Source organism: Triticum urartu, chromosome 5A (genome assembly GCF_056163025.1).
Source record: "Triticum urartu cultivar PI428250 chromosome 5A, HENAU_Tu73, whole genome shotgun sequence".
NCBI lineage: Eukaryota > Viridiplantae > Streptophyta > Magnoliopsida > Poales > Poaceae > Triticum > Triticum urartu.
This window is the reverse complement of record NC_141877.1, coordinates 283,142,831-283,287,009: the sequence shown is the minus strand read 5'-3', so window position 1 is coordinate 283,287,009 and position 144,179 is coordinate 283,142,831.

Below are 144,179 nucleotides of genomic sequence, written 5' to 3'. Positions count from 1 at the left end.
GACATTGACCTCATAGTGCGAAGACATTCACTCATAGATAGAGAGTTGGTTCCAGGTTTGTACGAATCCATGAATAAGTACAAGTGAGGAATCTAACTACTTTGTGAAGCATAAGTGAACATACTAGGCATATTATGAGATGCAGTATGAAATAGATCCAACTTGTGTGAACAGAAACTGCTTGTGGTAGAAAATGATGAATCTATCGGATCAAAGAGACTGTAAAAAGGAGGTTTTATTTACCACACGAGGAACTGCTAGACGGAGTGGGAGAAGAGGCCGAGCAGTTCGATCTTTCGTGCCCTAACTTGGCGACGGAGGACACCTACTGCGACGGCGGAGAAGACGATGTCCGCGGCCGGCGTGAAGACGGCGTCGGTGAGGTCGCGGCAGCTAAGTGCTTCGTCGCCGGCGTCGTCGAGGGCTAGCGGTGGCGCTAGGGTTTTTGCGAGAGTGGAATAAAGGATAATGTTTGTGGTGAGGCGTGTATTTATAGGGATAGGTACGGCACAGAGTTATTACACAAGTGCCCCTGGCGATTCACATCTGAGGGACACGTGGCTATCATGCAACACATCGGAGGTTGTTCCACGTTCCCACGCACGCCTGGATTGTCGGGTGGTCGTTCCCACTTCTCCGGGTTTCAGGTAAAAGGATTTAGCATTGAAAACAGATTAATGTTTGTCTCTGTGTCTTCTGCTGACATTGAGGCAGAGAAGACATTTGATAGTGTCAATAGAATGCATATGATTTGGATAGATAGACTTAGGAAAGAAGCATAGAGGGGTTAGGGTCCGATCACATTCACTTAGTTCAAAAGATTCATCAAGAAGTCATAGCTATAAGTGAATGCTTTAGAGGACAGAAACCAAACCAAATCAGTATATACCAGAAGACAATCATATCAACATAGTGAAGATAATCAATAAGACAAGTTGACAATGAAGACAAACCAAATGTGAAGACATAGAAAATGTAACGCCATGGGTAAAACACTTCAAACAGAAGAATTTGGTGGTGGCGTTACCCATTGTATAGGAAGTATTAGACCCAGACACGGCGCACAATTATCGTGGCGCTCCGAAGTCAAATTCCACGTTAATGTATTCACACTCAGAATGTAAGTCTTCATTTATTGAAGATATACTTTACTTCGTGTGTTGCACATCTAAGTCATCAACATGCATAAGTGTTAGGATGTGTGCCTGATCACAGGACATTTGAGGATTCCAAGATATTTAGCTCACAACGTAACTTGCAAAACCTCTTCTCATCCAAGGGCTTGGTGAAGATATCTGCCAATTGCTCTTCAGTGTTGACGTGTATGATATCAATATCTTCCTTCACAACACGATCTCTGAGAAAGTGATGACAAATTTCAATGTGCTTTGTCTTCGAGTGCTGAACTGGGTTGTTGGCAATCTTGATGGCGCTTTTGTTATCGCAGTAGAGTGGCACTTGTTTCAGATGAATGCCATAGTCTTTGAGTGTTTGCTTCATCCTTAGAAGCTGAGCGCAGCAAGATCCAGCAGCAATATATTCAGATTCAGCAGTGGAGAGAGATACACAATTCTGCTTCTTTAAAGACCAACATACAAGTGATCGTCCCAGAAAATGACATGTGCCTGATGTAGATTTGCGATCCACCTTGTCACCAGCATAATCAGCATCTGAGAATCCAACTAGATCAAACTCCGAGCCCTTTGGATACAATAATCCTAGTGTTGGGGTGTGAGCCAAATATCTGAAAATTCGCTTCACAGCTAAGTGATGCGATTCCTTTGGTGCCGCTTGGAACCGGGCACACATGCAAACACTAAGCATGATATCTGGCCTAGATGCACATAAATAAAGCAAGGAGCCAATCATGGAGCGGTATACCTTTTGATCGAACTCTTTACCATTGTCGTCGGGACCCAGATGATGTTTGGTTGGCATTGGCGTCGTGTAGCCTTTGCAATCTTGCATCCCAAATTTCTTCAGGCAATCTTTGAGGTATTTCTCTTGAGATATAAAGATGTCGTTGCGTTGCTGACGTATTTGAAGACCAAGGAAGAACTTCAGCTCTCCCATCTTGGACATCTGATATTGCTCTTGCATCATATATCTAAACTCATCAGTGTATTTCTGATTGGTGCAGCCAAAGATAATGTCATCCACGTATATTTGGCACACAAACAGTTCACCATCATATGTCTTCGTGAAGAGAGTGGGGTCGAGGGAACCAGGTTTGAAGCCTTTGCTCTTCAGGAAGTATTTGAGTGTGTCATACCAAGCCCTAGGGGCTTGTTTGAGGCCATACAGTGCCTTGTTGAGCTTGTACACCATGTCAGGATGTTTTGGATCTTCAAAGCCAGGCGGTTGTGCAACATACACTTCTTCGTCAATCTTGCCATTGAGAAAAGCGCTTTTCACATCCATTTGATGCATAAGAATGTTATGATGATTTGCATAGGCCAGCAGTATGAGTATGGCTTCAAGTCTAGCCACAGGAGCAAATGTTTCATCGAAGTCAATCCCTTCAACTTGAGTGTATCCTTGAGCAACGAGAAGCGCTTTGTTTCTGATAACTTGACCATGCTCATCTTGCTTGTTGTGATATATCCATTTGGTGCCTATTATATTGTGCTTGCGAGGATCAGGACGCTTAACCAGTTCCCATACATTATTCAGCTCAAATTGCTGAAGCTCTTCTTGCATAGCTTGAATCCATTCAGACTCCATGAAGGCTTCATCAACTTTCTTGGGTTTAGATATTGATACGAATGCGAAGTGCCCACAGATATTAGCTAGCTGTGTTGCCCTTGAATGAGTGAGTGGACCTGGTGCATTGATGCTATCAATTATTCTCTCAATCTGTACTTCATTTGCAACACGAGGATGTACAGGACGAAGATTTTGCTTTTGCTGATCATTGTCATTGTTAGAAGGATTGTCTTCAGGCTAAGCATTGTCTTCAGGTTGATCAGGTGCGGAGATGATAAGTTCCTCTTCAGGCCGAGCTTCCGATGGTATGATTTCTCCAATTCCCATAAGTTTGATTGATTCACTGGATGGAACTTCATCTAGCACATTTGGCAGGTGCTCTCTTTGCGAGCCGTTAGTCTCATCGAACCGCACATCCACAGTTTCAACCACTTTATAGTGAAAGAGGTTGAAGACTCTGTAGGAGTGCGAATCCTTTCCATATCCAAGCATAAAACCTTCATGTGCTTTTGGTGCAAATTTTGAATTGTGATGTGGAACCTTGATCCAGCACCTGGCACCAAATACTCTGAATTAACTAACATTTGGCTTCTTGCCAGTAAGGAGCTCATAGGATGTCTTGTTCAGAAGCTTGTGAAGATAAACACGGTTGATGATATGACATGCAGTATCAATGGCTTCAGGCCAGAATTCTTTTGGAGTCTTGTATTCATCAAGCATCGTCCGAGCCATCTCAATAAGTGTTCTGTTCTTGCATTCGACGACGCCATTCTGCTATGGCGTGTATGGAGCTGAGAATTCATGTGTGATTCCCAAGGTATCAAGATATGTATCTAGCCCAGTGTTCTTGAATTCAGTGCCATTGTCACTTCTGATGTGCTTTATCTTGACGCCATAGTTGTTCATGGCTCGATTGGCGAAGCGTCTGAAGACATCCTGCACTTCAGTCTTGTAGAGGATTATATGCACCCAAGTATATCTTGAATAATCATCAACAATGACAAAGCCATAGAGACAAGCAGTAGTAGTAAGAGTTGAGTAATGAGTGGGACCAAAAAGGTCCATGTGGAGCAGTTCGAAGGGTTGAGTTGTTGTCATGATTGTCCTCGAGGGATGCTTGGCCCTTGTCATCTTTCCTGCTTCACAGGCACCGCATAAGTGATCCTTCTTGAACTTGACGCCCTAGATGCCTATGACATGCTTCTTTCTTGCAAGAGTGTGCAAGTTCCTCATGCCAGCATGCCCTAGCCTCCGATGCCAGAGCCAGCATTCTGAAGCTTTTGCTAGAAGACATACGACAAGTTGTGGTCCTGCTGAGAAATCTACTTTACTTGGGCTACAAGCAAAGATGACTTATCCAACTCTGGACAAGACTTGCTCTCATAGTCTTCGCTCGAAGACATAGGATTTTGGTTAAGCATCACTTCAGTCATTCTGACTGGTTCTCTTGAACCCCAATTAACAGTACGGTGGTTCCTATGACTCAACAAAGAAGAAAAAGAACGACGAAACAACTAAGTCTTCGCTCTCCATAGTCTTCATGCGATGTCTTCTCTTGTCATAGACTTCAATGTGAATGTCTTCACATACCACCTTTGACTTCAATGTCTTCATACATTTTTAGGGGTCATCTCTGGTAGGAAAACTGAATCAATGAGGGACTTCTACCTGTGTTATCCTGCAATTCTCACAAACACATTAGTCCCTCAACTAGGTTTGTCGTCAATACTCCAAAACCAACTAGGGGTGGCACTAGATGCACTTACAACACGCCCCACCCTTGTGGCCAGGGTGTGGGCCCCCTTTGGTTGATTCTTTCGCCAATATTTTTTATTAATTCCAAAAATCATCTTCATGAATTTTCAGGTCATTCCGAGAACTTTTATTTCTGCACAAAAATAACACCATGGCAATTCTGCTGAAAACAACGTCAGTCCAGGTTAGTTCCATTCAAATAATGCAATTTAGAGTCCAAAACAAGGGCAAAAGAGTTTGGAAAAGTACATACGATGGAGACATATCAACTCCCCCAAGATTAACCCATTGCTTGACCTCAAGCAATTCAGTTGACAAACTGAAAGTGATAAAGAAAAACTTTTACAAACGTTGTTTGATCTTGTTGTTGCAAATATGTAAAGCCAACATTCAAGTTTTCAGCAAAGATTATGAACTAACCATATCGACAATAACATTTAGGTCTCACATTTACTCATATCAATGGCATAATCAACTAGCGAGCAATAATAATAAATCTCGGATGATAACACTTTATCAAAATAATCGTGATATGGTATAACAAGATGGTATCTTGCTAGCCCTTTCTGAGACCGCAAAACATAAATGCAGAGCACCCCTGAAGACCAAGGACTGACTAGACATTGTAATTCATGGTAAAAGAGATCCAGTCACAGTCATACTCAATTTAAATTAATAACAATGCATACAAATGACAGTGGTGCTCTCTAACTGTACTTTTTGTAAGAGGATGATCACTCAGCAATAAAAGTTAATAGATAGGCCCTTCGCAGAGGGAAGAAGGGATTTGTAGAGGCACTAGAGCTCGAGTTTTTGAAATAGAGAGGAATAATATTTTGAGCGGTATGCTTTCATTGTCAACATAACAACCAAGAGATCTCGGTATCTTCCATGCTACATACATTATAGGCGGTTCCCAAGAAGAATGGCAAAGTTTATACTCCCCTCCACCAACAAGCACATTCCACGGCTGGTCCAAAACAATGGTTACCGTCCAACTAACAATAGTCATGGGGGAGTTTTGTTTGCAATTATTTTGATTTGATTTGAGCATGGGACTAGGCATCCCGGTTACCAGCCATTTTCTCGTGAATGATGAGCGGAGTCCACTCATCATGAGAATAACCCACCTAGCATGGAAGATGTTGATAGCCCTAGTTGCTACATGAGTGATTTGAGCATACAAAATAGATTATTATTTGAAGGTTTAGAGTTTGGCACATGCAAATTTACTTGGAACGGCAGGTAAATACCGTATATAGGTAGGTATGGTGGACTCATATGGAACAACTTTGGGGTTTATGGAAGTGGATGCACAAGCAGTATGCCCACTTAGTACAAGTGAAGGCTAGAAAAAGATTGGGAAGCAACCAACTAGAGAGCGACAACAATCATTAACATGCATTGAGATTAACCAACATTGAGTGCAAGCATGAGTAGAATATAAATCACCATGAACATAAATATCGTAGAGGCTATGTTGATTTTGTTTCAACTACATGTGTGAACATGTGCCAAGTCAAGCCACTCGAATCATTCAAAGGAGGATACCATCCTATCATATCACATCACAACCATTTTAATAGCATGTTGGTACGCAAGGTAAACCATTATAGACTCCTAGCTAGTTAAGCATGGCATGAGCAACTACAATCTCTACTTGTTATGAAAACATGTTTCATTCATAATAGGCTGAATCATTTCATCATTACAAAAACAAGATAGGTCGAGTTCATATCAGCTTTTCCTCATCTCAATCATTTCATCATATATCATCATTATTGCCTTTCACTTGCACGACCAAACGGTGTGGATAATAATAATAGTGCACGTGCATTGGACTAAGCTGGAATCAGCAAACATTTATTCCAAGGACAAGACAGGTAACATGGGCTCTTTTTTAGATCAACAATAATGCATATGAGAGTGCTACTTCTTGACCTTGCGTTGGTTTTTCCCTTGAAGTGGAAAGGGTGATGCAGCAAAGTAGAGTAATTATTTCCCTCAGTTTTGAGAACTAAGGTATCAATCAAGTAGGAGACAACGCACAAGTCACCGAATACCTGCACAAACAAACACCAACTTGCACCCAACGCGATAAAGGGGTTGTCAATCCCTTCACGGTTATTTGCAAAGGAGATATGACAGAGATGGATAAACGGTAAAGTAATATTTTTGGTATTTCTAGTTTATGGAACGGAAAGTAAAAGATTGCAAAGGAAGTAAATAGGAAACTAAAATTGTAGATCGGAAACTTATATGATGGAAACTATACCCGAGGGCCATAGGTTTCACTAGAGGCTCCTCTCAAGATAGAAATTATTACGGTGGGTGAACAAATTACTACCGAGCAATTGATAGAAAAGCGCAAAGTTATGATGATATCTAAGGCAACGATCATGAATATAGGCATCACGTCTGTATCAATTAGACCGACTCCTGCCTGCATCTAGAGTATTAAGTTCATGAAGAACAGAGTAACGCATTAAGTAAGATGACATGATGTAGAGGAATAAACTCAAGCAATATGATGTAAACCCCATCTTTTTATCCTCGATGGCAACAATAAAATACGTGTCGGTTCCCCTTCTGTCACTGGGATCAAGCACCGCAAGATTGAACCCAAAGCTAAGCACTTCTCCCATTGCAAGAAAAACCAATATAGTTGGCTAAACCAAATCGATAGTTCGAAGATACTTGCAAAGATATCAAATCATGCATATAAGAATTCAGAGGAGATTCAAATAATATTCATAGATAAGCTGATCATAAATCCACAATTCATCGGATCTCGGCAAACACACCGCAAAAAGAGTATTACATCGAATAGATATCCAAGAACATCGAGGAGAACATGGTATTGAGAATCAAAGGGAGAAGAAGCCATCTAGCTACTAGCTATGGACCCTTAGGTCTGTGGTAAACTACTCACGCTTCATCGGAAGGGCAATGGTGTTGATGTAGAAGCCCTTCGTGATCGAACCCCCCTCCGGCAGGACACCGGAGAAGGCCCCTAGATGGGATCTCACGGGTATAGAAGGTTGCAGTCGTGGAAAAGTGTTTTTGTGGCTCTCCTGGTTGGTTTTGGAATATTTAAGAATATATAGGCAGAATAAATAGGTCAGTGGAGTCATGAGGGGCCCACAAGGGTAGGGGGCGCGCCCTCCATCCTTTTGGCCGCCTCGTGGCTTTCCTGACGTGTACTCCAAGTCCTCTGGATGTCTTCTGGTCCAAGAAAAATCATCGCGAAAGTTTCATTCCATTTGGACTCCGTTTGATATTCCTTTTCTGCGATACTCTAAAACAAGGAAAAAACAGGAACTGGCACTGGGCTCTAGGTTAATAGGTTAGTCCCAAAAATAATATAAAGTAGCATAATAATGCATATAAAACATCCAAAACAGATAATATAATAGCATGGAACAATCAAAAATTATAGATACGTTGGAGACGTATCAAGCATCCCCAAGCTTAATTCCTGCTTGTCCTCAAGTAGGTAAATGATAAAAACAGAATTTTTGATGTGGAATGCTACCTAACATATTTACCTATGTAATTTCTCTATTGTGGCATGAATGTTCAGATCCGTATGATTCAAAAAAAAGTTTAATATTGACATAAAAACAATAATACTTCAAGCATACTAACAAGATAATTATGTCTTCTCAAAATAGCATGGCCAAAGACAGCTTATCCCTACAATATCATATAGTCTAGCTATGCTCCATCTTCATCACAAAAAATATTCAAATCATGCACAATCCCGATGAGAAGCCAAGCAATTGTTTCATACTTTTGATGTTCTCTAACCTTTTCAATTTTCACGCAAAACATGATCGTGAGCCATGGACATAGCACTATAGGTGGAATAGAAGGTGGTTGTGGAGAAGACAAAAGGAGGGAGATAGTCTCACATCAACTAGGCGTATTAACGGGTTATGGAGATGCCCATCAATAGATATCAATGTGAATGAGTAGGGATTGCCATGCAACGGATGCACTAGAGCTATACGTTTATGAAAGCTCAAAAAGAAAACTAAGTGGGCATGCATCCAACTTGCTTGCTCATGAAGACCTAGGGCAATTTGAGGAAGCCCATCGTTGGAATATACAAGCCAAGTTATATAATGAAAATTCCCACTAGTATATGAAAGTGACAACATAGGAGACTCTCTACCATGAAGATCATGGTGCTACTTTGAAGCACAAGTATGGAAAAGGATAGTCACATTGCCCCTTCTCTCTTTTTCTCTCTTTTTTCTCTCTTTCCCCTTTTTTTCTCTTTCCCCTTTTTCTTTTTTTTATTTTTCTCCCTTTTCTTTCTTTCTTTTATTTCCTCACCTGGGACAATCACTAGTACAACGACGATCTATACAAACGGTTTTTAACCCCTTCCCGCGACGGCGTTTTGAACCGTCGCCAAGTGAGTGTGGGCGATAGGGGGGGTCCTTCCCACATGACCCAGAAACCGTCGGGGATAGGCCCTCCTGGCACACAGGTTGGGAAAATGAGCTCGTGTGCGATCTGGCGGGGCATCGAAACCCAGTTGTTTCCGTTCATATGTACATCCCACATGGTGAATCCCTGAAAATCATTTCCGTTCGTATGTATTTCACACACAGTTTTTTGTGTGGAAATGTTTGTGGAAGGTGGCCTAACGCAAACAGTTCTCTGCTGGAAGCCGTGTGTGATTGTTAGTTGATCGAACATGCCTACTTTCTAGAAACCGTGCGGGTTGTTTGAGTTCATCGCCCACGGTGCTGTCTGAGTAACCGCCTGCAATAGAAAACACCAATAAGCAGGGTAATTAACCTATTATTGATAGTCCATGTACGATATTTCTTATAAAACACACCAGATATTTCATATCCATATAAGTGCAACCAGGATTTCATAATCGAATTACATTAGATAGCTTCGGCACTCAGTTACGCCATTACACAACAGCACCAAGTTTCACATGTAACATCAAAAACCTTTGGAAAATAGCATCATACATGATAAATAGACAGATGAATCAAATCTGGGAAACTGCAAAAGCGGAAGGCAAATATTGAGCCTTTAGTGATGTTGAATGTCCTTGCAACTTTAGGCCAGTGGATATGGATAATTGCCCGCCCAACCTTCGTCCTCTTCAAAAATACTTCAGTATTGTACCGTGGGTGCTGAATGAATACCTTCCTCGCCTCTTGACCATGCAGGTGGTATGAGAGGTAATCATCGGTGAACCGCTTTGAAAAGTACTGAAAACAAAGATATGCATAAATCGCTGTTATAAATTTTGAAATGGCGCAAGGGGTAAAAACAAGGTAAAAGAGTTAGTACCATCCTATAGTTGACTGATGTCTTCTTCATTGTGCAAACAAAGATCTTGCTGTTATTCATCGCAAGTTTCTTCATCCTAACAATATTTTTGAGTTTCTTGACTTGACTGATATTCATGGACATCTCATTTCCCCATATGCAAAATGGGTTGAACAGTGGGTCTAAGCCTCTGACAGAAGGACCTACATGTGCAAGACCAAATTGTAAGAAACCTAAATATTAGAATGATTCCTGCAACTACACAATAATGTGCTATTAGCCAAAGGATCATGCTTGAACAAACCTCGATGGTAAACCGCAGTGTCTCCCATTGTTTCCCTAAAATACACATAAGGAAGATCTTGATCAGGTTAACTGAGAGTTGCCATACTATCAGTAGAATATGTATTGAGTACATCCAAATTCGATTTATTTCACATGCATAACAATACAAAATTGTACCCACATCAAATGAAAATCAAATTGTAGAATTGAACCAAACAGTTAAATGGACAAAAGACCAAATGAACTAAAATAGTTAACTGAGCACGCCATTGCAGAATAGAAACATGTACTAGAAGATAAGACAGTTAACAAAACAAAGAATGCTTGAGAACAGTACTACAAAATGTAGCAATTGTTGGACCAAACTATTAACTGAACATTAGATTTCATAGGACCAAAGTGTTAACTAAACATTACATTTTAGAGGACCAAACTATTAACTGAACATCAGATTTCATATTAACATAACAGAGGACAAATCACTAGAAGGCACTCGCGGTGGCCTCGAGAAAACAACACGAACTGTATTTTAAAGTAGACAACCGCGTGGCGGTGTCGACGGTGGCCTCGAAGACGAGGTGCTCCTCCAAGATATGGCGGTCAGCACGCATGGCAGCCATAGCGACCTCGTGCGCGCGTGCGACCGCATGCTACTGAGCTCCAAGTTATACTGCGTGCAAAATGGCTATGGGTGGCGCTTCATTGGAGGAGTGGGATAGTGATTTCGCCGGAAGGTGTCGCGCCGTCGGTTGGGGCATATGGGATAGGAAAGGAGGAGGATGGTGTGGGTGGGGTGTGGATTACCTGACCATATCGACGAGGCCGCAAAGCAAGAAGAAGGGTCGGTGGCGAGGAGGCCACGCAGCAAGAAGAAGGGTCGCCGGCAAGGAGGCGGCGCTGCAATAAGAAGGGTCGCCGGCGAGCAGGCGGCACTGCAAGAAGAATGGTAGCCGGTGAGGAGGCGATGCTACAAGAAGAAGGGTCACCGGCGAGGACGCTGAGCTGCCAGTAAGCAGCAGTGAAGATTTGAACTTGGAAAGCAAGGAGGAACAGTGGAAATGTGGATTTTGGTGGGAGGGAGGGGTGGAGAGATAGATATTTCCATGGTGGCAAAAAAAATTTGCTCGGTGCCGCGAGTGGCGCGCAAGTGTGGTTCAAGTGGGGGTGGTGGACTGTAGACGAAGAAGCTTCCTGCGTAAGCCAGACAAGACGGTGTGCCAAGATATTTTATATCGCATCCCACACGATTCTTTCTAGTAAACTGTTTGTGGTATACTTGTTTTCTTCATTATGTTTTGAAAGACAAATGGTATTACGGAGGGAAAGGATGGTGTTTGAATATCTAGAACATTTACAGTGAACATGCAACTACTCCCTCCATCTCAGTTTGCAAGGCTTGCACATGTATCTAGGTTGTCAATTTAACTTATATAAAATAAATAGTTTAACATAAAAATTATATCATTAGAAAATAGAATATCTAAAGTTTCTAATGATATATTTTTTGTAATGTATGCCTCTTATTAAGTTGGTGAGATTAACGACCTAGGTACATGTGCAAGACTTATAAACTGAGATGGAGGGAGTACATGAGTGTCGTGTTTAAATTTGGAATTATTCCACGTTCATTTGACATTTTTATGCATTAATTGAGTTTCTTGGCATTTAATGTGCATAATTCAAATCACATGCTCGAGTGCACCAAAGTTTGTTGAAAAATCACATGTGTGTCTTTGGGTGAATTTATAGGTCCCATGCAAGAAATGGGAATGAAATTCAAACATCTGGGCGTCGTGGCTCGGCTGGGAACATTGAGAAACTTGGTTTTTAAATTCCTGGGAATTCAAAACTCACCTGAAAATCATGAAACTTGGCATGGTGTCATTTCATGGCACCAACATGCTATGGTGAAAAATTGGCCGCATTTGGACAAGTTTTTGGTATAAGCTTCTTGCAAACCAGAGCTTCTCTCGAGAAGACTCGTGGTTTGCGAGGGGGGCGTGTCACCTTTGTGTTCGAAACGATATACGCTGCCTCCCCCCTTGTTCTTTTTATAGAGGCAACATAGAACTATATGAGTGTCGTGTTAAAATTTGGAATTATTCCGGGTTCATTTGAACTTTCTTAAACATTAATTGAATTTCTGGTCATTTAATGTGCATAATTCAAATTTGAACTACAAGCACATGCTCCAGTGCACCAAAGTTGGTTGAAAACTCACATGTGTGTCCATGGGTGAATTTCTAGGTCCCATGCAAGAAATGAGAATGAAATTCAAACATCTGGGCGTCATGGCTCGGCCGGAAAGATTGAGAAACTTGGTTTTTTTAATTCATGTAAATCCAAAACACGCTTGAAAATCATGAAACTTGGCATGGTGTCATGACATGGAACCAACATGTTGTGGTAATTTTTTTGGCTGAATTGGGACAAGCTTTGGTATAAGCTTCTTGCAAACCGGAGCTTCTCTCAAGAAAGCTTGTGGTTCCAAGAGGGAACGGGTCACCTCCATGTGCGAAACGACATATGTACACTGCCTTCTCCCAGCTTAATTTTTTTACACAGGAAGATTAGACCAAATAGAATTATTGTGCTAAATTTTTGAATTATTCTAGGTTCGTTTGGATTTTTTGTACATTAATTGAATTTCTGGGCATCTAATATACATAATTAAAATTTGAACTACAAGCACATGCTCCAGTGCACCAAAGTTGGTTGAAAAATCACATGTGTGTCCTTGGGTGAATTTCTAGGTCCCATGCAAGAAATGGGAATGAAATTCAAACATTCGGGCATCGTGGCACGGCTGGAAGGATTGAGAAACTTGGTTTTTTAATTCATGTAAATCCAAAACACGCCTGAAAATCATGAAACTTGGTATGGTGTCATGACATGGCACCGACATGCTGCGGTAATTTTTTTGGCCGAATTGGGACAAGCTTTGGTATAAGCTTGTTGCAAACCGGAGCTTCTCTCAAGAAGGCTCGTGGTTTCGAGAGGGAACGTGTCACCTCTATTGTGGATTTGTCACGACAGATGTCCTAGTGTGAGGACTTAATCGTGAGGCCAGTGCATCTATGTGGTAGCTTGAGAGGGGTTGATCGGGACGAGAGACGTAACACAAGACAAGGATTTAGACAGCTTCGGGCCCCAGGAAACATCATCCAGTAATAGCCCAACATGCTGTTTGTGGCTAGGTCTCATTATGATCATGAGGGAGTCACCGGTAAACCGGATCTTTGTGTCTAACCCTAGAGATTGTTTCTTCTTGCTTGTCCCTCTTTGGGGAGCCCTGCCCCTCCTTATATATGTTGAAGGGGCGCATTACATGTGGAGTCCTATTAGGATTAGGACTAGTCTACCTTCTAATACAAACCGGATACAAGTCCAGGTCTTAACTCCTAGTAATACAAATATTCCTCACGCCTTTCCTCTTAAACGGCCCACCATAACATGAACCGACCTTCTGGGCCTTGGGCCTTATCATCCGTCTATCCCGCCCACCGGGTTACAAGTGAATCATAATGTTCAGTCGGGTTGCTTGTAAACCGTCTGGTCAGTGTGGGTCGCCGGTGAATCGCCAAGTCCGGTTGGGTTCTACTTCCAGCCGGGTTACACCGCGGGGTATATCCCCGACATTAGCCCCCAAGTTTAGCTTGGATTTATCCATGGTAAACTTATGCTGCAAAATAAACACAAGAAAAAATTTGACAGGTTGTGCTCCGGGTTAAGAATTCTTATAAACCGGCACCTGATCATCCTTATGTCCTTGTCATTTCCTCCTTCTAGAAAATCCGGGTCAATAGACCAGCTTCGTAATCAATTTGCTTGTAGTATAAATATTGTAAATAAAGAATCCATTTGAGTCGGCCTTCAATGCTCTGAATTGACAAAAATATTGGTCTTCAAATATTCAGGTGATATTCAGCCGGCTTGAAAATGTAGAACTTGCCAAGCTATGATTTCCAAAATCGGCGGGTTATAAAAACTGATAATTTCGGGTCATAATTGTTGCCAACGCCGGTTCATGATTGTTGTCAACGCCAGTTCATGATTATTGATGACGCCGGGTCATGATTATTGATGATGCCAGGTCAATCTGGTTTATTCAAAACTGAGAATTTGAAGATTTTTCTCCCTTATATCCATATTATCTGTAGCCCCCAAGTCTTGAACAGAACAAAGTGATGGCTTAAGACTTGCTTCAATATAAATACTGCCACTTAAGAAATCCATGTTGTTCATCCCAGTCACTTAGTAAAAACTGAGTACTCCATATTATGTAGCCCCCAAGTGCCGGGTTGTCATGCTTGCAGCAACCTGGGACTTGTAATTGTCTGATGTTCAAAAACCTTCAACCAGTGTAGCCCCCAAGGGCCGGGTCATTATGCAATAATGAGCAGGGACTTTATAAATATAATCATGCTTCATCGAAAATACCATCATATGATGTAACTCCACCATGGGGCTTGAACCCACGTCCACAAGGTTAAGAGCTTTGTGTTTTACCAACTGAGCAGTGGACCCTTGAATATAATAGATTAAGACTTGTGTACCTTGAATCATTGATAGGAGCAATTGGTAGCCCCCAAGGGCCGGCTCATTATGATATGATGAGTCGGGTCTTTGATAAGACTAATAAAAATGACTTTGCATTGGCCCCCAAGTGCCATGGTGCATGCTGGCAGTGACATGGGACTTGCATATTTGATGTAATCTCAATTTGAATAAATGTAGCCCTCAAGTGCCGGGTTGTAAGCCTGCAGCGACTCGGGACTATTCCTTCCATTGTAGAATGAATCATATCCATTGATAAAATAATAGCCATTGTGCTGAAGCGACATTGAAAACCTCAATCATAATATTGGTTATTGATAACCATAATAAAAATCCAGCCATGTTGGCTATTTGAAGATTTGAATAATATAATCTGGTTTGGAGAACCGGTTCTTGTGATATTGAATCGTACTGCCGGTTTAGGATACCTGTGCAGTAAGAGTGATAGCCCCAATCTTGATAACTCCTCCCATATTTTGCCAGTTTATAATAAAACCATACCGGGTTGTAATAAACACCGGATTATCCATATAATACTGGCGACTTGTAGTCAAAACCAGGCCGGGTTAATAAGCACCGGATTATAACTGATCATGTATTGACAACTTGTTTAGTTGAAAGCCAAGTCGGGTCAAGGACACCGGTTTATCAGAAGATATTATGAACCTCAACAAAGGCGAAAAAACTTGGCAAATAGAACCCAAAAAGAAACATGCGAGGTGAGGGCTTTTCACGAGCTGCCAGGCTCCAAATCAAGGCTTTCCATGGGCTGCTAGGCCACTGAATTAACCATTTCACAAAGCCTCTTAAGATGGACCTCAATCTTTAACCAATCACGTTTTAACTTTGACAAGTTCAGGGTCTATGAGATTGACTGTCAAACGTTCGCGGGTCGTACCAGGTATACCTGGGCAGAGTGACTTACTTAAAGAAGGCGGGTTAACCCGGGGTTTTAGGTGCGAACACCAGGCTTCCAAGCCGGGCTTGATAGCCTATTATAAGGGTGCAGACTCTTAGTTCGGTGCGAAGCAAAGAGCCCCCAAGTAACTTCCCTGGTGGCCTTACGCCGATCAAGAGGTGTAGCTATGGTTCAAATACAACCAAGCCCCCAAGTGATTTCCCTGGTGGCCTTACGCCGATCAAGAGGTGTAGCTATGGTTCAAATACAGCCAAGCCCCCAAGTGATTTCTTTCTAACTGTGCTCGCCGGGTGCCTATGTTTGAGTTGTGCTGTGCAACAAACTCTCTTTGGGCCCTTATGATAATATTGGCTTGATAGCCGGATTACCGAAGTAACCAGAGCTGTGCTCTTATGGTAATATTGATAATATTGGCTTGATAGCCGGATCAAGAGGGTATTCATAGCTATGCTCAATGAGCAGGAAGCCCCCATATGATCAATAATATGATAACCAATAAGGCAGTATGCCCATGTTTGAACCACGCATCATGCAACAAGTTCTCTTTGGCAATCTTTAATTTTTTGCAAGAGATAACTTCTTCTTGAACTGGATGTTAAACTAGATATTGAGAGCTTCAAAGCTTTGTGGGAGACATCTTTCCCTTGAACCGGATTTTAAACCGGAATCTTCATTTTCAGCCGGAAATTTTCTGACGGCCTTTAAACTCGAACTTGAGAAATTAATTCTTTTTAAACCGGAAATTCTTAAACCGGATTTGAGAGCTTTAGAGCTTTGTGGGAGACAAATTTCCCTTGAACCAGATTGTAAACCGGATATTTGAGAGCTTCAGTGAGACTGACTTCCCTTGAACCGGATTTTAAACCGGATATTTGAGAGCTTCACAACGCTTTATGGGAGAGATGTCTCTTGAACCGGAATCCTTCTTTTTAAGCCGGAATATTTCTGACGGCCTCTAAATTTTCATCAATATAACAGTAGTCTCCGGAACCGGGTTATCTTTCCCTTCAACATCCTGGGGCACTTGAATTTGTTGAAACTGGCAAGACTTGCTGAATCATATCATCGTAGCCCCCGAGTCTTAAGATGACTCAAGGAGTTGTCTTGAGATTCTCCGTACTTTACTATAGCAGAAGGTATACATCATTGGTTTGATAATGCGATGTAAATTCGCAGAAGGTTGAGGTGACTGAGGCGGGTTATAAATGATCCCGTATGAGCCGTGTCAGCAACTCGGCCAATGGTTCCTTCCAACTGGCGATTTGAAGTTAACCAAACTGTAGTGGCGGCGACTTGTGCGCCTGCCCATTGAGCCAACCAGTGCAGACGACGGTTGATAGTATATGATAATTTGCCTCTATTTTGTTGAAAAAAAACCGGGCTATCCGAGCAGTGACTGGCTTTATACTCAATAAACAGCTCATGCAAACAGGTGCGGCCCGGTGTGTTGATGTAGACCAGGCTGCGAGAGGCGGATAGCAAAGACAATTGCGGCTTCAGAGGCGGCTCGAAGAGATGAATCGGCTGCGCGACAACTGCGGCTTCAGAGGCGGCTCGAAGAGATGAATCGGCCGCGGCGTTGTAAGCCGGCGCGGACGGGCGAGTCAATCGCAGGCGCGGTAAGCCGTGCGGACGGGCTAGTCAACCACGTCGTGTTGATGTAGTGAACAATTGTCCTGCCTCAAAAATATCACAAGCCAGAGTAATTGTTTCTTGACAAAAACAATATGTGCTAATGAAATAAACGTTAGATGGATGTCACCTGATGTGTTAGGCCGGAAATTATTCGTCGCAGAGTTGATGATCACTGCGGTGAAGCTGAAATCAATGACGGGTGAGTCGGCCATGGGAGCTGACAGATGAGTCAGCCGCGGCGTTGTAAGCCGGTGTGGACGAGAGAGTTGGCCGCAATGCTGGAAACGACACGGACGCAGGTGAGTCGGCCGCGAGTGCGAACGACAAGTCAGCCGCGTGTGTTGATGTAACGAGGATGGTGACTTACGCACGTATCCATCCAGTAGCATGGCACGGACAAGCATTAGAGTGATTGCGGATTAATATGAGTGATGCGGAAAAAAATACCACTGATAAAAGTGATTGTTCTCAGACGAATTAATATGCCCCAGAGGAAAGACATCACCTGGTTTGTCCGGACGACGGATAATCCCGTATATACAGCGTCCATGAATAATATCTCGTAACTTTTCAATGTCGTTGAATTACTTCTCTCGAGGCCGCAGCGGAGGTAGCGGGCCGTAGCGACAAAGGCGGCTCGCAATGAAAGCACAGTGGCTTAGAACACAACCGAACATGGCAACATGAGGTCGCAGTAGCAAACAGCGGTGGTTTGTGATTGCAATGGTTTGAAAACGCGACCGCATCAGAACAGGAACTGGCCAGCTCAGAACAGATCCTCCAAATCAAATTTTTTTAAGCAGCCCGTGACTCTCTTCCAACCAGCCTCTTTTATCCTTTCCTTCAGTCAACAGGGGATCATGCAGGAGCAGAGATGAGGCCAACAGGAACCAACGACAGGGCGGCTCAAAGGAGCAACGCGGCTGGGTGCGGCGAGGTGAAGAGAGGCCGCATCTGCGGTTTAAGTGGGTGGCGCTCACGGGTCAGGACGGCAGAAATACGCCGGACCACAGCGGAAGCAGCGAAGGCTTCTCGGCCGCCGCTGCGGTAGTGCCTTATGGAGGCGGCTGGCGACTTAGCAGAGCAAAGCGGGTTGCAGAGATGGCGACCGGTGCAGCGGCGCAGGAGGTGGTCGACCCAGCATGCGCGGACAGCAGTAGGAGGCGCGGATGCGCCAGAGCGGGCGATTGCGCCACAGTGCGGCGGAGCTAGTGGGAGGCCGGCGGTGAAGACATCAACGAGCCGGCGATATGCGGAGCGGAGCGGGTCACGGCCACGGCAGCCTTGACACTCAGGCGAAGAAAACGGGGCGGCTCGTGGCCGGCCACGACTGGAAGCGACCCGATGGGGGCTCGGAGCCAGCTAACAGGCGGCTCAAGCACACGGGCGCGGAGACCACCGGCGGCAACCAGCATAGGCAAGGCAGGTCGGGTCGCGCGCAGCGGATACAGGCCGACCCGCGGGCACAATCAAGGCGGGGCACGGCTAAGGTGGAGCTTGTCCAGCGCAGCCGCGACTCGAAGTGGAGGCAAGCGGGGGCATGTTGCGGGCACCCGCGGGATGTGGAGCGGAGAGAGCCAGCTCCAATGGCGGCTCGGAATAGGCCATGAAGGCGACTTGCAGTGGAGGACGGCTCGGAACGGTGCGGCGGCTCAACGGCGGCGGAGACCAGGTGGCGACTTGTTCGTGGAGTCGTCAGAGCCCCAATCCGTCCCCGGGTTGTGACTCTTTTTGACTTGACTTCGTATTCTCTGTTTTGGAGTTGAAGCAGTAACAACACAAGCACATGTGACGGCATCAGTTGACCGGACACATCTTTTTTTAGGGAAATCTATTGATCTCGCCGACTCGAAATCCACCGAATAAGACGCCGGATGGCGGCGTAACCCTAATTCCTCTTGATGTTAATTTTGTATATACCGCCGCTGAAAACTTTTTTGATCTTGATGGATGAACTTGTAGTTGATGTGAATCTTTCCATACTAAATTTTTCTTCATCCGAAAAAATTGCGAACTTCTCGATCCCTAGAAGAGATCCCTTAAAAAACTCATCACTATCGTGCGCAGCCTCCACGGTGGGCGCCAACTGTCGTGGATTTGTCACGGCAGATGTCCTAGTGTGAGGACTTAATCGTGAGGCCAGCGCATCTATGTGGTAGCTTGAGAGGGGTTGATTGGGACGAGAGACACAACACAAGACAAGGATTTAGACAGCTTCGGGCCCCGGGAAACATCATCCAGTAATAGCCCTACATGCTGTTTGTGGCTAAGTCTCATTATGATCATGAGGGAGTCGCCGGTAAACCGGCTCTTTGTGTCTAGCCCTAGAGATTGTTTTTTCTTGCTTGTCCCTCTTTGGGGAGCCCTGCCCCTCCTTATATATGTTGAAGGGGCGGGTTACATGTGGAGTCCTATTAGGATTAGGACAGTCTACCTTCTAATACAAACCGGATACAAGTCCAGGTCTTAACTCCTTGTAAGACAAATATTCCTCACGCCTTTCCTCTTAAACCGGCCCACCATAACATGAACCAGCCTTCTAGGCCTTGGGCCCTGTCATCCGTCTGTCCCGCCTGCCGGGTTACCAGTGAAACATAATGTTCAGTCAGGTTGCTTGTAAACCGCCTGGTCAGTGCGGGTCACCGGTGAATCGCCAAGTCCGGTCGGGTTATACTTCCGGCCGGGTTACACCGCGGGGTATATCCCCGACAACCTCCGTGTGCGAAACGACATATGTACATTGCCTTCTCCTACCTTAATTTTTTTACACAGGAAAATTAGACCAAACAGAAGTATCGTGCTAAATTTTGGAATAATTCCGGGTTCATTTGGCCTTTTTATGCATTAATTGAATTTCTAGGCATTTAATGTGCATAATTCAAATTTGAACTATAAGCACATGCTCCAGTGCACCAAAGTTGGTTGAAACATCACATGTGTGTCCTTGGGTGAATTTCTAGGTCCCATGAAAGAAATGGGAATGAAATTCAAACATCCGGGTGTCGTGGCTCGGCCGGAAAGATTAAGAAACTTTGTTTTTTTTAATTCCTGTAAATCCAAAACACGACTGAAAAAATCATGAAACTTGGCATGGTGTCATGACATGGCACCAACATGTTGTGGTGATTTTTGTGTCCGATTTGCGAAGGCGCACACATTAACAATCAACAAAGTCATTTTGGAACAAGTGTTGTCACCTTACAAATCAGAAACGCAACTATTATTGAAACCGTGGGCGTTCTACTTACCAATTACGTGCCGCCATGCACCCCCTTTTTTATTGGCTAGGAGGTGCCGTGTGGGATAGCTATTTGAGTATGGGAGGCTTGCGATCAGACCCTGCGTGTGCTATCCGGGAGGAGAGCCCTTTGACCTCTATCCGTCGCGCACCTCCCTCCCAATGTCTCCATTAATGGCGTCCGAGCCCCTGTTTTATGACGTGGCTATGTCTTACTAGACTAAGATTTAAGAGAGAAAAATGAAAATCTGAAAAGAAAGTTTTTCACGGATCTTGATGTAAGATCCGACGGACCTATATAGCATCGACTATGACTTATAACAAGCATGATGAATATAAGGACGATGACAGTGGATAATAATTATCTTACATATTTAGGAACATAATTAAAAAAAGCCACATGCGGCAATGCCCGGGGGCCATAGGTTTCACTAGTGGCTTCTCTCAAGATAGCATAAGTATTACGGTGGGTGAACAAATTACTATCGAGCAACTGATAGAAAAGCAAATAATTATGAGAATATCTAGGCATGATCATGTATATAGGCATCACGTCCGTGACAAGTAGACCGACTCCTGCCTGCATCTACTACTATTACTCCACACATCGACCTCTATCCAGCATGCATCTAGAGTATTAAGTTCATAAGAACAGAGTAACGCCTTAAGCAAGATGACATGATGTAGAGGGATAAACTCATGCAATATGATATAAACCCCATATTTTTATCCTTGATGGCAACAATACAATATGTGTCGTTTCCCTTTCTGTCACTGGGATCGAGCACCGCAAGATTGAACCCAAAGCTAAGCACTTCTCCCATTGCAAGAAAGATCAATCTAGTAGGCCAAACCAAACTGATAATTCGAAGAGACTTGGAAAGATAAACCAATCATACATAAAAGAATTCAGAGAAGATTCAAATATTGTTCATAGATAAACTTGATCATAAACCCACAATTCATCGGATCTCGACAAACACACCGCAAAAGAAGATTACATCGAATAGATCTCCAAGAGAATCGAGGAGAACTTTGTATTGAGATGCAAAGAGAGAGAGAAGAAGACATCTAGCTACTAGCTATGGACCCGAAGGTCTGAGGTAAACTACTCACACATCATCGGAGGGGCCATGGATTTGATGTAGAGACCCTCCGTGATCGATGCCCCCTCCGGCGGAGCTCCGGAAAAGGCCCCAAGATGGGATCTCTTGGGTACAGAAGGTTGCGGCGGTGGAAATAGGGTTTCGTAGTGCTCCTAGATGTTTGCGGGTTATATGAATATATATAGGAGGAAGAAGTAGGTTAGTGGAGCAACGAGGGGCCCACGAGGGTGGAGGGCGCGCCCCCTGCCTTGTGGCCTCCTCATTGATTGCTTGACGTCCACTCCAAGTCCTCTGGATCACGTTTGTTCCAAAAATCACATTACCGAAGGTTTCATTCCGTTTGGACTCCGTTTGATATTCCTTTTCTACGAACACTCAAATAGGCAAAAAAAACAGCAATTTGGGCGGGCCTCCGGTTAATAGGTTAGTCCCAAAAATGATATAAAAGTGTAAAATAAAGCTCGTTATCATCCAAAACAGATAATATAATAGCATGGAACAATCACAAATTATAGATACGTTGGAGACGTATCAAGCATCCCCAAGCTTAATTCCTGCTCGTCCTCGAGTAGGTAAATGATAATAATAGAATATTTGATGTGGAATGCTTCCTAACATATTTCCCAATGTAATTTTCTTTATTGTGGCATGAATGTTCAGATCCAAAAGATTCAAGATAAAAGTTTAATATTGACATAAAAATAATAATACTTCAAGCATACTAACTAAGCAATCATGTCTTCTCAAAATAACATGGCCAAAGAAAGTTCATCCCTACAAAATCATATAGTTTGGTCATGCTCCATTTTCGTCACACAAGAATGCTCTCATCATGCACAACCTCGATGACAAGCCAAGCAATTGTTTCATACTTTAGTAATCTCGAACTTTTTTCAACTTTCACGCAATACATGAGCGTGAGCCATGTATATAGCGCTATGGGTGGAATAGAATATAATGAAGGGGGTTATGTGGAGAAGACAAAAGGGAGAAAGTCTCACATCGACGCGGCTAATCAATGGGCTAGGGAGATGCCCATCAATTGATGTCAATGCAAGGAGTAGGGATTGCCATGCAACGGATGCACTAGAGCTATAAATGTATGAAAGCTCAACAAAAGAAACTAAGTGGGTGTGCATCCAACTTGCTTGCTCACGAAGACCTAGGGCACCTGAGGAGGCCCATTGTTGGAATATACAAGCTAAGTTCTATAATGAAAAATTCCCACTAGTATATGAAAATGACAAAACAAGAGACTCTCTATCATAAAGATCATGGTGCTACTTTGAAGCACAAATGTGGGAAAAAGGATAGTAGCATTGCCCCCTTTTTATTTTTTTGGGCCTTTTTTTTATTTCGCCTTTTTTGGGACAATGCTCTATTACTGATGATCATCACACTTCTATTTATTTACAACTCAATGAGTACAACTCGATACTAGAACAAGATATGACTCTATATGAATGCCTTCGGTGGTGTACCGGGATGTGCAATGACTCATGAGTGACATGTATGAAAGAATTATGAATGATGGCTTTGCCACAAATACGATATCAACTACATGATCATGCAAGGCAATATGACAATGATGATGCGTGTCATAATAAACGGAACGGTGGTAAGTTGCATGGCAATATATCTCGGAATGGCTATGGAAATGCCATAATAGGTAGGTATGGTGGATGTTTTGAGGAAGATATAAGGAGGTTTATGTGTGATAGAGCGTATCGTATCACGGGGTTTGGATGCACCGGCAAAGTTTGCACCAAATCTCAAGGTGAGAAAGGGCAATGCACGGTACCGAAGAGGCTGCAATGGTGGAAGGGTGAGAGTGCGTATAATCCATGGACTAAACATTAGTCATAAAGAACTCACACACTTATTGCAAAAATCTACAAGTCATCAAAAACCAAGTATTACGCGCATACTCCTAGGGGGGTAGATTGGTAGGAACAGACCATCGCTCGTCCCCGACCGCCACTCATAAGGAAGACAATCAAATAACACCTCATGTTTCAAATTTGTTACACAATGTTTACCATATGTGCATTGTCGGTGTCAAAACCGGAGGATCTCGGGTAGGGGGTCCCGAACTGTGCGTCTAAAGCAGATGGTAACAGGAGGCGGGGGACACGATGTTTACCCAGGTTCGGGCCCTCTCGATGGAGGTAATACCCTACTTCCTGCTTGATTGATCTTGATGATATGAGTATTACAAGAGTTGATCTACCACGAGATCGTAGAGGCTAAACCCTAGAAGCTAGCCTATGGTATGATTGTTGTTGTCCTACAGACTAAACCCTCCGGTTTATATAGACACCATAGGGGGCTATGGTTACACAGAGTCGGTTACAAGGAAGAAGATCTACATATCCATATTGCCAAGCTTGCCTTCCATGCCAAGGAGAGTCCCATCCGGACACGGGACGAAGTCTTCAATCTTGTATCTTCATAATCCAACAGTCCGGCGAAAGGATATAGTCCGGCTGTCCGGAGACCCCCTAATCCAGGACTCCCTCAGTAGCCCCAAAAACCAGGCTTCAATGACGATGAGCCCGGCGCGCAGATTTGTCTTCGGCATTGCAAGGCGGGTTCTTCCTCCGAATACTTCATAGAAGATTTTGAACACAAGGATAGTGTCCGGCTCTGCAAAACAAGTTCCACATACCACCGTAGAGAGAATAATATTTCCACAAATCTAATCTGCTGACACGTTTAGCAACATGACATCATGTCATGGCCCGGTCATTATTCGAACCGTTTTTCTCAACCAGCACTACACATATTGCGAGGCGGTTTTCTTGACACGTCTTGTCGAAGCAGAGATCGTGTCCCCCTTATTACGGGATTCTCATCAATACGGATGCGGGTAACCCAATCATGCTCGTTGGTATGACTCCTCGATTTTAGGCAAGTCCCAAACGTCCACGAGGAGGACGCTTGATATTCACCCTCTTTATAAAGAGGCCAAGGCCTGTCCCCTTTTCCCTCTCGTAGTCAATAGAATCCTTCCCACGCCTCGAGTTCCAACACCCAAGGCTCAGGTCAGGCGCTTCGGACCTTCAACCATGTCCGGATCCAACCTTCAAGGTCGGTGGATGCCTTCCTGTGTCACAGAGGAAGACATCAAGAAGCTAAGAGAGGCCAGGTATTTGACCGGCAAAATCTCGCACAGGCTGCCTGCTCGAGGGCAGGCCATTCCCACTCCCGAATCCGGCGAGAGCGTTGTATTCATCTCTCACTTCCTCCAAGGGCTAGGCCTCGCTCTTGATCCCTTTGTTAGGGGGCTCATGTTCTATTATGGGCTGGATTTCCATGACCTGGCCCCAGATTCCCTCCTTCACATCTCGTCGTTCATCGTCGTGTGCCTTCCTCCGCATTACCCCCACTTCGGCCTGTGGCTCAAGACTTTCAATGTGAAGCCGAAGATGATCGAGGGGCGACACGCAGAGTGTGGAGGTGCCGTAATAAGCAAAGGCGCCGATGTTCCATGGCCAAAAGGTTCCGTCCCAGAGGTGTCCAGTTTATGGCAACGGGAGTGGTTTTATATCACAGCTCCCCGGAGTACCAAGTGGGTGGCCGCCCTGCCTTTCTCTTGGGCCCCCACCACAACTGACGTCATGGATCAAAAAGGGGCTGGACTGGGGGCCAGTAAATGATGTGCCGATATTGCAGAGTCGCATCCGAGATCTCCTTGAGAGAGATGTCAGCCTGGTCACGGTAATGCAAGTCATGCCGGTTCGTCGAGTCCCGCCTTGCAAACATCGACCCCTCCGTATGTGGGAATTCAACCCGGAAGGACCGCGAACTATTCAGCACTTCCTCGGCATGACGCTCGAAGAGATGTACAAATTGTTCTTCGGACCACAAATAAAGTGCCCGGACACCACCGAGGACGTGGGTTTGAGCTGTAATCGCCTAGATACCCAAGTAAGTAATCCCGTGGCCGAAGACGCTGTTTTTTTATTTATCATAACATCATTCTGAAAAGTCGCTCCTTGACCAGGACTGGGTAACAAATGTGAAGATGATTAGGTGTTCGCCCCCCCCTTCCCGAAGGCTCGGCCGATCCAGTACTAGCCAGAATGCTCGAGCCGGCGCCTTATCAGGCGCCCTCAGGGGAAGATAAAGGGGGGAATAAAGAGGCTGAAAGCAGGCCTCACTCATTATTCATCCAAATCGGGGGATTTAGCACCTCCACGAAGGAGGATAACCAGGGAGAAGAATCTGAAATTCCCTCTCCCCAAGGAAGGAAGAGGACCACCTCTGAAGACCCGGAAACAAAGGTTTCCAAATGGGGGAAGAAATCTTTGCCAGAGGGTCCTGCCTCTGAGGGTACTCTTGCCACACAGGGCCCGCAAGGGGATCAACCCTCTACCAAGCTGTAAGTAAACAAAAAGTAATTAATAGTAAAAATATCCTACATTACTTCTGAACACAATAACCGAAGCATATATCTTGTAGTTCGGATCGTAGCCTTTCTCGACAGAGTTCGTCTTCGGGGGATCTTCTTCCGGAGATGATGGAGAGCGAAACACCTCCCCATGCCACCCCGCCTCATGAGGCGGGCGACTCTGAAGTGTCGTCGCGGAGGGTTTCTCCTGATCCGCCAAGGCTAGAGGGTAATCCTTCGGCCACCCGAAGTCCTCAGTATCCGGCTCCTAAAGAGAGCAACAAAAAGAGTCCGGGACCGTCCATTGTGCGATCGGACACACTGAAGGATCTTCTGGAGCAAGCGGCCATCTCAGAAGCGCATCGTACGCTAATGGGTACGGTGATTGAGAGGATTTCATCCGCTGAAAGCAGGTTGCATGAAGCTTTTATGAGTCTGTTGAAAGGCTTTAAGGTACGTGAAATAGTGTATGTTTTTTATAGTACCACACACGTTAGGTGTGCCCTATGCAGATAGTAGCCCCTCAGACTCTGGTTGCCGTCGAGAACGGCGACAAACAGAGTATCATAGTCCCAGGTAATAATCAGGCCGCCTTCATGTGCAGGTGGCTGAAGGTCTGATGGCTAGCTGGACTGGTGAGTTTGCCGAGCTGAAGCGGCAACTTGATGCGGCAGATGCCGACATCGTGCTTGTCAACAAGCGGCTCGACGAGGCACAGGGTATGTGATTTCTCCAGTGATCGACACATAGTAAGAGGAGCATGATGCTAGTATCTTTAATATGCTTTGACTGCAGATGGAGCTGCCACCGTGGAGACCCTTCGGGCGGAACTTGCCCGAGCCAAGGAACAAGCCAGGAATAGTGATGCGGCCTCTCTAAAGGCGGTCGAAGAGCTGAGGGCCAAACAGGCTGCGCATTGCCAAAGCAAGGAAAAAATAGCCAAGATGGCCGTTGAGTTGAAAGATGCCGCCGACCATTACTAGCTTCTTCAAAAAGAAAGCCGAGCAAAGGCGAAGGACCTGGAGAAGGCCATGGTAGCAGCCAAGGAAGCCCGCTCTAAAATCAAAGCGACAAAGGAGGAGTTGCGTCAAGCTGGAGATATCACGGCTGGGAAGCCCTTTTTGTTGCGGACGAAGTTCGGAGATCCGAAGTATGCCCCTCTTGATCAACTATGGAGTTCTGCAGACGCATACAAGGATTTGGCACCCAGTGCTACTGATGCGGCCGAGTACTTCAAGGATCAAAAAGATCGTGAAGTGGAAAGGCTATTCTGGTCACAGTTCCATGTTCCTGTGCGTCCACTGTTGCTGAATGAGCGAATGGCCGAGTGGGCCGAGCTCCATAGGTTGTCCGGGATTGCCATGAGGTCTGTTGTGGATCATCTGTGGCCGGAAGGGCCAAGGCCGAATAGTTATTTTAGTTTAGTGCAACAGTTCCTTGGTGCTGTGCCGCACATCGATGCTATGAAGAGGTCTTGCATGCATACAGGGTGCGCGTATGGCATTTGCCCGTGTCAAGAAATACTGGACAGAGATGGAGGCCACTGCTATTGCAAACCAGAGTTGGGCCGTAGGCCGAGTATCTGCCGAGCACTACTTTGAAGAAGTCCTTGAAGGCGCTCGTTCAATAGAGGCTCAGTGCTTGAAGAATATTATGTTCTAGTGACATGTATTCCCATTGTAAAAACAATGTTTTATTGAATTGTAAAGGCTATGTTTATACTTTTACCTGAAAGTATTATGAAGCCTCATGTGCGGCCGTTTATGTATATATGTATATAACCTGAAAGTTTGCAGTCATCGGCTTCAGCCCCCATGCATATAATGCGGGGGTGTTCGTAAAAAATGCGTATTCACACTTGATCTAACATCTTGGTCCATTAAGGAGGTGGTAGCGCAGCGAACGAGGCAATCGGACTATATTGCTTTAACACTTTCACTTAGCCATAGGAGTTTGACGGTGGGAATACTATATAGCCCCTGGTACCTCCGCGCTCGTCCGGATACGGTGCGCGTACGTACATGACCGGGAAACGGCCCTTCGTTAATGCGGAGGAAGCCCGAAGATTCCTCTAAGTCATCGAGTGGTTGACCAGTCTCGCGCTTTATCATGACAGTCAGTTTTCGGCTTTCTCTACTGAGGTGCTCATCTGGATGAACCAGGGCACAATCGCAGTAGTTCTCCCGGTGCCGCCTTAGCCGATAGAGCGGAACATAAGGTAGCGAAACACGGGAGCCGGGCAAACCCAACATTTGACCAAAGACATGATTCGGAGCTGATGCATATAAGGCCAAACTCGCGACGCTGAACACTCCCTAAGGTATTCGGTCTTAATAACATATTCCGGGCTGAACAATGCCCTTAATAATAAACCCCTAGTGTCCAGGTAGGTGCAATATTCTGACGTGGCGAAATGCCAATAATGCCAGCATCCTTCTCGGTTGTATTGAGTATCCGGAGGATGTGAACAACAAGAGACAGTAAAAAAGGTTTACGCAGGGTCTTAATCTGAAAAGAAACCTTTTGAGCGGGTCCCTGCTGCACGTCTGCGCCTGTGTCTCCATTGTGCCGTGTCCTAGACGGGTGTAGCACGATTGTCATCTATAAAAGAGAAGAACTTAGGTGAAAGTTGTCGTGCCAAAAAAATTGGTTATTCTCGATAAACCATTAAAATTCAAGATAAGTCAAGTTGAGCCGAACTAGCGCTGATTACACATGGGAAGCCCCTGGTACCGTCTATGAGGGTTTAACCATCAAACCAATCTCAGGTATATCTAGTGATGCGCCGAACTCGTCTAATCGTGTCCGCGGTCTTGACGACCTGTCATTTATTCTGGTTGGTGAGGCCGTCTAGTGCTCGGCTGTTAAAGCCGCCGCACGTTCTTCCGCGCGTAGAGAACGCTCAATATTTCCACTAACTGTGATGGTGCCACATCGACCAGGCATCTTAAGCTTAAGAGAAGCGTAATGTGGCACCGCATTAAAACGAGTGAAAGCTGTTCTTCTGAGTAGTGCTTGATAGCCGCTTCGGAATGGAGCAATGTTGAAGTCTAACTTCTCACTTCTGTAGTTGTCGGATGAACCGAATACAACCTCTAGTATTAGAGAGCCCGTGGAGCGGGCCTTTGGGCCTGGTATTACTCCCTTGAAGGTAGTATTACTGTGGCTGATTTTTGTTGGGTCTATCCCCATTTTGTGGACTGTGTGCTGATATATCAGATTTAGATCAGTGCCGCCGTCCATAAGGACTCATGTGAGATGGTATCCGTTTATTATTGGGTCTAACACCAAGGCAGCCAATCCTTCATGCCGGATGCTTGTCGGGTGATCCCTGCGATCAAAAGTGATCGAGCAGGCCAACCAGGGGTTGAACTTAGGGGTGACGGGCTCTATGGCGCATATGTCTCGGAGTGCATGTTTGCTTCTCCTCTTCGTCACGTGGATCATGTTTACTGTTTTAACCTCTGGTGGGAATTTTTTTCTGTTCTCCAGTGCTTTGCTGGTGAGGTTCGTCCTCGTCTTCGCTTGGTGTCTCTCTCCCCTTGTGTTCGGCGTTTAGCCTACCGGCCTGCTTGAAGACCCAGCAGTCTCTGTGGGTGTGATTTGCAGGTTTATCGGGGGTGCCATGAATCTGACATAGTTTGTCTGGAATCTTGTTTAGGCTGGACGGTCCATCTCTGCTGCCTTTGAAAGGCTTTTTCCGCTGACTTGGTCGAGAGCCCCTGAATCCGGCGTTTACTGCCGTATTATCTTGGTTGTCTTCTTTATTTCGACGCTTGCTTTTACTGCGTCGTGGTTTTCCATTGCCACCCCTGACTTCGGATGTGCTTGGGTCACTGGTGCTACTGCGGGCTAACTAGCTATCTTCGCCCGCGCAAAAGCAGGTCATGAGGCTTGTCCGGCCTGCCATTGTTCTCGGTTTTTCTTGGCTGAGGTGTCTGGCGAGCCATTCGTCTCAGACGCTGTGCTTAAAAGCTGTTAAGGCTTGGCGTCCGGGCAGTCGACGATTTGGTTCCTCTTAGTGAGAAACCTGTTCCAAAGCTTTCGGGCTGACTCTCCGGGCTGTTGAATAATATGACTTAAATCGTCTGCATCCGGAGGTCGGACATACCCTTGAAAATTAGCCCGAAAAGCATCCTCGAGCTCCTCCGAACTTCCAATTGAGTTTTCGGGGAGGCTTTTCAGCCAGTGCCATATGGATATGGAGGATAAAGTCCTCAATCCAGACCCCAGGGTCTGTGGTCCCGTCGTACGCCTCTATATTCACTGGTTTGAATCCTTCTGGAAATTCGTGGTCCAGCACCTCATCGGTGAAACATAGGGGGTGTGCGGCACCCCTGTATTTGGATGTATCATGGCGTTCAGACGGTTGTAGTATTTAGTTTTGATTTTGTGCCGGAGCGCGCTTCCTAGATCCATAGATGGATCTGGTCATACTGGATTTTTGGCGCAAGTCCTCACGTAGATCGTGTGTTGACTTATGTGCGGCCTTGTTAGCTGCTCTATCGCGGCCACAAGGTGGTTGATCCGGCCGGTTGGCCGTTTTATTTTTCGGCCGTGTGGGCTCTACGGCCTCATCATCAAATTCAGGTAATAGCTTGCGCTTTGGATAGCTCTTTGTGTGGTAACTTCCACCATACTTTTCTTTGTTGTCGAGCACTTTGTTCCACCTACTGTTGAGTGTATTTTGTGCGGCCTTAAGCCTTTGCTTCTGCTTCTTCAGACTCCTCGCTATGGCAATAAGCCTTCCGCGGAGGTTCTCTTGTTCCAAGTGCCTTTCCGGGAGGATGTGTGCATCTTTGTCCGAACTGTTTTCCTCCCCAGAGGGGGCTTGATGAGGTTTATCCTCGGCGTCACCGTGTTCGGACATCGGATCCATACTATGTTCGCCGTTTGCAATTTCATCGTGCTCTGCCGCTGGGTCAATGTGGTCGTCGTTTCCTCTAGAGTCGACTGGAGTGTTATTTTCTCTTGCGCTGTTATCGCTGTTTTTGCCGAGGCGGGATTTTGAGCGGCGCCTATGCCGACGCTTTGCTTGCTTCTTGAGGGAGCTATTCTTTGCTGCATCCTGTCGTTCTTCGTCATTGTTTTCTTTGGGTGTATCCACCATGTATATGTCATGTGGTGAAGTGGCTGTCCAGCGCCCTATGGGCATTGGTTCCTGTTCCTCTCCTGCATCGTCGTCCATGCCGTCCATGTCTTCGGAGTCGAAATCGAGCATGTCGGTTAAATCGTCGACAGAGGCTACTAAGTGGGTGCTGGGTGGGCAGCGAATTTCTTCGTCGTCCGCATCCCATTCTAGCCGGACATAGTTCGGCCAAGGATCTCCTGACAAGGAGAGAGACCTTAATGAATTTAGCACGTCGCCAAAAGGTGAGTGCTGAAAGATATCCGCGGAGGTGAACTCCATGATCGGCGCCCAATCGGATTCGATAGGCATGGACGCAGGCGGCTCGGAGTCCGTGGCCGGAGACGAATCCAGTGGTTCGGTAACACGGCTCTTGTGAGGGGTGAAGTCAGTATCCGGCTCCATCGCCACTGAGAGTGCGGCCTCCGTGGCGAGGTATATCCCCCCGTCCTCGGATGGCGCATTTGCTCCGGATTGAGGGCCGGAGTAGTTGCAGGTGTGATCTCCCGAACACTGTCCGACGGCAGAGTTACGTCATGCTCGCCGCGATTGTGCAGCGCACCTGACATGGGCTCGAATCCGTCGAAGATCAAGTCTCCACGGATGTCGGCAGTGTAGTTTAAGTTTCCGAACCTGACCTGATGGCCAGGGGCGTAGCTCTCGATCTGCTCCAGATTGGCCAAGCGAGTTGGCCCATAGTGCGAAGCCGCCGAATACGAAGATCTGTTCGGGGAGGAAAACCTCACCCTGGACAGCATCGTTACCGATGATCGAAGGAGCCATCAATCCTTACGGTGACGACATAGTGGAACTCTCAATGAAAGCACCAATGTCGGTGTCAAAACCAGCGGATCTCGGGTAGGGGGTCCCGAACTGTGCGTCTAAGGCGGATGGTAACAGGAGGCGGGGGACACGATGTTTACCCAGGTTCGGGCCCTCTCGATGGAGGTAATACCCTACTTCCTGCTTGATTGATCTTGATGATATGAGTATTACAAGAGTTGATCTACCATGAGATCGTAGAGGCTAAACCCTAGAAGCTAGCCTATGGTATGATTGTTGTTGTCCTATGGACTAAACCCTCCGGTTTATATAGACACCGGAGGGGGCTAGGGTTACACAGAGTCGGTTACAAGGAAGAAGATCTACATATCCGTATTTCCAAGCTTGCCTTCGACGCCAAGGAGAGTCCCATCCGGACACGGGACGAAGTCTTCAATCTTGTATCTTCATAGTCCAACAGTCCGGCCAAAGGATATAGTCCGGCTGTCCGGAGACCCCCTAATCCAGGACTCCCTCATGCATGCTACGGGACTTGCAAACTTCAACACAAGTATTCCTCAAATTCACAACTACTCAACTAGCACAACTTTGATATCACCATCCCCATATCTCAAAACAATCATCAAGTATCAAACTTCTCTTAGTATTCAATGCACTTATATGAAAGTTTTTATTATGCCTAAAAGCAAATTGCCATGTTGTTCTAAATGACTCTCAAAATAATATAAGTTAAGCATGAGAGATCAATTATTTCTATAAAATAAAACCACCACCATGCTCTAAAAGATATAAGTGAAGTACTAGAGCAAAAACTATATAGCTCAAAAGATATAAGTGAAGCACATAGAGTATTCTAATAAATTCCAATTCGTGTGTGTCTCTCTCAAAAGGTGTGTACAGCAAGGATGATTGTGGTAAACTAAAAAGCAAAGACTCAAATCATACAAGACGCTCCAAGCAAAACACATATGATGTGGCTAATAAAAATATAGCTCCAAGTAAAGTTACCGATAGACGAAGACTAAAGAGGGGATGCCTTCCGGGGCATCCCCAAGCTTAGGCTTTTTGGGTATCCTGGGATTTTACCTTGGGGTGCCTTGGGCATCCCCAATCTTAGGCTCTTGCCACTCCTTGTTCCATAATCCATCAAATCTTTACCCAAAACTTGAAAACTTCACAACACAAAACTTAAAAGAAAATCTTCGTGAGCTCCGTTAGTAAAAGAAAACAAACCACCACTTCAAGGTACTGTAATGAACTCATTCTTTATTTATATTGGTGTTAAACCTACTATATTCCAACTTCTCTATGGTTCATAAACTCTATTACTAGCCATAGATTCATCAAAATAAGCAAACAACACACGAAAAACAGAATCTGTCAAAAACAGAACAGTCTGTAGTAATCTGAGGTTTCGAATACTTATGGAACCCCAAAAATTCTAAAATAAATTGCTGGACGTGAGGAATTTATCTATTAATCATCTACAAAAATAATTAACAAAATATCACTCTCCAGTAAAAAATGGCAGCAATTCTCACGAGCGCTAAAGTTTCTGTTTTTTACAGCAAGATCAAAAGGACTTTCCCCAAGTCTTCCCAACGGTTCTACGGCACAAACACTAATTAAACACAAAAAACACAACCAAAACAGAGGCTAGATAAATTATTTATTACTAAACAGGAGAAAAAAGCAAGGAATAAAAATAAAATTGGGTTGCCTCCCAACAAGCGCTATCGTTTAACGCCCCTAGCTAGGCATAAAAGTAAGGATAGATCTAGGTATTGCCATGATAATGATAAAATAAATTGCGAAAGCTCATCTCATACTCCCTACGTTCAGCAGCAAGCTTCCTTTGTGGCAAGCAAAAATAATCAAAAGGGCTAAATTTAAGGGGACAAAAGTCCCCAAGATCAAGCTCGGGACATATTGGTTCCTCCTTTGGCCCCTCATATTGCACAATCAATTCAGCATTATAAGCATTCTTTTGGCAAAAAGTCATGAGACTTTGTTCGAGGGAAAAACCTAGCCCATTGTTCCGGATGGAAAAATTATCATTAAGTTTAGAGATCCTATTAACAAGAGCATCGGTAGGAACCTTTTTTCTAAGGTTTTCATTAAAAGCAACATGATCTAAAGATCGTAAACGCATAATATCTTCTTGGTAGAAAAGAATTGCTTCTATGGGAGGACGGCCGGCATCCACCCTATAATGCGCAAAAATTTCATTGGCCTCTTTTATTATAAATCTGAACTCATGAGCTAAAAAGATGGTCGCTGCTCGCTTAACAGAAGAATGCTCAATATTAGAAAATTCTAGGAAAATCCTTTGTATGGAAGGATGCATATGTAAAAATTGTCTCTCGAGTTCAACTATGAGCAAGGATATAGCATCTATGAGACTACTAGTTTTATGAAGGATAGACCTACTCATAGTGGGCAAAGCACCGACACAAGTAAAGAAATCTTCAATAACTCCCTTCCCAATAATATTATCGCTGCCAATACGAAACTTTTTAGTGTGCAAAATAATAGGATTTTCAAGAGGATCATCAATAGCATCGAAGTTTTCCATATTATTATCCTTATCAATGATAACCTCCCCAGTTTCAGACATTATGGCAACAAATTGCAAAAAGAATGAGCACACTGAAGGCAGGAAGGAAAAAGAGGCGAACGGAAAAAGAGGGCGAATAGAACGACAAGGGTGAAGTGGGGGAGAGGAAAACGAGAGGCAAATGGCAAATAATGTAATGCAAAGGATAAGAGTTGTGATGGGTACTTGGTATGTCTTGACTTGGCATAGATCTCCCCGGCAACGGCGCCAAAAATCCTTCTTGCTACCTCTTGAGCACTGCGTTGGTTTTCCCTTGAAGAGGAAAGGGTAATGCAGCAAAGTAGCGTAAGTATTTCCCTTAGTTTTTGAGAACCGGTATCAATCCAGTAGGAGACCACGCGCGAGTTACCTCGTACCTACACAAACAAATAAGAACCTCGCAACCAACGCGATAAAGGGGTTGTCAATCCCTTCACGGCCACTTGCAAGAGTGAGACCTGATAGAGATGATAATAATAAGATAAGTATTTTTGGTATTTTTATGATATAGATTGAAAGTAAAGATTGCAAAATAAAATAGATTGGAAACTTGTATGATGGAAAATAGACCCGGGGGCCATAGGATTTACTAGTGGCTTCTCTCAAGATAGCATAAGTATTACGGTGGGTGAACAAATTACTGTCGAGCAATTGATAGAAAAGCAAATAATTATGAGAATATCTAGGCATGATCATGTATATAGGCATCACGTCCGTGACAAGTAGATCGACTCGTGCTTGCATCTACTACTAGTACTCCAAACATCGACCGCTATCCAGCATGCATCTAGAGTATTAAGTTCATAAGAACAAAGTCACACCTTAAGCAAGATGACATGATGTAGAGGGATAAACTCATGCAATATGATATAAAACCCATCTTTTTATCCTAGATGGCAACAATACAATACGTGTCATTTCCCTTTCTGTCACTGGGATCGAGCATCGCAAGATTGAACCCAAAGCTAAGCACTTCTCCCATTGCAAGAAAGATCAATCTAGTAGGCCAAACCAAACTGATAATTCGAAGAGACTTGGAAAGATAAACCAATCATACATAAAAGAATTCAGAGAAGATTCAAATATTGTTCATAGATAAACTTGATCATAAACCCACAATTCATCGTATCTCGACAAACACACTGCAAAAGAAGATTAAATCGAATAGATCTCCAAGAGAATCGAGGAGAACTTTGTATTGAGATCCAAAGAGAGAGAAGAAGCCATCTAGCTACTAGCTATGGACCCGAAGGTCTGAGGTAAACTACTCAAACATCATCGGAGGGGCCATGGAGTTGATGTAGACGCCCTCCGTGATCGATGCCCCCTCCGGCGGAGCTCCGGAAAAGGCCCCCAAGATGGGATCTCTTGGGTATAGAAGGTTGCGGCGATGGAAATAGGGTTTCGTGGTGCTCCTGGATGTTTGCGGGGTATATGAATATATATAGGAGGAAGAAGTAGGTTGGTGGAGCAACGAGGGGCCCACGAGGGTGGAGGGCGTGCCCAGGGGGGTAGGCGCGTGCCTGCCTCGTGACCTCCTCATTGATTGCTTGACGTCCACTCCAAGTCCTCTGGATCACGTTTGTTCCAAAAATCACGTTCCCGAAGGTTTCATTCCGGAGTATTCCTTTTCTACAAAACACCGAAATAGGCAAAAAAAACAACAATTTGGGCTGGGCCTCCGGTTAATAGGTTAGTCCCAAAAATAATATAAAAGTGTAAAATAAATCCCATTATCATCCAAAACATATAATATAATAGCACCGAACAATCAAAAATTATAGATACATTGGAGACGTATCAAATTACAACTCGATACTATAACAAGATATGACTCTATATGAATGCCTCCGGCGGTGTACCGGGATGTGCAATGAATCAAGAGCGACATGTATAAAAATGATGAATTATGGATTTGCCACAAATACGATGTCAACTACATGATCATGCAAAGCAATATGACAATGATGATGCATGTCAAAATAAACGGAACGGTGGAAAGTTACATGGCAATATATCTCGGAATGGCTATGGAAATGCCATATATAATTGGTAGGTATGGTGGCTATTTTGAGGAATGTATATGGTGGGTTTATGGTACTGGTGAAAGTTGCGCGGCACTAAAGAGGCTAGCAATGGTGGAAGGGTGAGAGTGCGTATAATCCATGGACTCAACATTAGTCATAAAGAACTCACATACTTATTGCAAAAATATATTAGTCATCGAAACAAAGTACTACGCGCATGCTCCTAGGGGGATAGATGGGTAGGAAAAGACCATCGCTCGTCCCTGACCGCCACTCATAAGGAAGACAATCAAAAAATATCTCATGCTCCAACTTCGTTACATGACGATTCACCGTACGTGCATGCTACGGGACTCACAAACCTTAACACAAGTATTTCTCAAATTCACAACTACTCACTAGCATGACTCTAATATCACCATCTTCATATCTCAAAACAATCATAAGGAATCAAACTTCTCATAGTATTCAATGCATTTTATATGAAAGTTTTTATTATATCCCTCTTTGATGCCTATCACATTAGGCTAAATTTATAACCAAAGAAAATTAACATGCTGTTTTAAAGACTCTCAAAATAATATAAGTGAAGCATGAGTGTTCATAAATTTATATAAAATAAAACCACCGCCGTGCTCTAAAAAGATATAAGTGAAGCACTAGAGCAAAATTGCCTAGCTCAAAAGATATAAGTGAAGCACATAGAGTATTCTAATAAATCACGATTCATGCGTGTATCTCTCAAAAGGTGTGTTCAGCAAGGATGATTGTGGCAAACTAAAAAGCAAAGACTCAAATCATACAAGACACTCCAAGAAAAACACATATCATGTGGTGAATAAAAATATAGCCTCAAGTAAAGTTACCGATAGACGAAGACGAAAGAGGGGATGCCTTCCGGGGCATCCCAAAGCTTAGGCTCTTGGTTGTCCTTGAATATTACCTTGGGGTGCCTTGGGCATACCCAAGCTTAGACTCTTGCCACTCCTTGTTCAAGTACATCAAATCCATACCCAACACTTGAAAACTTCACAACACAAAACTCAACAGAAAATCTCATAAACTCCGTTAGTATAAGAAAATAAATCACCACTTTTGGTACTGTTGTGAACTCATTCTTTATTTATATAGGTCTAATATCTACTGTATTCCAACTTTTCCATGGTTCATACCCCCAATACGAGCCATAGATTCATCAAAATAAGCAAACAACACATAGAAAATAGAATCTGTCAAAAACAGAACCGTCTATAGCAATTTGTAATCCCTGAATACTTCTGTAACTTCATTTTTTGATAAATTAGGAAAACCTGGGCAATTTGTATATTAATCTTGTGTCAAAAAATTCAAGAATTTATCACGTTCCAGAGGCTCGGGTCAATTATGAACCAGGCACAAAAGTTTCTGTTTTTCGGCAAGATCAAATCAACTATCACCGCAAGCTATCCCAAAGGTCTTACTTGGCACAAACACTAATTAAAATACAAAACCACAGCTAACCATAGGCTAGATGAATTATTTATTGCAAAACAGAACCTAAAAAGTAAAAACAAAAAATAAAATTGGGTTGCCTGCCAACAAGCGCTATTGTTTAACACCCTTAGTTAGGCATACAACACGAATAGTTCTAGATATAATCATAATAATGATAAGGCAAATCTCGAAAAATCATCTCATACTCCCTACGTTGAGCGGCAAGTTTTCTTTGTGGCAAGCAAAAGTAATCAAAAGGGCTAAATTTAATAGGATAAGAATCCCCAAGATCGATCTTGGGAGGAATTTTTTCCTCCTTCGTCCCTTCATATTGTATGACTAATTCGTCATTATAAGCATTCTTTTGGAAAAAAGTCATGAGCTTGTGTCCAAGAGAGAAACCCAATCCGTTATTTTGTATAGAAAAAATATCTTATCAACTAAAATATCGGTAGGGACTCTCTTTCTTAAATTTTCATTATAAGTAACATGATTGAGAGATCGTAAACGCATTATGTCATGTTGATTAAAAAGAATTCCCTCTATGAGAGGACGACCACCATCTACTTTATAATGCACAAAAATTTTACTAGCTTCTTTCATAATAAACCTAAACTCATGAGCTAGGAATATAGTGGCGACACACTTAACAGAAGAATGCTCAATATTTGAAAACTCTAAAAATATCCTTTGAATGGAAGGATGTATATGGACAAATTGTCTTTCAACTTCAACCATGAGCAAAGATATAGCATCCACAAGGCTGCTAGTTTTGTGGAGAATAGATCCACCCAAAGTGGGAAGCGCACCGGCACAAGTAAAGAAATATTGAATAACCCCTTTTCCAATAATATTGCCGCTACCTATGCGAAGCTTTTTTGTGTGTAGAATAGTAGATTCTTCATGAGGATTACTATTGGCAAAAGAATCAAAATTTCCCACATAGTTACTACTATCCTTTTCAGTGATAACCTCCCTAATTTCAGACATGGTAGAGGCAAATAAATCTAGCAAACGAGCAACCAAAAGGCAAATGAACGGAAGAGGGGCGAAGAAAAGGAAAATATTTTCAAAAATCGTTTTAGAAGTGGGGGAGAGGAAAACGGGAGGCGAATGGCAAATAATGTAATGCAAGAGATGAGAGTTTACGATGGGTACTTGATATGCCTTGACTTGGCGTAGATCTCCCGGGCAACGGCACCAGAAATTCTTCCTGCTACTTCTTGAGCTTGCGTTGGTTTTTCCCTTGAAAAGGAAAGCGTGATGCGACAAAGTAGAGTAAGTATTTCCCTCAGTTTTGAGAACCAAGGTATCAATCCAGTAGGAGACAATGCACAAGTCACCGAATACCTACACAAACAAACACCAACTTGCACCCAACGCGATAAAGGGGTTGTCAATCCCTTCACGGTTATTTGCAAAGTGAGATCTGATAGAGATGGATAAACAATAAAGTAATATTTTTGGTATTTTTGGTTTACGGAATGGAAAGTAAAAGATTGCAAAGGAAGTAAATAGAAACTAAAATTGTAGATCGGAAACTTATATGATGGAAAGTAGACCCGGGGGCGATAGGTTTCACTAGAGGCTCCTCTCAAGATAGAAAATATTATGGTGGGTGAACAAATTACTACCAAGCAATTGATAGAAAAGCACAAACTTATGACGATATCTAAGGCAATGATCATGAATATAGGCATCACGTTCGTATCAAGTAGACCGACTCCTGCCTGCATCTACTACTACTCCATACATCGACCGACTCCTACCTGCATCTAGAGTATTAAGTTCATGAAGAACAGAGTAACACATTAATTAAGATGACATGATGTACAAGAATAAACTCAAGCAATATGATGTAAACCCCATCTTTTTATCCTTGATGGCAACAATACAGTACGTGTCAGTTCCCCTTCTGTCACTGGGATCAAGCACCGCAAGATTGAACCCAAAGCTAAGAACTTCTCCCATTGCAAGAAAAACCAATCTACTTGGCCAAACCAAATCGATAGTTCGAAGAGACTTGCAAATATATCAAATCATGCATATAAGAATTCAGAGGATATTCAAATAATATTCATAGATAAGCTGATCATAAATCCACAATTCATCGGATCTCGGCAAACACACCGCAAAAAGTGTATTACATTGAATAGATCTCCAAGAACATCGAGGAGAACATGGTATTAATAATCGAAGAGAGAGAAGAAGCCATCTAGCTACTAGCTATGGACCCGTAGGTCTGTGGTAAACTACTCACGCTTCATCGTAAGGGCAATGGTGTTGATGTAGAAGCCCTCCGCGATCGAATCCCCCTTCGGTAGGACGCTGGAAAAGGCCCCTAGATGGGATCTCACAGGTACAGAAGGTTGCGGCTTTGGAAAAGTGTTTTCGTGGCTCTCCTGGTTGGTTTTGGGATATTTCAGAATATATAGGCGGAAGAAATAGGTCGGTGGAGTCACGAGGGGCCCACAAGGGTGGGGGCGCACCCTACCCCCCTGCGTGCACCCTCCATTCTTGTGGCTGCCTCGTGGCTTTCCTGACGTGTACTCCAAGTCCTTTGGATGTCTTCTGGTCCAAGAAAAATCATCACGAAAGTTTCATTCCATTTGGACTCCGTTTCATATTTCTTTTCTGCGAAACTCTAAAAGAAGGAAAAAACAGGAACTGACACTGGGCTCTAGGTTCATAGTTTAGTCCCAAAAATAATATAAAATAGCATAATAATGCATATAAAACATCCAAAACAGATAATATAATAGCATGGAACAATAAAAATTATAGATATGTTGGAGACGTATCATAGAGCCACTCACCATTTTCATCGTGGTCTTCTCCTCTTGATCCCCAAAGAAAAGAAAAGAAATTCAAAGAAACACATTGAAATATTTTTGGAGTTTTTGTTTTTCTCAAGGAAGTAGAACAAGAACGAGAAAAACTATTTACATGGGAAAGCTCCCAACAAGCAAAAGAAGAACGAGAAATCTTTTTGGGTTTTCTTTTAATACTACTACTAAGCATGCATAGAAAGTGAAACTAACTACAACTATTTTTTTGGTTTTTCTTAAGGTTTATCAAACACATAGGAAGAAAGCGAGAAAAAGAAATAAATTAACATGGATAATACAATGAAAAAGTATGAACACCGACAACTGGAAAGAGTGTGTGAACATGAATATAATGTCAGTGAGAAATACGTACTCCCCCAAGCTTAGGCTTTTGGCCTAAGTTGGTCTATGCCCATGGGTCAAAGTATCCCTCTCCGGTGTACTGAGGAGGGTCGTGGGGGTTCCACTGGTTAGCGAGCTCCTGTGGCGCCCACTGATAAATAGACTCCTGATATGGGTCTGGTGATGGCTCTGGCTCACGAACTGGGGATCGCGTCCCCTCCCAGTATGCATGAATATCCGCGGGCAAAACGAAGTACCCGCCTGAATGAATATCGAACAAAGTAGGTGCAGGCAAGGTAATAACCTGAAAAGTATCCTAGCTAAATATCAAGTTATAAACGAGTCTCTTTTCCTCATCATAGCGAATGAACTTATGTGCTACCATGCTGTCATAATCTAAATATATAGTGGATAACAGTTTCTCCTCTTTCTCATCGTGCGTAATGAGTATCTCAAAGCGTTTAGCAAGGCGGGAGGCGAAGATGCCTCCGAAAATAGGACCCTTTGTACAGTTTAAACTCAACCATTTAGCAACCATAGCGCCTAAACTGAAAGTTCTATCACGAAGTAAAGCATGGCGCAAAATGGCAAGGTCAGGAGAACTAAGGCCTCCACTCTCCCCGCGACCAATTAAACATCTCCCAGCAAATAATGAGTTGTAGCGCAAAACAGGAAAATGTTAACTAGCCACTCTCGCCTCTGACACCCTTCTCCTTTCTCCGAAGGTGAATTCATTAATAAACTCCTCCACATCACTAGGACGTGGTTCCTCGACGCTACCCTCATAAGGTAATTTACAAACCTCACAAAAGTCATAGAGCATCATTTCCTTGTACTCATCATATAAGTAAAAGTCTACCATGGGTGGTGATCTCCTAGCATGAAAATGAAAATTTTGCACGAAAGTATTTGTGAGTAGGAGATACTGATCACACTAGTCGAGGAGGAAGTCGGTGATGCCTGCATTCTCGGCCAAATAATAGAAATCATCATAAATTCGGGCCGCCTGTAAGAATGCATGACATGGCCATTCACACGGCCGAATCTCCGCGGGACGAGGAAGATTATACTTAGGCTTCTCTTTCTCCTCATTTTCTTTTTCCTTCGAGCCCCGGCTTGAGGAGCCTCTCAACAATCTCCTCATCATTTTCTTCCTTTGAAAATTTCTGAAATTTTTAGTGACTCAAAATAAAAGTGAACCAAAATCAACAAGATTGATAGCAACTACTCCTACAAGTGCCTAGAGGCTATATCATGCAACAAACCTACTTTGGACCATATAAATTTGACATGCAAGCACTACTGCAGGATGCTGCTAATGCGACACTACTATCAAAGACCTTCGAGAAACTATGTGTGATGCAATGATCGCAAATGGTGGTTAGGAAAACCGTCAGAAATGTATAAAACGTTTGCGATGACGGATGCATCAAACATGGTTCAGGTTTTAGTTGCGTGTGCGATGAAGGGCATGCGGTTCAGTTCAATTAACTATTTGCGATGAGGAGGAACAAAAGAAACGGGCAGCCAGATGAAGGTGTGTGCGATGTACAACATACGGTTCACTCGGATGAACTGTTTGTGATTAGGCAACACAAAAGAAACGGATAGCCCGATCAAGGTGTGTATGATGTACAACATACGGTTCACTTGGATGAACTGTTCGTGATTAGGTAAGAGAACATAAATGGTTCAATATAACAAGATGTGTGTGATATGCGACAAACAGGTCTGTAATCAGAAATGTGTCCAAAGACCGATAATAACGCAGACGATTGCTTCTAATAAGACGTATGTGATATGCTCTGTCTACACAACATCTATTGGCCATTGTGGGACGGGCGGTCATCCAGATACGCCATAAGGATGCGAAGAGGCATTCCTATCAGCAAGGACTAGTTGTTCCACCAGTAGCTCATGTAAGAAAACTATCAAGTTAAGTGTGCTCAGGCTGGAGCAGCCATCGGATGGGTTACTGGATGGGAAGTTGTGTCGATGTTAAATTCCCTCAGCTAATTTAACCTCGAGGTCCTTGTTTTTTATTTTTTATTTTTTAACACATGTTAAAGAAGGTCTACCGCATTACTTTTTGACAATGTGCGATACGTGGCATACAGTTGATCCATCCGACCTATTTGTGATGGAATAGGCCATGTGTCTTGTGGGAAAACGCTTGCTAGTATTCAAACGTTTGGGATTGATGAATTCATCACCGACGGGATCCCTAGTGTGGTCCATGTTCATCTGATCATCATATACTTCTTGTGCTAGCTCGATGCTAAGTTTCCATTAATTGATGGCGTTTTATGAACACGCCACCATTTCCCGCCATTTCCTCACCTGTTTCCCGCCACCCTGCTATATTGCGCATAGGGGGTGCGCGACGCACGGAGGCGACAAGCGCAACCTATAGCACATCCACCTTTTCCAAGCATGCCAACCCACCAAAGCGCAGCATCTGCCATCAACCTCGCCGACGAGGAAAACGAGCAGGCGCCACGGCCCGTCGAGGCCGAGGCGCTCCTCGGCAACTCGATGGACGACGTTGTGATGCGCATCATCGCCAGGGTTGAGAAGACCTTTGGCACATGGCGCTTGAGTGCCGCGAATCAAGATAGGCATGTCAGCGCCGACAGGCTGCAGCTCGTTGCACAACATGATCGATGGCGCGCCGCAGAGCAGGATAGGCGCGTCCGCTCCGATAGGCTATGGCTCGCTGCACGACGAGATCGTTGGAGCGCCGTAGAGCGAGAGGCACGGCGCGCCGCACAGCAAGAGCGGATCCATCGGCGCTTGCCTGCTGTACGGCGTGGCAGCTGGGTACACGTCCCATCAGTACCCCCATTCCTTGCCAGGAGTGGGCAGAGGCCCTCAGCACCGTACTTGCACCAGATGCCGACCACGCCGTACTTGCACCGGACGCCCACCGCGCTGTTCGCATGGGTGCCGTCGTTCTCCTTGTCCGCGGCCCACTAGATGCCAACACGCTGGTCCGTAGGCTCGACCGCCTCCTTGGCCCAGGTGTCCACCTGGGTGCAGTAGAGGAACATGACCATCGCATCCTCGAGCTGGTGATCTCCGATGAAATAGCCAACTTGGAGCTTGAGATCGCGCTCCAGATGTACCGCGAGCGTGTCGACCGCTTGGACGAACGCCTGCATGAGTTCAGGCAGAGCCAAGAGCTACCCTAGGCAAGGGTTGCTAGTCATGGTCTCATGGACGCGTTTTATTTTGAAAATTTGTTTCGACGTGGACAGCTTTGTATTCACAGCAATCATAGTATTGATGTGTTTATTGCTCTGTTTCAATGTGTGTACTCTGTTTTTCATTCTTATATGTTCTGTTTCAATGTGTGTATATATGCTTTCCATTCTATATATGTGGATGATAACAACTAGATTCAAATTAGTATACAAAAACAGATAGAAAATGGAATTCATAATATATATATATATATTAATTGTTCATTAGATCATCACAGAATATATATATATATATAATATCATCACATATACGTGATGATACTTAACTACTAGGTATAATGCATAAAATTGAAAACGAACAATACTAAAACTAATAATCCCTCCTGGGGCCAGTATTCCGGCAGCCCCTCGCCAGCAGCTCCTTGGTGCACGGCGTCTTCCCAGTACGGAGGCAGTACTCCGACTCCTCCGTCTCGCACCACTTGACGTGTCGATCTGCCTCTTGATGGCGGACGCGCGCGACCGATCTTGCCATTTCGTTGGGCGCCCACCGGAGCTCCTCGTCGGTGGCATGCTAGAGCTTATCGGTCCACCTCCACGGAGTGACGAGGCGCCCAACGCCTATGACCTTCCTCACGAAGTACCTGTCTTTGTACACCTCCTCGGCACGAAGACGTGCCCGCCCCAAAGCTCCGCTACCTCCTTTTTCCAGGCGGCATCACGGGCTTCACAGGCTTCCTGGTACCTGGCTTCCTCCTCCGCCATCTCCTTCTTGAACACCACTTGCCTGGCTTTCTCAGGCGGCGGCAGCGACTTCCACAAACAAAGATTGTACTGGCCCAAAAACCAATCCAAAGTTGGGGGGGGGGGTTCGACGCAACCTCGTCAGGTGGCGCATAGGGGTCCTCGTCGCTGCTAATCGAGTGAGCGTCCTCGGGGGGCGGCGACTCCTCGTCGGCGCGTGGGCAGACCGACGGCGCCATGGCAGAGATTTGAGAGAGAGAGAGAGAAGGGCGAGCGAGGGGAGGATGTAGATTAGAATGCAGGCGGGACGATGCAAGCAAGCTGTTATTTATTATGGCCGGAATCTAGATCGACGGGGACAGTACACACGCCGGTGAACATAATAGTTTGAATTACACACAATTCCCGCAACAAATCCATGTGTGAACATAATAGCTGACGGTTTCCAATATAGAATCGTGTCTTATTCATGATCCCCGCCAATCACCTACCAAACCTCGAGCCGTGAGATAGAGTGCCAATCGTGTGGGGGCCGGTTGTCTTGCCAGATCTTTACATTTTCTTTTTTGAACACCAAATATTTACATCGTCTGATGATTTTTTAACTCGCACACAAGTACACAAAAATATGATTTTTCAAACCATTTAGGTTAGACGTTGCATGTAGATGTAGTTCAAATTTGAATTACGGTCATTAAATGGTTAGAAAATCACTTAAATGTCTTTGAAAGGTCAAATGACCCCTGGAAATTTCCAAATTTTCACATGACTGTTGTATTAGTGCACGTTAAACGTAGGAAAAAAAATTAAAGGCCGTAAGAGGAAGCTATCACCCGTCTGTCAGCAAACATGCATTGTTCCCTCTCAGAACCACAAACCTTCTAGTGAGTTGCTCTGGTTTGTGAGGGGTGTGTGTCCAAACTTTTGTCAAACAGGCTAATTCTTTTACCATATCGTCTTGGTGGCATGACATTAAATCAAGCAAGGTTTCATGTTTTTCTGATCATTTTTAATTTTTTTGGAATTAAAATGCCATGACATGCACTCCATGCATGTGCCCATGCCTTGACACCAATATGTTTGAAAATTCATTCGAATTTACTGCACATGGAATTAACTCGCACACAAGTACACAAAATATGATTTTTCAAACCGTTTTGGTTAGGCATTGCATGTAGATGTAGTTCAAATTTGAATTACGATCATTAAATGGTTAGAAAATCACTTAAATGTCTTTAGAAGGTCAAATGACCCCTGAAATTTACCAAATTTTCACATGACAGTTGTATTAGTGCACGTTAAACGTAGGAAAAAATTTGAAGGCCGTAAGAGGAAGCTATCTCCCGTTCGCCATCAAACATGCATTGTTCCCTCTCGGAACCATGAACCTTCTAGCGAGTTGCTCCGGTTTGTGAGGGGCGTGTGTCCAAACGTTTGTCAAACATGCCAATTTCTTTACCACATCATCTTTGTGTCATGACATTACATCAACCAAGGTTTCATGTGTTTCTGATCATTTTTCTATTTTTTGAATTAAAATGTCATGTCACTCCATGCATATGTACGCATGTGTCCATGTCGTGAGACCAATATGTTTGAAAATTCCTTCTAATTTACACCACATGGAATTAACTCGCACACAAGTACACAGATATGATTTTTTTTAAACTATTTAGGTTAGGCGTTGCATGTAGATGTAGTTCAAATTTGAATTACGGTCATTAAATGGTTAGAAAATCACTTAAATGTCTTTGGAAGGTCAAATGACCCCTAGAATTTTCCAAAATTTCACATTACAGTTGCAGTAGTGCACCTTAGACGTTGAAAAAAATTCAAGGCCGTAAGAGGAAGCTATCTCCCATTCGTCATCAAACATGCATTGTTCCCTCTCGAAACCACGAACCTTCTAGCGAGTTGCTCCGTTTTGTGAGGGGTGTGTGTCCAAACTTTCGTTAAACATGCCAATTTCTTTAGCACATCATCTTGGTGGCATGACATTAAATCAAGCAAGGTTTCATGTTTTTCTGATCATTTTTTAATTTTTTGGAATTAAAATGCCATGGCATGCACTCCATGCATGTGCCCATGCATTGACACCAATATGTTTGAAAATTCCTTCGAATTTACTGCACATGGAATTAACTCGCACACAAGTACACAAAAGTATGATTTTTCAAACCGTTATGGTTAGGCGTTGCATGTAGATGTAGTTCAGATTTGAATTACGGTCATTAAATGGTTAGAAAATCACTTAAATGTCTTTAAAAGGTCAAATGACCCCTGGAATTTACCAAATTTTCACATGACAGTTGTATTAGTGCATGTTAAACGTAAGAAAATATTTGAAGGCCGTAAGAGGAAGCTATCTCCCGTTCGTCATCAAACATGCATTGTTCCCTCTCGGAACCATGAACCTTCTAGCGAATTGCTCCGGTTTGTGAGGGGTGCGTGTCCAAACGTTCGTCAAACATGCCAATTTATTTACCACATCATCTTGGTGGCATGACATTACATCAACCAAGGTTTCATGTGTTTCTCATCGTTTTTCTATTTTTTGAATTAAAATGCCATGTCACTCCATGCATACGTATGCATGTGTCCATGTCGGGAGACCAATATGTTTGAAAATTCCTTCTAATTTACAACACATGGAATTAACTCGCACACAAGTACACATATATGATTTTTCAAAACGCTTTGGTTAGGCGTTGCATGTAGATGTAGTTCAAATTTGATTTATGGTCATTAAATGGTTAGAAATCACTTAAATGTCTTTAAAAGGTCAAATGACCACTAGAATTTTCCAAAATTTCACAATACAGTTGTAGTAGTGCACGTTAGACATAGAAAAAATTTGAAGGCCGTAAGAGGAAGCTATCTCCCGTTCGTCATCAAACATGCATTGTTCCCTCTCAGAACCACGAACCTTCTAGCGAGTTGCCCTGATTTGTGAGGGGTGTGTGTCCAAACTTTCGTCAAACATGCCAATTTCTTTACCACATAATCTTGGTGGCATGACATTACATCAACCAAGGTTTCATGTGTTTCTGATTTTTTTGGAATTAAAATGCCATGCCACTTCCTGGATACGTATTCATGCATATGTGTCCATGTCGTGATACAAATATGTTTGAAAATTCCTTCTAGTTTACTGCACATGGAATTAACTCGCACACAAATACACACATATGATTTTTCAAACCGTTTCGGTTATGCGTTGCATGTAGATGTAGTTCAAATTTGAATTACGGTCATTAAATGGCTAGAAAATCACTTAAATATCTTTGAAAGGTCAAATGACCCCTAGAATTTTCAAAAATTTCACATTACAGTTGTAGTAGTGCACGTTAGACGTAGAAAAAAATTTAAGGCCGTAAGAGGAAGCTATCTCCCGTTTGTCATCAAACATGCATTGTTCCCTCTCGGAACCACGAGCCTCTAGTGAGTTGCTCCGGTTTGTGAGGGGTGTGTGTCCAAACTTTGGTCAAACATGCAAATTTTTTACCACATCATCTTGGTGGCATGACATTACATCAACCAAGGTTTCATGTGTTTCTGATTTTTTTTGATTTTTTGGAATTAAAATGCCATGTCACACCATGCTTAATTGTGTCATAGCCGTTAGACCAACATGTTTGAAAATTCCTTCCTATTTACTGCACATGGAATTAAATCGCACACAAGTACACAAAATATGAGTTTTCAAACCATTATGGTTAGCTATTGCATGTACATGTAGTTCAAATTTCGATTACGGTCATTAAATGGCTGTAAACTCACTTAAATGTCTTAGAAGGTGAAATGACCCCTGAAATTTTCCAAAATTTGACATGACAGTTGTATTAGTACTACAAAATTTCTCGTTCATTTAAAACACCATCCGTTGGCACTTTATGCCAAATTTGTCTTTCAAAGCTAATAAAAAATATCTACAACATCACACACAGTTGTTTTCTAGGAACCATTTGCGATGAAAATATCTGGTTCTATTTAAGTCTCCCTCCTTAAGCTTCGCCGGCTCATCTGCTCTAGTGCCGGCAACCCCCGAATCCTGATCCCCATTCTCGCACCCCTTCTTGCAAAGATGACGCCGTGGAAACACTTTGTGAAGGCCCGTACGATGGCCGCGTCCCCCCCCCCCCCCCCGAGCGCCGCCACCTACGCCGAGATCGCAGCCGCCTACGCCGAGAGTGTCGCCGCATTTGCATTGAGCGAGGCCGCTTCCGCCGAGAGGGCGTCTGCGGCAGCCGACAGGGAAGCTGCAGCAGCCGAGACAGCTGCAGCTGCTGCTGCAACGGTGGCTGCAAACGCTGAGAGTGCTCGAGCTGTCGTCCGTGCCGCTGATGTCGCCCTGGCCCGGGTCGAGGCCATCCACGCCAAGATCGAGGATGCACACGCCAAGATATTCCAGGCCACCTCGGACTCCAGCATGCAACCCACGTCTGAAAAGGCGGCGGTGTCCATGGAGTACCTGCTTCCTAATGAGGTCGCCGAGCGGGAGCTAGAGATGAAGGAGGCGGTGGAGATCGAGGAGCGTCGGGAGGAGGAGTTGTGCGTGGCCGAGGTCGAGGTAGAGAAGAGTCTGTCCGTCAAGGAATTAGCGGTGGAGTACCAACGCGAGCTCTGGCGCAGCCACTACTACGAGTACTACAACCTTGAGGGCGGTGCCCAGGCCGAGGCCTAGGACGAGGACGAGGACGAGGATGCGGTCGACTTTAGCAGGGGGACGCGGAGTCCACCAACGGCGGCATGTCGCCAGGACAAGTCATCAACGTCTCATCTCACACCGGCGACGCATAGGGCGGCGCGGCGGCGGATTTTTAATTATGCGTACTTAGGCTTTGTTTTTAATGCCGGTCTTTTGTTAGAGCAATGTTTAGGTCAACTGGCTCTGTGTAATTACTGAAATTGCTGGATTCAGTAAGTGTGGTCTATCTGCTGTACGCTCTTTTGTGTGCCCAAATTAGCAAGCGATGTTAAATTATGCAATGACATACCCGGGGAAATTTCCACCAAAATTTGAGTTATCAAACTCATCCCATGCGCGTAAAGCAGAAGAATCGTTTGCGATGCACACAAACGTTCAAAGTGACTGGTTCGGCGGCACCGCACGCGTTCAAAGTGAATGTGCCCATGCCTTGAGACCAAAATTTGAATTATCAAACTCATCCCATGCGCGTAAAGTAGAAGAATCGTTTGCGATGCACGCAATCGTTCAAAGTGAATGGTCCGGCGGCACCGCACGCAAAGTTTCCCTCCACATTTCCAAAATTTTGGCCTACCGCCAAAATATCTACCCCGCCCTCCTTCCCCACCCCCTTTTCTCCCCGACCACAAGTCACATTTCCCCTGTTTCCTCCTTCCTTCCTTGCTAAGCTATAGCCGCTTCCTCGCTCTCGCCGTCTCGCATCCTACCACCGGGGTTGCCATGGTCTTCTTCAGAGACATCTCCAACGGTTCCTGGATACGTCTCCAATGTATCTATAATTTTTGATTGTTCCATGCTATTATATTATCAACCTTGGATGTTTTATATGCTATTTTATATGATTTTTGGGACTAACCTTTAACCTAGAGCCTAGTGCCAGTTTCTGTTTTTTCCTTGTTTTAGAGTATCGCAGAAAAGGAAAATCAAATGGAGTCTAATTGACCTAAAACTTCACGGAACTTATTTTTGGAACGGAAGCAATCCGGGAGACTTGGAGTAGACGTCAGGGAAAGCTTCGATGAAGGCACGAGGCAGGGAGGCGCGCCCTACCCCCCTGGGCGCGCCCCCCACCCTCGTGGGCCTGGCTCCCATGACTAGCTTCTTTCGCCTATATATGTCCATATACCCTAAAAATATCAGAGATCATAATAGATCGGGAGTTCCGGCGCCAGAAGCCTTTGTAGCCACCGAAAACCAATCTAGACCCGTTCCGGCACCCCGTCGGAGGGGGAATCCCTCTACGGTGGCCATCTTCATCATCCCGGTGCTCTCCATGACGAGGAGGGAGTAGTTCTCCCTCGGGGCTGAGGGTATGTACCAGTAGCTATGTGTCTGATCTCTCTCTCTCTCTCTCTCTCTCGTGTTCTTGAGGTGATACGATCTTGATGTATCGCGAGCTTTGATATTATAGTTGGATGTTATGACGTTTCTCCCCCTCTACTCTCTTGTGATGAATTGAGTTTTCCCTTTGAAGTTGTCTTATCGGATTGAGTCTTTAAGGATTTGAGAACACTTGATGTATGTCTTGCACGTGCTTATCTGTGGTGACAATGGGATATCATGTGATCCACTTGATGTATGTTTTGGTGATCAACTTGCGAGTTCCGTGACCTCGTGAACTTATGCATAGGGGTTGGCACACGTTTTTGTCTTGACTCTCCGGTAGAAACTTTGGGGCACTCTTTGAAGTTCTTTGTGTTGGTTGAATAGATGAATTTGAGATTGTGTGATGCATACCGTATAGTCATACCCACGGATACTTGAGGTGACATTGGAGTATCTAGGTGACATTAGGGTTTTGGTTGATTTGTGTCTTAAGGTGTTATTCTAGTACGAACTCTATGATAGATTGAATGGAAAGAATAGCTTCGCATTATTTTACTACGAACTCTTGAATAGATAGATCAGAAAGGATAACTTTGAGGTGGTTTCGTACCCTACCATAATCTCTTCGTTTGTTCTCCGCTATTAGTGACTTTGGAGTGACTCTTTGTTGCATGTTGAGGGATAGTTATATGATCCAATTATGTTATTATTGTTGAGAGGACTTGCACTAGTGAAAGTATAAACCCTAGGCCTTTTTTGAACGCATTGCAATACCGTTTACGCTCACTTTTATCATTATTTACCTTGCTGTTTTTATATTTTCAGATTACAAAAACCTATATCTACTATCCGTATTGCACTTGTATCACCATCTCTTCGCCGAACTAGTGCACCTATACAATTTACCATTGTATTGGGTGTGTTGGGGACACAAGAGACTCTTTGTTATTTGGTTGCAGGTTTGTTTGAGAGAGACCATCTTCATCCTATGCCTCCCATGGATTGATAAACCTTAGGTCATCCACTTGAGGGAAATTTGCTACTGTCCTACAAACCTCTACACTTGGAGGCCCAACAACGTCTACAAGAAGAAGGTTGCATAGTAGACATCAAGCTCTTTTCTGGCGCCGTTGCTGGGGAGGTGAGTGCTTGAAGGCATATCTTTAGATCTTGCAATCAAATCTTTTAGTTTCTTGTTTTATCACTAGTTTAGTTTATAAAAGAAAACTAAAAATGGAATTGAGTTTGCCTCATACGCTTCATCTTTTTAATATCTTTCGTGAGAATGATGGAAAGGAAAATTGTGCTCAAGTGCTAGAAGAAGTCTATAGAATGTTTGGCACTAAATCTTTGAATGATGAACATCATTTCAATGTTGTTAGTATGAATTCCTTTAATATCAATGATGCTAATGATATGCAAAGCCACAAGCTTGGGGATGCTATGTTTGATGAAGATGATATTTTTTGTCCCCCAAGTTTTGATATGCAAATTTATTATGATGATTGCATGCCTCCTACTTATGATGATTATAATTATGAAAGTGGATTTGGAGAGGTCATGACTTTATTTAGTAATGATTCCACTATCTTGGAAGAGGTTTCAATCGATTATGACGAGAACAAAGTTGCTACCTATGATGATTGTTGTGATGATACTTATGCTATAAAAAGTAGTGATGATTATATTTATAAAACTTGTCATGATTATGATCACCCCTTTTCTAAACATTACTCTTTTAATATGGAAACAATTTATAGTATTCGAGTTTCTTATGACTCCCACTATTCCGAATGAGAAGAATTTTTCTTATGTGTAGAGTAATAAAATTTCTATGGTTGTAGATCATGAAAAGAATGCTTTATGTGATGGTTATATTGTTGAATTCATTCATGATGCTACTGAAAATCATTATGCATGAGGAATATATGCTCGTAGGAATTGCAATAATATCAAGTTTCCTCTCTATGTGCTTAAAATCTTGAAGTTATGCTTGTTTTGCTTTCCTATGCAAGTTGATTCTTCTTCCCACAAGTTGTTTGCTCACAAAATCCCTATGCATAGGAAGTGGGTTAGACTTAAATGTGCTAGTCATATTCTTCATGATGCTCTCTTTATGTTACAATTCTTATCTTTTATGTGAGCATCGTTGAAATCATCATGCCTAGCTAGGGGCGTTAAACGATAGCGCTTGTTGGGAGGCAACCCAATATTATTTTTGCTCCTTGCTTTTTGTTCTTGTTTAGTAATAAATTAATCATCTATCGTATGTTATTATTGTGTTTTTTATGTTTTAATTAGTGTTTGTGCCAAGTAAAGCCTTTAGGATCTTCTTGGGTGATTGTTATTTGATCTTGCTGTAAAAAACAGAAAGTGTGCGCTCATGAGAATAATTTTCATTTTTTACCAGAGAGCAATAAAATACCAATTCCACTTGGAGTATATTAATAAAAAAAAATCCTAGGACTACCTAATTTCTCAGGATTTTTGGAGTTACAGAAGTATTCGAAACCTACAAATTACTACAGACTGTTCTACTTTTGACAGATTATGTTCCCTATGTGTTGTTTGCTTATTTTGATGAATCTATGAGTAGTATCGGAGGGTATGAACCATAGAGAAGTTGGAATACAGTGGATATTACACCAATATGAATTTAGAATGAGTTCACAACAGTACTTAAGTGGTGATTTATTTTCTTATACTAACGGAGCTTACAAGTTTTTTGTTAAGTTTTGTGTTGTGAAGTTTTCAAGTTTTGGGTGAAGATTCGATGGACTATGGAATAAGGAGTGGCAAGAGCCTAAGCTTGGGTATTCCCAAGTCACCCCAAGGTAATATTCAAGGACAACCAAGAGCCTAAGCTTGGGGATGCCCCGGATGGCATCCCCTCTTTCATCTTCATTCATCGGTAACTTTACTTGGAGCTATATTTTTATTCACCACATGATATGTGTTTTGCTTGGAGCGTCAATTTATTTTGTTAGGATTTTCTTTCTGTTTGAATAAAATATCAAGATCTTAAATTATTAAATGGGAGAGTCTTCACATAGTTGCATAATTATTCAACTACTCATCGATCTTCACTTATATCTTTTGGAGTAGTTTGTCATTTGCTCTAGTGCTTCACTTATATCTTTTTAGAGCACGACATTGGTTTATTTTATAGAAATAATTGATCTCTCATGCTTCACTTATATTATTTTGAGAGTCCTTTAGAACAACATGGCATTATAAAAACTTTCATATACGTGCATTGAATACTATGAGAAATTTGATACTTGATGATTGTTTTGAGATATGAAGATGGTGATATTAGAGTCATGCTAGTTCAGTAGTTGTGAATTTGAGAGATACTTGTGTTAAAGTTTGTGATTCCCGTAGCATGCACGTATGGTGAACCGTTATGTGATGAAGTTGGAGCATGATTTATTTATTGATTGTCTTCCTTACGAGTGGCAGTCGGGGACGAGCGATGGTCTTTTCCTACCAATCTATCCCCCCTAGGAGCATGCGCGTAGTACTTTGCTTCGATAACTAATAGATTTTTGCAATAAGTATGTGAGTTCTTTATGACTAATGTTGAGTCCATGGATTATACGCACTCTCACCCTTCCACCATTGCTAGCCTCTCTAGTACCGTGCAACTTTCGCCGGTACCATATACCTTCCTCAAAACACCCACCATACCTACCTACTATGGCATTTCCATAGCCATTCCGAGAAATATTGACATGCAACTTTCCACCATTCCGTTATTATGACACGCTTCATCATTGTCATATTTCTTTGCATGGTCATGTAGTTGACATCCTATTTGTGGCAAAGCCATCGTTCATAATTCTTTCATACATGCCACTCATGAGTCATTGCACATCCCGGTACACTGCCGGAGGCATTCACATAGAGTCTTATTTTGTTCTAAGTATCGAGTTGTAATTCTTGAGTTGTAAGTAAATAAAAGTGTGATGATCATCATTATTAGAGCATTGTCCCATGTGAGGAAAGGATGATGGAGACTATGATTCCCCCACAAGTCGGGATGAGACTCCGGACGAAAATAAAGAGAAAAGAAGAGGCCATAAAAAAGAGAAGGCCCAAGAAAAAAACAAAAAAAACAAAAAAATGAGAGAAAAAGAGATAAGGGGCAATGCTACTATCCTTTTACCACACTTGTGCTTCAAAGTAGCACCATGATCTTCATGATAGAGAGTCTCCTATGTTCTCACTTTCATATATTAGTGGGAATCTTTCATTATAGAACTTGGCTTGTATATTCCAATGATGGGCTTCCTTAAAATGCCCTAGGTCTTCATGGGCAAGCGAGTTGGATGCACACCCACTTAGTTTCTTTTCGAGCTTTCATACACTTATGGCTCTAGTGCATCCGTTGCATGGCAATCCCTACTCACTCACATTGATATCTATTGATGTGCATCTCCATAGCCCGTTGATACGCCTAGTTGATGTGAGACTATATTCTCCTTTTTGTCTTCTCCACAACCACCATTCTATTCCACCTATAGTGCTATGTCCATGGCTCACGCTCATGTATTGCGTGGAGATTGAAAAGGTTTGAGAACATCAAAAGTATGAAACAATTGCTTGGCTTGTCATCGGGGTTGTGCATGATTTAAATATTTTGTGTGGTGAAGATAGAGCATAGCCAGACTATATGATTTTGTAAGGATAGCTTTCTTTGGCCATGTTATTTTGAGAATACATGATTGCTTTGTTAGTATGCTTGAAGTATTATTGTTTTTATGTCAATATTAAACTTTTGTCGTGAATCTTATGGATCTGAATATTCTTGCCACGATAAAGAGAACTACATGGATAAATATGTTAGGTAGCATTCCACATCAAAAATTCTGTTTTATCATTTACCTACTCGAGGACGAGCAGGAATTAAGCTTGGGGATGCTTGATACGTCTCCAACGTATCTATAATTTTTGATTGTTCCATGCTATTATATTATCAACCTTGGATGTTTTATATGCATTTATATGCTATTTTATATGATTTTTGAGACTAACCTATTAACCTAGAGCCTAGTGCCAGTTTCTGTTTTTTCTTTGTTTTAGAGTATCACAGAAAAGGAAAATCGAACGGAGTCCAATTGACCTAAAACTTCACGGAACTTATTTTTGGAACGGAAGCAATCCGGGAGACTTGGAGTAGACGTCAGGGAAGCTTCGAGAGAGGCACGAGGTAGGGAGGCGCGCCCTACCCCCTGGGCGCGCCCCACCCTCGTGGGCCCCTCGTGGCTCCCCTGACCGACTTCTTTTGCCTATATATGTCCATATACCCTAAAAACATCAGAGAGCAGAATAGATCGGGAGTTCCGCCGCCAGAAGCTTCCGTAGGCACCGAAAACCAATCTAGACCCGTTCCGGCACCCCTGCCGGAGGGGGAATCTGTAACGCCCCGGATATAATTTGCCATATCTGTACTCCAACTCTTGCCATTTTCGGCGTTAAGTTACGTGATTCCCTCGTGGTTGGGTTTTGTATTTGTTTTGCATTTTGTTCATGTCATGATTTTCATATCGTGTCATCATGTGCATCGCATTGGCATACGTGTTCGTCTCATGCATTCGAGCATTTTCCCCGTTGTCCGTTTTGCAATCCGACACTCCTATGCCCTCCGGCGCCCCCTTTTGCCTCTTTTCGTGAGCGGGTGTTAAAATTTGTCGGAATGGACCGAGATTTACCAAGCGGCCTTGGTACACCACCGGTAGACCGCCTGTCAAGTTTCGTGCCATTTGGAGTCCGTTTGATACTCCAACGGTTAAGCGGGGAACCATAAAGGCCTCGTGTGTGTTGCAGCCCAACACCCCTACAAGTTAGCCCACAAACCCATCCAAACCCCCTCCATCCTCTCGGCTGTTCGATCACAATCGCGTGACCGAAAACCACACCTCATTTGGACTCTCCTAGCTCCCTCCATCTATAAATTGATGCCTCCCCGAAATCCCGCTATCCAAAAACCCTAAAATTCCCCTCCGCGTCGCCGGACACATCCGGGCGATGCCGGACGAAATCGCGCCGCCGCGTCCGGCCAACCGTGTGACGCCACATGGCGCTCCGCCGCCTCCACCACCGCCAGCCCGCCAGGCCCGCGCGCCCGCCGCCCCGTCGCCCGCACGTCCACCGCCCCGGCGAGCCCGCGTCTCTCCCCCGCGCGCCCGCTCTCCTCCACGCACCCGCCGCCCGCTCTCCTCCGCCCCGCCGCCCGCGCTCGCCGCCCGCCACCGCTCCGCTCGCCGCCGGCCGCGCTGCTCCACTGTGTTGCTCCTCGCCTCGCCGGGCGCCACTACGTCGCCGTCGCCGTATCTCCAGCCGGAGCAACCTCCCCGGCCTCTCCTCCCTCGTCGCCGGCCTCCCTTCGCTTCAACTCTGGCGAGCTCCGGTGAACCTCGGGCTCCGCGCGCACCAGATCTAGATTTGGAAAACCCTAGGGTTGACTTTGAAATTCCTGTAAGTCATTTTATATTGCATTTTCTGCCCATGTTCATTGCATCATAACTCTGTGACCGTAGCTCCATTGTGTGCGTGCAATATATCAAAATGTTCATCATGATGTGCTCTTCATTTTGTTCCATTGTGACATGCTCATTTGTGTCCATCTTGATGCCCAAATCGTTGATGCAAGAGTGCTATAAAATGTTAGGTGCTGATTCTTAGCAGAGTATGAGCATTTGACATTTTTGCTACATTTATTGTGTGCTGCATATGGGCATGAGCTCTACATGTGTTTTGGGCTATGCCGTGCCATATTTAAAGGGGTTTATGCCTTGTATTTTTGTGATCAATGTGGTGACTAGCACAAGCATGCAAAGTAGCTCTCGTGATATTGCTGATTTTAGGGACTTATAATTTCACCAAGTCATTTCCCTGCTGTTATTTTTATGCCATGTATTCATGTTGCTACAGTTAGATCCATGCTTGTTTTGAGTATCTTCAGTAATGATGATTTGAGCATATGGTTGTGCTCTATCCATCCATGCCCCTGTTTGCATTTATGGAGTGCCCTAGCATGACTCAATCTTGCTCTACTTTTGCTATAAAATGTTCCTGGCACATTGTTTACGTGTTAATCAATTTTGCCAAGGTTGTTGTAGTTGATCCAAGCATGCTATAAACCTGTTCTTGCCATGGTTAGCTTCATGATCATGCCTTATTGCTGGTAGTATGCTTAGTTTGTCATGAAATGCCTTGTGGTGAGTGAATCGAGCTCGCAAAGAGGCCTTCATAATTCTGTTTTTGCCATGTCCAGTTTTCTGCTAAGTCTGAATCTGTTGACGAAACTTGCTATGTTTACATGGGTGCCATCATATCTTGTGATCCTTTTTGGCTTATGGTCAGTAAGGGACTTTTGTTCTATGCTTTGAGTAGATTCATGCCATGCATTGTATTGCTATGTTATGTTCCTATAGCATGTTGTTAGCTTGCTGTAAACATTGCTTCCTGATGTTATTTCCTGACATGCTATTATATTCACTAAGTCTGTGATGCTGATATCTTTTGCACTTTTGCCATGCTTGTTTGAACCTGCTCTTGTGTGTTTTAGTCATAGCTCAGTGTTCATCTTTTGTCAAGCATCTTGAGTAGATCACTGCCATGTGCTTTGTTGCTATGTTGGAGTGCAGTAGCTTAGTTTCTTGTTGCATTATAGTGGGCATAGTGCTGTTAATCGCAGAATTGTGCCATTATTATTTTGCTTGCCATTCGCAAACCGTGCATCCAATTCCGGTGATTTTTATATCGATTTCGACCGAAATCAACTCATCTTTCCAGCGACACACTTGGTTTTCCAAGTTGAGGCCTGGTTCAATCTTTCCCTTCCAAAGCATGCATACGCATTGCACATCACATCCCGCATGTCATGTTTTGCATCATATTGCTTGCGCATTGCACCATGATTGATTGTTGGTATTTTGCTTGTGTGCTTGCCTTGGGTAGAGCCGGGAGACGAGTACGTGATCGAGGAACCCGTTGAGTACGCTTACGAGGATCAAGCTTATGTCAACTTGGAGAACTTTGCAGGCAAGATGACCATACCCTCGAAATCACTTCTATCTTTGCTTGCTAGTTGCTCACTCTATTGCTATGCCGCGATGCCTACTACTTGCTATATCATGCCTCCCATATTGCCATGTCAAACCTCTAACCCAACTTTCCTAGCAAACTGTTGTTTGTCTATGTTACCGCTTTGCTCAGCCCCTCTTATAGCGTTGCTAGTTGCAGGTGGAGATGAAGTTTGTTCCTTGTTGGAACATGATTATTGTTGGGATATCATTATTATATCTTGCTTTACTCTAATGCATATATATACTTGGTAAATGGTGGAAGGCTCGGCCTTATGCCTGGTGTTTTGTTCCACTCTTGCCGCCCTAGTTTCCGTCATACTGGTGTTATGTTCCTTGATTTTGCGTTCCTTACGCGGTTGGGTTATAATGGTAACCCCTTGACAGTTCGCCTTGAATAAAACTTCTCCAGCAAGTCCCAACCTTGGTTTTACCATTTGCCACCTAAGCCTTTTTCCCTTGGGTTCCGCGGACTCAAGGGTCATCTTTATTTTAAACCCCCGGGCCAGTGCTCCTCTGAGTGTTGGTCCAAACTAGAGTCCTTTGCAGCGCCCCCTCGGGGAAACTCGAGGTTTGGTTTTAGTTGTACGAAGCGCTCATCCGGTGTGCCCTGAGAACGAGATACATCCGACTCCTATCGGGATTTGTCGGCACATCGGGCGGCTTTGCTGGTCTTATTTTACCATTGTCGAAATGTCTTGTAACCGGGATTCCGAGTCTGATCGGGTCTTCCTGGGAGAAGGAATATCCTACGTTGACCGTGAGAGCTTGTGATGGGCTAAGTTGGGACACCCCTGCAGGGTTTTGAACTTTCGAAAGCCGTGCCCGCGGTTATGGGCAGATGGGAATTTGTTAATATCCAGTTGTAGAAAACCTAACACTTAACTATGAATCAACCGTGTGTAGCCGTGATGGTCTCTTTTCGTCGAAGTCCGGGAAGAGAACACGGTCTCGTGTTATGTTTGAACGTAAGTAGTTTCAGGATCACTTCTTGATCTTATAGCTTCTCGACCGTGCTTTGCTCCCCTTCTCGCTCTCTTTTGCGTAAGTTAGCCACTTGCTGCAGCTCCACCTTACTACCTTTTCCTACCCATAAGCTTAAATAGTCTTGATCGCGAGGGTGTGAGATTGCTGAGTCCCCGTGACTCACAGATTACTTCAAAAATCAGATGTAGGTGCCGATGATGCCAGTGTCGGGGACGCTACCGAACTCAAGTGTGAGTTCGAAGAGGATTCGGGACATTACTATGTTTCCTTTCCGGACGATCAGTAGAGGAGCCCAGTTGGGGCGATCGGGGATCTATGCATTTGGGTTTTCTTTCTTTATTTGGTTCCGTACTCGGACCTTGATTGTATTCTGGATGATGTAATGATATATTTATGTATTGTGTGAAGTGGCGATTGTAAGCCAGCTCTTTATCTCTTTTTTATTCAGTACATGGGATGTGTAAAGATTACCCCTCTTGCGACATGCCTACTATGCGGTTATGCCTCTAAGTCGTGCTCCGACACGTGGGAGATATGGCCGCATCGTGGGTGTTACAGAATCCCACTCCGGTGGCCATCTTCATCAACCCGGTGCTCTCCATGACGAGGAGGGAGTAGTTCTCCCTCGGGGCTGAGGGTATGTACCAGTAGCTATGTGTTTGATCTCTCTCTCTCTCTCTTGTGTTCTTGAGGTGATACGATCTTGATGTATCGCGAGCTTTGCTATTATAGTTGGATGTTATAATGTTTCTCCCCCTCTACTCTCTTGTGATGAATTGAGTTTTCCCTTTGAAGTTGTCTTATCGGATTGAGTCTTTAAGGATTTGAGAACACTTGATGTATGTCTTGCACGTGCTTATCTGTGGTGACAATGGGATATCATGTGATCCACTTGATGTATGTTTTGGTGATCAACTTGCAAGTTCCGTGACCTCGTGAACTTATGCATAGGGGTTGGCACACGTTTTCGTCTTGACTCTCCGGTAGAAACTTTGGGGCACTCTTTGAAGTTCTTTGTGTTGGTTGAATAGATGAATCTGAGATTGTGTAATGCATATCGTATAATCATACCCACAGATACTTGAGGTGACATTGGAGTATCTAGGTGACATTAGGGTTTTGGTTGATTTGTGTCTTAAGGTGTTATTCTAGTACGAACTCTATGATAGATTGAACGAAAGAATAGCTTTGCGTTATTTTACTACGGACTCTTGAATAGATAGATCAGAAAGGATAACTTTGAGGTGGTTTCGTACCCTACCATAATCTCTTCGTTTGTTCTCCGCTATTAGTGACTTTGGAGTGACTCTTTGTTGCATGTTGAGGGATAGTTATATGATCCAATTATGTTATTATTGTTGAGAGGACTTGCACTAGTGAAAGTATGAACCCTGGCCTTATTTCAACGCATTGCAATACCGTTTACGCTCACTTTTATCATTAGTTACCTCGCTGTTTTTGTATTTTCAGATTACAAAAACCTATATCTACTATCCATATTGCACTTGTATCACCATCTCTTCGCCGAACTAGTGCACCTATACAATTTACCATTGTATTAGGTGTGTTGGGGGACACAAGAGACTCTTTGTTATTTGGTTGCAGGGTTGTTTGAGAGAGACCATCTTCATCCTATGCCTCCCACGGATTGATAATGTAACATCTCAAATTTTCAATTTGAAATGTTATACATTAGATCATCATTGCATATCATACTTTATTAAATTTTGGCTTGATCCTAGAAATTCTACGCAACTCAAGGACCTACGGAGAGAGTTGGGGATTTCATTATTTTCATATTCGAGTTTTCTTGAATTTTTAAAAGAGGATCGTTTGATTTTAATTATTCTCTCTTCGAATATTTCTTTTATAAAAATAAAAGAGAGAGGATAAAATGACTTCCTCAAAATAGAGAAATATCGAAGATTTAATATTAAAATCAAATAAGATTTGTATTCGGAGTTTTATCGCTATTTTATTTGAATTAGGAAAAAATGCGTTTTTCAAAATTGCATTTTAGGCCCAAATAAATGTTCACCTTGTCCGGCCTATTTTTAGAGGACGGAGAAAATTTATTTTGGGATTTTTGGAGTCCATTTAGTATTTCTTTTCTTTCTTTTCTGCATGTCGGAATTATTAAAAAAAGTGAACCGACTCCAGGCCGTACCCGAGCGGGACTCCGCCCGGGGGACCTTTTTAAGCCGCGCCGCCAAGCCCACCGCAGCCCAAACCGCGCCGCCGCCCAAACCCGAACCCTAGCCGCACCGCCCGCGTGTAGCGACCTGACCTCAAACGGTCAAGTCTCTGTGCTTCAGTGTCATCCCTGGATCGGTAATGCTGACACACACAGTACTCGAGGATTTATAACAGAGTAGCAATCATACACTTATTACATCGAATGTCCATGGCGTTATGATCTGACCTGACCTCAAAGGGGTATGATCAAAGTGTTACTTGCCTTGCTGACGATCCACGTAACCTAGAGACTCCAAATAACACGCTTCGCACTCCGGGTATTCTATCGCAAACAAACAATAGCATACATAAGCAATCAAACAAAGAAGCAGGGGTAAAACTCAAATAAGAAGATCTAACCAGAAAGTTCAACTTAAGAACTCCGGTTTGCGAAAAGAATCAAATCCAACGGAGCAACGAAACTCAAACGGCGAAAGAAACAAGATCCATTTACTAATCTGGACCTAGGTCAAATTTTACAGTAGCAAAAACTTGTTCAAGTTGGTTAAGCGGAAAGAGGGTCTCGAGACGAAGAACTAGGCGCTTGAATCGCCTGATTCCGACTAACGAGCGAAAAGATAAACTAGAACGAAAATCGGATCAGAAATCGCGATCAGAAATAACCGTGGAAAAATCCGATAAAAGAAAACTGACGAACAGGCTCATGAACGAGCGTTCGTTGTCTATAACTAATGGGCGAAAACCGTTCGTTAAAACGAACGTGCAGACGAACGTCCGTTAAAAAGAAAAACCAGGAAAAACCAGCGAACCGAAAAAAACTAGGGTTTTCTTTAAAAAAATCGGATCGTTTTTTTTAAACCGGCGACTACCTCGTCGGTCCGGCGAGGCAGGGCGGCGACGGCGAGGCGAGGCGCGGCAGCGGCGCGGGCAAGCGGCGGCGGCGCGGCGGCTTGGGCGGCGGCTGCGGCAGCTTCGGCTGCGGGGCGAGGCGGGCGGCGGTGGTGGGTGGTGGTGGCGGCGGGAGGGGGGAGTATATAAGGAGGTGGTGTGCCTTGGGGAGGGGGCAAAGGCGGCGGGGAGGAGTCCTAGCCGGACTCCTAGAGTCGGGCGGCGGCGGCACGGCCGGTCTCTTGGAAGGAGACGACGCGCGGGAGGGGACGGGCCGGCGGCTGGGCTTCGGCCCAGTTAGCCTACACACTTTTTTTTAAATAATAATTCCGCCGAAACTAAAAAAAATCCTAGAAAATAAATTAAAAATCTAAAAATGCCAAAACAAATTTTCACCGCCTAAATAAAATATTTAGAACGAGATGAACATTTTCTTGGCCCTAAAATGCAATTTTGAAAACGTGCAATTTTTCTAATGCAAACAAAATTGCAAAAAAAATCCAAATAAAACAAACATTTGATTTTAATATTTTCCCCCAATATTTCAATTATTTTGGAGAAGTCATATTATCTCGTCTCATATATTTTTAATATGAAATATTTTCGGAGAGAAAAATAATTAAAACCAAAAATCCTCGTTTCAAAATTTGATAAAATCAAATTTGAAAACCGCGGAAATCCCCAACTCTCTCCGAGGGTCCTTGAGTTGCTTAGGGTTTCGAGGATCGCGAGATGAAATGCAATAAAATATGATATGCAAGAATGATCTATGTATAACATTCCAAATTGAAAATTTGGGATGTTACACCGCGTCGCCGTGCCCCGCCGCTGCCGCCGTCCACGCCGCTGCCGCCGCCGTTCGCCGCCCCACGCCCCACACCGGAGCCGCCCCGCCATCGCAGGAACCCGCCGGACCTGAGGTAGCAGCCTCGGTTTTTGTGAGAAAACCGTTTGGTTTTTTCTCGAAACTCTAGATCCGGTTCGGTTTATTTTTTTCCGGTTTAGTTATTTAGCAAACGCCCGTTTTTATGTTCGTTTTAATGAACGGTTTTCACCGTTTAGCCGCAGACAACGAACATTCGTTCGTTAGCCTGTTCGTCAGTTTTTTGTTTTTTCTCGGATTTTCGGCGATTATTTTCGATCGTGATTTTAGATCCGATTTTCGTTCTAGTATAACTTTTCGCTCGTTTATCGGAATCAGGCGATTCAAGCGCCTAGAGTTTCGTCTCGAAACCCTCTTTCCGTTTAACCAACTTACACAAGTTTTTGCTACTGTAAAAATTTGACTTTAGTCCAAGATTAGTAATCGGAGCTTGTTTTTTTCGCAGTTTGAGTTTCGTTGCTTCGTTGGAGTTGATTCTTTTTGCAAACCAGAGTTCTTAAGTTGAACTTTCTGGTTAGACTTCTTATTTGAGTTTTTTCCCATGCCCTTGCTTGATTGCTTATTGTATGCTTGTTTGATTGCGATAGAGTACCCGGAGTGCGAAGCGTGCTACATCGAGTCTCTAGGTTTCACGGATCATCAGTAAGGCAAGTAACACTTTGATCATACCTCTTCACTACCCAGTTTTTATTGCATTAGATCAATCCTCAAACAATTGCATGGTTAGGATCTGAATTTAAATTGTGGGTTTGGGAAGTAGATGAGGTAGTACCTATTCACCTGTTTATTATCAAACCCTGGGAGTTACTTCTACGTTATGCGTATATTGCCATGCTATGCTCGTAGACGTGGATTGGGTTTGAGTGTATCCATGATAGATGTGAGATTGTTAATTAATGGTTCAACTTAAGGTGGCAACTTAAATACACATCTGGGTGGATTGAGGCACCTGGGGTATCCCGTGATTGCCTGTTTTTTTGGAAATTCTGGGGTACCGTGTGATTTTCCTATGGACCGCCACCCAGGCTCAAAGGGATCATAATATTATTCATACTGGAAACTTCCATGTGCAGCCACATGCCATTATGGGCTCTGGCATAGTTGAGTAAGTTGTGGGAAACCTTTCCATGATGGGCTAGCAGATGTAGGGGGGTGTAGGTGTACCGGCCTATCTATCGGTTAAGGGGACCTCTTCGGAAAGACTGTGTCTCGGTCATCCATTCCTCAAACATTATGTAGTGCGAGAAATCCAACGGAGGAGAACGAGTCTTGTGGGGAAAAGTGCACAAACCTCTGCAGAGTGTACAAACTAATCATGGTTAGCCGTGTCCTCGGTTATGGACATCTCGAGTATCTGGTTTTTGGATTATCATTGGGATCTCATCACTCTTTAATATAATTTGATTGGGTTAATGATTACTTTTAATTGGGATTGAGAGGGGGTTTACCTTCTCAATGTTTTCAACCAACTTTGTAGTTAAATAAAATATATTCCTTTGCAGTAGGGAAAAATTGGCTTTTCGCAAAACCTATTAACCATACAGGCTCCACCAGCCATATATGCATGCAGTGATAGCTTTATTCTTTTCATTACTCTCTTGTGTTACATTGCTAGCATATTCCATGTGCTGACCCGTTTTCGGGCTGCAACATATCATGTTGCATACTTTTCAGACGACGAGTAAGGAGCCTTAGGTCGTGGTCTTTCACTCAGTGATGCCGTTGGAGTTGATGGACTCACTTTATCTTCCAAGCCTTCCGCTGTTATCATATTAGATGGCCTTAAGCCATATTTATTGTAATAAATTCTCTTTTGAGACATTCGATGTAATAAGTGTGTGATCGCTACTCTGTTATAAATCCTCAAGTACTGTGCGTGTCAGCATTACCGATCGAGGGTTGACATTGATGCATAGAGATCAGACTGTTTGAGGTCTGGTCGCTACAAGATGGTACCAGAGCACACGCTGACTGTAGGACACAACCACTAAGCTAAAGCCCTAGATCACTACTCTCTTCTCATTTCTGACTCCTCCCCATTTTCTACTCTTTAGGATGGCGGACGCAAGGAACAAGTTTGCACAACTAGATGAAGACACACCTTTTGGACGCCACTTGAAGGTAGTCACTAGGTACCTGAACATCGGAATACCAAGCTTCACCAGGACTTACAATGCCACTTTACCAGAAGAGGAGCGATGGATGATTCAAGTTCAAGTTCCAGGAAGGACATTCATGCCAGTCACTGAGCCCATAGAGTGTTCCTTTGATGCACCAACCTAGAGTCTAGGAAAGAGTGTGGCAGCTCACATCACCATGGGACGCATTGGAGAAGTTTACCACAAGGATCTCAAGGATACTATCTACCAGATTTGTGGGCACCGAGATGAGCAATGGGAGATGATCAACACCAGGAAGGATAGATCAATTGTCGCTTTCATCCAGGAATTAAACCAGCATATTCACCGCCAGGAAAATCAGATGTGCGCAGGCATGATAGATCTGAAGAAGGCGATGACAAGGATCATGGAGCTTGAGGAAGAACTCAAGGCAACTCGCGAAGATTATGAGGAAGAAATCGTCGTACTAGTGCAGAAGAATGACGACTTGACAAGGAAGCTAGGAGTATTCATGGGAGACCCCGCGCCAGGAGGAGAAGATTACAGTTCCACTTGCTTGGAAAACTACATCATCATCGACGACACCGACTCGGACCCCGATGATAGTGATGATGATTATGTTGATGAAGCTGGAGCGGATATCATGGAGTCTTCGACCAAACAATATTTCTAGTTGACCACCAAAACAGTAGTAGTAGTCTACCATGTAAATAGTATAGTCCAAGCACTTTGTAACGATAAGTTCTAGACCGATTGTATGCCCTTGCTTGATTGATTGAGTGATATGATTGTGTTGTCTCATGTGCATATGGGTAGTGTCTTCTCGCTAGACCTCATTCTATTCTATTATCTTCCCTCTAAACCCTCAGATGCCTCCGAGACGTGACCCCGGATTTACCTTTCCACCAGAGCTCACTCAGTTGATCCAGCAGCAGAATACCCTGATGTAGTTGTTAGTTCAGAACCAAGGCAACAACAACAACAACAACAACCCACCACCACCACCCCGGTTGACAATTTAGCCCGTTTTCTGAGGTTGCAGCCGCCGGTGTTTTCCAGTAGCACCGAGCCGATAGTGGCAGATGATTGGCTCCGCATGATTGGAAGGGAGTTAACCACTGCAGGATGCACAGATGCTGAGAGGGTGTGTTTTGCCATGCACCAATTGGATGGACCAGCAGCTTCATGGTGGGAGAATTACATTGTCATATATCCTATAGCCACTGTTACATGGGACCAGTATCAGTAGGCTTTTCGCACTGCCCATGTATCAGCAGGAGCTATGGCCATAAAGAGGCTTGAGTTTCGCAACTTACGCCAAGGAGGACGCACCGTTAGCCAGTATGTGGATGACTTTAGCAAGCTAGCACGTTATGCCCCAGATGACGTTGCTACGGATGCAGCTAAGTAGGAGAAGTTTTTGGAAGGAATGAATGATGAGCTGAGCATGCAGTTGATGGTGGCAACATTTAATAACTACCAACATTTGGTAGATAGAGCTCTCATGATTTTAGGGAAGCAGCAACAGATAGATAACCGCAAAAGGAAGTATGGACAAGGGAAGTATAATTCTGGAGCTCAGCAGAGACCCCGTTTCACCCCGAACTCGGGAGGACTTGTGCATAACCATGGAGGCCACACTCACAATGGAGGAAGTTCTCACAACCATAGTGGCTCCAAGAATGGTAATGGAGGAAGCAACGGACAGAACCGTTCCAACCCAGCAATGCCCGCCAAGAAAGATCTAAGCCACGTTACTTGCTACAAGTGCCAGAAGACCGGACAATACGCCAATGAATGTCCTGAAGCTAAGAACGGAAACGACAATGGAAGCTCTAGGAAGAAGCCCAACCCTTTCAACAGGGGACAAGTGAGCCACATTAACGTGGAGGAGATTGAAGCCCAGCCAGATGCATTAATAGGTAAGTTTTTGGTTAAGTCTTTTACTACAGTCGTACTTTTCGATACTGGTGCATCGCATTCATACATATCAAGGGGATTTGTGGATAAGTATAAACTGCCCACCAAAGTTCTTAGTACACCTATGTTAGTGAGCTCGCCAGGAGCAGAGTATATGGCAAGCCAAGGATGTTTTCAGATACCGTTGGCCATAGGTAGGCACGTTTTCCCCTCAGATCTGATAATTCTGGAGTCGCAAGGTTTGGATGTGATTCTGGGTATGGATTGGCTATCGATGTATGGAGGGAAGATCGATTGCGCAATAACTCGATTTTGCTCACCACCACGGAAGGAAGAAGGATGAAGTATGTATCCCGGCATGTGCCGATTAGGACTCAAGTAAATTCCTTAACAGGAGTTGTACAGGAGGAAGTACCAGTGGTAAAGGATTTCTCGGATGTATTTCCAGAAGAGTTGCCAGGCATGCCACCAGATAGAGACATCAAGTTTTTGATTGAGCTTTTGCCAGGAACAGGGCCAATATCTAAGAGACCGTACAGGATGCCCACACAGGATTTAGAGGAAATTAAGAAGCAGATTGAGGAGTTACTAGATAAAGGATATATTCGCCCAAGTTCGTCACCTTGGGGATCACCAGTACTTCTAGTGGAGAAGAAGGATGGATCGTTAAGGATGGTTGTTGATTATCGTGGATTGAATGAAGTAACGATCAAGAACAAGTACCCACTGCCGATGATAAATGATTTGTTTGATCAGCTTCAAGGAGCTAAGGTGTTTTCTAAGATCGATCTGCGATCCGGGTACCACCAGTTAAAGATTCGAGAGCAGGATATACCTAAGACGGCTTTTACCACAAGGTACGGGCTATATGAGTATACCGTTATGTCATTTGGCCTGACTAACACACCTGCTTATTTTATGAACATGATGAACAAGGTGTTTATGGAGTTCTTGGATAAGTTCGTTGTGGAATTCAAATAACACGCTTCGCACTCCGGGAATTCTATCGCAAACAAACAATAGCATACATAACCAATCAGACAAAGAAGCACGGGTAAAACTCAAATAAGAAGATCTAACCAGAAAGTTCAACTTAAGAACTCCGGTTTGCGAAAAGAATCAAATCCAACGGAGCAACGAAACTCAAACGGCGAAAGAAACAAGATCCATTTACTAATCTGGACCTAGGTCAAATTTTACAGTAGCAAAAACTTGTTCAAGTTGGTTAAGCGGAAAGAGGGTCTCGAGACGAAGATCTAGGCGCTTGAATCGCCTGATTCCGACTAACGAGCGAAAAGATAAACTAGAACGAAAATCCGATCAGAAATCGTGATCAGAAATAACCGCGGCAAAATCCGAGAAAAGAAAACTGACGAATAGGCTAATGAACGAGCGTTCGTTGTCTGTAACTAACGGGCGAAAACCGTTCGTTAAAACAAACATACGGATGAACGTCCGTTAAAAAGAAAAACCGGGAAAAACTGGCGAACTGAAAAAAACTAGGGTTTTCTTTAAAAAACCGGATCATTTTTTTAAAACCGGCGACTACCTCGTCGGTCCGGCGAGGCACGGAGGCAGCAGCGCGGGCAAGCGGCAGCGGCGTCTTCGGCTGCGGGGCGAGGCGGGCGGCGGTGGTGGGTGGTGGTGGCGGCGGGGGTGGGGGAGTATATAAGGAGGGGAGTGTGCCTTGGGGAGGGGGCAAAGGCGGTGGGGAGGAGTCTTAGCCGGACTCCTCGAGTCGGGCGGCGGCGGCGCGACCAGTCTCCTGGAAGGAGATGTCGCGCGGGAGGGGACGGGCCGGCGGCTGGGCTTCGGCCCAGTTAGCCTGCGCACTTTTTTTAAATAATAATTCCGCCGAAACTAAAAAAAATCCTAGAAAATAAAATGAAAATTTAAAAAATGCAAAAACAATTTTTCACCGTCTAAATAAAATATTTAGAACGAGATGAACATTTTCTTGGCCCTAAAATGCAATTTTGAAAACGTGCAATTTTTCTAATGCAAACAAAATTGCAAATAAAATCCAAATAAAACAAACATTTGATTTTAATACCCCCCAATATTTCAATTATTTTGGAGAAGTCATATTATCTCCTCTCATATATTTTTAATATGAAATATTTTCGGAGAGAAAAATAATTAAAACCAAAAATCCTCGTTTCAAAATTTGATAAAATCAAATTTGAAAACCGGGGAAATCACCAACTCTCTCCGAGGGTCCTTGAGTTGCTTAGGGTTTCGAGGATCGCGCGACGAAATGCAATAAAATATGATATGCAAGAATGATCTATGTATAGCATCCCAGATTGAAAATTTGGGATGTTACAAACCTACCCTCCTTAAGATGAATCTCGCCCTCGAGATTCGGGTTGGCTAGAAAATAGGTGTGGGTGGTCTTTGCGGAGATCATCCTCTCGTTCCCATGTGGCTTCGTCCTCGGTATGGTGGCTCCACTGAACTTTGCAAAACTTAATAACCTTGCTACGGGTGACTCGACTGGAAAACTCCAAAATCTTGACTGGCTTCTCCTCATAAGTCAAGTCATTGTCCAACTGAATCGCCTCCAAGGGTACGGTATCTCTTAGCGGTATGTCGGCCATCTCAGTATGGCACTTCTTCAACTGGGAAACGTGAAACACATCATGAACTCCTGACAGTCCTTCAGGTAACTCCAACTTGTAGGCAACTTCTCCCATCCGTTCCAAAACACGATACAGTCCTACAAATCTCGGGGCTAACTTTCCCTTAACTCCAAAACGTTTCACTCCTCGCAAATGTGATACTCGCAGATATGCTCTGTCTCCAATTTCATAGGTTACCTCCTTGCGTTTCGAATATGCATAACTCTTCTGTCTGGACTGAGCTATCTTCAGTCTATCTTGAATCAGTTTAACCTTCTCCTCAGACTCTTTGATCAAGTCTGGTCCAAACAACTGTCGGTCTCCAACTTCATCCCACATCGACGGTGTTCTACACCTTCGGCCGTACAGGGCTTCAAACGGTGTCATCTTCAAACTGGCTTGGTAACTATTGTTGTATGAGAACTCTGCATAAGGCAAATTGTCATCCCAACTAGACCCATAATCTAGCGCACAGGCTCTCAACATATCCTCCAGAATCTGGTTGACTCTCTCGGTCTATCCATCCGTCTACGGGTGAAAAGCTGTACTGAATTCCAATCTCGTTCCCAAGGTCTGGTGTGACTGATGCCAAAACTTTGAAGTAAACTGTGTTCCTCTATCCGATATGATGGTCCTCGGAACTCCATGCAGACATACGATCCTGGTCATACATATCTTGGCCAACTTTGCACTAGTATAAGTTGTTTTCACTGGGATAAAGTGCGCCACTTTGGTCAAGCGGTCAACTACTACCCATATAGAATCATAACCTGATTTGGTCCTGGGCAGTCCGGTGATAAAATCCATGTCAAGTTTATCCCACTTCCATTCGGGTATCGGCATAGGCCGTAGCAATCCTGCTGGCTTTTGATGCTCTGCCTTCACTCTCTGACATACATCACATACGGCCACATACTCGGCGATATCCTTCTTCATCCCTGTCCACCAGAAACGTTCCTTCAAATCCAAATACATCTTGGTGTTTCCGGGGTGTATCGAGTATGGTGAGTCATGAGCCTCCTAAAGTATTAACTTCCTGATCTCTGTGTTATTAGGCACATAAACACGGTCCTCAAACCATAAGGTGTCGTGTTCATCCTCATGAAAACCTTTGGCCTTTCCTTCGCTCATTTTCTCCTTTATCTCGGCAATCTCTTTGTCATCCTTCTGAGCTTCTCGAATCTTTCCTAACAATGTAGAGTGAACCTCCATTGTTGCAACAAAACCTCCAGGAACAATCTCCAAACATAGTTCCCGGAGATCCTCTGCTAACTCCTTCGGCAATCCCGTGCTCTCTAGGGTATTAGCATAACTCTTCCGGCTTAAAGCGTCTGCTACGACATTGGCCTTTCCTGGATGATAGTGAAGCTTCATGTCATAATCCTTTATAAGCTCCAACCATCTTCTCTGCCTAAGGTTCAGTTCCTTCTGGGTGAAAATGTACTTCATACTCTTATGATCCGTGTACACATCACAATGATTTCCAATAAGGTAACGTCTCGAAGTCTTCAACGCATGAACTACGGCTGCTAGCTCCAAATCATGCGTGGCATAATTCAACTCGTGCGGTTTTAGTTGTCGTGAGGCATACGAAACAACTCTTCCGTCCTGCATAAGCACACTTCCAAGTCCTAGGCAAGAGGCGTCGCAATACACTTGGAAATCCTTACGTATATCTGGCAGTGTCAGCACTGGGGCTGTAGTCAAATGTTTCTTCAACTCCTGGAAACTTGCCTCGCAATCTTCCGTCCATTTAAACTTGGTATCCTTCTTCAATAACTCCGTCATTGGCTTCGCGATCTTGGAAAAATTCTCAATGAATCTCCGGTAGTATCCTGCGAGTCCAAGAAAATTGCGGATCTCGCTAACTGAAGTGGGTGCCAACCATTCCGTGACTGACTGAACCTTGATGGGATCTACTGCTATACCTTCTCCTGATATAAAATGTCCAAGGAATCTGACTTCCTTCAACCAAAACTCGCATTTGCTGAACTTGGCATACAACTGTTCCCTGAGTTTCTCGAGAACTAAACGCAAATGCTCCTTGTGTTCCTCTTCATTCTTCGAATATACCATTATATCATCAATGAACACCACAACAAACTTATCCAAATATTCCATGAATACTTTGTTCATCATGCTCATGAAATAGGCAGGGGAGTTAGTCAGTCCAAATGGCATGACCGTATATTCGTATAGCTCGTACCGTGTGGTGAAGGCTGTCTTTGGTATATCCTTCTCTCGTATCTTCAACTGATGATATCCTGATCGCAGATCGATCTTCGAAAACACCTTAGCTCCTTGCAGCTAGTCAAATAGATCATTGATCATCGGCAATGGGTACTTGTTCTTAATCGTCACTTCATTCAAGGCTCGATAATCAACAACCATTCTTAGGGATTTATCCTTCTTCTCAACCAAAAGCACTAGGGCTCCCCATGGTGATCAACTCCGTCGAATGTAACCTTTCTCCAATAACTCCTTGATCTGTTTCTTAATCTCCTCCAGATCATTCGCGGGCATCCTATAGGGTCTCTTGGATATTGGCCCTGTGCCTGGCAATAGCTCTATCAAAAACTCAATATCTCGGTCCGGTGGCATGTCTGGTAACTCCTCTGGGAAAACATCCGGGTAATCCTTTACTATAGGCACTTCTTCCTGAACAACTCCTGTGAGGGTATTTACTTGGCTACTTCTTGGCGCATGCCTAGATATATACTTGATCATTTTTCCCTTCGGGGTGGTGAGACAAATTGACTTACTAACACAGTCAATGCTTCCTCCGTACTTTGACATCCAGCCCATTCCTAATATCACATCCAATCCTTGTGACTCCAAGATAATTAGGTAAGATGGAAAAACATGGTTGCCAATGGTTAAGGATATCTGGTCACACCATCGACTAGCCATATACTCTACGCCAGGTGAGCTTACTAACAGAGGGGTCCTAAGGGTTTGGGTCGGTAGTTAAAACTTATCCACGAATTCCCTTGATATGTATGAATGCGATGCACCAGTATCAAAAAGAACAAGAGCGATAAATGACTTAACCAAAAACTTACCTATAACAGCGTCTGGCTGCTCTTCAACCTCCTCCACGTTAACGTGGTTCACTTGTCCTTTGTTGAATGGATTGGGCTTCTTCCCAGCGCTCCCATTTCCGTTTCCATTCTTCCCTTCAGGGCACTCCGTGGCATAGTGTCCAGTCTTCCCGCACTTGAAACAAGTAACGTGGCTTAGGTCTCTCCTGGTGGGTGTGGTTGGATTGGGGCGGTTCTGATTGTTGCTTGCTCCATTCCCATTTCCATTCCTAGGGACAGTATGATTATGGTTACTTCCTCTATTATGGGTGTGACCTCCATGGTTATGAACAAGTCCTCCCGAGTTCGGGGTTAGACGAGGCTTCTGCTGAGCTCCTGAGTTATACCTCCCTTGTCCATACTTCCTCTTAGGGCTCTCAATCTGCTGCTGCTTCCCTTCAATCATAAGAGCCTTATCTACCAACTCCTGGTAGTTGGTGAATGTTGCCACCATCAACTGCATACTCATCTCATCATTCAGCCCTTCCATAAACTTCTCCTGCTTTGCGGCATCCGTGGCCACATCATCAGGGGCATAGCGAGATAACTTGCTAAACTCATCCGCGAACTGAGCCACAGTATGGTTCCTCTGGCGTAAGTTGCAAAACTCATGCTTCTTCAAATTCATGGCTCCGGTTGAGACATGGGCTGTACGGAAGGCTTGCTGAAATTGGTCCCATGTCACCGTGGCTATAGGGTAGGTGACAGTGTAATTCTCCCACCATGATGATGCTGGTCCATCCAACTGATGTGCGGTAAAACGCACCTTCTCAGCATGTGTACATCCTGTAGTGGTTAACTCCCTTCCAATCCCGTGGAGCCAATCATCTGCTACTATAGGCTTGGTGATACTGGAAAACACCGGCGACTGCAACCTCAGAAAACGGGCTAAGTTGTCCACTAGTGGTGGTGGTGGTGGTGGTGGATTGTTGTTGTTGTTGCCTTGGTTCTGAACTAACAACTGCATCAGGGTATTCTGTTGCTGGATCAACTGAGTGAGATCCAGTGGGAAAGCAAATCCGGGGTCACGTCTCGGAGGCATCTGATGGGTTTAGAGGGGAGAGATTAGAATAGAATGAGGTCTAATGAGAAAGCACTACCCATATGCACATGAGACAAACACAATCATTTCACTCAATCAATCAAGCAAGGCATACAATCGGTCTAACTATTGTAAAAGTGCTCGGACTACTCTATTTACATGGTGGAATACTACTACTGAAGTGGTGGTCTACTAAAAATATTCCTTGGTTGCAGACTCCATGATATTTTCTCCAGCTTCGTCTTCAAAGTCATCATCGCTAAGGTCGGAGTCGGTGTCGTTGATGATGATGTAGTCCTCTGGGCGAATCTCCTTGGGTTCTTCGTCTTCTTCTACGGGTGTAGGGTCTCCCATGAATATTCCAATCTTCTTAATCAGGTCGTCATTCTTCTCCACTAATACGATGATTTCCTCCTCATAATCTTCATGTGTAGCCTTGAGTTCTTCCTCCAGTTCCGTGATCCTAGTCATTGCCTTCTTCAAATCTATCATGCCTGCGCACATCTGATTCTCCTGGCGTCGAATGTGCTGGTTTAGTTCCTGGATAAAAGCTGCAATTGATCTATCCTTCCTGGTGTTTATCAACTCCCATTGCTTATCTCGGCGCCCACAGATCTGGTAGATAGTATCCTTAAGCTCCTTTTGGTAAACTTCTCCAATGCGTCCCATGGTGATGTGAGCTGCCATACTCTTTCCTAAACTCCAGGTTGGTGCATCGAAGGATAACTCTATGGGTTTAGTGACTGGCGTGAAGGTTCTTCCTAGAACTTGAACTTGAATCATCCATCGCTTCTCTTCTGGTAAAGTGGCATTGTAGGTCCTGGTGAAGCTTGGTATTCCTATGTTCAGGTACCTAGTGACTTCCTTCAAGTGTCGTCCAAAAGGGGCTTCTTCATTCGGTTGTGCAAACTTGTTCCTTGCGTCCGCCATCCTATAGAGTATATAATGGAGAGGAGTCAGAAATGAGGAGAGAATAGTGATCTTTGGTTATAGCTTAGTGGTCGTGTCCTACACTCAGCGTGTGCTCTGATACCATCTTGTAGCGACCCGACCTCAAACGGTCAAGTCTCTGTGCTTCAGTGTCATCCCTGGATCGGTAATGCTGACACACATAGTACTCGAGGATTTATAACAGAGTAGCCATCACACACTTATTATATCGAATGTCTCGAAAGAGAACTTATTACAATAAATATGGCTTAAGGCCATCGAATACGATAACATCGGATGGCTTGGAAGGTAAAGTGAGTCCATCATCTCCAACGGCATAGCTGAGCTGCACGGCAATGACCTAACGAACCTTACTCCTCGTCTAAAAAGTCTGCAACATAATACGTTGCAGCCCGAAAACGGGTCAGTACATGGAATATGCTGGCAAAGTAACACAGTAGAGCAAGAACAGAATAATGCTATCACTACATGCATATTTGGCTGGTGGAAATCTCTATGGTTATATTTTTGCGAAAAGCCAATTTTTTCCTACAACAAAGGAATAGAATTTTAATTTAACTATCATGATAGTTGAAATATCATTGAGAAGGTTCCTCCGACTCAATCCCAATTAAGGTAATTATCAACCCAACAATACTAATTTAGAGTGATGAGATACTTAAGATACTCCAAGTACTAGATACTCAAGATTGTCCATAACCGGGGACACGGCTAACCATGATTTGTTTGTACACTCTGCGGAGGTTTGCGCACTATTCCCCACAAGACTCGATCACCTCCGTTGAATTTCTCGCACTACATGATGTTTGAGAAATGGATGACCGAGACACAGTCTTTCAGAAACATTAACTCTCTACTCCGGGCAGACCATACCAAACCTACAACCCACTACCTGCTGATCCACCTCTTCAAGAGCTTCACATAACTTACTCAACTATGCTAGAGCCCATAATAGCTTGTGGCTGCACACGGAAGTTTCTAGCATGAATAATCTCAGTTCCCTTTGAGCCTGGGTGGCGGTCCATAGGAAGATCACACGGGTACTCCGAGATTTCCAAAAATACAGGCAACACTGGGTACTCCAGGTGCCTGAATCCACCCAGATGTGTATTTAAGTTGCCACCTTAAGTTGAACCATTAATTAACAATCTCACATCTGTCATGGATTTCACTCTCCCATACCACGTCTACGAGCATAGCATAGCAATATAAGCAACGCGTAGAAGTAGCTCCCAAGGGTTTGAATGTAACAGGGCAATAGGTTCTACCTCATCAACTACTTCCCAACCCACATGTTAATGACATCCTAACCATGCAATGTTTGAGGATTGGAACTAATGCACAAAAACTGGGTGATAAAGGGGTATAATCAAAGTGTTACTTGCCTTGCTGACGATCAGCGTAACCTAGAGGCTCCAAATAACACGCTTCACACTCCAGGAATTCTATCGCAAACAAACAATAGCATACATAAGCAATCAAACAAAGAAGCACGGGTGAAACTCAAATAAGAAGATCTAACCAGAAAGTTCAACTTAAGAACTCCGGTCTGCAAAAAGAATCAAATCAAACGGAGCAACGAAACTCAAAAGGCGAAAGAAACAAGATCCGTTTACTAATCTGGACCTAGTTCAAATTTTACAATAGCAAAAACTTGTTCAAGTTGGTTAAGTGGAAAGAGGGTCTCGAGACGAAGATCTAGGCGCTTGAATCGCCTGATTCCGACTAACGAGCGAAAAGATAAACTAGAACAAAAATCGGATCAGAAATCGCGATCAGAAATAACCGTGGAAAAATCCGATAAAAGAAAACTGACGAACAGGCTCATGAACGAGCGTTCGTTGTCTATAACTAATGGGCGAAAACCGTTCGTTAAAACGAACGTGCAGACGAACGTCCGTTAAAAAGAAAAACCAGGAAAAACCAGCGAACCGAAAAAACTAGGGTTTTCTTTAAAAAAATCGAATCGTTTTTTTTAAACCGGCGACTACCTCGTCGGTCCGGCGAGGTAGGGCGGCGACGGCGAGGCGAGGCGCGGCAGCGGCGCGGGCAAGCGGCGGCGGCGCGGCGGCTTGGGCGGCGGCTGCGGCAGCTTCGGCTGCGGGGCGAGGCGGGCGGCGATGGTGGGTGGTGGTGGCGGCGGGAGGGGGGAGTATATAAGGAGGTGGTGTGCCTTGGGAGGGGGCAAAGGCGGCGGGGAGGAGTCCTAGCCGGACTCCTAGAGTCGGGCGGCGGCGGCAAGGCCGGTCTCTTGGAAGGAGACGACGCGCGGGAGGGTACGGGCCGGCGGCTGGGCTTCGGCCCAGTTAGCCTACACACTTTTTTTTAAATAATAATTCCGCCGAAACTAAAAAAAATCCTAGAAAATAAATTAAAAATCTAAAAATGCCAAAACAAATTTTCACCGCCTAAATAAAATATTTAGAACGAGATGAACATTTTCTTGGCCCTAAAATGCAATTTTGAAAACGTGCAATTTTTCTAATGCAAACAAAATTGCAAAAAAATCCAAATAAAACAAACATTTGATTTTAATATTTTCCCCCAATATTTCAATTATTTTGGAGAAGTCATATTATCTCGTCTCATATATTTTTAATATGAAATATTTTCGGAGAGAAAAATAATTAAAACCAAAAATCCTCGTTTCAAAATTTGATAAAATCAAATTTGAAAACCGCGGAAATTCCCAACTCTCTCCGAGGGTCCTTGAGTTGCTTAGGGTTTCGAGGATCGCGAGATGAAATGCAATAAAATATGATATGCAAGAATGATCTATGTATAACATTCCAAATTGAAAATTTGGGATGTTACACCGCGTCGCCGTGCCCCGCCGCTGCTGCCGCCCACGCCGCTGCCGCCGCTGTTCGCCGCCCCACGCCGCCGCACCGGAGCCGCCCCGCCGTCGCAGGAACCCGCAGGACCTGAGGTACCCGCCTCGGTTTTCGTGAGAAAACCGTTTGGTTTTTTCTCGAAACTCTAGATCCGGTTCGGTTTATTTTTTTCCGGTTTAGTTATTTAGCAAACGCCCGTTTTTATGTTCGTTTTAACGAATGGTTTTCACCGTTTAGCCGCAGACAACGAACATTCGTTCGTTAGCCTGTTCGTCAGTTTTTTGTTTTTTCTCGGATTTTCGGCGATTATTTTCGATCGTGATTTTAGATCCGATTTTCGTTCTAGTATAACTTTTCGCTCGTTTATCGGAATCAGGCGATTCAAGCGCCTAGAGTTTCGTCTCGAAACCCTCTTTCCGTTTAACCAACTTACACAAGTTTTTGCTACTGTAAAAATTTGACTTTAGTCCAAGATTAGTAATCGGAGCTTGTTTTTTTCGCAGTTTGAGTTTCGTTGCTTCGTTGGAGTTGATTCTTTTTGCAAACCAGAGTTCTTAAGTTGAACTTTCTGGTTAGACTTCTTATTTGAGTTTTTTCCCATGCCCTTGCTTGATTTCTTATTGTATGCTTGTTTGATTGCGATAGAGTACCCGGAGTGCGAAGCGTGCTACATCGAGTCTCTAGGTTTCACGGATCATCAGTAAGGCAAGTAACACTTTGATCATACCTCTTCACTACCCAGTTTTTATTGCATTAGATCAATCCTCAAACAATTGCATGGTTAGGATCTGAATTTAAATTGTGGGTTTGGGAAGTAGATGAGGTAGTACCTATTCACCTGTTTATTATCAAACCCTGGGAGTTACTTCTACGTTATGCGTATATTGCCATGCTATGCTCGTAGACGTGGATTGGGTTTGAGTGTATCCATGATAGATGTGAGATTGTTAATTAATGGTTCAACTTAAGGTGGCAACTTAAATACACATCTGGGTGGATTGAGGCACCTGGGGTATCCCGTGATTGCCTGTTTTTTTGGAAATTCTGGGGTACCGTGTGATTTTCCTATGGACCGCCACCCAGGCTCAAAGGGATCATAATATTATTCATACTGGAAACTTCCGTGTGCAGCCACATGCCATTATGGGCTCTGGCATAGTTGAGTAAGTTGTGGGAAACCTTTCCATGATGGGCTAGCAGATGTAGGGGATTGTAGGTGTACCGGCCTATCTATCGGTTAAGGGGACCTCTTCGGAAAGACTGTGTCTCGGTCATCCATTCCTCAAACATTATGTAGTGCGAGAAATCCAACGGAGGAGAACGAGTCTTGTGGGGAAAAGTGCACAAACCTCTGCAGAGTGTACAAACTAATCATGGTTAGCCGTGTCCTCGGTTATGGACATCTCGAGTATCTGGTTTTTGGATTATCATTGGGATCTCATCACTCTTTAATATAATTTGATTGGGTTAATGATTACTTTTAATTGGGATTGAGAGGGGGTTTACCTTCTCAATGTTTTCAACCAACTTTGTAGTTAAATAAAATATATTCCTTTGCAGTAGGGAAAAATTGGCTTTTCGCAAAACCTATTAACCATACAGGCTCCACCAGCCATATATGCATGCAGTGATAGCTTTATTCTTTTCATTACTCTCTTGTGTTACATTGCCAGCATATTCCATGTGCTGACCCGTTTTCGGGCTGCAACATATCATGTTGCATACTTTTCAGACGATGAGTAAGGAGCCTTAGGTCGTGGTCTTTCACTCAGTGATGCCGTTGGAGTTGATGGACTCACTTTATCTTCCAAGCCTTCCGCTGTTATCATATTAGATGGCCTTAAGCCATATTTATTGTAATAAATTCTCTTTTGAGACATTCGATGTAATAAGTGTGTGATCGCTACTCTGTTATAAATCCTCAAGTACTGTGCGTGTCAGCATTACCGATCGAGGGTTGACATTGATGCATAGAGATCAGACTGTTTGAGGTCTGGTCGCTACAAGATGGTACCAGAGCACACGCTGACTGTAGGACATGACCACTAAGCTAAAGCCCTAGATCACTACTCTCTTCTCATTTCTGACTCCTCCCCATTTTCTACTCTTTAGGATGGCGGACGCAAGGAACAAGTTTGCACAACTAGATGAAGACACACCTTTTGGACGCCACTTGAAGGTAGTCACTAGGTACCTGAACATCGGAATACCAAGCTTCACCAGGACTTACAATGCCACTTTACCAGAAGAGGAGCGATGGATGATTCAAGTTCAAGTTCCAGGAAGGACATTCATGCCAGTCACTGAGCCCATAGAGTGTTCCTTTGATGCACCAACCTAGAGTCTAGGAAAGAGTGTGGCAGCTCACATCACCATGGGACGCATTGGAGAAGTTTACCACAAGGATCTCAAGGATACTATCTACCAGATTTGTGGGCACCGAGATGAGCAATGGGAGATGATCAACACCAGGAAGGATAGATCAATTGTTGCTTTCATCCAGGAATTAAACCAGCATATTCACCGCCAGGAAAATCAGATGTGCGCAGGCATGATAGATCTGAAGAAGGCGATGACAAGGATCACGGAGCTTGAGGAAGAACTCAAGGCAACTCGCGAAGATTATGAGGAAGAAATCGTCGTACTAGTGCAGAAGAATGACGACTTGACAAGGAAGCTAGGAGTATTCATGGGAGACCCCGCGCCAGGAGGAGAAGATTACAGTTCCACTTGCTTGGAAAACTACATCATCATCGACGACACCGACTCGGACCCCGATGATAGTGATGATGATTATGTTGATGAAGCTGGAGCGGATATCATGGAGTCTTCGACCAAACAATATTTCTAGTTGACCACCAAAACAGTAGTAGTAGTCTACCATGTAAATAGTATAGTCCAAGCACTTTGTAACGATAAGTTCTAGACCGATTGTATGCCCTTGCTTGATTAATTGAGTGATATGATTGTGTTGTCTCATGTGCATATGGGTAGTGTCTTCTCGCTAGACCTCATTCTATTCTATTATCTTCCCTCTAAACCCTCAGATGCCTCCGAGACGTGACCCCGGATTTACCTTTCCACCAGAGCTCACTCAGTTGATCCAGCAGCAGAATACCCTGATGTAGTTGTTAGTTCAGAACCAAGGCAACAACAACAACAACAACCCACCACCACCACCCCGGTTGACAATTTAGCCCGTTTTCTGAGGTTGCAGCCGCCGGTGTTTTCCAGTAGCACCGAGCCGATAGTGGCAGATGATTGGCTCCGCATGATTGGAAGGGAGTTAACCACTGCAGGATGCACAGATGCTGAGAGGGTGTGTTTTGCCACGCACCAATTGGATGGACCAGCAGCTTCATGGTGGGAGAATTACATTGTCATATATCCTATAGCCACTGTTACATGGGACCAGTTCCAGCAGGCTTTTCGCACTGCCCATGTATCAGCAGGAGCTATGGCCATAAAGAGGCTTGAGTTTCGCAACTTACGCCAAGGAGGACGCACCGTTAGCCAGTATGTGGATGACTTTAGCAAGCTAGCACGTTATGCCCCAGATGACGTTGCTACGGATGCAGCTAAGTAGGAGAAGTTTTTGGAAGGAATGAATGATGAGCTGAGCATGCAGTTGATGGTGGCAACATTTAATAACTACCAACATTTGGTAGATAGAGCTCTCATGATTTTAGGGAAGCAGCAACAGATAGATAACCGCAAAAGGAAGTATGGACAAGGGAAGTATAATTCTGGAGCTCAGCAGAGACCCCGTTTCACCCCGAACTCGGGAGGACTTGTGCATAACCATGGAGGCCACACTCACAATGGAGGAAGTTCTCACAACCATAGTGGCTCCAAGAATGGTAATGGAGGAAGCAACGGACAGAACCGTTCCAACCCAGCAATGCCCGCCAAGAAAGATCTAAGCCACGTTACTTGCTACAAGTGCCAGAAGACCGGACAATACGCCAATGAATGTCCTGAAGCTAAGAACGGAAACGACAATGGAAGCTCTAGGAAGAAGCCCAACCCTTTCAACAGGGGACAAGTGAACCACATTAACGTGGAGGAGATTGAAGCCCAGCCAGATGCAGTAATAGGTAAGTTTTTGGTTAAGTCTTTTACTACAGTCGTACTTTTCGATACTGGTGCATCGCATTCATACATATCAAGGGGATTTGTGGATAAGTATAAACTGCCCACCAAAGTTCTTAGTACACCTATGTTAGTGAGCTCGCTAGGAGCAGAGTATATGGCAAGCCAAGGATGTTTTCAGATACCGTTGGCCATAGGTAGGCACGTTTTCCCCTAAGATCTGATAATTCTGGAGTCGCAAGGTTTGGATGTGATTCTGGGTATGGATTGGCTATCGATGTATGGAGGGAAGATCGATTGCGCAATAACTCGATTTTGCTCACCACCACGGAAGGAAGAAGGATGAAGTATGTATCCCGGCATGTGCCGATTAGGACTCAAGTAAATTCCTTAACAGGAGTTGTACAGGAGGAAGTACCAGTGGTAAAGGATTTCTCGGATGTATTTCCAGAAGAGTTGCCAGGCATGCCACCAGATAGAGACATCAAGTTTTTGATTGAGCTTTTGCTAGGAACAGGGCCAATATCTAAGAGACCGTACAGGATGCCCACACAGGATTTAGAGGAAATTAAGAAGCAGATTGAGGAGTTACTAGATAAAGGATATATTCGCCCAAGTTCGTCACCTTGGGGATCACCAGTACTTCTAGTGGAGAAGAAGGATGGATCGTTAAGGATGGTTGTTGATTATCGTGGATTGAATGAAGTAACGATCAAGAACAAGTACCCACTGCCGATGATAAATGATTTGTTTGATCAGCTTCAAGGAGCTAAGGTGTTTTCTAAGATCGATCTGCGATCCGGGTACCACCAGTTAAAGATTCGAGAGCGGGATATACCTAAGACGGCTTTTACCACAAGGTACGGGCTATATGAGTATACCGTTATGTCATTTGGCCTGACTAACACACCTGGTTATTTTATGAACATGATGAACAAGGTGTTTATGGAGTTCTTGGATAAGTTCGTTGTGGTGTTCATTGATGATATTCTAGTCTACTCAAAGAATGAAGAGGAGCATAACGAGCATTTGCGTTTAGTACTTGGGAAGCTCAGAACATCAGCTATACGCCAAGTTCAGCAAGTGTGAGTTTTGGTTGAAGGAAGTTGGATTCCTTGGACATGTTATATCTGGAGAAGGAATAGCAGTAGATCCCAACAAAGTCGTCACTGTGACAAATTGGGAGGCACCCACGTCCGTTGGAGAGATTCGGAGTTTTCTTGGACTCGCATGATACTACCGGAGGTTCATTGAGAATTTATCGAAAGATTGCAAAGCCTATGACGGAGTTGTTAAAGAAGGACACCAAATTCAAATGGACTGAGGAATGTGAGGCCAGTTTTCAGGAATTGAAGAAACTTTTGGTTACATCACCAGTGTTGATTCTGCCAGATCAACGCAAGGATTATGAAGTATATTGCGACGCCTCTCATCGAGGACTTGGAGCAGTGCTTATGCAGGAAGGAAGAGTTGTTTCATATGCCTCACGACAGCTTAAAACCCATGAGTTAAATTATGCTACGCATGATTTGCAGTTAGCAGCCGTAGTGCATGCGTTCAAGACTTGGAGACATTTTCTCATCAGAAACCATTGTGAGGTATACACGGATCACAAGGGTTTGAAGTATATCTTCACACAGAAGGAGTTGAATCTCAGGCAGAGGAGATGGTTGGAACTCATAAAGGATTGTGATATAAAGTTGCACTATCATCCCGGAAAGGCTAACATAGTAGACGATGTGTTGAGCCGCAAGAGTCATGTCAATACACTCATGATAGGAGAGTTACCCAAGGAGTTAGCAGAAGACCTTCGTGAGCTATGTTTGGAGATAGTTCCGAGAGGTTATGTAGCAGCTTTGGAGATTCAGTCTACTTTGATGGATAAGATCAGAGAAGTGCAGAAGACGGACAAGGAGATTGCCGAGATAAAGGAAAGGATGAGCAAAGGAAAAGCCAAGGGATTTCGGGAGGATGAACACGATACCCTATGGTTTGAGGACCGCGTATATGTACCAAATGATCAGGAGATCAGGAAGCTGATTTTGCAGGAGGCCCATGACTCACCATATTCGATTCACCCAGGAAATACCAAGATGTACCTGGATCTGAAGGATAGATTCTGGTGGACCGGAATGAAGAAGGATATTGCGGAGTATGTAGCAGTTTGTGATGTATGTCAAAGAGTGAAGGCAGAGCATCAGAAGCCAGCGGGATTGCTGTAACCATTGTTGATACTCGAATGGAAGTGGGATAAGCTAGGCATGGATTTTATGACGGGATTACCTAGGACTCGTTCAGGCTATGACTCGATATGGGTTGTAGTCGATCGCTTGACGAAAGTAGCTCATTTCATCCCAATGAAGACCACTTACACCAGTGCTAAGTTCGCAAAGATATACATGACCAGGATCGTATGTTTGCGTGGAGTTTCGAGAACAATTCTATCAGATAGAGGAACCCAGTTCACCTCAAAGTTTTGGAACCAGTTGCATGAAACTTTGGGAACCAGGCTAGAGTTCAGTACAACTTTTCACCCGTAGACGGATGGACAGGCTGAGAGAGTCAATCAGATTCTGGAGGACATGTTGAGAGCTTGTGCGCTAGATTATGGATGTAGTTGGGACGAAAATTTGCCTTACGCAGAGTTCTCGTACAAGAATAGTTACCAAGCCAGTTTGAAGATGGCCCCTTTCGAAGCATTATACGAAAGGAGGTGGAGAACACCGTTGCTGTGGGATGAAGTTGGAGACCGACAGTTGTTTGGACATGATTTGATTAAAGAATCGAAAGAGAAGGTTAAACTGATTCGTGATAGACTCAAGGTAGCCCAGTCCAGGCAGAAGAGCCATGCAGATTATAAACGCAAGGAGACAGCTTACGAAGTTGGAGACAGAGTGTATCTTCGGGTATCACCACTCCGAGGAGTTAAGCTCTTTGGAGTTAAGGGAAAGTTAGCACCACGATTTGTGGGACCATACAAAGTTTTGGAACGTATGGGGGAAGTTGCTTACAAGTTGAAATTGCCTGAAGGATTGTCAGGAGTTCACGATGTGTTCCACGTTTCTCAGTTGAAGAAGTGCCACGCAGAGATGGCTGATATCCCTCTGAGAGATACAGTGCCACTGGAAGCGATACAGTTGGATAGCGACTTGACCTACGAGGAGAAGCCAGTCAAGATTCTCGAGTTTGCCAGCCAAGTTACATGCAGCAAAGTTATCAAGTTCTGTAAAGTTCAGTGGAGCCACCATACCGAGGATGAAGCCACCTGGGAACGAGAGGAAGACCTACGCAAGGACCATCCACACCTATTTTCTAGCCAACCCGAATCTCGAGGGCGAGATTCATATTAAGGGGGTAGGTTTGTAACATCCCAAATTTTCAATTTGGAATGCTATACATTAGATCATCATTGCATATCATATTTTATTGCATTTTGGCTTGATCCTAGAAATTCTACGCAACTCAAGGACCTACGGAGAGAGTTGGGGATTTCATTACTTTCATATTCGAGTTTTCTCGAATTTTTAAAAGAGGATCGTTTGATTCTAATTATTTTCTCTTCGAATATTACTTTTATACAAATAAAAGAGAGAGGATAAAATGACTTCCTCAAAATAGAGAAAGATCAAAGATTTAATATTAAAATCAAATAAGATTTTTATTCGGAGTTTTATCGCTATTTTATTTGAATTAGGAAAAAAATGTGTTTTCCAAAATTGCATTTTAGGCCCAAATAAATGTTCACCTTGTCCGGCTTATTTTTAGAGGACGGGGAACATTTATTTTGGGATTTTTCGAGTTTGTTTAGTATTTCTTTTCTTTCTTTTTCTGCACGTCGGAATTATTTATAAAAAAGTGAACCGATTCCGGGCCGTACCCGAGCGGGACTCCGCCCGGGGGCCTTTTTAAGCCGGGCCGCCGAGCCCACCGCAGCCTGAACCGCGCCGCCACCCAAACCCTAACCCTAGCCACGCCACCGCCGATCCGCGTCGCCGCCGCCGATCCGCGCCGCTGCCGATCCGTGGCTGCCTCGCCTCGCACGCTGCCGCTGTGCCGCGCCGCCGCCGCCGTCCGCCGCCCCACGCTGCCGCACCAGAGCTGCCCCGCCATTGCCGGACCCCGCCGGACCCAAGGTAGCCGCCTCGGTTTTCGTGAGAAAACCGTTTGTTTTTTTTTGAAACTCTAGATCCCTTTTTTGAGATCCGGTTTGGTTTATTTTTTTTTGGTTTAGTTATTTAGCGAACGCCCGTTTTACGTACGTTTTAACGAACGGTTTTCACCATTTAGCCGCAGACAGCAAACATTCGTTCGTTAGCCTGTTCGTCAGTTTTTCTTTTTTTCTCGGATTTTCCGCGATTATTTTCGATCTCGATTTCTGATCCGATTTTCGTTCTAGTATAACTTTTCGCTCGTTTATCGGAATCAGGCGATTCAAGCGCCTAGAGTTTCATCTCGAAATCCTCTTTCCATTTAACCAACTTACACAAGTTTTTGCTACTGTAAAATTTGACTTTAGTCAAATATTAGTAATCGGAGCTTGTTTTTTTTGTAGTTTGAGTTTCGTTGCTTTGTTTGAGTTGATTCTTTTTGCAAACCAGAGTTCTTAAGTTGAACTTTCTGTTTAGACTTCTTATTTGAGTTTTTTCCCCTGTCCTTGCTTGATTGCTTATTGTATGCTTGTTTCATTGTAATAGACTACCCGGAGTGCGAAACGTGCTACATCGAGTCTCTAGGTTTCACGGATCATCAGTAAGGCAAGTAACACTTTGATCATACCTCTTCACTACCCTGTTTTTATTGCATTAGATCAATCCTCAAACAATTGCATGGTTAGGATCTGAATTTAAATTGTGGGTTTCGGAAGTAGATGAGGTAGTACCTATTCACCTGTTTTATTATCAAACCCTGGGAGTTACTTCTACGTTATGCGTATATTGCCATGCTATGCTCGTAGACGTGGATTGGGTTTGAGTGTATGCATGACAGATGTGAGATTGTTAATTAATGGTTCAGCTTAAGGTGGCAACTTAAATACACATCTGGGTGGATTGAGGCACCTGGGGTATCCAGTGATTGCCTGTTTTTTGGAAATCCTGGGGTACCGTGTGATTTTCCTATGGACCGCCACCCAGGCTCAAAGGGATCATAAAATTATTCATACTGGAAACTTCTGTGTGCAGCCACATGCCATTATGGGCTCTGGCATAGTGGAGTAAGTTGTGGGAAACCTTTCCATGATGGGCTAGCAGATGTAGGGGATTGTAGGTGTACCGGCCTATCTATCGGTTAAGGGGAACTCTTTGGAAAGACTGTGTCTCAGTCATCCGTTTCTCAAACATTATGTAGTGCGAGAAATCCAACGGAGGAGATCGAGTCTTGTGGGGAAAAGTGCACAAACCTCTGCAGAGTGTACAAAGTAATCATGGTTAGCCGTGTCCCCGGTTATGGACATCTCGAGTATCTGGTTTTTGGATTATCATGTGGATCTCATCACTCTTTAATATAATTTGATTGGGTTAATGATTACTTTTAATTGGGATTGAGAGGGGGTTTACCTTCTCAATGTTTTCAACCAACTTTGTAGTTAAATAAAATATATTGCTTTGCAGTATGAAAAAATTGGCTTTTCGCAAAACCTATTAACCATACAGCCTCCACCAGCCATATATGCATGCAGTGATAGCTTTGTTCTTTTCATTACTCTCTTGTGTTACATTGCCAGCATATTCCATGTGCTAACCTATTTTCGGGCTGCAACGTATCATGTTGCAGACTTTTCAAACGACGAGTAAGGAGCCTTAGGTCGTGGTCTTTCAGTCAGTGATGTCGTTGGAGTTGATGGACTCACTTTATCTTCCAAGCCTTATGCTATTATCGTATTAGATGGCCTTAAGCCATATTTATTGTAATAAGTTCTCTTTTGAGACATTCGATGTAATAAGTGTGTGATTGCTACTCTATTATAAATCCTCAAGTACTGAGCGTGTCAGCATTACCGATCCTGGGATGACACTAATGCACATAGATTAGATTGTTTGAGGTCTGGTCGCTACAGATAAACCTTAGGTCATCCACTTGAGGGAAATTTGCTACTGTCCTACAAACCTCTGCACTTGGAGGCCCAACAATGTCTAGAAGAAGGTTGCGTAGTAGACATCATTCCTCCTCCAGCGACTACTCCTTCACCACCCGAGTATGCCTCTCTTCTCTCTCTCGGGCTATGACTTGGAATGAACAATTTTTACCTGGAGGTCGATTTTTACCCAAGTAGCTCCCTATGACCATCTATGGCAACAAATGGAGCGGGGTGGCTGAAGATCTATCTGCTCGTTGTCATCATCAATCTCCATGCGTGAAGCTACTTGCATTTGGTTCTGTGGACACTGGGATGAAGTTTCTGGCATGTGGAGAGAAGCTTAGACCCTCTTTCGTTGTTACAAATCATTTGTTAGATGTGATTCAAACACTGTCACGGTCCCAACCCATTCATACCACACCTTCAACCAAACGCATCCTAAGACAGTGTCACAGTTTGTACCTAGTATCTTAAATTGTTGCCATCTCATCAGCGGTGCCATTAGAAAATTATTTGGCACCGCTTCAGCAGTTTGTGCAGCCAACTTTGGTCCACACATCCGAGCAGCCAAGCAGTAAAATACTAAATCTTTATGGCACGAAGGAACTGGGCATCGGAGCAACTACGTGCTCCGGAGTCCGGGTCCCTAATTTTTTTCCGCTGCATCGGCTCGCCAGTTCAGGGCACCGGTGCGAGATGTAGCAACAGTTGTCTTTACACCAGTTTTGGCATACATAGTGGACGACCTTAGTGCTATTAGTTCTATGTTACTAAATTTGTGCATGTACACACCTGTTAGTATCAATTTGCTGTCATCCAAACACTGTTGCTATGCTGTTGTAGTTATATTTACCTTCCTCATAAAATTTTCAATTTGTTATTTGTTGTACATGAGTAAGAATTTGTAGCATCGTTGTAGTTAATTATAGCTTCTGATGTTCCAGAATTTGGTTGTTATCTCAGTACTAATTATTTCATTTGCACATTGATCTTTTTGAGAAGTTATGTCATAATTAACATGTTTCTTCAGTTTTTCAAAATAAGCATTGGTGATTTTCTATGTTGCTATAAACCCATTTCCCCTACAATTGTTAATGATCTAGTTTTAAATATTATAGGATGAATGGAAGTGTTCTTACTTGGAGTGGGTTGATCAAGGGTGGCCACAGTCTTTGAAGATGTGCCTAACGAAGCTCTGGAGCATGTATAAGGAAGTGAACACAGCTAGGCTTAGAGAAAGTCTTGTCAACGCTGAAGCATATTTCAAGACGCGAGATAAAAAGTTGAAGGTGGAGAATGAGATCAGATTAAAAAAAGACTTTGCTAAGATGGTGTTGGCGAAGGAGGAGGCACTTTCCCAATTGGCCCGTGCAAAACGGGTTCTTACTGAACTGAAAGCAGAGGTGGATAAGACGAGCCTGGATGATCTCGATTAGGGAAATGAATATATTGTTCTTATGAAGTTGAACTAGCTATATGTTGTACTGTGTTGTTTTCATGTAGCTACCGTACTGTGATGTTATAATATATTTATGTGCCTGATATGAAATTGGCAAACAGCTGTTTGATATGAAATGTGAATTTGCGTAATACTGGAATTATTAATTGTAAACTAATAAACATGCTAAATGTGTCATGGACCTTTATAAACGGTTCTAGCAGTAAAAGCGGTTGCGATGGATAGCCCAATGCCACACAGTTTTCTTCATCAAATCGTGTGTGATATAGTTGATAAAAGCAAACAGTTAACCAAGGAAGACCGTGTGTGATAGTTACACCTTTCACACACGAGTCTACACATAAAATAATGTGGGATTTACGTCCGAACGGAAACGTTTTCCCTAGATTGACTGTGTGGAATGTACATAAGAATGGAAATGTATTCCTTGGATTGACTGTGTGTGATATACATACGAACGAAAATGTTTTTCTCGGATTCACCGTGTGGGATGTACATACCTACGGAAATGATTTTCTCGGATTATCGTGTGGGATGTACATACCTACGGAAATGATTTCTGGGATTCACCGTGTGGGATGTACATACCTAAGGAAATGATTTCTGGGATTCACCATGTGGGATGTACATACCTACGGAAATGATTGGGTTTCGATGCCTCGCCCGATCGCACACGGCCCCAGCATGGGTCCCAGGAGGGCCTATCCCCGATGATTTTTGGGTCGTGTGGGAAGGACACCCTATCGCTCACACTCACTTGGCGACGGTTCCAAATGCCGTCGCGGAAAGGGGTAAAAAACCGTTTGTTTAGGACCGACACGCACCAGTGAAGCTTAAGAACAGGGTCACCACAGCAGAAATTTTTTGCAATAAATAAATCACTAGAAGAAAAACTAATTGGACCATTGGAGGAGTAACATACCGAAGAACTATCCCCCAAAGCTGTTTTGTGAATGGAGCTTTAAGCAAGGAGATCGAAAATGGCATCAAAATGATCAAGAACACGGGTTTGAGCTATGGAGTGATTTTTTTAGAGGAAGAGGAAGAGGATGGGTGCTGGAATAAGTGGAGGGGACCCACGTGGGGCCCACAAGGTCGGGGTCGCGCCTAGGGGGGTAGGCCGCGCCCTCCACCTTTGTGGCCTGCTGGTGAGGCCCCCTGATGCATTCTTAGTGCCAAAAATTCTAAAATATTTAATAAAAATCATACTATCTTTTCAGGGCATTTGGAGAACTTTTATTTTCAGGACATTTTTTTATTGCATGCATAATTCAGAAAACAGACAGAAAATATTATTTTTTCTTTCTTTATTCTAAATAACCGAAAGTGAAAGGTAGGTGCAGAGAGTTGTGCCTTCTAAATTCATCCATCTCATGATCATCAAAAGTAATCCATTAACAAGGTTGATCAAGTCCTATTAACAAACTTCTTCCGAATGACCTGAAATTGGAGAATTTTCGAATAACACTAGGTTACCTCAATGGGGATATACATTTCCCCAACAATAAGAATATCATATTTCTTTTTGACAGTAGGGAGAGGGAATTCAAAATCTCCAATAGTGATAGTTGAAAATTTTCCAATAGAACTGATACTATGAACTTGAGGTTGTTTCTTCGGAAAGTGTACCGTATGCTCATTACCATTAACATGAAAAGTGACGTTGCCTTTGTTGCAATCAATAACAGCCCTTGCAGTATTCAAAAAGGGTCTACCAAGGGTGACCGACATACTGTCGTCCTTGGGAATATCAAGAATAACAAAGTCTGTTAAGATAGTAACGTTTGCAACCACACCGGGCACATCCTCGCAAATACCGATGGGTATAGCAGTTGATTTATTAGCCATTTGCAAAGAGATTTCAGTAGGTGTCAACTTATTCAAATCAAGTCTATGATACAAAGATAAAGGCATAACACTAACACCAGCTCCAAGATCACATAAAGCTGTTTTAACATAGTTTCTTTTAATGGAGCATGGTATAGTTGGTATTCCTGGATGTCCAAGTTAGTTTTAACATAGTTTCTTTTAATGGAGCATGGTATAGTTGGTATTCCTGGATGTCCAAGTTTCTTTGGTATTCCACCCTTAAATCTATAATTAGCAAGCATAGTGGAAATTTCAGCTTGAGATATCTTTCTTTTATTAGTAACAATGTCTTTCATATACTTAGCATAAGGAGGCATTTTAAGCATATCAGTCAAACACATATGCAAAAAGATAGGTCTAATCATTTCAGCAAAGTGCTCAAAATCCTGATCATCCTTTTTCTTGGATGGTTTAGGAGGAAAGGGCAACCCATGGTTCTCTTTCTCTACCATGTTTTCCAGCAACAAAGTCTCTCTTATCATAACATTGATTCTTTTATTGTGGGTTATCAAGATCAACAACAGGTTCAATCTCTACATCATTATCATTACTAGGTTGAGCATCGACATGAACATCGTCATTAACATTATCACTAGGTTCATGTTCATTGCCAGATTGTGTCTCAACATTAGAAATAGAAATATCATTGGAATTCTCAGGTGTATCTATAGCAGGTTCACTAGGATGTAAAGTCCTATCAGTTTTCTTTTTCTTTTTATTAGAAGGACTAGATGCACCAATATTAATTATATGAGAATCTTGTTCAACTCTCTTAGGATGACCCTTAGGATACAAAGGTTCATGGGTCATTTTACCACCTCTATTCAACCCTAACAACATTATCATTGTTCTTATTATTTAACTCATTAAGCAAATTATCTTGTGCCTTAAGTACTTGTTCTACTTGAGTTGTAACCATGGAAGCATGTTTAGTAATAAGCTTAAGATCATTAATAGTTCTACTCATATAATCACCCAAGTGGTCAAGCATGTAAGCATTACGTTTCAATTGTCTACTAACATAGTCATTGAAATTTTCTTGTTTAACAATAAAATTATCAAACTCATCCAAGCATTGACTAGCAGACTTATTATGAGGAATATCACCTTCATCAAATCTATGGAGAGAGTTTAATCTACTACCCGTGGGTTATCAAGACGATGTATTTCTTCAATAGGTGGTAAATTCTTAACATCTTCAGCTTTAATACCTTTTTCTTTCATAGATTTCTTTGCCTCTTGCATATCTTCGGGACTGAGAAATAGAATACCCCTTTTCTTCAGAGTTGGCTTAGGAGTTGGTTCAGGAAGTGTCCAATCATTATCATTACTCAATATATTATTCAATAGCAATTCAGCTTGCTCAACAGTTCTTTCCCTAAAAACACAACCATCACAACTATCCAGGTGGTCTCTGGAAGCATCGGTTAGTCCATTATAAAAGATATCAAGTATTTCATTTTTCTTGAGAGGATGATCAGGAAAAACATTAAGTAATGGGAGAAGCCACTCCCAAGCTTGTGGGAGACTCTCTTCTTTAATTTTCACAAAATTAAATATTTCCCATAAGGCAGCTTGTTCCTTATGAGTAGGAAAATATTTTGCAAAGAAGTAGTAAATCATATCCTGGGGACTGCACACACAACCAGGAGCAAGAGAATTAAACCATAACTTAGCATCACCCTTTAATGAGAAATGAAACAACTTAAGAATATAGTAATAGCGAGTTTTTTCCTCATGAGGAAATAGGGTGGCTATACCATTCAATTTAGTAAGATGTGCCACAACAGTTTCAGATTAGGTGTAAAAAAACAGTTCCAGATTCATAGCCATAGAAAGGATCAGATTCAACCAAAGTAATTAACTCAGGATCAATAGAGAATTCATAATCCTTATCTGTAACAAAGATAGGTGAAGTAGCAAACATAGGGTCATATTGCATTCTAGCATTCAAAGACTTTTCTTTGAACTTAGCTAACAGTTTCTTAAGATCATCTCTATCATTACAAGCTAGAAAGTTTCTAGCAGTTTCCTCATCCATAATATAACCCTCAGGTACAACAGGCAATTCATATCGAGGGGGAGAATCATAATCTTTAGTTTCAATAATATCATCAGTTTCACTGATTTCATTCTCTCTAACCCTAGCAAGTTGTTCATCAAGAAATTCACCAAGTGGCACAGTATTATCAAGCAGAGAAGTAGTTTCATCATAAGCATCATACATAGAAGAAGTGGCATCATAAATAACATGCAACATATCAGAATCAATAGCAGGTGTAGGTGTCACAAGTTTACTCAAAATAGAAGGAGAATCAAGTGCAGAGCTAGATGGCAGTTCCTTACCTCCCCTCGTAGTTGGGGAAAAAATATTGGTTCTTTGATCTTTCAAATTCCTCATAGTGATCAACAGATATAAATCCCAAGTGACTCAGAGAATAGAGCTATGCTCCCCGGCAACGGCGCCAGAAAAAGGTCTTGATAACCCACAAGTATAGGGGATAGCAACATTTTTCGAGGGTAGAGTATTCAACCCAAATTTATTGATTCGACACAAGGGGAGCCAAAGAATATTCTCAAGTATTAGCAGCTGAGTTGTCAATTCAACCACACCTGAAAGCTTAATATCTACAACAAAGTACTTAGTAGCAAAGTAGTATGGAAGTAACGGTAACAATGGCAAAAGTAATAGTAGCAGTTTTGTAGCAATCGTAATAGTGGCAACGGAAAAGTAACTTAGCAAAGATCAATATGAAACGAACTTGTAGGAAATGGATCAATGATGGATAATTATGTTGGACGGTATTCATCATGCAATAGTTATAACATAGGGTGACATAGAAGTAGCTCCAATTCATCAATATAATGTAGGCATGTATTCCGGATATAGTCATACGTGCTTATGGAATAGAACTTGCATGGAATCTTTTGTCCTACCCTCCCATGGCAGCAGGGTCCTATTAGAAACTAAGGGATATTCAGGCCTCCTTTTAATAGAGTACCGGACCAAAGTATTAGCACTTAGTGAATACATGAACTCCTCAAACTATGGTCATCACCAGGAAGTGTCCCGACTATTGTCACTCCGGGGTTGCCGGATCATAACACACAATAGGTGACTATAACTTGCAAGATAGGATCAAGAACACAAATATATTCATGAAAACATAATAGGTTTAGATCTGAAAACATGGCACTCGGGCCCTAGTGACAAGCATTAGGCATAGCAAAGTCATGGTAACATAAATCTTAGAACATAGTGGATACTAGGGATCAAACCCTAACAAAACTAACTCGATTAGATGGTAAATCTCATCCAACCCATCACGGTCCAGCAAGCCTATGATGAAATTACTCATGCACGACAATGAGCATCATAAAATTGGTGATGGAGGAAGGTTGGTGATGACGATGGCGAAAATTTCCCCTCTCCGGAGCCCAAAACAGACTCCAGATCTGCCCTCCCAAGGAAGAACAGGGCTTGGCGGTGGCTCTATATCATAAAACGTGATGAATCCTTCTCTATGATTTTTTCTCTCCCCGAACATGAATATATGGAGTTGGAGTTGAGGTCGGTGGAGGTCCAGGGGGCCCACAAGGACGGAGGGCGCGCCCTAGGGGGGTGGGCGTCCCCACCCTTGTGGCCAGGTGTGGCCCCCCTTCTGTTGATTCTTTTGAAAATATTTTTTATTAATTCCAAAAATCATCTCCGTGAATTTTCAGGTAATTCCGGGAACTTATATTTCCGCCCAAAAATAATACCATGGCAATTGTGCTGAAAACAACATCATTCCGAGTTAGTTCCATTCAAATCATGCAAATTAGAGTCCAAAACAAGGGCAAAAGAGTTTGGAAAAGTATATACGATGGAGACGTATCATTCGGTCACAACCGTAGAATAGGTTTAGGGTCGGGTTTATTTTCTTTTTCTGTCCTATAAAAGTTTGAAATGTAATGAAAATCTACCGTGTTTGCATGAATATTGTCCGGTGTATATGAACTTTCACAATAATAGTAAGATATATTGTATGAAAATATATTGAATGCTGATTTGTTTTTGTGTGTATTAACTTCGTCTAAGTTTAGAAGGCTTGACCCGAGACAAAGCTAACATGTGAAGTAAATAAACACATAGGTATACATACACAATTTATCTTAGGCACTCCAATAGTACGTCCACTACACATTCACGCATCTCTCATCTTTCTCTTGCTTTGTCTGTCAAACCAACTAAGCCTTGTCTTAAAAATAAAGTCCTAAAAAACCAACTAAGCCAACCTCCCAGCATATCGCGTGGGAAAACACCCGGCCGCGCCGTTTTAGTCGGGACTACTGGACTACTAGTAGTAGTATCGATGGATCGCGCGAAGCACCAAGTTTAAAAGGAAAAATCCAGTACACTCACAGCACACCTGTCGCGGCCGCATTGCACCCCTCACACGGTTGGTCCTGCACATGGCTCACGAAAATGGAACGCACTTCGGCTTGCTTCTTCACTGACACGTGGGACCGCATTCGGAGAAACCGACCATGCGGCAAACTCCCCCGCCCATCGCGCGAACACCCCCCCCCCCAAATTCTCCCAAATCCCAAATTCAACTACCCTTCGGCCAACTAGCCAATAATATTTCCCAACCCCCCCTCCACTCCATTCGCTCAGCCAAAGCCGCCCTCCCCGCCGCGCCTATATGTCGGTGATGCGGTTCGATGAGGGAACGCACGGCGATCCTCTCGCTCACACAGTACACTGTCGGCGTCCTGGGAATGGGGGAACCCGGGCTTGCCTGCCTGCGGCCCATGACGTGGCTCCATCAACGGCCAGGTATGACCCAGCTTCAGCAACAACAGCTCAAGACCCTCGCGAGGGGCCAAGCCTCGCGAGGTGGACGACACCAAGGCCTCCCTAGGGGGCAGCCCCACCAGGCTGGCTCCCGAGGAGCGGAGATATCAATGCAAGGTGCACCTCGCGAGGCTCATATGATGTGAGCCATGACGACCAAGGCCAGACGGGCGCCAGCGGGCGCAGTGTACCGGTTTCCTCTTTGGTGCTAAGGAGGCAAGCGTAGGCGCGGAGTCCTAAGGCGTTAAGCAAAGGTTTCCATTTCAGTGCGACAAGACCAAGACCGCGACGGCAGGACAGAGGTCATCGCGGAGCCCACTGCGGCGTCACGACCAGGAGCTTTGGCAGGCGAAGACTACTTTTGTTAGGATAACTTGTACTAGTTGTCTCCCTTTGAATTTGGCCATTGTGGGATCCATTCCCACCTACATTTGGGAAGAGGACCAAGGCCACTATAAATAGGACTTAGCCACCACCATAGGGGATAGATCCATTCCACCCTGACCACCACACCAGCTCACTGAGGCCAAGAACACCTCACCTCCTGAGTCTGTTCATCCATTGTACTAGTTCATCCTCAACCCCTCGAGGCCAATCCACCACAAAACAGGAGTAGGGTTTTGTACCGCAAGGTGGCCCGAACCTGGGTAAACTGCTGTGTCTCTTGTCTATTCGGTTCGTCGAGCTAGGCCATAGGATCAACGAGAAGGCAGGTTGGGGAGGACGAGTTCTTCGCACACACACTAGTGTTCGAACCTCTCAAGGGTCAGCAGAACCCAGAATCTGACACACGCTCTGGTAGGCTGCCATCCTCCAGCCGCGCCACCACCGCTGGCGACGTTCTTGTGGAGACGCACGACGGTCATCTTCTCCCACAGTACGCGCTTCTAGACTGAGGCCCGGTGCATGTTGAAGTATCACTAAATGTTAGCTTATAGACGCTGTTAATCTCACTATTTGCCGCAATAGTTTATAGTCAATATGTTCTTCTTAAGAAGCTTCCTTGCCCTGTTCTGCACTCAATCTGCTTTGCTGAGATGGCATGCCACACCCAATTAGTTGCTAAAATATCCTACCATATATTTATTGTGAAGTAGATTGATGCGGTCTTGTAGCCAATTTGTTAGGTGAAATAGCTTGACACCGTTTTATACTCGATCTTTGTTGCTGAGATGGCCTTCGATGGCTGTGTGCTCGGCCTTATTGACTGCTGAAATAGCCCGCCATAATTTAGCACTCAAATCAGTGAATTAGCTTTACATATATTTCGTTACTTAGATCTGCTTGTCCAAATATCTTGCCATAGCATTAGACATCGACCTACGTATTTTTTCTGGACTTTATAAAGGAGCATAATTTTTCCTGTAATATCTAGTAGAAGAACTAATTTGTATGTCTAATAGATGGATAGGACTTGGATAACTTCTGCTCAAAGATTCTCCGCTGCATATGTCGAGGGGGTTGAAAACTTCATGAACTTTATCAGAGCTGAATACGGTGGTCCGAAATCAGATGTGCTCTGCCCGTGTAGCAGTTGAATGAATTCAGTTACAAGACCCCAGTCAACTGTGCAAAATCATCTACACTTGTATGGGATGTCAGTCACATATACTAGGTGGGTTCATCATGGTGAAGCTATGAACGTTGATGTTATGGAAGCAGCAGATCACCATCTTGATCTGCCTGATGCTCAGGTGTAAGAGGAGGAGGAGGAGGAGGTGGTGGCGGCGGAGCCAGTGAGTTTGACCAACATTGAAAAATGCTACGAAATTCCCGCGCATTTCATGAACTTTCACCTACAGAAGAAAAACGGTGGGCCCGCATCTTGGAACAATGCAACATGGTAGTCACCCCAGGAAATAAGCTGTCAGTATTCTCATATATGGTCACCTTTCTTCAGGTGAAGACATCTGAGCGGATGACCAACAAATCATTCGATGCGATGTTGGCTACTTTCCGCAAAACTTTCCCAAATGCATTTGAGCTGCCACACACCTACAATAAAATGAAGAATTTCCTTCGTGTAGTTTGAATTGGATATGATATGATCCATGTTTGTAAAAATAATTGTGTTCTGTTCCGGAAGGATTATGCCAACTTAAGTGAATGCCCAAAATGCAAATCATCAAGATGGAAAGATGGCGATGCTGTGAAGAGGATTCCTCATAATGTTCTGAGACATTTTCCACCTATGCCAAGATGACAGAGGTTGTTTCATGATGCTGAAACAAGAGAGAATGTACTGTGGCATCCAAGGAACCAGGAGTATAGAATGTAATGAGCCATCCATCTCATGGTAGTGACTGGAAAAGCTTCAATCAGAAACACAAAAAGTTTGCTGCTGACCCGAGAAACATTAGACTTGGCTTAGCTACAGATATATTTAACCCATTTGGCCACCAGAGCGCCACATATAGCATGTGGCCAGTGCTTGCTATACCTTACAACATGCCACCAAATGTCTGCACCAAAGAATCAAACTACATGATGGCCTTGCTCATCCCAGGTCCAAAAAGTCTTGGAAAGGATTTTGATTTATTCATGGAGCCTCTTGTGGAGGAACTTCAACAACTATGGAGGGGTGTTCTCACTCGAGACCTATATAGTAGCCCACCAGCTGATTTCTTTTTGCGTGCTATTATAATTTGGTGCAGCCATGATTATCCGGCTTTGGGCGCTATGTCAGGGCGAACGACACATGGTTACAATGCATGTGTTCGCCGTGACAAGAATCCACTGTCATGCGCAATACTTAGCAAGATCTGCTACATTGGACACCGACGTTTCCTTGCCAAGGAAAAGTCGTGTCCTATAAAATACCGAAGACATGTGTTCAATGCAAAGCATGAAAACCGTGATGCGCCAAAGAGGCTCACCGACGATGAGTTGCAAGTGGAATTAGAGAAGGTCAGGCATATTACACCAGGAAACCATCCTGATAATGGTGGCAGGAAAAGAAAGTGTGGCAGGATAGAAGAGAGATTATTGTTTACCCACAGGTCCACTTTGTGAGACTTGGAGTATTGGAAAGATTTAGATCTGCGGCATAATCTTGAAGTGATGCACATTGAGAAAAATATATGTGACATCATTACCGGCACACTTCTTAGGCAAGACAAAAGATACCTTAAAATCTAGGATTGATTTGACACACCTGGGTATCAGAAAGGATTTGCAGGTGGAATATGATGGTGCACCGCGGGATATGGCACCAGCTGTGTACGTCTTGGACAAGGTAAAAAGATAAGAATTCTGCAAGGTCCTGTCACGAGTGAGATTTCCACATGGATTTGCTTCCAACCCTAAAAGGAGAGTCAGTGCAGATGGAAACAAGGTACAAGGGTTGAAAACTCATGACTGCCACGTCCTAATTCAAATGGTTTTACTTGTTATCCTTAGAGGATTAGGCCGGCCTAACTTATATAGAGCAATTGCAGAGTTGGGACAATTCTTCAGGGAACTCTGCAGTAGAAATATCAGGATAGATGCTTTGGAGCGTCTTAGAGACAAGATACCAACTATCCTATGCGACCTTGAGAAGATATATCCTCCAGCATTCTTTGATGTGATGGTGCATTTGGTTGTTCATCTACTTGATGAGGCACTACTTGGAGGTCCAGTGCATTATGGCTAGATGTACCCTATTGAAAGGCGGCTAGACACTTTCAAGGGCTATGTTAGGAACATAGCTAGACCTGAGGGTTCCATTGCAGAGGCCTACATTGCTACAGAAGCGTTGACATTCTGCTCAAAATACATTGAGACAACTGGTTAGATTAGCAAAGAGGTGGGTGAAGACAATCCTGAGCTCAATGTTTTCGATTGTTCTATTTGAGTTACAGGGAAGAGTCGACAAGATGACAAACCTAAAGATTTGGACAAAATGGTTTGGTATGTGTTGAATAACTGTCCTGAGATTCTACCTTATATTGAGTAAGTGCTAAGTACTGCAGCTTATACATCGTAATCTACTAAACTTGCAACACATTCTTATATATTTAGATGTTTGACACGATCACTATGTTGTGCAGCATCTACAAAAAGGAGTTACTGCCGCAAAATTCAAGAAACGTTGACAAACTAGTTATGGCAGGATTTGCGAAATGGTACAAGAGCCATGTAAGCTTTTGAATTGCACTGTCAATTTTTTTAATATATTGAGTACATAAGATGATCAGCTTGTCTATTTTCCAACCATAGGTTAAGAAGATGCGGGAGGATGGGCGGGCAGTTAATGATGCCCTTTACCTACTAGCAATGGGTCCTGATACTTGGGTAAGGCATTATGAATCTTGCATTATTGGAGATGTGTGCAACAACACCCTTGCATGCGATGAAGGCAGGAAGAAACACAACAGTGCCATCATGAGCACGGATATGTATGGCAAAGAGACAAAATGTATGCTAACATAACAGACATTGTTCAGTTGCAGTATATCTCCAATTTCGAGGTTCATCAATGTGTGGTTCTGTTGTGCTATCATTGGTATAACCTGTTTTCCAGGATCGCAAAACCCAGAGCCGATGATTATTTCAAATCCATCAATGTCAAGGCGGCGTACCAGAACGACGAGCCTTTCATTTTGGCAAATCAAGCAACACAAATATTTTGATTGGAAGACACATATGCACGTAGCGATGACTAGAGAGTATTGCAAAGGTTTGAGGAGAGGAATTCATTTAATGAAGCTGCAAAACAAGATGACGCTTACACCGCTCTTGATGTAGAAGATTCCACATATGTTCCTAATATCTTTAAGAACCATCACGTCAATAACGCTGGCGAAAGGATTGCCTGTCGGGCTGTGGACATACTAGAGTTGATCAAGAAGACACCAACGTTCGAGGACACTGAGGATGGAGAAGAAGACGACACTAGGGGGAATTACAATTCAGAGTGATACACATGGCGAAGATGTTGACGTTGCTGCTACGAATGATGATTAGATTGGTTTTGTCGTATTTACCTGTGAGAAGACGAATTTTTATCTACTATGTGAAATTGTGTTTGCTATGACAACTGAAACCTGATGAAGTTGTTGTTTAGTATTTTGCTGTGAGAACATCACCTATGTTGATTTGTGTTTGGTGATTGTATGACGACTAAAACATGATGACATTGTTGTTTAGTTGTACTCATATTTGGCTGTGAAACTTGTATTTCGTGACATAGTTTGCTGTTGGACTACAATTTACTCGATGTCTTCGAATGGGAACAAAGCTGACCCGACAGGGCCTCTGCTAATTTATTTATTTATTAGCAAAAGGTCCTATGGTATTTATTTATTTATGAGAAAAAGGGGATACCCCCAATTTCCATTAATAGAAATCATTAAATGTTCACAACACTACGCCCAGCCTGCTAAACATGTTTCATTCATTACTAGTTTCAGCAAAGTGCTCATGTCATAGCCACTGAATACATCACGAGTGCTACATACAGTGCAAATAAAGAGACAATCATCCTAAAGAGCACAACGATTTTGCCCATTATCTTCACAAGATCTTTCATCTCCTCATTGCTGTCAAGGCCATTCAGTAGTTGTTGCTTGGCCATGATCAGATGAACTACATCTTTAACCTTCTGCTCTGCATCTTCCTCTTCTGTCATTCCTTTAGTTACTTGTCCAACACCCCAACCTGCTGGTATAGGGATTCCTCGGCTAACCAAATAGTTAGCGTAGTTCCATTCCCCCACATCAGCAACTTCCCAGTAATACAAATCACATGAATCTTCCCTTTTCTGCACGAATCAAGTTGGAAGATCATCAACGGAACTATTAAAAAAATCAACAACTGAAAGTAGGCAAAAAACACTCAAACATATTATTACCCCATGATTCGGGCATTTGTAGAAGACTCGGCTAGGGTTGAGGATTGTAGTTGAGATGCGAGGGATGACTCTGTGTGATTTGCAGCAGTGGCACCACACCAACGACAGTGGGTTGTGATACGTCTCCAACGTATCTATAATTTTTGATTGTTGCATGCTATATTATATTCTGTTTTGGACATTATTGGGCCTTATTATACACTTTTATATTATTTTTGGGACTAACCTACTAACTGGAGGCCCAACCCAGAATTGCTGTTTTTGCCTATTTTAGGGTTTCGAAGAACAAGAATATCAAATGGAGTCCAAACGGAATGAAACCTTCGGGAACGTGATTTTCGGAACGAACATGATCCAGGAGACTTGGACCCTACGTCAAGCAACCAACAGGGAAGCCATGAGGTAGGGGGCGCGCCTACCCCCCCCCCCCCCCCCCCCGGGCGCGCCCTCCACCCTCGTGGGCCCCCTGTTGCTCCACCAACGTACTCCTTCCTTCTATATATACATACGTACCCCCAAACGATCAGATACGGAGCCAAAACCCTAATTCCACCGCCTTAACTTTCTGTATCCACGAGATCCCATCTTGGAGCCTGTTCCGGAGCTCCGCCGGAGGGGGCATCGATCATAGAGGGCTTCTACATCAACACCATAGCCTCTCCAATGAAGTGTGAGCAGTTTACCTCAGACCTTCGGGTCCATAGTTATTAGCGAGATGGCTTCTTCTCTCTTTTTGGATCTCAATACAATGTTCTCCCCCTCTCTCGTGGAGATCTATTCGATGTAATCTTCTTTTGCGGTGTGTTTGTTGAGACCGATGAATTGTGGGTTTATGATCAAGTTTATCTATGAACAATATTTTAATCTTCTCTGAATGTTTTATGTACAATTGGTTATCTTTGCAAGTCTCTTCGAATTATCAGTTTGGTTTGGCCTACTAGATTGATCTTTCTTGCAATGGGAGAAGTGCTTAGCTTTGGGTTCAATCTTGCAGTGTCCTTTCCCAGTGAGAGTAGGGGCAGCAAGGCACATATTGTATTGTTGCCATAGAGGATAACAAGATGGTTTTTTTTATCATATTGCATGAATTTATCGCTCTACATCATGTCATCTTGCTTAAAGCGTTACTCTGTTCTTATGAACTTAATACTCTAGATGCATGGTGGATAGCGGTCGATGTGTGGAGTAATAGTAGTAGATGCAGGCAGGAGTCGGTCTACTTGTCTCGGACGTGATGCCTATATACATGATCATACCTAGATAATCTCATAACTAAGCTCAATTCTGTCAATTGCTCAACAATAATTTGTTCACCCACCGTAAAATACTTATGGTCTTGAGAGAAGCCACTAGTGAAACCTATGGCCACCGGGTCTATCTTCCATCATATTAATCTTCCAACACTTCGTTATTTTCATTGCCTTTTATTTTACTTTGCATCTTTATCATAAAAATACCAAAAATATTATCTTATCATATCTATCAGATCTCACTCTCGTAAGTGACCGTGTAGGGATTGACAACCCCTTATCACGTTGGTTGCGAGGATTTATTTGTTTTGTGTAGGTGCGAGGGACTCGCGCGTAGCCTCCTACTGGATTGATACCTTGGTTCTCAAAAACTGAGGGAAATACTTACGCTACTTTGCTGCATCACCCTTTCCTCTTCAAGGGAAAACCAACGCAGTGCTCAAGAGGTTGCAAGAAGGATTTCTAGCGCTATTCCCGGGGAGGTCTATGCAAAAGTCAACATAGCAAGTACCCATCACAAACCCTTATCTCCCGCATTACATTATTTGCCATTTGCCTCTCATTTTCCTCTCCCCCACTTCACCCTTGCCGTTTAATTCCCCCTCTCTCTCTCTATCCTCCCTCTCTTTCTCTATTTGCCTCTTTTTTGCCCGTTCCCCATTTGCTTGTGTGTTGGATTGCTTTCTTGTCACGATGGCTCAAGATAACACTAAATTGTGTGACTTTACCACCAACAACAATGATTTTATTAGCACTCCGATTGCTCCTCTTATCGATGTTGAATCTTGTGAAATTAATGTTGCCTTGCTGAATCTTGTCATGAAAGATCCATTTTCCGGCCTTCCTAGTGAAGATGCCGCGACCCATCTAAATAGCTTTGTTGATTTGTGTGATATGCAAAAGAATAAAGATGTGCACAATGATATTATTAAATTGAAGCTATTTCCTTTTTCGCTTAGAGATCATGCTAAAGCTTGGTTTTCGTGTTTGCCTAAAAATAGTATTGATTCTTCGAATAAGTGCAAAGATGCTTTTATCTCTAAGTATTTTCCTCCTGCTAAGATCATCTCTCTTAGAAACGATATTATGAATATTAAGCAACTTGATCATGAACATGTTGCACAAGCTTGGGAGAGGATGAAATTAATGATACGTAATTGCCCAACACATGGTTTGAATTTGCGGATGATTATAAAATTTTTTTATGCCTTATTGAATTTTGCTTCTAGAAATCTTTTAGATTCGACCGCGGGAGGCACTTTTATGGAAATCACTTTAGGAGAAGCTACTAAACTCCTAGATAACATTATGGTTAATTATTATCAATGGCACACTGAAAGATCTATAATAAAAAAGTGCATGTGATAGAAGAAATTAATGTTTTGAGTGGAAAGTTGGATGAACTTATGAAATTATTTGCTACTAAGAGTGTTTCTTCTGATCCTAATGATATGCCTTTGTCTACTTTGATTGAGAATGATAATGAATCTATGGATATGAATTTTGTTGGTAGGAATAATTTTGGTAACAACGCGTGTAGAGGAAACTTTAATCCTAGGCGTTATCCTAGTAATTCCTCTAATAATTATGGTAATTCCTACAACAATTCTTATGGAAATTTTAATAAGATTCCCTCTGAATTTGAGACTAGTGTTAAGGAATTTATGAATTCACAAAAGAATTTCAATGCTTTGCTTGAAGAGAAATTGCTTAAAGTTGATGATTTGGCTAGGAACGTTGATAGAATTTCTCTTGATGTTGATTCTTTAGAACTTAGATCTATTCCTCCTAAGCATGATATCAATGAGTCTCTCAAAGCCATGAGAATTTCCATTGATGAGTGCAAAGAAAGAACCGCTAGGATGCGTGCTAAGAAAAATTCCTTTATAAGAGCGTGTTCTTCTAGTTTCCATGATAATAAAGATGAAGATCTAAAAGTTATTGATGTGTCCCCTATTAAATCTTTGTTTTGCAATATGGATCTTGATAATGATGGGACTGAATATGATCCACCTTTACCTAGAAGGCGTTCCAAAAATTCGGAGTTTTTAGATCTTGATGCTAAATTTGATAGAAGTGGGATTGAAGAGATCAAAACTCTAGATGTTAATGAACCTACTATTTTGGATTTCAAGGAATTTAATTATGATAGCTGCTCTTTGATAGATTGTATTTCCTTGTTGCAATCCGTGCTAAATTCTCCTCATGCTTATAGTCAAAATAAAGCTTTTACCAAACATATCATTGATGCTTTGATGCAATCTTATGAAGAAAAACTTGAGTTAGAAGTTTCTATCCCTAGAAAACTTTATGATGAGTGGGAACCAACTATTAAAATTAAAATTAAAGATCATTAATGCTATGCTTTGTGTGATTTGGGTGCTAGTGTTTCCACGATTCCAAAGACTTTGTGTGATTTGTTAGGTTTCCGTGATTTTGATGATTGCTCTTTAAACTTGCACCTTGCGGATTCCACTATTAAGAAACCTATGGGAAGAATTAATGATGTTCTTATTGTTGCAAATAGGAACTATGTGCCCACATATTTTATTGTTCTTGACATAGATTGCAATCCTTCATGTCCTATTATTCTTGGTAGACCTTTCCTTAGAACGATTGGTGCAATTATTGATATGAAGGAAGGAAATATTAGATTCCAATTTCAGTTAAGGAAAGGCATGGAACACTTTCCTAGAAATAAAATTAAATTACCTTATGAATCTATTATGAGAGCCACTTATGGATTGCCTACCAAAGATGGCAATACCTAGATCTATCCTTGCTTTTTATGCCTAGCTAGAGGCGTTAAACGATAGCGCTTGTTGGGAGGCAACCCAATTTTATTTTTATTCCTTGATTTTTGCTCCTGTTTAGTTATAAATAATTTATCTAGCCTATGTTTTGGTTGTGTTTTTTGTGTTTAATTAGTGTTTGTGCCAAGTAGAACCGTTGGGAAGACTTGGGGAAAGTCTTGTTAATCTTGCTGTAAAAAACAGAAACTTTAGCGCTCACAAGAACTGCTGCCATTTTTATTTAGAAAGTGCTATTTAGTTAATTATTTTTGCAGATGATTAATAGATTAATTCCTCACGTCCAGAAATTTATTTTAGAATTTTTGGGGTTCCAGATCTTGCGCTAGCTACAAATTACTACAGACTGTTCTGTTTTTGAAAGATTCTGTTTTTCGTGTGTTGATTGCTTATTTTGATGAATCTATGGCTAGTAAAATAGTTTATAAACCATAGAGAAGTTGGAATACAGTAGGTTTAACACCAATATAAATAAATAATGAGTTCATTATAGTACCTTGAAGTGGTCTTTTGTTTTCTTTCGCTAACAGAGCTCACGAGATTTTCTACTTTAAGTTTTGTGTTGTGAAGTTTTCAAGTTTTGGGTAAGGATTTGATGGATTATGGAACAAGGAGTGGCAAGAGACTAAGCTTGGGGATGCCCCGAAAGGCATCCCCTCTTTCGTCTACTTCCATCGGTAACTTTACTTGGAGCTATATTTTTTATTCACCACATGATATGTGTTTTGCTTGGAGCGTCTTGTATGATTTGAGTCTTTGCTTTTTAGTTTACCACAATCATCTTTGCTGTACACACCTTTTGAGAGAGAGACACATGATTCGGAAATTATTAGAATACTCTATGTGCTTAACTTATATCTTTTGAGTTATATAGTTTTGCTCTAGTACTTCACTTATATCTTTTAGAGCACGGTGGTGGATTTGTTTTATAGAAACTATTGATCTCTCATGCTTCACTTATATTATTTTGAGAGACTTAAATATCATGGTAATTTGCTTAAATAATCCTAATATGCTAGGTATTCAAGATTAGTAAAAACTTTCTTATGAGTGTTTTGAATACCAAGAGAAGTTTGATGCTTGATGATTGTTTTGAGATATGGAGGTAGTGATATTAAAGTTGTGCTAGTTGAGTAGTTGTGAATTTGAGAAATACTTGTGTTGAAGTCTGCAAGTCCCGTAGCATGCACGTATGGTAAACGTTATGTAACAAATTTGAAACATGAGGTGTTCTTTGATTGTCTTCCTTATGAGTGGCGGTCGGGGACGAGCGATGGTCTTTTCCTACCAATCTATCACCCTAGGAGAATGCGTGTAGTGCTTGGTTTTTGATGACTTGTAGATTTTTGCAATAAGTATGTGAGTTCTTTATGAATAATGTTGAGTCCATGGATTATACGCACTCTCACCTTTCCATCATTGCTAGCCTCTTCGGTACCGTGCATTTCCCTTTCTCACATTGAGAGTTGGTGCAAACTTCGCCGGTGCATCCAAACCCCGTGATATGATACGCTCTTTCACACATAAATCTCCTTATATCTTTCTCACATTAGCCAGACTATATGATTTTGTAGGGATGAACTTTCTTTGGCCATGTTATTTTGAGAAGACATAATTGCTTAGTTAGTATGCTTGAAGTATTATTATTTCTATGTCAATATTAAACTTTTATCTTGAATCTTTCGGATCTGAATATTCATGGCACAATTAAGAAGAATTACATTGAAATTATGCCTAGTAGCATTCCACATCAAAAATTCTGTTTTTATCATTTACCTACTCGAGGACGAGCAGGAATTAAGCTTGGGGATGCTTGATATGTCTCCAACGTATCTATAATTTTTTATTGTTCTATGCTATATTATATTCTGTTTTGGACATTATTGGGCTATATTATACACTTCTATGTTATTTTTGGGACTAACCTACTAACCGGAGGCCCAGCCCAGAATTGCTGTTTTTTTTGCCAATTTTAGGGATTCGAAGAAAAAGAATATCAAACGGAGTCCAAACGGAATGAAACCTTCGGGAACGTGATTTCCGAAATGAACTTGATCCAGGAGACTTGGAACCTACGTCAAGCAACCAACAGGGAAGCCACGAGGTAGGGGGCGCGCCTACCCCCCCCCCCCCCCCCCCCAGGCGCGCCCTCCACCCTTGTGGGCCCCCTGTTGCTCCACCGACGTACTCCTTCTCCTATATATACTTACGTACCCCCAAATGATCAGATACGGAGCCAAAACCCTAATTCCACCGCTGTAACTTTCTGTATCCACGAGATCCCATCTTGGGTCCTGTTTCGGAGCTCCGCCGGAGGGGGCATCGGTCACGGAGGGCTTCTACATCAACACCATAGCCTCTCCGATGAAGTGTGAGTAGTTTACCTCAGACCTTCGGGTCCATAGTTATTAGCTAGATGGCTTCTTCTCTCTTTTTGGATCTCAATATAATGTTCTCCCCCTCCCTCATGGAGATCTATTCGATGTAATCTTCTTTTGCGGTGTGTTTGTTGAGACCGATGAATTGTGGGTTTATGATCAAGTTTATCTATGAACAATATTTTAATCTTCTCTGAATTCTTTTATGTATAATTGGTTATCTTTGCAAGTCTCTTCGAATTATCAGTTTGATTTGGCCTACTAGATTGATCTTTCTTGCAATGGGAGAAGCGCTTAGCTTTGGGTTCAATCTTGCGGTGTCCTTTCCAAGTGACAGTAGGGGCAGCAAGGCACGTATTGTATTGTAGCCATCGAGGATAACAAGATGTTTTTTATCATATTGCATGAATTTATCCCTCTACATCATGTCATCTTGCTTAAAGCATTACTCTGTTCTTATGAACTTAATACTCTAGATGCATGCTGGATAGCGGTCAATGTGTGGAGTAATAGTAGTAGATGCAGGCAGGAGTCGGTCTACTTGTCTCGGACATGATGCCTATATACATGATCATACCTAGATATTCTCATAACTATGCTCAATTTTGTCAATTGCTCAACAGTAATTTGTTCACCCACCGTAAAATACTTATGCTCTTGAGAGAAGCCACTAGTGAAACCTATGGCCCCCGGGTCTACCTTCCATCATATTAATCTTCCAACACTTAGTTATTTTCATTGCTTTTTATTTTACTTTGCATCTTTATCATAAAAATACCAAAAATATTATCTTATCATATCTATCAGATCTCACTCTTGTAAGTGACCGTGTAGGGAATGACAACCCCTTATCGCGTTGGTTGCGAGGATTTATTTGTTTTGTGTAGGTGCGAGGGACTCGCGTGTAGCCTCCTACTGGGTTGATACCTTGGTTCTCAAAAACCGAGGGAAATACTTACGCTACTTTGCTGCATCACCCTTTCCTCTTCAAGGGAAAACCAACGCAGTGCTCAAGAGGTAGCAGGTTGCGATGATCAACCAGCTGCAGTGAGTGTGCCGACGGGGGTGTGATGGGACCCACATGGGATGGTATGGGTGGCGACTTGGCGCATATCTGGTTGTTGCGTGCTGAAGTGGAGGTGGATGAGCTGCCATCGGACATGGTTGCTGCGACCGAAGCTTCTGATGCTAGGCAGAGTAACTAGAGAAGAGGAGAAGCGAACATTGGATATGTCAGTTTCATTACTTGTAGAGTAGCATAGGACTATATATAATCATAGTCTAGGTTTGGATTCGAACCAGCTATAGGAGCACGCCTTTTTTTCTAAAACTCTGCAACGTCTATTTACTGGTACACTAGCTTGTTTTGTACGCCTTCTCAAGTCTTTGATTTTCTAGAATGTTATGTGGCGAACGTTCCCTGGGAGGAGGACGGCAAACAAACGCATTTTCCTGGCAGTTTTAGTTGCGACGCAAGATCAAACGATGGCAATTTCAGGAATGTTATCTGGCGAACGAGCCCAGTTTTTCTTTTCTTCCTATAAAAAAGTATGCTACGTGGTGTCGGCTTAGTCAATAAACGGTTGTGCCAACCTAGACCGTGGGATTGACATTCAACGTCTATCATGTTTCTTCAGTCTCTTCTTCCTCCAACCACCAAAGACAAACCAGGGCCGGTGGGACCGCCTGCTCCTGCCACCCACGGCTGGTTGTGCTGCCGCACACGCATTGCGGCCACATCGCACCTTAAAACTCTGTGCATCTTCCCTGGGTTCCCGTCTGAGGCCTCACCAACGTCCTCTGCCTTGGTTCGCTTACCGCGGCACCGCCCTTCGGTGTTGTCAACATGGTTAACAACCGAGAGGAATAAGGAGATAATTGTACATGGTGAGGATGACAGTAGGGAACCACCAGGATCATGGCAGTAGGCGGGCAAGTGTATCCTTTATTACAATAAAAAATGGTTCCTCCTGATGGTTTCCTGAAATCTGGGTCGCACGCCACTGTCAACATAGTCAATAAGTGAGATAACTACACAAGGATCGGCTGACACCCAGGACCCAGCAGCTCGTGAAATATTATTTTTTTTGTTTTCGGGACAGAGCAGGGTATCAACTAAGTTGTGCGGGAGCTATGGCCCATCTAGCCCAATTTCATATGTATACCACATGACCAACCCAGTTTTGTTTTTTCTTTCTGAAAATGGCTAGCCCGACTATTTTGTTTTTTGCAGAATAACCAATGGAGGCCTACTTGCTTTTCCGCGCCATGCTGGGCCTGAAATCTTTCAAGATGAGGAGGGATGCATTCGGCTTGCCCAGAAAATGGGCTATAAGTAATAAGAAATGGGCTATAAAACAAAAAATACAGCAAACAGGCAATTAGTTCCAAATTACTTTTTTCTTTCTGTTTTTGATATTTTAAATTTCATTGTTTTCGTGTGGGTAGAATTTCATTGGATTTTACATTAAATTATGTTTATTTTTTAAATTACTTTGAATCTGGCTAGAAATTTTGGGCTGTATGCTGTTTGGGACAAATTTGGAGGCTGACTTGTGGGTCTACAAGGTTGACGTGTATGAAAGGCTGTGTCAACTTAGTCCACAAACAATTCTATTAGCAGTGACCGTTGGATTTAATCCAACGGTCGTGCTGCTTCTTCAACCTCTGGTCTTCTTGCTCCAGCCGCCCAAACCAATGCTGACCGTACTTCCTGCTCATGCCTCCCGTGGCCGGCTGTGCTGCCGCACAGGCCTAACCGCCCCACACTACTCCCATCGTTGGCCTGGCCATCCCTCTATGCACCCACTGTTCTTGTTATTCTCCGGCGGCGGCAGACAAACCAGTAAACCGTCGTACTCCCCTCCGTGTGGGAAACAACTGCCGAGTCTTCTCCGGCTCCGGGTCGTTCCCTTCCTAGGCCTCACTATCGTCCACCACCCTTGTGCTCTCGATGCGGCGTGGTCAATGTGGTCAACGAACGACATCCATCGGACGAGGACTGTACGTGGAGAGGATGACAGCTGGGTCAATAGCCGCACTTAAGGAAGTGCCTCCTTATCCTGATAGTGGGAACCCACGGGTAGAACCTCTGTATTTCTTGAAAAAAAACATCCTCCCCGCTGATAGCTCGGACCCACCAGCTATATCTTCGCACACAAGTGCCTCCTTATTACGCACAAAAAATGAATAGCCCCGCTGCTATTGGTGGGACCCACCATATTTGGAGGGTGACTTGTGGGCCTACTAAGTTGACGCGGATGCATGGTTTTGTCAACTTAGTCAATATAAACGATTCTAGCTGCGGCGACCGTAGGATGTCCATCCAACGGCCGTCGTGCTTCTTCAACCTCTAGTCTTCTTGCTCCAGTCACCCAAACCATCACAGGCCGTGCTGCTTGCTCCTGCCTCCCGTGCCTGGCTGTGCTGCCGCGCAGGCCTCACCACTCCCTCCTACTCCAACCACTGTCCAGGCCATCCCTCTACTCACCCACAACCCTTGTTATTCTATGGTGACGACAACCTCACACCGCAGTCAAACCAGTCAACCCTCGTACTCCCCTCCGTGTGGGCATCCACTGCCGCATCTTCCCTGGCTCCGCATCGCCCCCTTCCAAGGCCTCGCCGTCGTCCACCGCCTTGGTACTCTCGGTGAGGTGTGGTCAACGTGGTCAAGGAATGACTTCCATCGTAAGAGGACTATACGTGAAGAGGCTCACAGCTGGGTCCACGGTCGCAGCAAGTAAGTACCTCCTTGTTACTCGTAAAATAATTATTCCTCTGCTGATAGCAGGGACCTATTGGAAGGGACTCTGTATTTTGCGAAAAAATGTTCCCCCTGACAGCTGGGAACCACCAGTTATATCTTCGCACGCAAGGAAGTGCCTCCTTATCCTCCCTGACAGCTGGGACCCTCCTGGTCGAACCGTACGTAGGGTTGTCTGTCTGGTCGCGAATGTGTATGTACATACTGGTCGATCGGTCTCTCTACAACGATGAACCCTGGCCGAGCAAGAAACGACACGTGTAGTAGTAGAGCCCTCAACATGGCAGTTCAGATAGTCTAGTGAAAACCATGTATACGTACGTACATCCAGATGCCAAAAAATATGGCCACGTACGTACATATGGGCGGGATCTCGAACGCCTACTCGCGCATACGTACGGTGAGGGCTCATGCACATGAACAAGCAACAGACGGCAGCAACGGCGTCCTGTTCATAGACAGCCAACCAGCTGGGTCGAAATAGAGAAACATCATCCTGTTCATCGGAAGGCAACAAACTGGGTCAGAATGCGACGTGTTCAATGCGGGCCAACTTGCTTGGACGAAACAGCCGGAACGGGGTCTGGCGTACTGCAAAACGGAGGAAAACGGCCCTCTGTTCGACCGCGTACGGTCGAAACTGGGTCCTGTTCATTGGGAAGGGTCTGGCGTACCGCAGAATGGAGGAAACGACCTTCTGTTCGAATGCCTACTGTTGAAACGGGGCCTTGTTGATCAGGAGGGGTGTGACATACCGCAAAATGGAGGAAACTGACTTGTGTTCGAGCGCCTATAGTCGAAACGAGGTCCTGTTCATCGGGAGGGGTGTGGAGTACCACAAAACGGGACTCCACGGGCTACTTTTCATCCACCGTCTACTGCCTTGCTCCGGCCTCCACGGGCTACTGTTCATCCACCGTCGACTTCCTCCTGCCTCCACCAGCTATTGTTCATCCACGGGGCCCCGTTCATCCAGTCTCCACCGGCTACTATTCAACCAGCCCTCCACGGAGTCCTATTCATCCAGCCTCCACCAGCTACTGTTCAACCAGCCCTCCATGGGGTCCTGTTCATCCACCCCCAAATGGCTCGATCGGGTGGTGTGTGGCGGCCTCCTCTCGATCGGGGTCGTATTCATCCAGCGGCAACGGCATCTACTACCACGGGGTCATGTTCATCCAACCCCCACCGGGAACTGTTCATCCAACCCCCAACAACAGTCACTATTCATCAAGAGGCAGTAGGTTCGATCGGCTTCAGTTAGCAGCAGTAGCGAAGGACCCGCTCGATCAGGTTCAGTTAACAGCCAAGGGATCGATCGATCGCTCGGGTTCAGTAACGCACGTAGCTAGTGCAATCGCTCGGGTTCGGTAAGCGAGCGCCTCGCTCGGGTTCAGTTAGAGCCCAACGCCTCGCACACACGAGCGTACGTGTACGACAAAAATGCGCAAACCTTCGTGCATCCCTTGGCCCCAACCACCCACCGTAACCGGGAACTCCCCAAAATTTTCCTCGTCGTCACTTCTACCATGATTTTTTCTGTCATGGACGGCCCAAAGAATGTCATGCAGGTGCGTCTCCGGCCCGCCCAGGATGAAAAGCCCATTTTCAGTCATGAATTTTTGTCATAGAATAGGAGCCCACCACATCTCTAATGATACCAGGTTTTGTCACAATTATCGCCATAGAAGTGTCATAAGCATGATTGATTTTTTTTCGTTCGGACCAAAATGTCACGGATGTGTCTTTTTTGTTGTGTTTTCTCATCACATCCCCACCAAAACCGGGCTAAAAACCCGTTATATTTTTACACATATTTTTGATAACCGGAAGCAGCTCATGGGGAAGGTAGGTATCGCTTAGAATATAGATTTAATAAGAACCTCACGCCCAACACTGTTCAACATATGTGGCATCCACCCGTTGCATAATTTTTTGATGGATGAGACAATACCTTCGAATTGAGAATCTATAGACTTACCTAGGGTTGTAGGAAGCCCAAGATACTTTTCCATAAGTGCTTCAGTGGCAATACCAGATACCTCATGTACTCTCTACTTCATATCGTCCTCACGGTTGGCTCTGAAAAATATAGCCGACTTTGATCTGTTAACTAATCGACCAGATCCTCTCCTGTAGGTTTCCAGGATATCATGAATTCTTCTAGTGCCATCATTTGAGGCCCGAGTGAAAATTAAGCAATCATATGCAAACAATAGATGTGTGATCCATGGTGCATGAATCCCCACTCTTATGCCCCTTGATAAATGTCTTGTTCCAATTATCTTAAGCAACATGATAAACCTTCAGAGAAAATTAAAAATAAATAAGGAGAGATGGGGTCCCCTTGCCGGATATCTCTGGAAGGCTTAAAAACTTTAGAAAAACTCTATTGATTTTGACAGAAAAGAGACAGACTCCACACATGCCATAACTCTAGCAATCCACATGTCTGCAGAGCCTAGCTTGTGCATAATTGCCGTAAAATATGACCATTCCACCTGGTCATATGCTTTTACCATATCTAGGTTCATTGCACATTCCACACCTTTTCCTTTCTTTCTTTTTCAAATAGTGTATACATTCATATGCATTAAGCACATTGTCAGATATGAGCATGCGCGGGACAAAGGTACCCTACACATCATTGATAATCTCATCCAACATAGGCCGGAGTCAAAGTGCAAGAACCGTCGACGCAAGCTATTGGTACTAATATGAAGCAATTTGAACGTCCATAGTACTAGTATAACGATAATTAGCAAGTTGCTGCTTCTTTTTAGGGGAAACCGACATACTACTGGTACTAGTATGATATGTCGGTGTAGTGAACAACACAAAAACATCGACTGCATTCGGTGCTATGTGACTGACGCGAAAGTAGCCGTCGGATCTTCCCCAAATGTGTGTGCTACAAACTGCAATAAGTTGGGTGTTGCAATGTTCGCTCTGTAACAACGGCTTCCTCTTTTTTATACTAAGTATGATGTCTGCAAAGCCACATGAAGCATTATTTGCTCTTTTTTTAGCTTGAAGCGCTATTTACTTCAGCATCATCTGTGCAACAAAGGTCGTGTTGCGGAAAAATATTTATAACAGTGGTTGTGTTGCAATTTTTTATTTTTTTTGCCTTTCACCATTTGGCAGCATAGATGACGTTGCGGTGCAAAATGGATAATGTTGCACAAATTTTTTCAATGAAAAAATATGTTGCAGCACCTCTGTCGTTGTTGTCGCCGTTCGCAACAAGAGTCTCATTGCAAAACTTTGTCCGCAACATAATCCTTGTTGCAAAAACCATCTTTCTCTCGCGTCGTGGCTGGCGTCCTATGGTCAGTTGTGTTGCAAGAAAAGCCTTGTTGCCAATCACATTTTCGCAACAAGAGTCATGTTGCAGACAATTCACCAGGGACACGTGGCGTGCGGGCATTGCGGCGAACGTTCTTCATCCAATCAACTAGTTGAATAGAAGTATTTCGTTATATTTTCTCTTTTGAGAATCTTATGATGCATGTATGAGGAATTGCCACTGATCCCTCCCATGCCATCCTTTAGGTGCCAATTTGCCCTTATAGCACCTAGAGCCGCCTGTATGAGCCGGCCCATCTAACGATATTGGTTTGTTATAGTCATGTCGCTTCCCTCCTATGTTGTTCTTGCCTTGTTTTTTGGGTTGACCATTTGACCTTCCATCGTTAACTTTAAAAGAAACATGAATCTATAAATAAAGGTTCAAGAATTTGAGAAAAGTTCATAAATTTGAAAACAACTTGTGAAGATAATTTTTGTGAATTTTAAAAAGTTTACAATTTAAAATAACTTCATAAATTGGGAAAGAGAGCTCATGAGCTTTAAAAAATTATGAATTTGAAAAAGTGACAAATTTGGAAATATCTCATGAATTGAGAAAATACACACATTTGAATTAGAAAAAGGAAAAAACAACAAAAAAGGACAAAAAAATAAACCCTATCAAAAAGCTTCTAGAAGCTTCCCGAAACTAGTTGCAACTTCTATATAAGCATTACCCCTTGATGGACTGAGCCACTTAGAAAGTGTACACACGGTTGGGGTGTGTATCGCGTACCGATTTGCCTTTAACCCAAGGGAGACCTAAATAGCGGGTAACCCTTCGGAGGGTCGGGGTGTGGGTCATTTCCAGGGGCCAATGTTTATGCGTGGGAGCACTCCCAGCGCACCACGTGGTGCTCACCAATGTTGCCATGTGACGCGGGGAACACTTTTTAATTTTCTTTTTCTACACGTATTTTTGGCTTTTCTTTTTAGGTTTTCGGTTTGTGCTTTTCTCCTATGTTTTCCAAAAATATTTCTTTTTGCTTTCATGAAGCACTCGTATGAAAACACACAATCATGCTTCATAGTGAAGCACATCTGTGTTTTTGGGAAGCATAACCGTGTTTCTCAAAAATGAAAAGGTACAAATGTGTAACATCCCAAATTTTCAATTTGGATGTTATACATAGATCATTCATGCATATCATATTTTATTGCATTTCATTTCGCGAATCCTCGAAATCCTAAGCAACTCAAGGACCCTCGGAGAGAGTTGGGGATTTCCCTGTTTTCATATTTGAGTTTTATCAAATATTAAAACGAGGATTTTGGTTTTAATTATTTTTCTATCCGAAAATATTTCATATTAAACTATATGAGAGGAGATAATATGACTTCTCCAAAATAAATGAAATATTGGAGGAAAAATATTAAAATCAAATATTTGATTTTATCCGGAGTTTATTGCTATTTTATTTGAATTAGAAAAATTGCACGTTTTTCAAAATTGCATTTTAGGGCCAAGAAAATGTTCATCTTGTTCTAAATATTTTATTTAGACGGTGAAAATTTGTTTTTGGCATTTTTAGATTTTTATTTTATTTTCTAGGATTTATTTAGTTCCGGTGAAATAATTTTTTTTTAAATAACGCAGCGCCCGACTGGGCCGAGGCCCAGCCGAGCCGGCCCGCCGGCCCACCTCCCCGCGCCGCCGTCTCCCACCTGGACACCGCGCGTCGCCGCCCCACGCTGTGGCCGACTCGGCCACGCGCCCTGCCCCTTCCCCCAAGCCACGCCTCCCTCCCCTTATAAGCCGGACTCGGGGCACCCCTTGGAGCCCCGAAGCCGCCGCGCCGCCTGCGCCGCAGGCCGCCGCTGCTAGCCGCACGCCGCTGCCACCGCCCCGCCGCCGCACGCCGCACCTTGCTGCCCCGCCGTGGAAGCCGCCGGAGCCGGAGGTATAAGCTGCCGCCGCCGATTTTCTCTAGAAAACCGATCTGGTTTTTTAGAAACCCTAGTTCTAACGAATGGTGTTCACTCGTTAGCCACAGACAACGAACGTTCGTTCGTTGGCCTGTTCGTCAGTTTTCTTTTTCTCGGATTTTCCGCGATTATTTTCAATCGAGATTTCTGATCTGATTTTCGTTTCAGTTTATCGTTTCCCTCGTTTATCAGAATCAGGCGATTCAAGCGCCTAGATCTTCGTCTCGAAACCATCTTTCCGTTTAACCAACTTGAACAAACTTTTGCTACTGTAAAATTTGACCTTAGTCCAGATTACTAAACGGATCTTGTTTCTTTCGCACTTTGAGTTTCGTTGCTCCGTTTGTTTTGATTATTTTCGCAAACCGGAGTTCTTAAGTTGAACTTTCTGGTTAGATCTTCTTATTTGAGATTTACCCGTGTTTTCTTTGCTTGAGTGCTTATGTATGCTATTGTTTGTTTGCGATAGAACACCCGGAGTGCGAAGCGTGCTACTACGAATCCCTAGGTTTTGCGGATCATCAGCAAGGCAAGTAACACTTTGATCATACCCCTTTATCACCCAATTTTTATGCATTAGTTCCAATCCTCAAACATTGCATGGTTAGGATGTGATTAACATGTGGGGTGGGAAGTAGTTGATGAGGTAGAGCCTATTACCCTGTTATTTATCAAACCCATGGGAGTTACTTCTACGTGTTGCTTATATTTCTATGCTATGCTCGTAGACGTGGTTTGGGTGAGTGAAATCCATGACAGCTGTGAGATTGTTAATTAATGGTTGAACTTAAGGTGGCAACTTGAATACACATCTGGGTGGATTGTTTGTTGGGCACCTGGGGAATCCAGTGTTGTCCTAGGATATCCCGGAGTACCCGTGTGATAATCCTATGGTCCGCCACCCAGGCTCAAAGGGAACTGAGATATTTTCATGCTTGAAACTTCCTTGTGCAGCCACAAGCTATAATGGGCTCTAGCATAGTTGAGTAAGTTGTGTGAAGCTCCCGAAGAGGTGGATCAGCAGGTAGAGGGATGTAGGTTGGTATGGTCTGCCCGGAGTAAGGGGTTAATGCTTCTGAAAGACTGTGTCTCGGTCATCCGTTTCTCAAACACCCTGTAGTGCGAGAAATCCAATGGAGGAGATCAAGTCTTGTGGGGAAAAGTGCGCAAACCTCTGCAGAGTGTATAAACTAATCATGGTTAGCTGTGTCCCCGGTTATGGACATCTTGAGTATCTAGTACTTGGAGTATCATAAGTATCTCATCACTATTAAATAATATTTTTGGGTTGTTAACTATTTTAATTGGGGTTGAGTTGGAGGAACCTTCTCAATGTTGTCTCAACTACCATGATAGTTAAATAAAATATATTCCTTTGTTGTAGGGAAAATTGGCTTTTCGCAAAAACTATAACCATAGAGCTTTCCACCAGCCAAATATGCATATAGTGATAGTATTATTCTGTACTTGCTCTATTGTGTTACTTTGCCAGCATATTCCATGTGCTGACCCGTTTTCAGGCTGCAACGTATTATGTTGCAGACTTTTTAGATGAGGAGTAAGGTTCGTTAGGTCGTTGCCGTGCAGCCCAGCTATGCCATTGGAGTTGATGGATTCACTTTATCTTCCAAGCCTTCCGATGTTACCGTATTAGATGGCCTTAAGCCATATTTATTGTAATACGTTCTCTTTTGAGACATTCGATGTAATAAGTGCGTGATTGCTACTCTGTTATAAATCCTCGAGTACTGTGTGTGTCAGCATTACCTATCTAGGGATGACACTGAAGCACAGAGACTTGACCATTTGAGGTCGGGTCGCTACAAGATGGTATCAGAGCACACACTGAGTGTAGGACATGACCACTAAGCTAAAGCCCTAGATCACTATTCTCTTCTCATTTCTGAATCCTCTCCATTTTCTACTCTTTAGGATGGCGGACGCGAGGAACAAGTTTGCACAACCGGATGAAGATGCCCCCTTTGGACGACGCTTGAAGGAAGTCACCAGGTACCTAAACATCGGAATACCAAGCTTCACCGGAACTTACAACGCCACCTTACCAGAAGAGGAGCGATGGATGATTCAAGTTCAAGTTCCAGGAAGGACATTCATGCCAGTCACTAAGCCCATAGAGTTTTCCTTCGATGCACCAACCTGGAGTCTAGGAAAGAGTATGGCAGCTCACATCACCATGGGACGCATTGGAGAAGTTTACCATAAGGAGCTTAAGGATACTATCTATCAGATTTGTGGGCGCCGAGACGAGAAATGGGAGTTGATCAGCACCAGGAGGGATAGATCAATTGCAGCTTTCATCTAGGAGTTAAACCAACACATTCGTCGCCAGGAGAACCAGATGTGCGATAGACCTGAAGAAGGCGATGACTATAATCACGGAACTGGAGGAAGAACTTAAGGCTACACGTGAATATTATGAGGAGAAAATCGTCGTACTAGTGGAGAAGAATGACGATCTGGAAAGGAAGCTAGGAGTATTCATGGGAGACCCCGCACCAGGAGGAGAAGACAAAGAACCCAAGGAGATTCGCCTGGAGGACTACATTATCATCGACGACACCGACACGGACCCCGACGATAGCGATGATGATTATGAAGATGAAGCTGGAGCAGACATCATGGAGTCTTCAACGGAGGAATATTTTTAGTAGACCAGCACATCAGTACTAGTATTCCACCATGTGTATAGTATAGTCAGAGCACTTTTGTAATGATAGTTAGATCGATTGTATGCCCTTGCTTGATTGATTGAGTGAAATGATTATGTTTGTCTCATGTGCATATGGGTAGTGTTTTCTCATTAGACCTCATTCTATTCTAATCTCTCCCCTCTAAACCCATCAGATGCCTCCGAGACATGACCCCGAATTTACTTTCCCACCGGAGCTCACTCAGTTGATCCAGTAGCAGAATACCCTGATGTAGTTGTTAGTTCAGAACCAAGGCAACAACAACAACAACAACAACAATCCACCACCACCGCCACCAGTTGATAACTTAGCCCGTTTTCTAAGGTTGCAGCCGCCGGTGTTTTCCAGTAGCACCGAGCCCATAGTAGCAGATGATTGGCTCCGCAGGATCGGAAGGGAGTTAAACACTGCAGGAGGTACCGATGTTGAGAAGGTGCATGTAGGATCGAAAGTATGTCTAGAGGGGGGGTGATTAGACTACTTGACCAAATAAAAACTTAACCTTTTCCCAATTTTAGTTCTTGGCAGATTTTAGCTATTTTGGGACAAGTCAAGCAATCATCACATAATTCAAGCAAGCATGCAAAGAGTATATTGGCAGCGGAGAGTAAAGCATGCAACTTGCAAGAATGTAAAGGGAAGGGTTTGGAGAATTCAAACGCTATTGGAGACACGGATGTTTTTCCCGTGGTTCGGATAGGTGGTGCTATCCTACATCCACGTTGATGGAGACTTCAACCCACGAAGGGTAACAGTTGCACGAGTCCACACAGGGCTCCACCCAAGGGCAACGGTTGCGCGAGTCCACACAGGGCTCCACCCACGAAGGGTCCACGAAGAAGCAACCACCCACAAAGGTTCCACGAAGAAGCAACCTTGTCTATCCCACCATGGCCATCGCCCACGAAGGACTTGCCTCACTAGCGGTAGATCTTCACGAAGTAGGCGATCTCCTTGCCCTTACAAACTCCTTGGTTCAACTCCACAATCTTGTCGGAGGCTTCCAAGTGACACCTAGCCAATCTAGGAGACACCACTCTCCAAGAAGTAACAAATGGTGTGTAGGTAATGAACTCCTTGCTCTTGTGCTTCAAATGATAGTCTCCCCAACACTCAACTCTCTCTCATAGGATTTGGATTTGGTGGAAAGAAGATTTGAGTGGAAAGCAACTTGGGAAGGCTAGAGATCAAGATTCATATGGTAGGAATGGAATGTCTTGGTCTCAACACATGAGTAGGTGGTTCTCTCTCAGAACATATGAGTTGGAATGGTGTGTGTGTTCTGATGGCTCTCTCACTGAATGAGAAGGAGGTGGAGGGGTATATATAGCCTCCACACAAAATCCAACCTTTACACAGTTTTCCAATCTCGGTGGGACCGAATAAATAGGCTCGGTCGGACGGAAAATGTAAACCTAGTGACCGTTAGTGATTTTCGGTGGGACTGACATGCAACTCGGTAGGACCGATATGGTTAGGGTTTGGGCATAACGTAATCTCGGTGAGACTGATTACACAAACTCGGTGAGACCGAATTTGGTAATTAGCTAACCAGAGAGTTGGTCAGGCAAACTCGGTGGGACCGATTTGCTCTTTCGGTGAGACCGAGTGGAACTCGGTGAGACCGAAAATTTACAAAGGGGAAACGCTGAGTTTACATTGCAATCTCGGTGGGACCGATTCGCTCTTTCGATGAGACCGAAAAGTTACGAAAGGGAAACAGAGAGTTTGCAACCCCATCTCGGTGAGACCGAGATCCTTATCGGTAGAACCGAATTGCTAGGGTTTGGCAGTGGCTTATGACAAGTGAAACTTGGTGGTGCCGGATAGGAAGAATCGGTAGGACCGAGTTTGGCTTAGAGTTTAGGTCATATGTGGATATGGGAAAGTAGTTGAGGGTTTTGGAGCATATCACTAAGCACATGAAGCAAGAGGCTCATTAAGCAACACCTCATCCCTCCTTAATAGTATTGGCTTTTCCTAAAGACTCAATGTGATCTTGGATCACTAAAATATAAAATGAAGAGTCTTGAGCTTTTGAGCTTGAGCCAATCCTTTGTCCTTAGCATTTTGAGGGTTCCACTTTTCACATCCATGCCATGCCAATCATTGAGCTTTCCTGAAATGATCATCTTGGAATAGCATTAGCTCAATGAGCTATATGTTGTTATGAATTACCAAAACCACCTAGGGATAGTTGCACTTTCAATCTCCCCTTTTTGGTAATTGATGACAACATATAGATCAAAGCTTCGACAAAAGATAATAATCATGAAATATATCGTCGCTTTGAGAAGTATGTGATAAGTAAGAGCTCCCCCTAAATTTTTGCATATTTAAAATTTGCTTTGGACTGCAAATGCACAAAGAGTTAGAGTCATGGGTTACTCTTCCATGTCACATACATCTTGGTGGAGCGCTCAAAATGATAAGAATGAAATACATGCACTCATCACCAAGAAAAGTGAATGATCACATAAGATAGATAAAATAATAGCATTAAGCAAGCATTAAGTGTAACTTATGATCAAACACATGATCATCAATGTCTCACAAATAATGACGTAGTATCTAAAAAGCACACAAAAGCAAACAAGTGTTCGAAAAACCACCAAATAAAGCAAGAGAGAAAAGCAACACTCTCTCTCTCGAAGCCTATGATCTATACATCTTCTCCCCCTTTGGCAACAAGTTACCAAAAAGTTCCTAGAAAATGCATAGCACTAGATCGATACTCAGGCTTGATCTTCAGGTGGTGGTGGAGTCCGGATCACTCCAAGGACGAAGGCTTCGGTAGATGCTGAAGTAGTCGCTGGAGTTTGAGCTGAAGTAGATGCTGGAGCTGAGGCTGTAGCTGGTGCTGAAGTAGTGGTTCTTGTGTCAGCAACTGGCACGGAAGATGACCTCGGGCCTCTTGGCACTCTGGAAAAGGCATGAGTAGTAGTCCTGCCTCTCCTCTCCTGCATGTCCTCCTGGAGCTGCTCCACTGCAGACTGAACTTCCGTTACCTTGACATCCAAGTCATAGAACTTCTGTTCCATGATTCTCTCTAGGCTCTACTGATTCTGAGTGAGGGTGGCTAGACTTTGCTCAATCCTCAGCGTGGATGCAATCAAGTAACCAAGCTGCTCTTGTTTGGTCTTCAAGAAGTATTCAGATGCCTCCTCTTGAGTAGGCATCTTGGCAGCTTTCTCCTTCCTCGCCTTCTCCTTCTTTGCAAATGCTTGGGAAGATGATGGCTCGTTCTCTGTCATCACAACTTCATTGTTCTCAAAATCTGGACGGATGGGTAGGTGTTCCTTGTCCAATAGATATATGCCCGTGCCCATCTTTGAGTTGATGAGCTCCTGAATTTGAGGGGCATATCCGCAGCTCCTCTTCTGATCTGCTGCAGTCCTCTTAATTGTTTCCACTATGAGGCTCATCACCTTGAACTTCCGAGGCACATCAAACACATGTAGCAAGTTGATAGCATGGCCTCTGATCATCTTGTGATCTCCAGACTTGGGCAGTAAGGTGTGCCTTAGTATCCAATTGATCGTCGGGAGCCCTGAGAGAAGGTAATGTACTGAGCCAAACTTGAAGGTATCAAGTGCTTCATTGGGAATTTCCTTGTACATATTGGACATGGAGTTATGGTCCATCTTCTTCTTGGCATAGATATCCAAGTCTTCATCTTGCTCCTCTGGGGCATTTATGTTCTGTGCCCACTCAGCCACTGTAGATTGGTACCTTGTACCCTCAGACATCCATGTGATCCTCCCATCTGGATAAAAGTGAGCCGTGGAGTAGAACTGCATGATGAGTTCCTCGTTCCACTTTGTGAGCTTCTGCCCAACAAAGTCAGCTACTCCACAAGCTATGAAGCTGTCTTGCGCTCCAGGATAGTGCTCCTCATTGTCCTTGATGTATGTCCAATCAACCCAACGCATATCACAGACAATGGGCTTCTTATCTAACAGCACAGTCTCATAAAATTCTTGCTACTCCTTGGTGTGAAATCTATAGTCCACTGCTGTCCTTCTCCTTGAAGCATATGGGTCTGCTTCTCTCCACTTTCTCAGCCCTGAATCTCTCCTGAGCTTCATGTCCTCAGCCACAGGATGAGCATCGTTGTGGTCTGGGATCTTGGGCTTTAGCTTTCTCAGGACATTTTCCTCTTCTTCTTCAGCAACAGTCTCAGGCACTGGGGCCTTGTTCTTCTCAGCTGCAGGAATGCTCCTTGTATTCCTCTTAGGCTTTGGCTTGGAGGCAGCTTTGGGCTTAGATGGAGTAGCCCCTGACCTTATGGCATCACCCATCAGCTTGGGTGCCTTGGGTGCTGGTGCAGCTACCTCTTCTTCCTCTTCTTCTTCCATGATGGAAGCTTTGCCAAGCACTCTAGCAACAGTCTTCTTCACCCTTTCCTTCCTTTTCTTGCCCTCAGCTGCAACTGGCTCTTGGGGAGTGGGCTTCTCAGTTGAGGCTCTTGCCTTTGACATGGGCTGCCTGCCTGCTGGCCTTTTGATTTTCAGGCCTGGCTTAGTGCCTTGAGCTGGCTCAACTCTCTTGGAAGTGGCCTCTTCCTCTGCCACATAGTCCTCATCTTCGGAATCTGAAGTCCTCTTCTTCCTTTGTCTCGTGGCAGCCTTTGGCAAATTGCTAGGAGTGCTCCTGCTGCCTTCATCAGATGAACTGGAGGGACTAGTGCCCTCACTCATCACCACTTGCTGCTCTAACAGATTCTGGCTATCACTCTGGTCTGACATGCTGCAAACTGACTGCTGACCCTGTGAATAGATTATAGAAGAGATAGAGTGGATGAGCATCACAAAATGCAGAGAGTTTTGCAAAAAGAATGATCCAAAAACTTAGTTTTAGTTTCCCACTGAAATCATCTCGGATCTAATGATTTTCAAACTCGGTGATACCGAAGCAGTTTTGGAACCTAAACTAGTAAACTCGGTAGGACCGAGTCACAGTTCGGTGGCACCGAGACTGCTAGGGTTTCACTGAGTTCAAAAATCGGTCACACCGATAAGTAATTCTCGGTCAGACCGAGTCTCACTTGTGCAATGGCATAAGCCAAATTGGTGGGACCGAGTTTTTCAACTCGGTGGGTCCGAGATAGTTTTGGCGGAAACCTAAACCTAGAATTTTCGAATCAAACCTAATCTATGAGCGTTTTGACTGGATAGAAGTTTATCAAACGTGGCTAGAAACAATATGATCACAATGTGCTAGGAATCAGATTGAGGAATAGCACAAAGATCAAGTCCATACCCTAGTTCGGCGGGGACTTGCTACAGCGGCAACGGCGGGGCAGAATTCCCGTTGACGGCGACGGAGACCAGCGGCTGGAGGCTGCTGACGGCGAGAAGACGATCCGGAGACCACGAGGGCAGAGCAGGCTATCGCGCGGGCGAAGGGGTTCGAAGAAATTTCCAAATTTTGCCCGTGACTACATGTAGCCCGACCCTATCGGTGTGACCGAGTGGAACGACTCGGTGGCACCGAGATTCATAACTGCGTGCAGTTACTGAAACTCGGTGTGACCGAAAGGTTCAAATCGGTTGCACCGAGATCGAAAACCTAGATCAACTTAATGATCTCGGTAGGACCGAAAGTGGAGTATCGGTCAGACCGAGAATCATAAAGAGGTTTTGGAAGTTTAAGTCTATGACGAATCGGGGACTCCGAGCGCTCCTCACACAGAGTGGTTCGAATCTGACTTGATCAAATTTTGTGATGCAGCATGAATAGAGTTTGAGACGAGAAAAGCATAGATAGCTAGAGGAGGTTCTTAGGCATTCTTGTCCATCCACTTGGCAAAAGAAGATAAAACCAAACAATCAAAACAACAAGTGGATGTCCTCGAATGAGTAAAATATGCAACCAGCATGCTCACACAATAAGATGGCAAATGAAATATGTGGCAAGGCATGCACAACCAATTCTAGCATCTATCAAGCAATTTGCGATGACTAGGTCATCTATATATGAGTATATTGACTTAGGAGTCAAGAGAGAACACTTGATCACAGGTCATACTCATTGTTTAAGCTCAAGTGGGGTTACCACTTTTACATAAAGCATTGTTGTGTTCACATCTTTAGAGTTGCTTTAGCTCAAGTCTTAGAGTAAAGCTCCCCCTAGATGTGATATCCCCCCTAAGAGGGATGAACTAACCTTGGGTTTTGTCGATGATGACTTCATGTAGATATTGAAGATGTGGATGCTCAATGTTGATGTAGATCTCTTGGAGCTATCCATTTGAGTGAATTGCACTTTCAATACCTACATAGGTTAGTCCCACAAGGAACAAACAAGGATATCCACAGACATAGAGTGATGCACACAAAAGATGATGTCCATAAAAACTTTTAGGTTACCTTGTCCCTTGTCTTACCAACAAGAGGGTTTGTGACTCCTTGAACTAGTGCAAGATGTGGAAGTTGATTGCACTTGTTCTTGCCAAAATGATAAGAGTAAAGTATGTTGGCGGAGTCACCCTCAAGAACTCTCTAGTTCTTCTTCTTTTGGATCCACATCATCTTGATGGGAATCCTTGGAGTTGTAGTCGTACTTGATGAAGTGGAACTTGAAGTAGTCTTGGGAATCCACTTGACTAAGGTCTTAGGAGCTTCTTCAGATGCATCAATTTCCTCTTGAAGCTTTTCCTTCCCTTTTTGCTCGTAGTCTTGTGGTGGAAGATCATCTTGAGCTTGTGTCCCCTTGAAGGAAGTATACTTCTCTTGTTGAGGGACAAACTTTGTCTTGGGGTATTGATCTTCTTCCCACTCAACTCCATTGGCATTGAACTTTCGTTCAAAACCAACACCTTGATTCTTCCGGTGCATTCCTTGCTTGCGCACAATTTCCTCGAATTGCTTACTCCCGACAAGGCTTTTGTACACTCCTTTCTCTATAATTCCCTTCAATAAAATATTTTCTTGCTCAAGTGTAACTTGGCTAAGAGAATCATTAGTGGAATCAAGAGAACTACTAGAAGTAACAATATTGGATTTAGCATGATCATTGTTACTGCTAGAGGAAGAATCTTTCTTGTTACTAGACTTGACTTGAGGCATGTAAGTGGATAAGAGTAAACGCTTGGCAATGTAAGAAGAACTTTTCTTGCGGAGATCATCATTGATTGCTTTTAAGAACTCATGCTCTTGCTCAAGATTGAGCTTTTCAAAGCGTAATTTCTCATGAGCTCTTAAAAGTTCTCGATGATCTTCGAAGATAGTGTCATGAGCTAACTTAAGAGTTCTCAGTCTTTAGTTAGAGCCTCAATCTTCTCCTTATCATTGTCATTCGTTTTATCTTGATTAGCATGATTAATTGGTCTTTCATCATAGTATTCATCACTAGAGTTGTCACCAAGCAAATCATCACCTAACAAGTCATCTTCATCACTATTGACATCAACATACTCGGGGTGTGTTACCTTAGGACCTTTGGCCATGAAGCATCTTCCAATTCCTTCATTTGGTGAATCAAATATGTCGTAGGAGTTGGTTGACACAAGTGCTAGACCGGCAACACCTTCATCTTGAGTATCTTCGGAGTCGGAGTGATAACTTCTCTCGGAGTGGCTGTCGGAGTCGGATCCGGATACACATTCACCAACATGAGCTTGATGTCTTCGTTTTGTGTAGCTCCTTGATGATTTTTCCTTCCTTTCTGAATCCTTGCTTCTCCGTGAGTATCTTCGTTCATAACGATCATCTCTACTCCTTCTCTCTCTTGGTGGTGATCCTTTGCTTCTTCTTTTTGGAGAATCTTCTCTTCTCTTGTGGGGAGCCGTACACTCATTGGAATAGTGTCCGGGTCTTCCACAATTGTAACAGTTTCGCTCTTGACTAGAAGATCTTTTGTCATTGTAGGACCTTGACTTGGAGCTTCTATCTTTGCTTCTACTCTTGTAGAACTTGTTGAAGTTCTTCACCATTAAGCTCAATTCTTCATTGAAGTCTTGTTTCTCACTTGATGATGTAGGGGCTTCACATGAGGCTTTATAGGCACCACTTGATTTGTTGTGAAGTTCCTCTTTATCCTTAAGTGACATCTCATGAGCAACAATTCTTCCAATCACCTCTGTTGGCTTGAGATCTTTGTAATTGGGCATCATTTGGATCAATGTGCACACGGTATCATATTTTCCATCCAAGGCTCTTCGAATCTTCTTGATGATGAATCTATCGGTCATCTCTTCACTTCCTAAGCCGGCAATCTCATTTGTGATGAGAGCAAGCCTAGAGTACATTTCAGCGACACCTTCACCATCCTTCATCTTGAACTTGTCAAGTTGGCTTTGAAGCACATCCAACTTGGATTCCTTGACGGAGTCGGTACCTTCATGCATATCAATCAATGTGTCCCAAATTTCCTTTGCATTCTCAAGGCGGCTGATTTTGTTGAATTCTTCGGGGCACAATCCGTTGAAGAGAATATCATAGGCTTGAGCATTGTATTGCAACATCTTCAACTCATCTGCGGTAGCTTCACGGTTTGGTTCTCTCCCATCAAAGAAGTCACCTTGCAAACCAACACACACAATAGCCCAAACAGCGGGGTTATGTCCAAGAATATGCATTTTCATTTTATGCTTCCAACTAGCAAAATTAGTACCATCAAAGTAAGGACCTCTACGGTGATAATTTCCCTCGCTAGACGCCATACTCTCCTAGGTTGTGAAACCAAGGCTATGACCACCAAAAGCTATGGAGATCAAGCAAATGGAGACCAAAGCTCTAATACCACTTGTAGGATCGAAAGTATGTCTAGAGGGGGGGTGATTAGACTACTTGACCAAATAAAAACTTAACCTTTTCCCAATTTTAGTTCTTGGCAGATTTTAGCTATTTTGGGACAAGTCAAGCAATCATCACATAATTCAAGCAAGCATGCAAAGAGTATATTGGCAGCGGAGAGTAAAGCATGCAACTTGCAAGAATGTAAAGGGAAGGGTTTGGAGAATTCAAACGCTATTGGAGACACGGATGTTTTTCCCGTGGTTCGGATAGGTGGTGCTATCCTACATCCACGTTGATGGAGACTTCAACCCACGAAGGGTAACAGTTGCGCGAGTCCACACAGGGCTCCACCCAAGGGCAGCGGTTGCGCGATTCCACACAGGGCTCCACCCACGAAGGGTCCACGAAGAAGAAACCACCCACAAAGGGTCCACGAAGAAGCAACCTTGTCTATCCCACCATGGCCATCGCCCACGAAGGACTTGCCTCACTAGCGGTAGATCTTCACGAAGTAGGCGATCTCCTTGCCCTTACAAACTCCTTGGTTCAACTCCACAATCTTGTCGGAGGCTCCCAAGTGACACCTAGCCAATCTAGGAGACACCACTCTCCAAGAAGTAACAAATGGTGTGTAGGTAATGAACTCCTTGCTCTTGTGCTTCAAATGATAGTCTCCCCAACACTCAACTCTCTCTCATAGGATTTGGATTTGGTGGAAAGAAGATTTGAGTGGAAAGCAACTTGGGAAGGCTAGAGATCAAGATTCATATGGTAGGAATGTAATGTCTTGGTCTCAACACATGAGTAGGTGGTTCTCTCTCAGAACATATGAGTTGGAATGGTGTGTGTGTTCTGATGGCTCTCTCACTGAATGAGAAGGAGGTGGAGGGGTATATATAGCCTCCACACAAAATCCAACCGTTACACAGTTTTCCAATCTCGGTGGGACCGAATCAATAGGCTCGGTCGGACCGAAAATGTAAACCTAGTGACCGTTAGTGATTTTCGATGGGACTGACATGCAACTCGGTAGGACCGATATGGTTAGGGTTTGGGCATAACGTAATCTCGGTGAGACCGATTACACAAACTCGGTGAGACCGAATTTGGTAATTAGCTAACCAGAGAGTTGGTCAGGCAAACTCGATGGGACCGATTTGCTCTTTCGGTGAGACCGAGTGGAACTCGGTGAGACCGAAAAGTTACAAAGGGTTAACACTGAGTTTACATTGCAATCTCGGTGGGACCGATTCGCTCTTTCGGTGAGACCGAAAAGTTACGAAAGGGAAACAGAGAGTTTGCAACCCCATCTCGGTGAGACCGAGATCCTTATCGGTAGAACCGAATTGCTAGGGTTTGGCAGTGGCTTATGACAAGTGAAACTCGGTGGCGCCGGATAGGAAGAATCGGTAGGACCGAGTTTGGCTTAGAGTTTAGGTCATATGTGGATATGGGAAAGTAGTTGAGGGTTTTGGAGCATATCACTAAGCACATGAAGCAAGAGGCTCATTAAGCAACACCTCATCCCTCCTTAATAGTATTGGCTTTTCCTAAAGACTCAATGTGATCTTGGATCACTAAAATATAAAATGAAGAGTCTTGAGCTTTTGAGCTTGAGCCAATCCTTTGTCCTTAGCATTTTGAGGGTTCCACTTTCACATCCATGCCATGCCAATCATTGAGCTTTCCTGAAATGATCATCTTGGAATAGCATTAGCTCAATGAGCTATATGTTGTTATGAATTACCAAAACCACCTAGGGATAGTTGCACTTTCAGTGCGTTTTGCCGCACATCAGTTGGATGGACCAGTAGCCTCATGGTGGGAGAATTACACTGTCACCTACCCTATAGCCACTATTACATGGGATCAGTTTCAACAAGCTTTCCGTACCGCATGTCTCAACTGGAGCTATGAGTATGAAGAAGCATGAGTTTCGCAACTTACGCCAGGGGAACCGTACTGTGGCTCAGTACGCGGATGAGTTTAGCAAGTTATCTCTCTATGCCCCTGACGATGTGGCCACAGATGCCGCAAAGCAGGAGAAGTTTATGGAAGGGCTGAATGATGAGATGAGCATGCAGTTGATTGTGGCAACATTCAACAACTACAAGGAGTTAGTAGATAAGGCTCTTATGATTGAAGGGAAGCAGCAGCAGATTGAGAGCCGTAAGAGGAAGTATGGACAAGGAAGGTATAATTCCGGAGCTCAGCAGAAGCCTCGCCTAACCCCGAACTCGGGAGGACTTGTTCATAACCATGGAGGCCACACCCACAATGGAGGAAGTAACCATAATCATACTGGCCCAAGGAATGGGAATGGGAATGGAGCAAGCAACAATCAGAACCGTTCCAATCCAGCCACACCCGCCAAGAGAGACCTAAGCCACGTTACTTGTTTCAATTGCAGGAAGACTAGACACTGCGCCACGGAGTGCCCTGAAGCAAAGAATGGAAACGGCAATGGGAGCGCGGGAAAGAAGCCCAATCCATTCAACAAAGGACAAGTGAACCATGTCAACGTGGAGGAGATTGAAGAGCAGCCAGACGCGATTATTGGTAAGTTTTTGGTTAAGTCTTTTACCGCCCTTGTTCTTTTTGATACTGGTGCATCGCATTCATACATATCAAGGGAATTCGTGGATAAGTTTAAACTACCAACCCAAACCATTAGGACCCATCTGTTAGTGAGTTCACCTGGAGCAGAGTATATGGCTAGTCGATGGTGCGACCAGATACCCTTAACCATTGGTAGCCATGTTTTTCCGTCCGACCTAATAATCTTGGAGTCACAAGGATTGGATGTGATATTTGGTCTGGACTGGATGTCCAAGTATGGAGGAAGCATTGACTGTGTTAGTAAGTCAATTTGTCTCACCACCCCTGAGGGAAAAAGGATCAAGTATGTATCTAGGCATGCGCCAAGGAGTAGCCAAGTAAATACCCTCACGGGAGTTGTCCAGGAGGAAGTGCCTGTAGTGAAGGATTACCTCCAGAGGAGTTACCAGGCATGCCACCGGATCGAGACATCGAGTTTCTGATAGAGCTATTGCCAGGCACCGGGCCTATATCGAAGCGACCATATCGGATGCCCACAAATGATCTGGAGGAGATTAAGAAACAGATCAAGGAGTTATTGGAGAAAGGTTACATTCGACGGAGCTCATCACCATGGGGAGCCCCAGTGCTTTTGGTTGAGAAGAAGGATAAGTCTGTAAGAATGGTTGTTGATTATCGTCCGTTAAATGAGGTGACGATCAAGAACAAATACCCATCGCCGATGATCAATGATTTGTTTGACCAGCTGCAAGGAGCCAAGGTGTTTTCAAAGATCGATCTGCGATCTGGATATCACCAGCTGAAGATACGAGAGAAGGACGTACCAAAGACAACATTCACCACACGGTACGGGTTGTACGACTATACGGTCATGTCGTTTGGATTGACTAACGCCCCTGGCTATTTCATGAGCATGATGAACAGGGTGTTCATGGAATATTTGGATAAGTTTGTTGTGGTGTTCATTGATGATATAATGGTATACTCGAAGAATGAGGAGGAGCACGAAGAGCATTTGTGTTTAGTTCTCGAGAAACTCAGGGAACATCAGTTGTATGCCATGTTCAGCAAATGCGAGTTTTGGCTGAAGGAAGTTGGATTCCTTGGACATGTTATATCAGGAGAAGGTGTACCAAGGTTCAGTCAGTCACTGAATGGTTGGCACCCACTTCAGTTAGCGAGATCCGCGGTTTTCTTGGACTCGCAGGATACTATCGGAGATTCATTGAGAATTTTTCCAAAATTGCGAAGCCAATGACAGAGTTATTGAAGAAGGATACCAAATTTAAATGGACAGAAGAATGTGAAGCGAGTTTTTAGCAGTTAAAGAAATGTTTGACCACAGCCCCAGTGCTGATTCTGCCGGATATACGCAAGGAGTTTCAAGTGTATTGCGATGCCTCTCGCCTAGGACTTGGAAGTGTGCTTATGCAGGACGGAAGAGTTGTTTCATATGCCTCGCGACAACTGAAACCGCACGAGTTGAATTATGCCACGCATGATTTGGGGTTGGCTGCCGTAGTGCATGCGTTGAAGACTTGGAGACATTACCTTATTGGAAATCGTTGTGATGTATACACAGATCATAAGAGTTTGAAGTACATTTTCACACAGAAGGAGCTGAACCTTAGGCAGATGAGATGGTTGGAGCTTATAAAGGATTATGACATGAAGCTTCACTATCATCCAGGCAAGGCCAATGTCGTAGCAGACACCTTGAGTCGGAAGAGTTATGCTAATACCCTAGTGAGCACGGGATTGCCAAAGGAGCTAGCAGAGGATCTCAGGGAACTTCAATTTGAGATTGTTCCTAGAGGTTTTGTTGCAACAATGGAGGTTCAGTCTACATTGTTAGGAAAAAATTGAGAAGCTTAGAAGGATGACAAAGAGATTGCCGAGATAAAAGAGAGGATGAGAGAAGGAAACCAAAGGTTTTCGTGAGGACGAACACGACACCTTATGGTTTGAGGACCGTGTTTATGTGCCCAATAACACAGAGATCAGGAAATTAATACTTCAGGAGGCTCATGACTCACCATACTCGATACACCCCGAAAACACCAAGATGTATTTGGATTTGAAGGAACGTTTCTGGTGGACTGGTATGAAGAAGGATATTGCCTATTATGTAGCCGTATGTGATGTATGTCAAAGAGTGAAGGCTGAGCATCAAAAGCCAGCAGGATTGTTACAGCCTATGCCGATACCCGAATGGAAGTGGGATAAACTTGGCATGGATTTTATCACCGGATTGCCCAGAACCAAATCAGGATATGATTCTATATGGGTAGTAGTTGATCACTTGACGAAAGTGGCTCACTTTATCCCAGTGAAAACCACCTATACAAGTGCGAAGTTGGCCAAGATATACATGACCAGGATCGTATGTCTGCATGGAGTTCCAAGGACCGTCGTATCAGATAGAGGAACACAGTTTACTTCAAAGTTTTGGCATCAACTACACCAGACTTTGGGAACGAGATTGGAGTTCAGTACAGCATTCCACCCGCAGACAGATGGACAGACCGAGAGAGTCAACCATATTCTGGAGGACATGTTGAGGGCCTGTGCACTAGATTATGGATCTAGTTGGGATGACAATTCGCCCTACGCAGAGTTCTCATATAACAATAGCTATCAAGCCAGTTTGAAGATGGCACCGTTCGAAGCCCTGTATGGACGAAGGTGTAGAACACCGTTGATGTGGGATGAAGTTGGAGACCGATAGTTGTTTGGACCAGATTTGATCAAGGAGTCTGAAGAAAAGGTTACGCTGATCCGAGATAGACTGAAGATAGCTCAGTCCAGGCAGAAGAGTTATGCAGATGCGAAACGCAAGGAAATAACCTATGAAATTGGAGAAAGAGCATATCTGCGAGTGTCACCACTGCGAGGAGTGAAACTTTTTGGAGTTAAGGGAAAGTTAGCCCCGAGACTTGTAGGACCGTATCAAATTTTGGAATGTATGGGAGAAGTTGCCTACATGTTGGATTTACCCGAAGGACTATCAAGAGTTCATGATGTATTTCATGTTTCATAGCTGAAGAAGTGTCATGCTAAGATGGCCAATATACCGTTAAGAGATACAGTACCCTCGGAGGCGATTCAGTTGGACAGTGATTTGACCTATGAGGAGAAGCGTGTCAGGATTCTTGAATTTGCCAGCCGAGTCACCCGTAGCAAGGTTATCAAGTTTTTCAAAGTTCATTGGAGTCACCATACCGAGGATGAAGCCACCTGGGAACGAGAGGATGATCTTCGCAAACACCACCCACACCTATTCTCTAGCCAACCCAAATCTCGAGGGCGAGATTCATCTTAGGGGGGTAGGTTTGTAACATCCCACATTTTCAATTTGGAATGTTATACATAGATCATTCATGCATATCATATTTTATTGCATTTCGTTTCGTGAATCCTCGAAATCCTAAGCAACTCAAGGATCGTCGGAGAGAGTTGGGGATTTCCCTGTTTTCATATTTGAGTTTTATCAAATATTGAAACGAGGATTTTGGTTTTAATTATTTTTCTATCCGAAAATATTTCTATTTAAAATATATGAGAGGAGATAATATGACTTCTCCAAAATAAATGAAATATTGGAGGAAAAATATTAAAATCAAATATTTGATTTTATCTGGAGTTTATTGCTATTTTATTTGAATTAGAAAAATGGCACGTCTTTCAAAATTGCATTTTAGGGCCAAGAAAATGTTCATCTTGTTCTAAATATTTTATTTAGACGGTGGAAATTTGTTTTGGCATTTTCAGATTTTTATTTTATTTTCTATGATTTATTTAGTTCCGGCGAAATAATTATTTAAAAAAACACAGCGCCCGACTGGGCCAAGGCCCAGCCGAGTCGGGCCGCCGACCCACCTCCCCGCGCCGCCGTCTCCCACCTGGAGACCGCGCGCCGCCGCCGCACGCCGTGGCCGACTCGGCCACGCGCCCCGCCCCCTCCCCCAAGCCACGCCCCCTCCCCCTTATAAGCCGGACCCGGGGCCCCCCTTGGAGCCCCGAAGCCGCCCCCGCCCCGCCGCCTACGCCGCACGCCGCCGCCGCCACCGCCCCGCCACCGCACGCTGCACCTCGCCGCCCCGCCGCGGAAGCCGCCAGAGCCGGAGGTATAAGCCGCCGCCGGTTTTTTTAGAAACCCTAGTTCGTTTTTTAAATCGGTTCGCCGGTTTTCTCGGTTTAGTTACTTTGCGGACGTTCGTCCGTACGTTTGTTCTAACGAACGGTGTGCACTCGTTAGCCATAGACAACGAACGTTCGTTCATTGGCCTGGTCGTCAGTTTTCTTTTTCTCGGATTTTTCACGATTATTTTCAATCGCGATTTCTTATCCGATTTTCGTTTCAGTTTATCTTTTCGCTCGTTTATCGGAATCAGGCGATTCAAGCGCCTAGATCTTCGTCTCGAAACCCTCTTTCTGTTTAACCAACTTGAACAAACTTTTGCTACTGTAAAATCTGACCTTAGTCCAGATTAGTAAACGGATCTTCTTTCTTTCGCAGTTTGAGTTTCGTTGCTCCGTTTGATTTGATTCTTTTCGCAAACCGGAGTTCTTAAGTTGAACTTTCTGGTTAGATCTTCTTATTTGAGATTTACCTGTGTTTTCTTTTCTTGAGTGCTTATGTATGCTATTTTTTGTTTGCGATAGAACACCCGGAGTGCGAAGTGTGCTACTACGAATCCCTAGATTTTGTGGATCATCAGCAAGGCAAGTAACACTTTGATCATACCCTTTATCACCCAATTTTTATGCATTAGTTCCAATCCTCAAACATTGCATGGTTAGGCTGTGATTAACATGTGGGTTGGGAAGTAGTTGATGATATAGAGCCTATTACCCTGTTATTTATCAAACCCTTGGGAGTTACTTCTACGTGTTGCTTATATTGCTATGCTATGCTCGTAGACGTAGTTTGGGTGAGTGAAATCCATGACAACTGTGAGATTGTTAATTAATGGTTGAACTTAAGGTGGCAACTTGAATACACATCTGGGTGGATTGTCTGTTGGGCACCTGGGGAATCTAGTGTTGTCCTAGGATATCCCGAAGTACCCGTGTGATAATCCTATGGTCGGCCACCCAGGCTCAAAGGGAACTGAGATAATTTCATGCTAGAAACTTCCGAGTGTGCAGCCACAAGCTATTATGGGCTCTAGCATAGTTGAGTAAGTTGCGTGAAGCTCCCGAAGAGGTGGATCAGCAGGTAGAGGGATGTAGGTTGGTATGGTGTGCCCGGAGTAAGGGGTTAATGCTTCTGAAAGACTGTGTCTCGGTCATCCATTTCTCAAACACCCTGTAGTGCGAGAAATCCAACGGAGGAGATCGAGTCTTGTGGGGAAAAGTGCGCAAACCTGTGCAGAGTGTATAAACTAATCATGGTTTGCCGTGTCCCCGGATGGACATCTTGAGTATCTAGTACTTGGAGTATCATAAGTATCTCATCACTATTAAATAATATTGTTGGGTTGTTAACTACTTTAATTGGGATTGAGTTGGAGGAACCTTCTTAATGTTGTCTCAACTATCATGATAGTTAAGTAAAATCTATTCCTTTGTTGTAGGGAAAAATTGTCTTTTTGAAAAAACTATAACCATAGAGCTTTCCACCAGCCAAATATGCATATAGTGATAGTATTATTCTGTACTTGCTCTACTGTGTTACTTTGCCAGCATATTCCATGTGCTGACCCGTTTTCGGGCTGCAACATGTTATGTTGCAGACTTTTCAGACGAGGAGTAAGGTTCGTTAGGTTATTGTTGTGCAGCTCAGCTATGCCGTTGGAGTTGATGGATTCACTTTATCTTCCAAGCCTTCTGCTGTTAACGTATTAGATGGCCTTAAGCCATATTTATTGTAATAAGTTCTCTTTTGAGACATTCGATGTAATAAGTGTGTGATTGCTACTCTATTATAAATCCTCGAGTATTGTGTGTGTCAGCATTACCGATCCAGGAATGACACTAAAGCACAGAGACTTGACCGTTTGAGGTCGGGTCATTACAAAATGTGCTCCCCGTGAAGCATAGATGTGCTTCCTGAAAAGTGAAAAAGCACAAATGTGCTCCCAAAAATGAAAAGCACAAGTGTGCTTTCTTGATTTCGGGTTTTCATTTTTTGGGTCCCTTTTTTCCTTTTTAGTTTTCAATGTTTTTGGTTTCCAGTTTTCCCATTTCCTATTTTTCCTAGTAGTTTATGTGGGGGGAAATTCGTTCAAATGTATTGACTTGGGATCTAGTTTGAAGATCATGATGCGAGAAACCCAACAACAAAAACAATTCATGATTTGGATGCATAGTTCAAGAGATAAAACATTAAAAACTGAATCTGCGAAAATGTTTTTGTGTTATTGTGAAAACATTTTAGAAGTGTGGGAGATGGGAACAAGAGGCAAGTGGCAAATGGAAGTAAATGCAAGTAGATGAGAGTTTATGTGAAGGTACTTGATAGGTTTTGGTGATGTCTCCACTACAACGACGCCAGAAATTCTTCCTGCTACTTGTGAGCTACGTTGGAATTTCATCGAAGAGGAGAGGATGATGCAGCACAATAGAGGTAAGTATTTCCCTTAGTTAAGAACCAAGGTTATCAATCCAGTAGCAGAACCACGCGAAACCTTGTGAACATCACCTACACACAAAAGAACAAATACTTGCACCCAACGCGATCAAGAGGGTTGTCAATCCCCTTGGCAGTTAATTGCAAGGATGAAGTGTCATAATGGTAGATGGATAAACAAAAACACAAAATAAAAGAATGGTAAATAAATTGCAGAAGGTAGTTTTGGATTTAATATATGGTAAAGGCAGACCCAGGGGCCATAGTTTTCACTAGATGCCTCTCTCTCGAACAAAAAGCATACAGTGGGTGAACAAATTACTGTTGGGCAATTGATAGAAAAGCACATAGTTATAACGATATTCAAGGCCATAATCATGTATATAGGCATCATGTCCGAGACAAGTAGACCGACTCCTGCCTGTATCTACTACTATTACTCCGCCCATCAACCGCTATCCAGCATGCATCTAGAGTATTAAGTTCATAAGAAAGGGAGTAAGGCCTTAAGCAAGATGACATGATGTAGACAAAGTAAATCCAAACAATATGAATAAACCCCATCATTTTTGCATTAATGGAAACAATACAAATATGTGTCTTGTCCCCTTATGTCACTTGGATATAGATCGCCGCAAGATTGAACCCATTACAAAGCACCTCTCCCATTGCAAGATAAGTCAATTTAGTTGGCCAAACCAAACAGATAGATCAGAGAGAAATTCAAAGCTATAGAAATCATGCATATAAGAATTCAAAAAAACTCAGATAATATTCATGAATAATCTGACCATAAACCCACAATTCATCGGATCCCAACAAACACACCGCAAAACAAGATTACATCAAATAGATCTCTAAGAACATCGAGGAGAACATTGTATTGAAGATCAAAGAGAGAGAGAGAAGAAGCCATCTAGCTACTAGCTATGGACTGATGACCCACAAGTATAGGGGATCTGTCGTAGTCCTTTCGATAAGTAAGAGTGTCGAACCCAACGAGGAGCAGAAGGAAATGACAAGCAGTTTTCAGCAAAGTATTCTCTGCAAGCACTGAAATTATCGGTAATAGATAGTTGTGTGATAAGATAATTCGTAACGGGTAACAAGTAACAAAAGTAAACAAGGTGCACCAAGGTGGCCCAATCCTTTTTGTAGCAAAGGACAAGCCTGGACGAACTCTTATATAAAGCAAAGCACTCCCGAGGACACATGTGAATTACTGTCAAGCTAGTTTTTATCATGCTCATATGATTCACGTTCGTCACTTTGATAATTTGAAATGTGGGTGGACCGGTGCTTGGGTGCTGCCCTTCCTTGGACAAGACTCCCACTTATGATTAACCCCTCTCGCAAGCATCCGCAACTATGAAAGAAGAATTAAGGTAAACCTAACCATAGCAGGAAACATATGGATCCAAATCAGCCCCTTACAAAGCAACACATAAACTAGGGATTAAGATTCTGTCACTCTAGCAACCCATCATCTACTTATTACTTCCCAATGCCTTTCCCTAGGCCCAAATAATGGTGAAGTGTCATGTAGTCAACGTTCACATAACACCACTAGAGGAGAGACATCATACATCTCATCAAAATATCGAATGAATACCAAATTCACATGATTACTTATAACAAGACTTCTCCCATGTCCTCAGAAACAAATGTAACTACTCGCAAAGCATATTCATGTTCATAATCAGAGGAGTATTAATTATCATTAAGGATCTGAACATATGATCTTCCATCGAATAAACCAACTAGCATCAACTACAAGGAGTAATCAACACTACTAGCAACCCACGAGTACCAATCTGAGGTTTTGAGACAAAGATCGGATACAAGAGATGAATTAGGGTTTGAGAAGAGATGGTGCTAGTGAACATGTCAATGGAGATTGACCCCCTCTTGATCATAGGATCGTTGGTGATGACGATGGCTTCGATTTCCCCCTCCCGAAGGGAAGTTTCCCCGGCATAACAGCTCCACTGGAGCCCTAGATTGGTTCTGTCCAGGTTCTGCCTCGAGACGGCGGCGCTTCGCCCCGAAAGCTTCCTTCTGATTTTTTTCCAGGTCAAAACATACAATATAGTAGAAGATGGGCGTCAGGGCCTGCCAGGTGGCCCATAAGATCGGAGGGCACCCCCAGGGGGGTAGGGCGCGCCCTCCACCCTTGTGGATGGCAGGTGGCCCCCTCTGGTGCTTTCTTCGCCCAATATTTTTTATATATTCCAAAAATATTCTCCGTGAAGTTTCATGACTTTTAGAGTTGTGCAGAATAGGTCTCTAATATTTGCTCCTTTTCGAGTCCAGAATTCCAGTTGCCGACATTTTCCCTCTTCATGTAAACCTTATAAAATAAGAGAGAATAGGCATAAGTATTGTGATATAATGTGTTATAATAGTCGATAATGCAATAAATATCAATATAAAAGCATGATGCAAAATGGACGTATCATGGACCCATAGGTCTGTGGTAAACTACTCACACATCATCGGAAGGGCAGCAAGGTTGATGTAGAAGCCCTCTGTGATCGATTCCCCCTCCGGCAGAGTACCGGAAAAGGCCTCCAGATGGATCGCGAAAGAACAAAAACTTGCAGTGGCAGAAAAAGTATTTTGGGTGGCTCTCTGATATATTGGGTATATCTGGGAATTTATAGAGGTGGAATTAGGTCAAGAGGTGCCATGAGCGGGCCACAAGCCTGGGGGCACTTCTCCCGAGCTTGCCACTCCCTCGTGGCTCTTCAGGTCTTCTCCCGAACCTTCTAGGGTCCCTTCTAGTCTAGAAAAAATTAATCCTAAGTTTTTCTCTTCGTTTGGACTCTATTTGATATCGATTTTATGGAAAGCCAAAACAGGCAGAAAATAACAACTGGCACAGGGCACTAGGTTAATTGGTTAGTCCCAAAAGATGTTATATAATTGCATATAAAACATCTAAGATTGATACTATAATAGAATGAAACGATAAAAAAAATTATAGATATGTTGGAGACATATCAAGCATCCGCAAGCTTAATTCCTGCTCGTCCTCGAGTAGGTAAATGATAAAAATAGAACTTTTGATATGGAATGCTACCTAACATGATCATCATGTAATCTTTCTTTTATGGTATGTATATTTAGATCCAAATGATTGATAGCAATAGTACATAATGTGACATAGAAACATTAATACTCATGCATACCAACAAATAATCATGCCTTTCAAAATATAAATGCTGAAGGATGCTATCCCTACAAATCATATAGCCTTGTCATGCTCCATCTTCTTAACACAAAGTATAAATCATGTACTACCCAGAGTTAGCCAACCAATTGCTTCATACTTTTTAACGCGCTTCAACTTTTTCAACCCTCACGCAATACATGAGCGCAATCCATGGATATAGCACTATGGGTGGAATAGAGTATGGTGATAGAGATTATATTGAGAAGACAAAAAGGAGAAAGTCTCACATTCATGAGGCTAATCAACGGGCTATGGAGATGCCCATCAATTGATGTCAATGCAAGGAGTTGGGATTGCCATAGGAGACTCTCTATATGAAAAACATGGTGCTACTTTGAAGCAGAAGTGTGGAAAAAGATAGTAACATTGCCCTTTCTCTTTTTATCTGATTTTTTTGGTGGGATCTTTTTGGCCTCTTTCTTTTGGGAACTTTTTGGCCTATTTTTTCCTCACTTAGGACAATGCTCTAATAATGAATAATGATGATCATCACACTTCTGTTTACATACAACTCAAAATTACAACTCGATACTAGAACAAAATATGACTATATGAATGCCTCTGGCAGTGTACCAGGATGTGCAATGATCCGCCGTAACATGTATAAAAAATGATGAACGGTGACTGAGCGAAAAATACTATGTCAGCTATATGATCATGCAAAGAAATATGACAATGATCATGTGTGTCATAATAATGGAACTGTGGAAGTTGCATGGCAATATATCTCAGACTGGCTACGAAAATGCCATGATAGGTAGTGGCTGTTTTGAGGAAGATATAAGGAGGTTTATGTGTGATAGAGCGTACCATATCACAGCGTTTGGATGCACCAGCAAAGTTTGCACCACATATCAAGGTGAGAAAGGGCAATGCACGATAGCGAAGAAGCTAGCAAATGGCGTAAATGTGAGAGTGCGTATAATCCACGGACTCACATTAGTCATAAGGAACTCACATACTTCTTATTGCGAAAGTTTAGTAGCCCTCGAAGCAAAGTACTAGTACGCATTCCCCCAGGGGAGAGGTTGGTAGGAGTTAACCATAGCATTCCCCCAACCTACACGCAAAGGAAGACACTCAATAATAAATCATCCTCCAACTTCTTAGCATAATGGGAGACTATACGTGCATACTTTGGGAATCACAAACCTTAACACTAGTATTCTTACTAAACCACAATCATTCACTAGTACCTCCCACATATTACCATCTTTATATCACAAAAAATATTGTGCATGTTGCCATTACGATTTATCAAACTCTCAAAATGATATAAGTGAAGCATGAGAGTGAAATTATTTCTTTAAAATATAACCACCACCGTGGTCTAAAAGATATAAGTGAAGTACTAGAGCAACTACCTAGCTCAAAAGATATAAGTGAAGCATATAGAGTATTCTAACAAATCATGAATAATGTGTATCCCTCTCAAAAAGGTGTGTCCAACAAATATGATTGTGACAAACTAAAAAGAAAACAAAGAAAAGACTCATATAATACACAACGCTCCAAGCAAAACTCATATCAAGTGATGAATAAAAATATAGCTCCAAGTAATTTACCGATGCTTGGTAGAATAAAGAGGGGATGTCATCCGGGCCACCCCAAGCTTAGAGTCTTGGGTTTCCTTTAATATTACCTTGGGGTGCTTTGGGCATCCCCGAGCTTAGGGTATTACCACTCCTTATTCCTTCATCCATCACAATCTCACTTAAAACTTGTAAACTTCAGCACACAAAACTCAACAGAAAACTCGTGAGATATGTTAGTATAAGAAGCAAATCATAAACTTTAGGTACTATTGTAAACCCATTCATATTTTATTATTGCATAATACCTGATATATTATAACTTCACCATGACTAAAACCTAATACAATCCGTAGATTCATTAAAACAAGCAAACAATGCAACGAAAACATAATTTTTCAAAAACAGAACACTTTGTAATTTAAACACAAACACTAATTTAAACACTAAAACACAACCATAATAGTAGAATAATTGTGTGCTCACACAAAAACAGAAAAGGAACAAGA